This window comes from Akebia trifoliata, chromosome 14 (assembly GCF_017979445.1).
Source record: "Akebia trifoliata isolate Shusen 1 chromosome 14, ASM1797944v1, whole genome shotgun sequence".
Classification (NCBI taxonomy): domain Eukaryota; kingdom Viridiplantae; phylum Streptophyta; class Magnoliopsida; order Ranunculales; family Lardizabalaceae; genus Akebia; species Akebia trifoliata.
In genome coordinates, this window is record NC_141388.1 from 2235734 (window position 1) to 2379912 (window position 144179).

A 144179-nucleotide genomic window follows, 5' to 3' on the forward strand; every position below is an offset into this window, starting at 1 on the left:
ACACCATTAAAGCCATATTTTCATTAGCCAGACAATCAAAGGGTATGCAATGTAACACCAACATGCTAGCACAGAACATAAAGAAGTTGAGTACAACTTCCTACACAGGAATATTTATAGATTTCAATAAAATCAACAACAGCGTATGGTTGTTTTGCAAGAAAATTAAATTCACTTCCTCTTCAGCGCCCATTCCCTTCTCATGCCAGGTGGGATGAGAAAATCTTGATCACTGCTAATGTCTCGCTTCTCATAACAATCCCACCTCTATATGTATAGGTTGCATAGCTATTTTTTGAGTTTTTGACCGAAATGAGGTAATTTTAATCAGTGTTCAATAACAGAGACTACACATCTCGTCTCAATTGTGTAGTGCATGCAATAAAGGCAAATAGAGAGTCCAAGTTAAGTTGGTTCCTGGGGATAAAGCAGTGGTAATCCCTTGTGCAAGCATAAGGTTTCAACTGTCTTTTAGAAGTGTTTATGTGCTTCCAAGCTTTGATTTATAATTAATTCAGATTTTCTAATTTGTTTTTTCAATCTTCACTTTGAAGCTTGATAAACACGTCTTTTGCTACATGCATGGTTAGTTTAGTCCAAGTTAACAAACCCACATATTGGTAACAAAAAGACCATGGTTATGTGCATAACTATCTTTCTCGACTAAGCATAGTAATTCTAAAATATATTCAGTAATAGAGGCTACGCATCTCGTCCCAATTGTTTAGTGGAATGACATGGGTAGTGCAGAGAGAGTCCAAGCTAAGTTGAATCCTGGTGATAAAGCACTGGTAGTCCCTTGCAAAAACGTGAGGTTTCAACAATCTTTCTCGACTAAGCGTAGTAATTCTAAAATATATTCAGTAATAGAGGCTACGCATCTCGTCCCAATTGTTTAGTGGAATGACATGGGTAGTGCAGAGAGAGTCCAAGCTAAGTTGAATCCTGGTGATAAAGCACTGGTAGTCCCTTGCAAAAACATGAGGTTTCAACAATCTTCTAAAACTGTATGAGTACTTTAATCCCTTGCACAAATGTGAGGTTTCAACTATCTTCTAAAAGTGTAGGTGTACCTTCAAGCTTCGCTCTATAATTAAGACTATGACAGCATTTTCATAGAGGTCATTTACACCGCTGAATACACACCACGAGCAGTTGATCAAAGTCACAGATTCCAAAGGAACGTGTGTGTGTGTGTGTGTGTGTGTGAGAGAGAGAGAGAGAGAGATTTATTTTATTATTTTTATTCTTCATTTAAAACAGAGTTTTCATGAGACTTATGCCTTACGCACTAGGCCTTTGAAGCACCTTGCCCCACGCCTCCGAATTTAAAACATTGGTATTGGATGCAGCAATGGAAAACTCATTCTAATAATTTCCTTTTGTGCAGCATATCTATCATCAATAACACCAAATAGCTCCACCAAATTGATCTTAGAAGACTTTATGTGTACCAAAACTGTATCTAGAAGGCCCCTACCTACCAAGTAATAAACTAATAATATAAATAATAGTTCTTATATCTAACATGGTCATAAAAATACTCATGCAGAAAACATTAATACTGTAGAGAAATTTTCTGCCCAAAGTTCATTATAGTGATTTAAGAAATGATCAGCAGGGAAGAAAAAGAAACTGAATAATACAGATTCTACTCTCCACCTTCCATAGAAGGTTTGTTCTACAATACCTCCAAATGCCTCCTTTGCTTGTGGATGCTTGCATTTGTCAGGGTGAACCAGCAAAGACAACTACAAAATTTGAGCACTGAATGAATGAATGACATATGCAGAGAAAAGAGGTCTAAATAGATAATCCACTTCTGCTACGTAGATTTACCTTACGATATTGCCTCTTCACTTCATCTGGGGATGAAGTAAAAGGTAGATTAAGATACTCAAACGCATTTAATTTGAAGCATCCAAGAATCCTGCAGTTGTTCATTTCTTTCAGATGGGATGAAACATCAATAGCAGAAAAAAGGAAATTATTCTTTTTTTATAGGTTTTAGGCTGAAGGAGGGGTTTTGATCCCATGTATGTGATATTTTCGAATTTCAACTTTCAAATCCACACAATTGAATTCCAAGATCTATTCCCCTACATTCATTACGATGTACAATATAAAATATTGTATTTTACATTTGAACAAGAAAGAAATATTTGATGTTGAAAGTTTTGTTATAAACAATTACTTCATATTTATTGCAACAATATAACTAAATATTACTTTTTCAATAATTTTGGAAAACACTGAATACTACAAAAGTTTATTTACGAATTAAATAAGTTCAACTTTTGTTGCATATACTACTTTATATTGAATTCATTTCTAAATATTCAATCATGTTGCATGCTAGAAACAACAAAGAAATAGAAGAGAAGAGAAAAGAAGAATAAGATGAAGAAACAGAAAATTTGTGGTTAAAAGAACTGGAAAAAAAAAACATAAAAATTAACGTGAGACATATGCCTCGGCCAAAAGGCCCAAGCCTCAGTCATGCCTCACACTAAAGCATACACCTCAGCCCTCTTGATTTGAGTTGTATGCCTCAATTGTCTATATGTTTCTTCCTAGTGCAGGTCTTACACGCATTTAAAAATGCCATTTCGAACTGATTGATTTTTCAAGGGACTATGTCACTGTTGGCAGAAAGCTCGGACTTTCAAATCTGATGATTGACAACACTACGAGCTATCGAAAGCATTTACCAGAGATTCCTTTTCCATTTTTATTCAAATAATTTCAATGCACACACACTTTCCTTTTTTAGTTTACTATTATTAGTTGTCTATGAGGGGTGGTCATCCATGCATTAGAAAATAATTCTTTCCCTCTATAAATCTTGCAATTAAAAGACTCATTCAATGCCTGAATTATAAAACCATCTAAGAGTTGGTGAGATGGCCAAGATCACGCCTCAGGAAGCGGAGGTCTTGAGTTCAAATACCTCCTTAGGGGCCACCCTCAGGGATTTATCCCATAAATTACCTGGTGAGTGTGGAAGGAGGGGACTGCACGTGTCCCGAGGATTAGTTGGGTTCTCTAAGAGGCCTTGACGTCTCAATTCCTTCTCACCCCCCCCCCCCCCCCCCAACCAAAAAAAAAAAAACTTAACAAGTTATAATGTCCGACCTTATAGGAAGGTTGTTGACAATATCCATTTACACCAGAGCGAATCAGAAACTCAGCACTTCTAAGCTTCTATATAGAAAAAGTTATAATCTCATCATACCAAATATAGAATGTGATTGATTAGATAAGTCTTTGTGGTGACTCTCAGCTTTCTATGGGTAAAAAACAATAGCTTTAAGCACTCCCACCACCACCACCACCCATCCCCAAAAACTATCTGTGTTAGAAAATAATGACATCCAATCGGAGTCTTTGACGCTTTACCCATGTGCAATTCTTCATTTTTAAAGTGCAAATGCCCATGTTCATGGCATATTCTTTTCGTCCCACAGACCTTCCCTAGTAACCTAGATAGCTACAAAATTTCTCACTTGGGCCTTCTACACCCAACATCAATTCATATCACACAGCAAACAACAACAACAACAGAAAAAAAAAAACTATAATTTACCAATCATAGCAAATCAGTTCCTCCAAGGAGATGAAGCCATCGTTCACTGTTCAACTCTTAGACTCAATTTGGGTTTCGTAGAAATTGGAATAATGAAATGGATCTGGCAAGTCTTAAATTAATCAAATTTAAATTTTATAGTTTTTTTCGACTATGTAATTAGAAATTTATGTAGCAACTAATCCGAAACCCTAATTTATCCAACAAAAAACCAATAATAATAAAGAATTTCTAGGGCAGAAATCAAAGAAGTAAAAGGAGATGAGAGAAAGATACCTAACGACTTCGTTGTCCCTCTCGACTTCGCTGACTTCGGCGAAGAAGTTTTTGAGAAGCAAATCATCCTCTGTCTCACCCATCGCCTTCTCTCTCCTTTCCAAGGCCCCCAAAGCCCCTGCCCTGGTAGGATGGTGTACTTCCTCTCTCATTCTTTAGGGTGTAGCTGGATCGGATCGGGTTGAAGGTTAACCCAAACCTAATCCAAGGTTCAAAGGGCCCATTTTCCTGACTTGAGCCCAACCTTAGAAGCTCAGCTCTAAGCCCAAATTGAATTGGGTCAGACTGAGCACCTTGGGCTTTGTTAGAACACATTTGGTTCCACTTTTGGCTATTTGATATGGACATTTCCAGCTTCCATCAACATAACCGTTAGGATTTGAGGAAAAAATGCAGACTTCCTAGAGATCCGTCTCGATCTTCTAGAGATTTATAAACCTTTTTCTTAGGGATACATTTTCTTAGGAATCCCTAACATCTTAACAGGCAAATTAATGAGTAGAAAATAATGTGGAATCTGTCCTACTTTGAATGTGTTTCTCTTAAAACTTATACAATCCAATTTGTCTCAAAGAAAATCCCCTTAAACTCATTGAAAATTTTAGACCGAAAAAACAAAAAGACTCAATATATCCATGACCGTTTCCTTACAATCCCTCCCAACACCATTGAAAATGCAACAAATTGGATTTTATCATCAAATGACAATGTTGGATCCATGATAAACATTAAACTTATAAGATTCATCAAAGCTTTGAAATTGACATCGTTTGGGGTATTGCTGACGTGGATGTTTGTAAAGATCATAAATACTTTTCATCGAGATACAGGTGAGAAGCATTTATGGTTCTGTGCACACCGATGTCACAAATGATGTCAATTTCAATGTTACTCCAATGCACTCAAAGTCAACTTAACCTTACGTTGATAACTCACAAGTTGACTCAAACAAATCACATAAATATATATATATATATATATATATATATATATATTTGAAAAATAAAGTTCTTGGAATTTAAAGGAAAGAATATGTTTTTTCTTCTCCATGAAACTATTAAAAATAGAAGCTTAACTTGGTCAAATTTTTCACTTACACGATTTGATAATGAGTTAACTTGGAGAGAGAGTTTCATCGAGTTCCAGGGTTGAGTCCTTGAAATCTAACAATGTTGAGTTTACTTGGCTGAGTTTTGAGTTGACTTTAAAACTACGATTATTAAGATCAGGAACGATAAACAACGAGCGGACAAAGTGCTGCGCCCCCTAAAGTAAGCTCAATTGGAGCTGATACAACGTGATTGGAAATTACATTTTCTTGGAATGAGTGGGAGAGATAATTAAAGACAAAGAAAAAAAAAATCTAGCAAATCCGTGGAGCTTCAAAGAAAATAATGATTTTGACAATGTTCTAAGATACAGATTGAACATCCTAGTCGGATCATGATGTCGATTAATGTCATTATTATTTTTTATACTAAAAGTTCATAATAAAATGTAATGTTTGATGGTTGATTGCTAAATTGAATCGTTGCAAATTGGAATCTTCTTCATTTTAAGCTAAGAATGATAGACTTTTAATATTAAAAAAATCACGTTTTAAGTCTTTTACTAATTAATTTCATTTGAATTTTAATCAAGGATATTTGTATTTAATTTCAATTTCTTAAACAAAAACCCCTTTTTTTTCTAATAATCAGGTATCCCATATATAGCGGACCGACCGACCTATATCTAGGCTTTGCCCACTCCATAGACCATGGTCTTGTCCAAGGACTAGTCCTTGGGCACGTGCATCGCCCGCACTTCACATGCACCAGGTAAGTTATGGTGCGCCCTCGCCGGTGGTTGGAATCATGCCAACCCCCATGAAATTCAAGATGGTGTCCTTCCCTTGTCAATATCTTTGACTGATAAGGCATAATATGGGTTGATTATCAATCAAAATCTTAGTGATTGAAAATTCGAATTTAATTATTTGAATTCTTGGAGTAAATCTGAATTAAAAAAAAACGGTGGGTATGATGTCCTTTGACTCAGGTCAGGTACAAATTCACCTCTAGTTATGTCAAGATCTTAATAATATATTGCTTTGAAAATTATATTTTTAGATTTCTCAAAAAATTGTGCTGGAGTGACATTGAAATTGACATCGTTTCACACATTGATGTGCATAGAACCATAAATGCTCACTTGTATCTTGATGAAAAACATCTATGATCCATACACACATCCACGTTAGCAATGTCTCAAACAAGTCAATTTCAATGTTACTTCAGCATTTTCCTTTCTCAAAATATCCATTTACACTATTTTTCTATAACATGGATTCTTATAAAATGAAAGGGCTCTAGCAGAAAACTAGAGGGAGAAAATGCCAAAATAATAATAATAATAATAATAAGGTTAGACAATTTGTTAAAACTAGGGGTGCAACTTGGTCTAGTTCTAACCGAAAATTGAACCAAATTGAGAGCTTTGGATTTGTTTGGTTTGATTTATAATGAACTTCGGTTCAGTTCTGGGTTAACAAAATAGAGAACCGACCAATTTGGTTTAACTCTTGGTTCATGCCTTATAAGAACCAAACCAAACCAAGAACCAAATCCTTATTTTAATAAAATTATAAATAAATATTATTATTCATTTAATAAACTATACCCATTTTTTATAGATAATTTTTATTTTTATTTTTTATGAATAGATTAATGACATTTTTTTAGATTGATGGGATTAATGACTTTCTTTAATTGATGAAAAAATTATTGACTTTTTTTTCTTTTAATGGATACATTAATGGTTTTTTTATTTATTGATGGATGGATTAATGACTCATTACATGCGATTTCATATTCATATCTATTTATTTTTATTAAAAATATGTTGATTCAATTAGGTTTTAAAGATATTGGCAATCCATAGAAATGAACTGAACCAAACCGATCTTAGCTCGGTTCGAGTTAGTTTGGTTCTATGGAAATTTAGTTCAATTCCGATTCTCATTTACTGGAACCTGACCTAGGTCGATTCGATTCCTATTTGGCCTCAAACCGAACCAAGTTGCACCTGTAGTTAAAACTAGACACAATCAAGATCAAACCATTTGGATCAAGAAGGATTCGGTTTCAGTAAGCACAACATGATTCGTATATGATTTTAGTATGTAGGATTCGAGTAAGATTTTGATACAGCTAAAAAAAAATCTGTATTTGAATATGGAAAGGTCTAAATTCGACCCAAATTCAATCCATTACCCTATTGACTATTGGTATGTGCTGCCTCTTATAAAATTGTAGCTTGCAGGAATGTCACGGGTGAACGATAAGTTCGATTTCATGTAGTTTCATATAACATGTGTTACTTGAGGTGCCAAGCTTGTTAAATTAGTTAAAGTTTTTTGTGAGTATTGGCACCACGATATGAGCTCAAAACCATCTCCACGTACCAAGGACTGACCACTAATCTGTCTTACTTAGTGGCATAATTGTGTTCGAAGAATCTAAGTTACTGTTTTTGACTTAAAATTAAAAAAAACAGAATGCCACCCATTCACGTTAAAGTTAATAAACAACAGCAAATGATGGCTAATGTTGCTCCCCAAATTATGGTCAATTAGAACAGACAAGACGTGACTCCAAATCTCATTGGCTAGATATTAAAGCAGATCAATTGGTCTCGACAACAATCCAACAAAGAGGAAAAAAAAAAAAAGAAGGATCTTATAAATCTATAAAGCCGGCGGAGGAGACCAGCGATTTTTCATCTTAGTAGTCAAAAGAAGGAAAGAAAGAGATTTGTAACTAATAATAATAGAGAAACATGGATACAGATCAATAACAACACATTAATAGTGTATCCTCCTTTTTTTTATTGTTTATAACAATGTAGAAAAGTTATTACCCAGATAGACATCATTAGAGATAAAAGATAAACTAGTAATTAGTAAGAGTAGATCCTCGAGATCTGCGGGACCTGAGATGGGGTAATCTGACACACACACACACACACACACACACCATCAACAACAACGACATCCACAGACAACAACAAGATCAAATGTTGTTATTAAGAGGTTGCAATGCAATAAGGTTCCCAAATCAGTAAGGTTCTTCTTGGTTCATTGCAACCCCTAAATGATGGGACTAAGTAATCAGCCTTGTTGCCTCTCCTGAGCCTCAACTGTTCTTGCTCTTGAAACTGCTTTTGATTCTTTGACACAAAAAACTTGTTATTGTTGTAGTTTTTGGTGATTGGTGGTAGTGGTGGTTGTGGTGGTAGTGATTGAACCGTCGTGGTGGTGGTGTGCTTGTTTCCCCTCCAATAATAGTCGTAACTGTTGAAAGAAGCCGCCACTGCCTTCGCCGATGATGTTGGTTTGGGTATAGGTATGGACAATCTTGGTGGTGTTGGGAGTGATTGTGGGATTGGGTTTGGTTCATCTTCCATGTTGGATTCATACTTGGGAGACCAACTTGGATTCATGTTAGTTAAACCCATGAACTTGTTCACCATAAGTGCTGATCTGTGTACATTTATCATCCCACTCGGTTGTTTTTTTGGTGGAATTCCTATGTTTCTCACTTCTTCCTCAATTTTCACCATCTCTTCAAATTCTTCTATTTCTTCTTCATCGTCGTCGTCGTCGTCGTCATCGCCATCATCGATGTCGATTGGTTCTTCACATGGGGAATTAATGAAGGTGAGGACGAGGCGACCGCCTTGTCGATGAGCTTGGAAATAGTTTCGGGAAGGAGCGGGGACTGGAACAGCTTCGAGGACTAATCGACCGTTGTCGCGATGAGGTCGCATGTGGAGACCAGGACTAGAGAGGGAAGGAATCGGGGGAGGGAAATAATGAGTGGGAGATTTCCTAGTTTCATAGCTATAATTATAATTTACAACACTTTGTGATTCTTTCTCTTCTTCTTCTTCTTCTTCTTCTACTACTTCTACTTCTTCTTCCTCTGTTTCTTGCTCTTGTTCTTCTTGTTCTGCATCACTAGATTCTGAAGGAGAGTAAGAAGAGAACCCATCAGAACCAGTTTCAGAACCAAGGCTCTCAGTACAGATCTCTAGACTCTTCTGGCTCAACGACCTCTGTCGCTTAACGAGTGGATGAACATAAGGAGGAGGAACTGATGAAGATTTTTCTGACAAAATTGAGCTAAAAATATCCAACTTTCCAGGTTGGTCAAGCTCTTGTTTCTTCTCTTTTGATTGGGTTGAGCTCCAAGTATTGAATCGTTCATTGTTTTGAAGCTCTGGGGATGAAACAATGGGGAATTCTTCAGAAGAAGCGATCTTCTTTAATGGAGAGAACCCATGTTGAGCCAACCATTTCTTGGAAGACATATCAGCTGACAGTGTTCTCCTTAATGGAGCAACCGTCTTGGATCGGTCTGACTCAGTTCCTAGAATGGATCCGATACCCTGAGGCTGAGTTGGAACGCTCTTGCTGACACAAGTAGGCATGTTTTGGCCAAGATTATCACTCTGCATAGACATAATTAGCAAATTAATTAAAATTTCAAAAATAAAAAATATATGGGTGCAAGAAGATGTAAGGGTAGAAAATGTTTAATTATTAATTTATTATTATTATTATTATTTGGTTACCTCAAAAAGAACAAAACATCCAAGGAAGAACAGAGGAGGCTGAGAGGGGCAGAAAGAGCCCCAAAGCCAAGACTGCGTTCTTCAGTTATGAGAGTTGGGGGTGGAGTGAAGAGTGGAAAGGGCTTTGATAGAAAAAAACGGGAAGGGGAGTGTGGGTATTTGTAGTGGTGAAAAAAGCTTCCATGGACCCCACAATCCCTAAAAGAGAGTTACTATTTACACACCAATTTTTACGAATCTCACACCAACTGTCTGCAATTTAATTTTATAGTGATTTATATTGAAATAGTAGCTCTCTTTTAAAAAAGAAACCTTTTTATTTCCTCTCAAATTTTTGAGAGAAAGAGAGAGAATCTGTTTCTGGGAAACATGATTGGGCCGCCCAGCCCATCAGAAGATGAATATTAAATATTATAAAAAAAAAAAAAAAAAGGAATAATGAATGTGGAAGGCGTCACACACGTCCGTTTAGCTTGGGACCCAGCTGAGGCGGTCTTCTGTGTGCGAGAGAGAAATACCTCTCTACGTCCTCCACTCACCCCCAAAAGGCAGTGATGTTGATCAAATTCAAGAAGCAAAACCAATATACAACAAGAGAAAGAGTATTTTTTTAGAAAAAAAAAAAACAAAACAAAACAAAACCCACTTCCTGGATTCTTTTGTCTGGTTTGAAAGCGATACCACTAATCTCCAATCAAATTATGTTATATAATACTTAATCATAGAGTAATGATAAAATGACTCTCTCACATGACATACTCAATTGACTCTCCTGATGTGACATGTGTGATAATCATAGATTTATATTCATCGAGATACACAACTGCACATCCTCATAAAAATGCAATTGTATATCTTGAGGAGTATGGACCTATAGTTCTAGCACATGTCATGTTAGGGGGAATGGATTGAGTATGTCACATGGGATAATCATTTTATCACAATTCTTAATAATATAGATTAGATTGTAAACATGTTAAACATCTTGTTTAAATATATTAATAAAATTTGAAAACCACACGGAAGAAGGGATCCACCAATAAAAATTGATATTTAATGAATTGATTGGAAAAATTGATTGATTTTTATGGCTGATTTATCAAAATATGCATCACAAATTGAAAATTTCCCAAAACAGTGCATATTCAAATTAATTTCAAACACAGTAATTTACTGTTTTTGGACATAAGTTTGTTTACCAAAACGGTAAAAAATAAAATAAGTAGCAGTTTTTTCAATTTTCATATCCAAAATATCTTTTATTTTATTTTATATTGAAATTACTTAGTTACCCAATGTTCAAATTACATTTATATACTATCACCCAATAGAATATAAAAGAGTTGGGTTTTGATATATATGAAAGGTAAACAAGGTAGAAGAAAGAGAAAAGGGCATTTTTTGTATGAAAAATGTAGAAATTAACGTTCATCTTTATTTCATTTTGGTTAAAAAATTATTTCAGAACCTAGAAATTACCAATTCCAATAATTTGAGTAATGTATTATTTTGGAAATTTTCAATTTTATGTTCCTCTTTTGTTATGTGCTCAATTTTATTCTATTCATCCATTAAAATTTGCCCATTTTAATTTTTTTTAATCAACTACAATGATTCTCCACAAATAATTGCTGAATGCCAACCTTATTTCTATGTTTATAACCATATGTTCTAAAACTAGAAAAATGGTCGAGTCAAATAAAAATCATTAATTTTTTTTGTTCCCCATAAAAGTATTATATATCACCCGATAACTAGGTTTGTTGAATCCGAACTTTATTACCATGGTTATACTATATATTTTAAAATTAGAAATTTTGAATAAGTCAAAATAAAAATATATTAATTGATAAATATTAAATATATTTAAAATTTTAATATAAATAAAAAATATTACTTTTACTCTTCAAAGAAAATATTAATTTTTTTTCTCCACAAAAGTATTATATATCACCGAATAACTAGGCCAAGTTGACGACTTGATTTGCCAACTTGACTCACTGAGTCTATTCCATCAAATTTGAAAGGCAAATCACCATGAAATCCAACCAAGTCAATTGGAAGTAGTCGAACTACCATGACTCAATTTGCAATTTAACTCTTAGTAGTATTTTTATGCCATGAGGCACGTTATTCTAACTCACCCAGCCATGAATGTTTGGCTACCTCTGATTAGAGAGATATTTTGATCACATGAAAGTCAATCCAAAATTTCACAAAACCCTAGATGATCAATCATGCAAAACCTAACAAGGTAGTTTTGTTAAATTACCTTTTAAAAAATACGTATATGCTTCTACACGATTTAAAAAAAAAAAAGTTAAACGAATCCAACAGTCATAAACCACCAGTTTAATTGGTTCTACGTCTAGTCACAAAAGTTATTGAACCTTTAGTTAATAATTCTCAAATATTTATTTAACAAAAGGTGGACCAGATTAAGATGGTGAAAGTAGTTATTAACACACTTTCAATGATAATATTATCATAATATTCATTGCTATGGATAAAATTAAATGGAGAAACAACATTCGTTTAGTTGACCACTAATCTAAAGCATAGGGATCTCGAGTATGCTGACGCATTGGTATCAATTCTAAGTATTTTCTTATTTTAATTTAAACAAAGTTTCTCTATGCACATTAAGCATCATTTTTTTAGCCTCCTTGGAGATGAGTTGTAAAACAACTTTGTATGAAAGCATTAAAGAATAATCTAATATAATTTGATCATTATAGTGAAAGCTCTCAACTAAGTCTCAGTCGTTGTTAACGTTCTTAAATAATTATTTTTTATTTTGAAGTTTCTTTATTGATTTTGGATTAGACTTTGTGGATGTAGGACCCTATCCAGTTGTATAAGTACCAACTTGCTTAGTTGGTAAAGTCTTTAGGTGATGATATTGAAGACTTGAGTTCATATCCCACCAGCATTGAGTTATTGAACTCATTAAAAATTGGCTTATTATCAATCCAAAAAGATAAAAATAAATAAATAAATAAAAGATCTTGTTCAACTGCTATTTTTCTATCTATCTCTTGATTGATCATTGTTTATTGATTTCAATTTCATTATTCAATGATTATTCGATAATCAAGTAACTCGGAATTTTGACAGAGTACCAAATTTTTTTTATAAATCAAATTGCATACCTTATCTTTGTCTACCCTAAATATATTTTTGTTAAATCATTGATTGTATAGTATTTTTTTGTATGTATCATAATCAAGAATTGTGATACATGGTTCTTTCTGGATCTTTTGTGTAAAGCTGTCTAGACCCACATGTCGATGCCTATTTGTAACGTCGTTACTAATTTATCAGCCAATCCGACCATATGTCATCATGCCATTGATTTGATGTTTGGATCATAATGCATGATATAACAAAGTTACGCGTGAGCTGACAACGACAACCATGCACCACTCAAATTCGCATCCCCGAAGGCACCCCCTCTCTTTCAAGAGGATTCATCATGACGTTTGCAGCCCTAATTGTATCAAATTAAATCACACGTTCCATCGTTTGTGCAAATCCTTGTTAACACGTTAGCTGTAACACTACATGAGTTGATATTTACACCACCTGGTATCCATCACTTACGACTAGTCACTTCTAATCTCTTGCATTATGCGTTTGGACATCCTTGGATTTTACCCTACTCCCTCTTCGGATTTGACGGAATTTTACGTTCTCATACAATATAAATTTACTTATATAAATTATAATTTATCCATTGTTTAAAAAAAAAAATGGGATTATAAAAATGACTCTATTAGATCAAATTAGACTCTCTAAATAGGTCTCGTTAGTCAAAACATAAAGGATAAACTCAACCATTGAATTTATTCCATTCTCTTATACGGACAATAAGAAAATTTCAAAATAAAATAAGTAGTACACACTGATAAGATGATTAAATAGAATTGATTCTTCCCCTCTGTAATCTCTAAAGCCAAACCTTATTGGATGGCTAAGCTTTTGCCATCTATCCTTTTTATATATTTGGCTTCTAAAACTTTTTTTTTTTTTTTTTTTGGCTAATTATTATATAGATTATAAAGAATTACTGAATCAAAAGGTGAACATAGGGAGGGACAATAAATAAAATATATTAAAAAAAAAAAAAAAAAGCGAAGAGAAGAGACCAGGCGTTATGGAAAGAAAGCATATGGTTCTGTCCACCAGCTTTTTCGCACATCTCTCCAACTCTTCTCTCACAGATTCCCACTTGCACTGAGAGGCACATAGAAAGAGAGAGAAACGACAAAAGATATCTACTAAGACCTCTATTTTTATTCTATTTTTTTTACTATAAAAGGAAATTTCGACTTGAACCACACAAAACCCGTATGTATGTATGCACGTACGTGGACAGAGACAGACACCTATATATCACAGTTGTAAGCCACCCTTGTACTTTTTCCTTATTTTTAGTATACGATTTAATAACCGTTTTCCAAGTCCCGAAGCACTGACATGTTTGTAAATATTTAATGGAGAAAAATTAACTACACCCAATTAGGCTAAAAGTTGACACGTCACCCAACCAAATTGACACGTGGATCATTATTTTAAGACCGCCTTTTCCCAACTAATTAGTTCTCTGATATTGGTAGGGTTCTCTATGGATCAGATTTCCAGATCAGTAATTCACGTATTATCAATGACACATGAATTTTAAAGAAAAAAATTATTTTTCATCATTAAATTTTAATTTTAAATTTAAGAGTTGACAGATCATTACAAAAGCATTGGATCAAATTTTTTTTTTTTTTAAATAAAAAAATAAAAAATGATCTGCGCTATACATTCGAGACAGGGAGTTGTTATTTGGCCAACATAACAATCAACATGGGCCCTTGACCTTATTTATCCATATTAAACATTGGTAATAATGAAGATAAAATAAGAAAAATAAATGAAAATACGAAATCAATGTAGGGTTGAGACTCTCTATCAACCTAATGGTTGAGATCCTATGAATTTCGAAAAAAATGCATACCTAATAAAATGTATACTGAACCCTAGAAGAAATGTATTGGTTTTTAGAAATAATTGAAGATATAGAAAAAATGAGGTATTCTTATAAAGGTTAAGAGAACACCTAATTTAGAAGAAACATAATTACATTGACTCGAGGAACTAGAAACACCTTAATAAGGAGTAAAGGAATCAACAAGACATAAAAGAAGATCATAAATATAGGATACTTCTCGCCAAGAGATAGAGAGAGGTAGAGAAGGAAATGGGTAAAAAGAAAGAAAAAAAAAAAAACACGAGAAATGGATTCATGGTAAATTATTTATTTTGTTTATACCATGAAAATGATTCAATTATTTTCCTTCTTTGGGGAAGTTTAGAGAGAGAAAATTGGAGAATGGTACCTTTGAATGAGATTCGAAATAGACTTGATTAGAGGTCATGGCATGTGAACTAATATATCTCTAGTGCTCGTTGATGTAGTTGTCAATTTAGAACAATGACTTTCGTCAATAAATTTGGTATTACCTAGTTCTTCTCTTTGCTTTATCTCGAGGAATTGACAATACACATAAAATTTCTTTTCCCCCACACTTATTATCTAATTGAATTTTCATCTGATCAAGATATTGTTGATCAAAAATTGATCCAACAAGATATTTTAATTTCAATCCTCATCATGTTGGGTTCCTAACTCATCTTGAATTCTTGATCCATACTCAAAATTATCAAATTGTATCGAATTAAAATTAAGTCATAAGTGAACCAACCCATTGACAGTCTTATTTAAGACTAATGTATGTATGTAAAATCTGTTTGGCTGATCTTTAGCTTAATTATGAATGCTCACCTCATACTTTACATGCACGGATTAATAATCTATTATTTTTTAAATGGTAAAATAAGTTTCATGTCGTCAACCCCAATAATTTATGACAAGACGTAATCAATTTAGAGCAAATAAATTATTAAAACTATACTTAATAATCTAATCCAATCATAATGATTCATGATTAATCTTTTAGCTAGCATAAGGGCCCATCAAGAACTGACCAAATTATCATAAATTGGTTAGTCTGAGATAATACAACACATGGCGTATTTTATATCTCCCCAATGAGAGGAACAAACATACATGATAAAAAGTTTCCACTAACACCTTAGCCACTATTATCAACTTTAATTTAATTTAATTTTTTTTCACTAATAGAGTCTTCAGAGTCCACGTCAATAAATTCTTAGTTTATTTATCTATTTAAGGTCTTTATTATACTCTATCAAGCTTTTAGAATAAAAATCGTCATCAGAGGCACGACCCTTCCTTTCTAAAATTTCTTTAATTATTTTATGAAAAAATCAAGGAAAAGAAGAGGAAAAAAAAGGTGACAGAAGAGAAGAGAGATTCGCCTCCAACAACGATAGCTTTTGTAAGCTTTAAACCTTTTAGTATTCTTAGAAGATCTCATTATTATTGAAACATTAGTTATTAAGACGGCAGCACGGAAAGAAATGCGAATATTACAGACAAAAATTCCTCTTGTAATGGATGAGATAGGATCTTTTCTACACTTGGTAGTGAGACCAACGAGTGAGGTTGTGCCACGTGTTATAAGCAAAATAAGACACGTCTCCAGTCTCCTTCACCACTCAATGGCGCGACAAATGGCTAGTGTTGGTGGACTCGTGGTCCGACCGATGGTGAGAGCTGCGGAGCTGTGGCTTAGCCTTTTCAATGATTGGTTTGATTGGACCATTCGTGTTGCTAGACAGCTTAGACGAATATGATATTATTCACACGTGTGTTCACTCGTGCGAATATGAGATTAGTATTTAGTACGTGTGTGTGTGTGTGAGGCTGAATCTATTCGTTTTCCTTTCTAGCTTATCTAGTTTTGGTAAATAAGACAAAAGCCGAGGGACAAGGGATTTTGGGTCCTGCGATTTGGATGTGGGCTATCAACCAACATAGAGTCGATGCGGTTGGATCCTGTTCGTCTGTCGTGATGATCTTTTGTACACGTGGCTATTAGTCATTGGCTGCATGTAGTGGTGGAAGAGCATACCTTCTCTTTGGTGGGAAAAAAAATAAAAAGTTGTTTCCACCCAAAGAAAAGTTGCATGACTTAATGACTGGCCCATATATAACGAGACAAACGGAAAGATACATCATAATAGGATTTTGATCTCACAAGGCCTAAGAAATTGTAGTATTGAGAATATTAAGATTAAGATATTAAATTATTTATTGACATAATGATTTATTGAGATTATCTCATCAAAAATTTTACAAGTTGACAAAATAATAATTTATCAACAGAACATACGTATTAGAATACAATCTCTGATTAAATTATAATTGAATGTTAAAAAATACAAATAAATATCAATAATTCTCATTTGTGATTGGGTATTGGATTCGATTTTATATGGAGGGATTACAATGGGGAATTTTGATTTGGGGTATAGGGAAGTTCAGATTTTGATGATATAATTTCAATTGAATTCCAAGCGATGCATGAAACTCTCAAATTTGCAAGGTTTAATGGACATCATTAGATTCTTTTGGGTGTGAATTCTAGCTATGTGGTTAATTCAATCTGAGGTTAGGTTGAATGTGGTTGGAAATATAAGTTCATGGTTAAGGAAGATTAGAGAGTTAATGCAAATTTTTGAACATTGCAATATCAAAATTTTCTTGTGAGAAACAAATAGAACAAATATAATAGACTATCAAGCAAAACATGGAGTGATCAAAACAAATTTTTTTGTTTTGTTTGGTTGTAATAATATGGTAAGAATTTTGCCGACACTCCCTCACCCTCGAAAGAAAAAAGCTTTAAAAAAACTATAATTACATGTTAAAAAGGCCATTATGGATTTATCAGCTAAAAATTTAACCAATAAACTTAATACAAAAAGCCTGAAATGCTATCTCAAGGAAATTAAAATTTTATCTGACTATAAAAAAAAGGGATTGAAATTTTAGAAGTATCAATTTTTTTTTTCATAATTGAGCCTTATATCCAATCTCAATTAATTTAAAATTAATAATAATAATATAAATAATGTAAATAAATTTGAAATTTTTTATTTCTACATTGCAAACTTAATTTAGTTATGGGTATTAAGTATTGACAAAGTCTCTTAGAGTACTTGTGGTTCGTGGGGGCACGTGTTGTCACCCCGACCCCCACACACTTTCGATAATTTTGGGGATAAATCCCTAAAGGTGACCCTTAAGAGGATTCACACTCAAGATCTTCGTTTTTTGTTTTGTCAGGTGTGATTTTAACCATCTCAACAATCTTATATGGTTAAGTTTTAAGATTTTTCATCATTCACACGATGAATTGAAGGATTGTAGAAATCCTAGGTAGGGATGTTAGTATTATATATTCTGAATTAAATCAAATATTTGATGCGGGGCCAAAAGGACATGTTTCATAGAGTGCTCGAATGTCCTTTAAGATTAGAAATATCTAACTCTGTCGTTCTTAAGTGGGACACGTGGAGTGGATACCTATCTAAAAGGACATAAACATGACGCGTGGAGACCACAAGCGTATCAAATAATATCATTAATATGTAGGAGCACAAACATTGGAATATTGAATCGTACGTGCATACTACTCAGGTGCAGATTGTAACTGTGCTTCGCATACAAAAAAGCATGCAACACTTGACCTGTGTTTGGACCCTACGTATCCACGTGGCATCTTAGACACTGTACACGAATGATAATGGAATTTTCTTTTTCCAAAATTTTCGGTGAAAAATGACGTTCATCACAAGAGGCATTGTTATCGCCAGAGCATTTCTTTTTCTTGGTTCCTTTTAGAAGTATTTCTTGGTCTGAACGTGCCTGATTATATCATTTTCCTACTTTTTTTTCTTTTTTCAAAAAGTAGTCAAAAGTTATAATTGGAAGAATATTCTAGAACACTACCAAGAGTAAGGAGAACATAATACATAAATAAAATATTATTGCTTTGGACGAGTGGCAAATATATTCATGTCATCAAGACCGTTCAACCGGTTTAGTCCCACAAGAATTTTCTAAGGAGTCGTGATAAGTTGACTACCCCATGTGGCACACTCAATCGATTATCTGACATGACTAGTTTAGAAATCGTATATCTACATTCCTTGAGATACACGAATCAATGATTCTCAAACTTATCACGTCAAGGTAGTCAATTGAGTTTGCCATATGGGGTAGTCAGATTATCACAAGTCTTTTCGAAGTCCATGAAAATATATGAGTTATTACACTAAATAACAACAATGGATAAAAAAAAATAATCCATCACTATTACCTTCACAAAAAAAAAAAAAATCCATTATTTATTGTCTCCACAATTTTTATTTTTCTTTTTTCTTTTTATTGCCCCCACAAACACAAAATCTTGGCTCTACCACTACTTATTGGTCGATAAAAAAGTCTAGGATAATAATTTGGGACCATGCAATACGTCTAGATTCATGAGTGTGTTTAATGCTTAACATTTGAAAGGGTCCGACAACAGCCTTACATTTAATATGAATCCCCAAAGATAAGGTAATTTAGGATAATAGTTTGGGACCATGCAATGGTTTAGTATGTGGCCTATGGGTCTAGATTCATGAGCATGTAAATGCTTCCCAGTTAAGAGGGTCCAATAATATTGCCTTGGTGTGGTCATTTAATATGAATCAAAGTAGACTGGAGTAATGGACTCCCATCGTTGGTTCAACAAATGATTTTTGAATATTATTAAAGAGTCACAATTTAGAATGGTGTCTTTTTCTTGCACATAGATACGATGTCTATGTGGCACGTTTGGACTGGAGAATATACACATTGGGTTGCATGCACGATTTGGCAAGGAGTTCAAAGTAATCAAAACTTCCCACTGAAGTGTGTCACATAGACAATATCGTTTCTATTTTATAAGAACGAGAAACCATATTGAATTTTGAGTCCTTACGAAAAATATAATAATAACATGATACTAATACTAGGGGTGTTAATTGTATTGTTTGACTTGCTTCTTGCTCTCGTATGGCTTAGAGAAATGGGTTAAGACCTTAATCCTGAGCCTGAAAAGATAGGTTAGGACAAACTCTAATAAGTGGAGATCGAAATGAACTTATAAAATTTGATGTGACTGAGGCGTAGAGGAGCTGTTTACTTTAAAATCAAATTCGTGACCCTTTATGATGATATTCATAATACAAAAGGCTCCTACGATTGATTTCTGAGATTCAACAGTCACAATCTTACTAATCATGCACTCGAAAATAGTAGGCTTACAATGACCTTGATTAGACTAAGTAATTCGAGCATCAAAAGGTAGAATAAAAGGTTTATAGAGTTAAAAAGATGAGAAGAAGACAATGCCATGTGCTCTGTTGTTCTATAGTTTTTCTATTGTATGTTTAGTCCTAGGGCTAACCACTTTTATAGATCACAAGAGTAGGCCAACGAACCTATACTTTAAGAAGTCCAGTGATTTAAAACATAACGACAACAATCCGCTCAACTATTGTAACGTTGGGACTTTAAGAAAAGATTTGTTAAAGGAACGTTAGTACAAGAACACGTTGATTCAACAATTTGGAGATCTAACGATTCAAGAAAAGGAAAGATCAATGATTATGATTAGACAAATTTGACAAAAGAAAATTGAGTACAAATAACCTTAATTAAGATCCAAATTCAAGCCCGAGTCCAGTTCGGCCCGATGTGTGTTATTGTGTGTGCGACGTGCATGCAATAAGGTTTTCTGACAAGTTGCACTGAAACACAATGGACTGTAGTCCCATGATGTCTTGGGCCTCCGTGTGCGCACGATACTTATTATCTTTCTCACTCACATTCAACACATTCAAGTAAAATGAAGAGTTAAGCACTTCATTAATTGAATGCTACTCTTGTCTATATCTGATATGGAACTACATTTTTAGAAGAGTTGTCTATGCAATTCTCATAAGTAAAAATAAATAAAAAATCTTCGATAATTTTTTATGTCATATGTCACTTGTTATCATAAATTATAATAGTATGATTATCACTTTTTTTTAGGAATAATGATTTATTACGTAGAAAGTCTTCACTCGATTAATACTCGACTAACGTGATATGAACATAAAATCATAGATTTTATTTCACGAGATATACAACCGTACATCTTTCATGGGATTTGCAATTATGCATTGTGTGCCACATCAGCCGAGTATTGGCGGAGTGAAGAATTTCTGTTTAGAAAATCAGCACTCATTTTTTTTTTTAATAACAAAAGCAAATTTGAAATTAAAATTTTAATATTTATAAAAATAATTTGAATAGTATAACGCAATTAACGTCATTATAACCCCACCGCGAGAGTCATACCGAACTTTTGAAATATAATTGAACCCAGGAACACTGTAGTAGTAGATAGACTTTAGATTCTGTGATCATTAGGTGGGAATCTTATTTTTTCTCAAAGAAGATATTGTGGTCATCAATGAACGAATGAAAGATAAACAGATAGAGTAGCAGTGGTCATGCATGCCAGCACTACATCCACATATAATTTCGCGAGAGAGACAATCAAAGAGAGGATCGAGGGAGATATTACCGTACATCTTTCAGTCAACATTTGCAGACAATCAAAGATTGTTGGTTGGTTTCTTCTTTATTCCAAGAGTTATGCTGGAGTAACAAGAAAATTGACATCGTTTGGGACATTGGTGTGCACATAACCACAAAATGGTTCTAAATCGTATCTCGATGAAAAGTATCTATGGTTTCACAAATATATCCACGTCAGCAATATCTGAAACGATATCAATTTCAATGTTACTTCAGCATTTTTCTTATTCCAATGTCTTTTCTACATTGGGTAAGATCTTCCGCTTTCATTTTCAGCCCCCACAAAAGAGTGAATATTGACACGTGTCTCTTCTTTGAATATTTAACATACCTATGAATTCAAAGTGTCGGCATACCGCTTAGACCTTAGACTTTCTATTAATAAGAAAATGACTTAAAAATCCTTCATTTGAAAAAAAAAAAAATTGAAATATCGAAGAACTCTAGCCGTTGTTGTTGTTATTATTGTTATTATTGTTGTGGTGGTGGTGGTTGGGAGGATGATGTTCAGGTTGAGCGTACTAGCTTAAATGTCATTCATGTCAATATTGGTGCATCTTTGCTCGGTATTGTACATTGACCTCTTTGCTACTATTTTCTTTACTCTTATCAGGTGATCGAATCCCTTGGCATAGAATATTGGTTAAATAGCCATCTCCCTCCCTTATGACTTTGTATTTGGTGTAATTAAATACTTCCAATTGGTTAGACATTCTCTCCATGTTTTGATGAAATATTTGAGAAACCCTATGTTTGTGAATTGATAAAATAACCATCGACATTGGTATTATAAAAACGATTGATAGAAAATGACCTAAATCCTCATGTTTTCAACTGTAGCCAAACCCCTACTTTTTCACCCTTTTCATAATAAGTCATCTTTAACCTCCGTGGTAAACTATTTTTAACCTACCGATAACATGTTAAGTCTATTAGTTTTCAACCTTGTAGACACCCGAATTTGAGCGGGCCCTCGACGTAAGATGCCCCCAAAAATTGAAAATTGGAATGGGCCCTGAAGCCCAAACACAAAACCCATCACATTTTCCATTAATAAATGTCCGAGGTCACCCACGTGGCCCATGGACCCGGCACACCTCACCCCCCCTACATCCTTAAATTCAACCCATTACTATTCTACCCAAGCCCAATCACTCTCATTAAAACCCAAGCCCATCCAATTACCCACACCGAAACCCAACCGAGCCAAGCCCATCCTATTCTACAATCCAATCCATCATAAACCCAATTCAACCTAAGCTAAGCCCATCACATAAAACCCAAACTATTCTCCTAAACCCAATCCAACATAAACCCAATGCAATCAATCTAAACCCAATCCATCATAAACCCAATTCAATCTAAACCCAAGCCCATCACATAAAATCCAAACTACTTTCCTAAACCCAACCCAACCAAAGCCCAACTCACTACCCAAACCCAATCCAAACCATCATCATCACATCAAACCAATCACCAACTCAATACAAAAAATGACACATGGCATCACACCCGTCCCCCGCCCTCATCTAATCAACCAACTCCATCACTTCCCTCCAAAAATCAACTCAACCCATAATCACCCGAACCTAACCTATTACCCATCCTCCCTCATCATTAACCAACTCCATCACGGCGCTCCAAAAATCAACTCAACCCATAACCCGACCCGAACCTAACCTATTACCTAGCCTCATCATCATTAACCAACTCCATCACTTCCCTCCAAAAATCAACTCAACCCATAACCCTACCCTAACCGAACCTATTCCCCATCCTCTCATCATCAACCACCAACATCATAACCCAAACCCTACCCGAATCGAACCTATTCCCCATCCTCTCATCATCAACCACCAACATCATAACACATAACCCTACCCTAACCTAACCTATTCCCCATCCTCTCATCATCAACCACCAACATCATAACCCATAACCCTACCCTAACCTAACCTATTCCCCATTCTCTAATCATCTAACCACCATCACCAATCAACCAATCTCATCATCTCCCCATTTGCCACATGTCTTCATCCCTTCACCTCTCCCAAAATCCAACCAATCAACCTCTTACACTACACATCATCTCAAATCTAACACCTTACCTCTTCAACCATCTCAACACTCCTTCTCCAAACAACTCCCTTACACCACCACTCCTCCCATCAACCATCACTCATCTCACCCCACCAAACACTCTACCCAAATGGATTTGGATAAGATCCAAACCATTTGGGTTAAAACACAACCCATTTCCATCATTACAAAAATACCCTCATTTTCATCTCAAATTTCATACCCTTTTCCTCTCAAACCCATGCCATTATCCATTATTCTCTTCATTCACCCCATTATACCCTCAAAATATCTCTCTAACCTCTATAAAAACCCCTCCATTCTCCCCTCACCACAACTAATGAGAATTTGAGAAAAGAATCCTTAAAACACTACAACTCTCTACTTTACTCTCTTCACTACACTCAACCCTCTCTCATCTCATCTCAACACTCTACTCTCAACACCTCACTCTCAACTCCACTCAATCTTCCACAACTTCAAGCAAGTCCAAGTCAACTCAAGGGAAGCACATTCGAAGATCAACTCGAGGACAAGGTGGGTTCAACAAAAGGAACACCCCCTCCACATCCCCTCTTCTATTTTCCCCTTTCCCACACATTTGCACACACCACCATGGGTTAAATCACAATAGGGCCCCTTCTATATAAGGGTGCCCTTAATGATTGAATCCAACATTAAAAGTCCCTCATGTTTGAGGGCACACATCGATTTCCTTTCTTTTTTATTTTCATTTTCTTTTTATTTCCAAAAAACCGAATCCGAGGTTACCACATTACGTGGGTGGAGTAGGGTGCCTAACACCTTCCCTACTCCATAAATGGATCCCCTTACCTTTGAGTCAAAGGTTGGACCATGCACCTTATTCTACGAGAGTCATCAAAAGGATGTCAAAATGACATGATTTTTCAAAAACACCAATCCGGGTGACCATTCACACCCCTTTACTAATTTGAATGGTGGCGACTCCAAAACACCCCAAAGTGGAGGGATATTTGAAAAACACTCGAAATCCCGTGTCCACAAACCTCATCTTGACTTATTGTACAAGATTCTTAATTTTTTCTTGCCCAAAATTCCATTATCATTTGTTTCTCCCAAAACCCTACATTGTTTTAAGACTCTCGATTGGGTCTAGTGGACTATTAAACTAGTTCACTTGGAAAAAAAAATAAAATTTGGACTTCGACATTGAGGTCACAAAGGATGGTTGTGTTTAAAAAAAAATCAGCATAAAGTTTGAGTTGATTTAGGGTATGTTTGATTGCACATGGAAAATAAGGTGGAAAATCATTTTTCATGGAAAATGACATTTTCAAGTGTTTGATTGTACATGGAAATGAAAATTCATTTTTCACCTCAACAAAAAAGTCTACCAAAACATGGATTTCACTTTCCCACTCATATGGGTGGGAAAGTGAAATCTACTCAAAATTTTCATCTCCAATTCTTCCACACTCATATCTTCTTCTTCCATACCACCACCACCACCATCATAATAACCTCGTCATCGTCACCATCGTTATTGTCGTTTTCATCATTACCATCTCCGACCACTCTCTCTCTCTTTCTCCATCCCTCATCTCTTCTGCCACCACCACCATCATGTTCTCCCCTCATCTTCTTCCTCACTTAGTTCCTTCCCCATCGTCGCCACCACCACCACAACATACTCTCCCATCCCTTTTCCTCCTCATCTTCTTATTTTTCTTCCTCTTCCCCTCTTCTCATTTTTTTTATCCTCCTCCTTATCTCCTTCTTCTTCTTTTTTTCCATATAATTTTTTCATGATTTTATCCAAGTGTAATCAAACAATAGAATTTGATTTTCCAACCCTACCTCTTTTCTACCACTATTTTTTTATGGATTTCAAATTCCATGGAAAGTCACTTTCCATGCAATCAAACATACCCTTAGTGTCTAACAATGCCCATTGTGACATGTTACTATATTTTTGTATGTATGTATATTATATATGGTCAAATAAATGATTTTGGACTTTTATTTGGATAAATATATTTAAAATTTGACTCTTTATGATAGTTTGAAATGCATAAAATTTTGCCCAACAAAAAGAAACATGATTTAATTTTCCAAAAAAATGGATTAATCAATTTTATAAAGCTCAAAAATCTGAATCCAAATCTAATCTGAATCCATTGGGATTGGGTCTAGGTTAAACTTATTCTAAATCGATAAAGGATGGAGATTAAGGGTCTATTGACAACCCTACTTGTACTTTAAGTTTGAAGGTCTAATGAGCTAGGAACATAAAATGTTTGAAGGCGTAGATAAATTTTTTACCAAAAAGTCGAAAGTTACCAGTTTTAAAAAGAAAAAAACAAGGATTTTTTATGTTTAAAGAATTACAAATAAGGGCATTTAGGTCGTTTTTATTAATCTTTCACAAAAAGACTCAGGTCAAGCGACATGTCATTGGTTTTAATATGATGTTCCCAACATTCAACAAAACATTAATGGTCATGTGTAAAATCTACCACCTTTCTTTTCTTTTTTATTTATGATACAGACATGATAATTATTATATTCATGTCTAATGTGGTTTGGGCAAAGGTGGAACAAACAATCTCCAGATCTTTGATCTATCAAATTTAAGACAATTTACCACAATAGTTGGCCAATAAAAAATAATTTGTTCCACCATTGGAGGAGCAAAATGTGACCGACCACCTCCACTCATGCGGGCTTACAAGCCCTTGGCCACATTTTAGTAGACCCTCGTACTATAAATTAGTCAAAATCTTATGGAAGTCATGATTGTTATGTATAATGGTCCCATGTGTCGGTCACACCAACCATATTACTTTAGGTCTCGCCATCCCATCAATTTTTATCCCAATTTGGTGGAATTTAACTTTATTGAGCAATCTTTCTAGGGTTTGAAGCCCAAATATCTTTTTTTAATCATGCTCTTCTGATTGATGATCATTTTTGTAATTTTGTAAATTTGTGGTGGACACATGCCTTTCATGTTCACGGCGTGCCATGACTAGGGATGCCAATTGGGCCCATTGGGATGCTAACTGGACTGGTCCACCAAAAAAAGGCTTATGGGCCTTTATCTTGAGTCTGAAAAGGTTGGGTTGGACTCAATTTTTTTCAACCCATTAAATTCGATCGAGGCTAAGGCCTAACAATGCCTAACGGTCTAGTATATTACATATACGTAAATTATGTCTCATTAGTTGTTTGAGTTTAACAAAAAGTATAGTAACCCCAACATATTATATAAGATACTGAGTTTACTCTATGACCGAAGACGACAATTTATGAGGGAAAATTAAGTGTGATTTAGACAATTTCTCCATGTTTTGGTGTATATTCGAGATATTAGCTGTCAAACTGATGACATGCCCATCTCAATCTTCTCTTATATAAGTGTTTCATCTTTAACCTCTAGACAAAAAATATTGCCTTTTCTCCCAAAATATTTGTCATCTTCAACTTCTATGATAAATTATTTTTAATATATTAAATTTTATATCGAATCCATAATTTTAAAACCTCACCTTAATTATAGAAAATCCTTGATTTTTCTATCTAAAATTCTATCATTTTCTACTTGTGAAAAAAAAAAAAACTGTCTTATTTTGGGGTTTGAAGGTTGAAGTAAATAAAATGTGAAAATTGAAGACGAGGGTAAAAAATCATGTCCAACAGTTCGCAGATTACTGATTTTAAGAAGAAAAATCAACGACTTTTTTTTTTTTTGTTGGCAACAAGTGGGTTGAAGATTATCGCATTTAAGTCATTTTTCATTAGTCCATGAGAGAAGATTGAAGTCAAGGGCATGTCATCACAATTTGAAATTATAGTGGCATCTCAAATATGCACCATAATGTATAGGGTCCTTTCTTGATCACCCAAAAAATTGAAAGTTTTTTTTTTTTGACAATTGGTTGAAAATGAGGGCATTTTCAGCATTTTATGTTACTGTCTCTTGTACTCTTCCAATGTCATGAAATAATTGAAGGCTTTTTTTTTTTGACAATAAGTTTAATTATAAAAAAAACATTGAATTATGTACGTCATCAATTTTTTTTATTATATATAATTATATAAGAAGTTCTATATGATAAATTGTGTTATAAATTAAGGTTTTTTTTACTTCTTAGATTGTTACACGTTTTGATAGGAGTTCAAGACACATTGTGCTCCTAATCAAGCCATTTTTTATATTACACGCAGCCCAATGTGTTTATTATCTAATAAAAATGTGCGACTTAAACACTGTCTTGGATCGCAATTCATGAGTGATTGCCCATATATCTATATAAGACTGGTTTCGCCTACCAAATATTTTTAGATCGATGTAGCTGATATATTTATTTCCACAATGTGATGGAGAATGGATGTGAGAAATATATTTTTATTTCCAATCTCCTATTATTTAATGTTGTTTGTATTTAATTTTTTCATTTAGGGAGTCCATTACGAAGGAGTGGATTATAAACAAAATCTTTACGTATTTGCCCTTTAAATCTTTCATTCGTGGAGGCCTCATCATGACTTGTAGGAAGCTCACCTTGGGCTTTGTTATAAATGGGTTTGGGCCGGGTTTGATAGAGCCCATTTAGTGTTTAAAGAGATCCTCAAACTCAACGATGAAGCGAAGCAGGCGCCTTTTTTCACATTGAAGCAGCACAGCTAAGCTGAGAAATTTGATGCACCCGCGCTTCTTAAGCTGTAGTTTCTACTCATTTTATAAGACTCCGTCGGTTGGGAATCTAGGGTTTGCGATTCGGTTGCAGAGCACAACCTCTATGTCTTACCGTCCCAACTATCAAGGTGGTCGCAGAGGCGGACGAGGAGGTGGAGGAGGCCGAAGAGGCGGCGGCGGAGGTGGCCGTAGTGGCGGTGGAATTGGACGTGGTGGTGGCGGAGGTCGTGGAGAGCAGCGTTGGTGGGATCCTGTATGGCGAGCTGAGCGACTTAGACAGATTTCTGCAGAGGTATTATCTAGGGTTTGTAAGACTTGCAGAATCATGTTTTGCTTTAGTTCATAAAACCCTGAGTTGGTTTAATTTAATGTTTAATAGAATCCGAAAGAAGTTCTTGATGAGGATGAATGGTGGAGTAAGATGGAGAAGATGAAAACAGGAGGTGATCAGGAGATGATAATTAAGAAAAACTATGGACGTGAAGGGGTACAGATACTGGATGATATGGCTCATCAGCTAGGACTTTACTTGTAAGTTGTTTGTTGTTATTAAATTCGGAGCATTTGTCACGGATTCCAATTCAAATTTAACAACATTTCAAAATTTCAATTTTAACCATATTTGAAGACAAATTTATAATTTAATGTCGATGTTTCACATTTGCTTCAAATCCCTTTGTGAAATATTATGTCTTGCTCCAATTGGATGACTATGTATATGCAATGAATTGGGGATTTTTTTATTTTATTGATAAGTTGTGATTTGGTCAATTGTTTCGGTTATTTTTGCTTCAATTGAATTTATTGTAAGAGTTGGGGTTCACGACGGTTGAATTACTTTAATATCCTGAAGCGAACTCTTCTTTATCTTGGTTCTACTATATACAAGGATGGAGATATTGAGGATGATGTTATCTGTAGGATCAGAGCTAGGTGGTTAAAATGGAGGTGTGCTCCTGGAATGCCATGTGAGTGTAGCAGAGATGTGGATGTTTTAGATGGATGAGTGGAAAGACTAGGAAAGATAAATGTAAGAGTAGCTCCAATAAGCTTTAAATTGAGAGAAGGTTTACTAAAATGATTTGAGCATGTTAACGAAGGCTGATTATAGGCCCAATTAGATGAAATATTCAAGTTGAAAACATGGGTTGAGATAGTGAAAGTGGATTTGAATACACTTTCGATAATAGAAGATGTGGCGTTTGACAGAGTGGAATGGATGAACATGATTTGTTTAGCTGACTCCAAATCCCTAGGATAGTGCTTTTTACGATGATGACAACGATAACTTGTTGAATTACTATACAAAGAGAGTAGATTTTCGAGCTTCTCTCTCTAGTTAAATTTACATAAACTGTTTTCTTGAACATATAACCCAAATTTGTTGCTTTTGAATTATTTTGTATAAAGGCCTCATCTCAAATAATGAAGACCTGTTTGGATCCTCATTTTTGTGCCAGAAAAAAAATATGATATTTTGAAAGTGTTTTCACTAAGAACTATAATTTTTTCCTTGGTGTGAAAATAGTGATCCAAAACTGGCTTACTTTTAATGTGGTTTTTTTTTTTCTTTAAATTTGTAATGTAAAATGCTCCATTGTCTTGAAGAGCTCGAGCCACTTGAATGTTATTGAGATGCATGTTGCTTAAATTGCCACTGAATTGATTCCAATCTGATAGCCCTATATTTCTGATTTTGTATTTGGGGAAAGAAAGCCATGCATACAACAAAGGAAAGACCCTTGTTGTCAGCAAAGTTCCATTGCCGAATTACCGGGCAGATCTTGATGAACTTCATGGATCGACACAGAAAGAGGTGCCAAATGTGTACATGACAAATTTGATCTATATTTTTTTCACATCAAAGTATAAGCTTCATTTTCTAACCTTCCTGCAGATTCGAATGTCCACGGAGACCGAGAGAAGAGTAGAAAATCTCTTAGCTGGCTCAAGTGGAGCAGTACCTATTAATGGTTCTTCTGGTGACTCAAGTCAGGGAGCCAATAAATCATTACCTGCTGTAACTGTACCAAATTCGGGTCCCCTGGTGGAGGTGGATACTACCAAGGAGAAATTTAGTGCCGAACTTAAGCATAAACAGGATAAAATGAAGGTATGTGTATGCGTTTATATGATTTAGTGCAATACCATCAACAATTACTATTCATGGCAGAAAGCTAAACTCTGAGGTGAGTCAGAGAGTAATGATGGACTTCTATTTGATAATTCAAAGATCAGTTTATTACCCGTGTGTCCTTCATTTATTATTTTCAGGCAAGTGAAAGTTCAAAGACAATGCAGTCGTTCAGAGAAAATCTACCAGCATATAAAATGAAGGCTCAGTTTTTGAAGGCTGTCACAGACAATCAGGTGGGATTGTTAATTTAATAAATTAGCACACCACTTTTTTAGTTATTTTCATATGCTTTTGATGAGATTGTATATCAAGCAATCTCACTGTCATATACTTACATGTAATGTGTACTCTTAAAAGGGTTTTCAACATTTTTTATATTTTAAAGTTGAGATCTTTGTCGACCCCTCTTTTATCTTGTGGGAATGTAGATGCAGAGAATATTACTTTTTGGAACAAAATTTATAAGTTATCTCATAATTTAAAGTAAGAGTCCAATAATAGCGTGGAGCACAAAATATATTCTAAATTACTGTGAGTTCACAAATCTCTTGAGTTAACTGAAAATTTCTGCAGTCTTTGATGTTTACTTGTGCAAATTTTACAGTGGACATGTAAAAAGCCACAATCGATTCACTAAACTGGAAGTTACAAAAAGACCCATACTTAGCAAGTGACCCCACATGTATGAATTTCTTGGTTTTGGAACATATATCTCTTTTGATTAACACCCATGTTCCCTCACTTTCCAAGACCTTAGATCATTGTCTAAATGCATATCCTACTCATTATCACCTTTTTGGTGAAAGGAAACCTCAAGTGTCCCTACACATGTTGGAAAATCAGGAAACTGAAAAAAGTTGGACAAGAAAAAGTAGGAAGGTTGGAGAGGGAAACTTAATATGCTAGCTTAAGCTGATAGTCAATATGTATCTTATAGGTTTAGATCCCTGATCTTCCAAGGGCCACTTGTAATTGGCCCTCCCAAGATAGAACCTCAGGAAATGTGGGCATTGGAAGAACTTTTCCACACCAAACAGCTACTTGAAACCAAACTCTATTTCGACTCAATTTTAAACCTTGCCCCCTTTGTATTATTTTACTCTAGCTATAGCAGTTGCCACCCACATTGAACTATGGGCTGCAGCAGTGGCATCCCAAGTCCTAACCACCTTCTATATACCTTTATTTACCATCTGTTGGCCTTGTACACACTCTTCATGTTCATCCAAATTTCTAATGCCATTTATCTTATAGAGCCAAGATATCCTTTAGCTTCCTGATTCTTGCTGCTGTCCCTCTTCTCATTAGGACAACAAACCTCTCCCATCTAATTGGGTTGATTTTGCACTCTTTATCCATCTTTGCAAAAAAATTCCTCCATATGCCTTTTATCTTGTCACCCCTTTTCTATGAAAAAAGTACCATATTTAACTACACTAGTCATGCAAGTCCATTCTCTTTGCGGATTTGTAATTGTTAATAACCTTGTTTAATTTTCAGTTTGAAGTTTTTCTGCCTTAAAACATTCATCTATATTTTATCTATGAGGCATTTGAATAACTTCCTAGGATTCAAGTCATATTTTATAAAAATTAAATTAAATTAAATTTATCCTTTTGTCGATTTTGCATTATTTTAGAATTACATGTTTGGATTTTTTTCACAGTTACATAATGAAATTCCTAAGTTATTGTGTTTTGTATTTGGTGGTATAAATTTGACAATTTTGTGGTCTTGTCCCCATTTGTGCTCAAAGCCTCGTATACAAAAACAGGCATGGCGTGTTTACATTGGCACAAGTCGTACTCTAGAATATCTGGTTTTCATGCACCGTCAGTTTTGCATACATCTGATTTGCTTAATTAGTCTACTCATCCTAAATAATTTTTCTTGGCAATGTTTTGGATGTGCACTGTGATCATCACCTTATTTAATGGGGCTTGAGACACCCATTGCACAAAATGGAAAATGTATTCAATGGGAAAATAGTCCACTCTTATATTTGGTTATTTTAATCTATGAGATTTAGTTTGGTTTCTTGCATGACTAACTAATGGCTGCACATGTGATACATTCCTCATTTTTGACTAGAATTTTCCAATGGGTATGTTACTAACATGTGGATAGCTGGCTTAGATGGAATTTATGTGGTTGTACCAATGCTCAATAGATTTTTTCGATAATACAGGTGTTGGTAGTTTCAGGAGAGACAGGTTGTGGAAAAACTACGCAACTCCCCCAATTTATTCTGGAAGAGGAAATATCATGTCTTCGCGGGGCAGATTGCAACATAATATGCACACAACCTCGTCGTATATCTGCCATATCAGTCTCAGCCCGGATTTCTTCGGAAAGGGGAGAGAATCTTGGTGAAACAGTTGGTTACCAGATACGCTTGGAAGCAAAATGCTCTGCAGAAACACGACTTACATTTTGTACCACTGGGGTACTACTCCGGCGGTTGGTAAGGAAATTTCCACGCTCATTGATCCGTATTCCTTTTGATAGAGGTTCTGTTATTGTTATTCTCTGGTTTCCCAAATTTTTTCAATTATATCTCCCTTTTTGCTTCCCATTTTTTCGATAGCTGATGTCCTATTTTAGTGGAGCTAGATGTAACATAATTCGATTTATTCTAGGTTTAAATACGTCAAAGTTGTGAAAGGGCATACTCTACCTTCTATGAAGAAATATTCTTGTTCTCCCGCTTAATTGACGTCGATTATTTTAGTGTCTCATTTTTCTATGACAAAGGGGTCACCTCCCCAACAAAGTTGTCTAATGTGTAGGGGTGGTATGGCTAGGTGCACACAGGCATACTTGTCTAGTATGAAGTTGGGTGGCGTGGCTCCTCTTTTCACCTAATCTAAATCACTGGCCATTCTGTCATCGTTGCATCATTGGGGTACATGGAGAGAGAGGTGTAGGTGTGAGGGGAGGAAGAATGGAGAGGAGCTGATGCTTGCTCAAGGGAGCTTTCAATGAGAAAGCTGTAATACTAGAAGCTCGAATTTCTTAAACTGCCCAAGGAATGTGGGGTATACATAATGATATATTTGGTTAATGTAGCTAGTCTTATTGATGCTGGTGTGTGTCAGGACTTGGCGACACGTTGACAAACGTGCTGGGCTTGTTGCACAAACTTCACACTTTGTCATCTCTTCCATGTGGGATCTTGCTTAAACACCCTTGTTAGTAATGACATGTCATCCTTGGACAATGTTGAGGCATGTGGAACTGGTCTACTGCCTATAACTCCGAACCTTGCCCTTTTCCATATGCCCCATTCATCGGTTGATTCGACCTTGCAAAACATTGAGAGGACGTGATCTTCAACATGAGAGGTTGACGTTGTGCCACATGACCTTTTTGGTGTAATGTAAATTGATGATGTGACTTACGATCTCATGTTGGAACTCATTCATGATGATGTGGAATTGTGACTAGGCATGTGTGATGTTAGATCGTTGTGTGGGAACTTCCATAATGTGCCACATGGCTTTCTCAGATTGGTCCAGTCCACAGCTATAGATAGCATGTGGGATTGAGGCAAATAATATAAATTTCTTTATGTTCTTGAGCATTTTCTAATTCACACTTTCATCAGCTGTATTATGATAGTGGTGTGATCTGGTACTCCTTGGGCGTGCCATAATACAGTACTTCCAGTATCACAACTTGGTAGCTCCTTGTTTCGCCCTATTATGTCACCCCATACCTGGCCCAGGTAGGTAAAAGTTGAGGGAAGTCGGAAACTAGCAAAGTGGATTGTGTGTGGAATCACATTGCTCAATATGCTACCGTGCTCCAAAATTTTTATTTAGTTAATATTTATGGATGACATATTCCCCTTGAATGATCTCTACAACTTGTACCAAATGTGCAATACGTATAAATTATTGTCATTAGATATAAATAAATTGCTTGTGACAGTTATCATTCTTCTTCCTGAATTGGGTGCAAAACAACAGGTTCAACATCCAGATTTAAGTGGTGTGAGCCATTTACTAGTGGATGAAATCCATGAAAGAGGCATGAATGAGGATTTTCTCTTAATAATTTTACGGGACCTTCTTACTCGTCGTCCAAATCTGCGTCTTATTCTAATGAGTGCCACCATCAATGCTGACATGTTCTCCAAATACTTTGGAAATGCACCAACCATCCATATACCAGTAAGTTATGAGTCTTTATTTTCAAAAATACAATTTAAAATTTCCTTGCTGAATGTATTGAATACGTAGTTTTTTCTTTCTTTTATGTATTTATATTTTGAGATGGTTCTCCAGGGATTCACATTTCCCGTATCAGAAGTGTTTCTAGAAGATATGCTGGAGAAAACACGCTACAGTATCAAATCAGAGTTTGACAGCTATCAAGGAAATGCAAGGAAGAGGAGACAAACAGATTCAAAGAAAGATCCTTTAATGGAGTTGTTTGAGGTAGGTCTGCTCGACCTCCTTTTTTGTACAATTGACAGAAAAAAGAATTGATTCGTTATTATCTTTTTTCCTTTTTGGTCTTGCTTAACAGACTTATGAGGTGTTCATGTTTGTTATAAGCACCAAATAAATGTCTTTTCAGTTGGAAAGACTCATGTATAATTTTAAAATACTTATGGATGATAATAGCTTTATTTTTTTTTTTGTAGGAAATCGATGTTGATTCTCACTATAAAAATTACAGCACATCTACAAGACATTCTCTTGAAGCCTGGTCTGGTGCACAGCTTGATTTGGGTCTTGTAAGTAGCTTCAGAAAGTGGTCTAAGCCAATATTAGTTTCCTTATTTCTGCAAGAATTGGGGATTCTTCTTTAAATTGTGCCACACGTACAGCAGAAGCAAGGGGTCTAGCTTCTTCACATCCCCTTGCCCTGACTTGTGTTCCTCTTTAACTGAATTATCTGTTTGTGGTCAGAGCATTTTGTTTCAAGAGAGTTGTTATAATTTACTCGGAATGGAAATGAAGTGGAATTGTGTTATGTACTTGTGTCATAACTCAATTCAATTTAAATGCGAAAATTGCAATAAAGTTCGACACTTCCAATGCTACCTTTATCTGCTGCTTCAGTTTTATGCTTCTTATCTTTCATAATCTCCCCAATTTTATCGATCCGTCATCTTTGACTTCTAGGTTGAAGCAACAATTGAGTATATTTGTCGCCATGAAGGTGATGGTGCAATTCTTGTATTCCTAACTGGCTGGGATGAGATATCTAAGCTGTTGGATAAAATTAAAGGGAACAGCCTTCTTCAAAATTCTAGCAAGTTTCTAGTTCTCCCATTGCATGGTTCAATGCCTACCATTAATCAACGTGAAATATTTGACAGACCACCAAGTAAGATGAGGCAAGTACCTTCTCTTTATGGCTGTACTCAGGGTTCAAGCTTTTGATAATTCATATATGGTAATTGCTATGCCTATTATTGTTATCTTCATTATCGCCATTTCGCCTGATCCCAACTGTATCTATTGGTATGTGGGATATTTGAATTTTTCAACCTTTTGGTTTTTTGCCCCTCCTATCTATGAGACTTGTTTTTGATTTCTAGACCTATAGTATATATTCTTTTACCCTAAATATGGTATAAAGAATAGAAGGAGGCTAAACTAGTTGACTAAGCCAACATACAATTGTACAATGTAAAAGACATATGGACATGCATCTTGGCATCCTAACACTGATACGAAGTATTAGACGTCAATCCTCCACAAACTTTCAATATGTGGACACATCAGTAGTCTATCTTATATGTTGAGATAGATATTTTTAAGATACTTCTATCTCAACATGTAGCGTAAATTATTATCTCAACATATTTCACCAGGCATTCAACTCCATGAAATGAGTTCTTGTATGAGATCTGTGGTGTGTCCTTTGAGTCTATTGGATGGGTACCTAAGAGTTGGCATACACATATTGCTAGTCTTTTTAGCCTTTTCCATTACTAGTCTCTGTTATGGCGTCATTTATATGCTCCCCACTTTTCAAACCCCGAAGTTGGAACTCTACTGAAAACATGATTTTGTCATCCGCTGTTTGCAATTTTTGCAGGAAAATTGTGCTAGCAACAAACATAGCCGAGAGCAGTATCACCATAGATGATGTTGTGTACGTCATAGACTGTGGAAAGGCAAAGGAAACTAGTTATGATGCTCTAAACAAGCTGGCCTGCCTGCTACCATCATGGATATCAAAAGCTTCAGCACATCAGGTAATGAACCAGAAAAACTAAATTGGTCACTAAAATACCAGTTAATGCAGATTGTGTGTTCATGATTGAGATCATTATCTGATTTCTGCTAGCCACTACCACCACCCCCACCCAAAATGAATTATAGTACATTAGTCACTTATTGTAAGTTTCCCTTGATGTTGTGATGGTGAGACAATGTGCAGAGACGAGGTCGTGCAGGCCGTGTACAACCTGGAGTTTGTTATAGGCTGTACCCAAAGATGATCCATGACGCAATGCCACAGTATCAATTACCCGAAATTCTCCGAACGCCTTTGCAGGAGTTATGCCTTCACATCAAAAGCTTACAGTTGGGAACTGTTGCTTCTTTTTTAGCAAAGGCACTTCAACCACCAGATCCTCTCTCTGTTCAAAATGCTATTGAGCTTCTCAAAACAATTGGGGCTCTGGATGATATGGAGGAGCTCACCCCACTCGGTATCCAACATTGTGATTTTATACATAATTAGTCTATGCCTAGGTTTTTATACATAATTAGTATTCTTTGCTAATCTAAATTATTTTAATCAATCAGGTCGTCATCTTTGCACTCTGCCGTTGGACCCCAATATTGGAAAGATGCTTCTTTTTGGGTCCATCTTTCAGTGTCTTGATCCTGCGTTAACAATTGCTTCTGCTCTTGCACATCGTGACCCGTTTGTTCTTCCAATAAATAGGAAAGAGGATGCTGATTCTGCAAAACGATCATTTGCTGGTGATTCATGCAGGTAAAGGCTATTGAACATAGTTCCATGATCTCTTTTTGGCAGCATGAAATATTTTCACGTGCTGTTGGTGAGGGTTGACGATTAATATCGGTGCTAAATAGAGAACTTGCTCTTCTTTTACATGCAGCGACCACATTGCACTTCTCAAAGCATTTGAAGGTTGGAAGGATGCTAAGCGAAATGGCAGAGAGAGGGCATTCTGTTGGGAGAATTTCTTATCCCCTGTAACCCTGCAAATGATGGATGACATGAGAAAACAGTTTCTGGATCTACTATCAAATATTGGCTTTGTCAACAAAACTAAGGGAGCTAAGGTAAAAAGTGAGGTTTCATTATATCTTTTTAATATGGTTCAAACTTCAAAATGCTATCCACTCTCTATTCAGTATATAGCTCAGACGATTCATTGGGATGTATATCGTGTCATGCCATAAACTTAATTTTAGTAATTGAACTTGTTTTTATAGCATGTGATTTTATAACAGATAAAAAATGGACATTTTTAGCCTAGATGAACAATATAAACAAGTTTTGAACTAGGTCTTGGGATCAGCACTCCGCATGCCTTCACCAACTTAGCTGAGTTGGCTCCTTCAAATGTTCTTTTTGTAGATTGTTTATCAGGACATTGTTTTTTGTTTTTTACGATGTCATGTTCTCTCTCGGTTGAGACATCTCATTCCATTAACTTACGAAGACAAATTGAGAATGAGATGTAATACTTTGTTGTTTATGGGAAGCATCTTGTCTGACTTGTTGGTGGCTCATAGTCCAATGGTGTTAGGAATCTGAAAAGTCTAATTGTAGAACATAAGAATGAACATAATTTTTTAATGAAAATGAAAAGGTGACATAAATTAACCCCACTATAGAATACTTAAAGATAAAGTTTGAGTCCTTTTGAGGGAATTTTACAAGATGGTTATATGATTCCAGATAGCCATCAGGTTCTTAGGAACACCGTGGGTTGCAGCCTTATCTCCAATAGAATTTCCCTTCCAAATAAATATGGGTGGTGGCAATGGCTGATGGAGATGTTATAAAATCCATACCTCTCCTATGATATGGACTTGTATTACCTTAATATTAACCTAATTACATTTTTTGATAGATTTAGTGAATTAAGTGAATGAAGAAGAGAGATATTAGAGCACGATACATTCTAGGATGAAGGGGTGACCTAAGGTTTGAAAGCTCATGTATGTGTAGTAAAATATATTTTATGATGTGGCATTCTCTACCTCCCCTTCATTCTGCTGGTCCAACTAGTCGGCCTTCTTATTGATCAGACAATCTCATTTTTTACCAACCTCTGGGATTGTCCTTGACCAGAAGAGACTCATTAAACTAATCGCCTTGAGTGGTGGGTCATTCTAAGCTCCAAAATTTCGATAGACACGTTCTTCTGGACAAGTGAAAGCGTGCTTTATTGCACTTTTCCTCTTGTTATATAAGCTCAGACTGAACCCAAAATCTAATGGTCATAATGCGGGCGAAAAAATGTAAACATCAATTTAGTAGATGGTAGGGATCAACCAGTCGGTGCGGCTTTTAGATTATAGCATGTCTTGGAAGTGGTCCATGGGTTTAATGGCAGATATATGGAGCTTTTACATTCTGCATTATGAAATATTCCCTTTACTACGAATATGATACATCAATTCAAAGCCATGAACTTCTAGGACGATCAAGCGATTACATGTTTCTTGCAGGCTTACAACCACTACAGCGATGATTTGGAGATGGTCTGTGCAGTCCTATGCGCTGGGCTTTACCCAAATGTCGTGCAGTGCAAAAGAAGAGGAAAACGGATGTCTTTTTACACTAAAGAAGTTGGGAAAGTTGATATTCATCCAGCATCAGTCAATGCTGGTGTTCACCTCTTTCCTCTGCCTTACATTGTTTACGGTGAAAAGGTGAAGACAACTAGCATTTACATCAGAGATTCAACAAACATATCTGATTATGCTCTACTTCTCTTTGGAGGCGGTTTAATTCCAAGCAAAACTGGCGAGGGTATTGAAATGCTTGGAGGGTACCTTCATTTCTCGGCATCAAAGAGTGTGTTAGATCTCATAAAGGTAATCCCTCTCGTAGAGTTTTCTATTGCCTTATTGTTACTTCCACTGAATTATTTTGCTGCTTGTTCTGTGAATATGAAAATAGAATGAAATGGAATTTCGGGCTGATATGGGAAAAATCTCTGATGGGGTTTTGCAGAAGTTGAGAGGTGAACTTGATAAGCTTCTTCAGAGGAAGATCGAGGAGCCAGGGCTGGACATCTCTGCAGAGAGCGAGGGAGTAGTTGCTGCTGCTGTTGAGTTGTTGCACACTCGAAATATACGGTACTAAAATGAGTTTTGTTATTATCACCCCCACCCTAAGATTGATACTATTCTTTCTGATTTATCAACGAAAAATTTCTGGAAACTTAATGATTTATATCTATCTCAAGCACGACCAGTTTAGTTAACCTGTGTGGTGGTAATTTTGTATGTGGTTAAATTGGATATGTCATGGGAATTTGGGGAAAACTTCAGTCTACTTTTGTTACTCTAATAACAGGTTAAATTAATCATATTTTTAATGCTTATATGGATAATTAATTTTTGATAAGTGATGGTAGGTTAGTGGTTAGTAATTAGTAGTTGAAGACGGCATTGAATCCAAACCTACTCAGTAAACTTGCACCTTCCAATTTATGTATATAATGGTTTCATCTACTACTATACTACGTGTGGTCTTATACTAAGTTTCTAAATCCATTGCATTATTTGCTAACAGGGTTAGCTGATTTGCCCCGTATGCCTTTCCCTCTCTGGGACCCTCCTACTTGCCTTGCGGAATTTTCGGTTGGCCCGCTAAAAATACTTCTCTGAAAAAAAAAAAAAAAAGGGCCCTAGTTCACTTGCTAAGAGAAGCAAACATTGGTTGGCAAATTGGGTCGATTCATTCCTGCCAGGATGCACTTGGAATGCTCAATAATCTTTCATCTTGATCGTAAACTCACTTGCGGCTTAGTCGTTTGTATGGTTTGAGTAGAGGTGGGTATGATCTGAAAGAATTCTACTTTTCGGAAAGAATCTGATCCAGTTATATGTAGTCTTTAGTCTATAGTATCCATATCCAGTTTATATATAGTCTCTTGAGTTTCTAGATTCTGTGGAATCTTGGACAATGGGCGAAAGCCTGATCCAGTTTTGTTCAAGCTGCTAATGTATTAGGTTAGGTTCATGCAAAATTGTTAAAATCGGGGATGTTCAAGATGAGGTTTAAAATTTTGTATAAAGGCAATCTCTTGGTCAGGAGAACGATGGTGCTTCGAGAATAATGGAGCCTGCCTTGATTTGAGAAACAGTCAAACCTTGAACATTTCGACACATTAAGGGTATGTTTGGTAGCACTTCTGAAGTCTGAAGTCTAAAGTCTGAAATCTGAAGTCTGAAGTCTGAAATCTGAAATCTTGTTCTGGAAAAGTTGTTTGTTTATAATTTATAAGAGCTTCTGGTTACAAACAGAATTTTAAAACATAATGATCATTTTGACAATATTACCCTTTTGTAATTATAATAAATTGTTAACAAAAAAACATGTATAATGAAACCATCTACATATTTAATTTCAATTCCTAACAAATCAAACAATCCAAAAGTATTGTTTTCAAATTGAATTCTCATTCAAAGTACAAAAACAAATCATTAATATATAAAATAATATAATTTTTTTTCCAATTTTCTGTTTTTCGTCTCTCATTTATATTATTCTCTCTCTCTCTTTCCAATTTATCAAAACCAAGAAAATACAAGAACCAAGTAAAACACAATAACCAATTAAACAAATCATACACTCTAAAGAGTCCATCCAAGGACCAAGGAAACAACTCATACACCCTAAAGAGTCCACCTAAGGACTAAGGAAATAACTCATACACCTAACAAAACCTAATCATCTCTCTTTCTTTCTCTCTTTCTCTCTCTCTATTCGTCTAATGACCCAACTTTATGCAAGAAGAAAAACAAAAAAGATAGAAAGAAAGATAAAGAGAAGATGGAGAGAGAAATAAGGAAAGACGTTGAAAATGGTTCGATTTCTCCATAATGAGTTCGGTTGGTTATTGAGATTTTAGGATTTTTGTTGAAGTTTTGATTTTTTTATTTGATTGTTTGTTAAAGTTTTGATTTTAGATTTTTGTTGAAGTTTTGATTTTTGATTTGGTTGTTTGTTGAAGTTTTGATTTTGAGATTTTCTCAATATGAGATTCACATGCTATTAATCGATCAAGGAAGAACAATAGAGTAGTAGATGCACATACCTTTGTAGATCTTGACAGCCGAGTTGGACATGAAGGAGATGTAGAAGAGAAAGAAGAGGTAAGGTTTTAAAGATTTTTACAAAAGAGGGATAAGTGATGAAAATAATTATTTTGAGGAGGGTATTTTAGGTATAAAATATTTTTTCAGATTTCAGAACTTCGTCCAGCAACTTTTTATGGCTGATTTTTTTCGGCTGAAAATGTCTTCTTGTTCTTAAATCTGAAAATAAACAAACAAGATTAAAACATCTGAAGTCTGAATTTTAATGGTAGACCATCTCCTTTCAGACTTCAGAAGTGTTACCAAACACACACTAAATGTTTTTGATTGATGTTTCGATCATATCTTTTAGCTGAAATTGAAATGTTTTGACTAAAGCATTCCAAAATGTGCATGGATGTGGAGTACAAAATTGTCAAGAATTCAAAAGAAAAATAATCATAATTTGGGAGTTTAGTGACCGTTCATTTTCAGTCTTTGATTAGTGCATATCTACCACAAGTTGGGTGAATGAAAAAAAAAAAATATCAAAATACAATTTCAAAAGGATATTAATGAACTAATCCCAATAATTTCAAATTAAGGAGATAACTTCCAATCCGAAAAAATGGTTTATTAAAAAAGGCCAGAGCCCCTTTTGTAAGTCTCAAAGTTGTTCAGGGCAATATTTTCAATATGGACACTTTCTTACTGTAGTAAACTTAAGTGGTCATAGAAGAAAGAAAAATTGATGATGTTAGAACATTTTCTAAAACATTTGAAGTGTTGGATTTATTTATTTTTAAAATAATAAAAAAAGATTGCCGTATTTCTAGTGTCGATTTTGATTTTTTTTATTTTATTTTATAATTTTATAAAAATTAATAATTTTTTAATAAATAATTATTTAATTAGATTTTTTATGATAATTTCCCCTAGGATATAATTGAAGGCAAACATAACTGTGATACACAAGTATGGTGGCAAATCTGATGTAATATTATATTTAATATGTTATTTCAGCTAGGGTTGCTTATTGATCTGTATTTTTCGTAATAGGGCTAGCCTGACCGACAAAGTAAGGCTCTCAGTCTTACTAACACTTCTAGTCTAATTAACACGTTCAGGTTACAGTTTTTCTACTTTATTTACTTGAAAATTATGAACCTGATCTTACTTAAAGGACTCAAGATCAAGGCCCTTACCCTTATCATTCGAATTGGATTAAACCAATTGGATGGCCCTAGCTACTATCTTTGTCAAAAAAAAAAAAAAAAAAATCAACATGAGTTTATTCTCAATATCCGAATTATTATTATTGAAATATTGTGAAATCGGAAATTGGTTACTCTGCATCATTTCTCACTGTAGTTACTGTGAGACTGTAAGCAATGTGAAGTCATTCTGGTCAAAACTAGATACAATTAAAAGATTTTCTTGATTTTTTTAAATTAAAATTACTTATCGGGCAACTCATAAAAGAGATACGTGGGGTTCATGCGCCCAACCTAACCTATTACTTGGGATTGTGAGGGTTGACAAAAAACTATACACGTTACCTGATCCAAGGAACCCATGATCCGAGAAGCCCTAGTAATCACCACTAAGAGAACTAACACAACTATAACCAATAAAATATAAATATATTCTACACACGCACTCTCCACATTCAGCTTCATTCTTACAAGTCTAATGGTTAATTATAATATTCAGATTGTTTATGATCTTGTTTTATAATTTACAATATTTTTAATCGCCATTACAAAGTATTAACTATTTTATTTTTTCAAATCCCAAGATGTGATTTGATGATGTAACCTATTCGATTGTTGGAATCTGAAGATCTCCAAATTAAACCCTCACCCATGGATACCAAATTACTTGATCCCAAACCTCATTAATCAACCCACTTACCTTGTAAACACTTTTTTAATGGATGTATAAACAAACATTCAGAATCAATGATGTCCTAAAATTACTAAACTTTATAATTTTTCATAATTGATTCACGGTCAATCAATTTATATAATTAATTAAATTAATTTTTTTTTTTTTTGTAATTCCAACAAAAAAATAGAGTCGTGAATAGATGCCACTGTACACCGTTATCATAAAATCATAGATCCTTTGCTTCAAGATACGCACAATATTTATGATTCTATAATTGCCATTTCAGAGAGTGTCTGACAAAAATAAGGCATCTAATTATCATTAGTCAAAAAAATAAACCTAACACTATAAGATTATGAACCCAATTCATTTTTAGAAGAGTTGTCTTGATTTCTTTTTATCAAGGAAAAAAATCAAATTATCTTTTACATAAATAAAATTTCAATCCGAGTGTAGTTACACCAACAGTGATGTCTCCATATATTTTGAATTTTGGATAATTTATTTCTAAGTGACAAGGTCACATCAAAGTCATTTCTAGGATAGAACCAACTATTGAATCGAATCTTTGGATTGGATCGGGTCGATCATGATGTCAGACCCGTCTTGACTTTGGATAAGATAGACCAATTTAAGATCCAATAAGCTTAATAAATCGGGTCATCAAATCTAAATTGATTATCAAAATGTACTATAAATTATAGCTGAAGTTATACGAAGGAATTTTCCAAATATATATATTGGACGAATATTCAAGGGAGGAGGTTTGTGTGCTCGGGGACTTGAAGCTGGCTTAAAAGTGTTGACCGTTCGATACTTCAACGACTACGTGGCACAAAGACATCCTCAGGTGTAGCTCGCACGTGTGATCAATTATCACACCTCAATCTATCTACACGTGACACCATGCACGTTCACCGGGAACTGCACGCCCTCTTCCTTCAACAAATCTTTTTTAATTTATTTTTTTCAAATCAGTGCTAATGCTTGATCACAACCGTTAAAACTATTGAAATATATTAACTTGTCTGATCGATCACATGGTAGCTAAAGATATTGAGATACATTATATCAGTTCTCTTTCTTCATCGAAATATGCATCAATTAATTAGAAATATTTTAATACAAGTTGTCTGCCCCTGAAAGGAACCTCATTGGTACTTCAAGGGTTTGTCCACACAACGCCTTCATTCCCCACCAATATGATCACGCCACGTATCTTTGAAGCAGACACTTTGTATCCGCCTACGGACGTGTGACAAATCAAGCCGTCGCTTTCGTCCTTATCGGTCCCGAAACCTTCCTCTCACGTTATCCCACTCGACACACACATGCATATTCACCCTCACATACATACACACACATAATACTTCTCTATCTCTATCTCTATCTCTCTGCACAAGAACTTAACTTAAACAGTTTTTAAGGTATCTGAGAGAGATGTTCACACAAGGTGATCAAGACTTGCTTTCATGCCTACCAAGGCCTTTAGTGATGGATAGAAGATGGAAACCAAATGTCGAAATATCCCCAAATTGCCCTCGATGCAATTCTCCCAACACCAAATTTTGTTACTACAACAACTACAGCTTAACACAGCCTCGTTACTTCTGTAAGGGGTGTAGAAGGTATTGGACCAAAGGTGGTTCACTTCGTAACGTTCCAATTGGTGGTGGTTGTCGAAAGAATCGTAGAGGAAAATCTATTAGAATATCATCGGATCGCTCTTCCATTGGGAATTCGTCGATTCACAGGATTGCACCACCAGGTATTGGAAGTTCCGAGTCTGATTACTCTGACTGCAACGTTATGGGTTTGGCTCCTAACCCGTCGAATTCGACTATTGATCTTGCAGTTGTCTATGCTAAATTCTTGAATCAACATCAAACAGATTCAAACCCCAGGGTTGGGTTCGAAATGCATGAATTGCCTAGGGAATTCCATACACCTTTCGACTTGTCAAATATTTCGGACCCCAATGTTCAATTCTCACTAGATCAAGGTATTGTTGGGTGCAATGGAACTTCTAATCCATCCCCAGAGGTCCAATTGAGTGAGGGACATCAAGTACTAAGTGAATTCGACTCCGACTCGAATTACAAGCAACAAGAGAGAATCTCTGATTCTACTAGCTTGGAAATGAGCACTTATGGGTTGCAACCAGTGATGACCGACGAGTTAGTGGTTCATGAAGACATGTTGTGGTCGAATTCACCAATGGTGGGCTCAAATTTTAGGTGGGAAGCGACACAGTTGCAAGGGTTCGAAACCTTTCCTGATGATCACTTGACCCTTCATTCGAATCCATTAGATGATAATTGGAGCTCATTCGATCTGCCATCTTTTGAAGCTTTCTCCAGGCCCTAAAGTGAGATTTACATGTAATCTTCTTCTTCTTATTATCACTCTTCTCTTTTATTGTTTTGTGTTTCTTGTTAAAGCTATATATGTATAAAAAGGCTTATATTGTACACCATCTTCATGAAATAACTTACTAGTGTAACCAGATCGTGAAGATTTACATAAAATTATAATAATTACTCTTTCTCTATAGCTCCATGACCAAGATTTTAATCCATTAAAACACCAAATTTCCTATAAAATAAAGGGAAAAAGAAGAAGAAGAAGAATCAGGTTTGAGTTGGTCACATTAGATGTAGTTTGCAAAATGAACCAGTTCATTTTGATTGATTTATTTATTTTTGTTTTTACCGGTAAGCCTGTTTTTAATGAGTTCAATTACTCGGTGCTTGCGGGATTTAAACCCAAATCATCACCCAAAGACTTCATCAAGGAAGCTAGCTGGCACCTGCTAACTAGTTCTAGTTGTCATTTGTCAACTACTTCATAACTTGAATCCTTTGAAAGATTGGGTTTTGCCAAAATAGAGACCCACAGACTGTAATACCAAACGTTTTTGAAGATGATGTGGGGTTGCTAATCTGGTAAAGTTTGTTAGTATTGATAGGACACAGAGATTGACCCAGGGATATATATTCTCTTGAGAATACTAGATTTTTTATTCTTTAGTTTTTACCTTTGAGTTATTAAAAATAGATTGTCTTCTTTCAATCACTCATTTCTTTTTCTTTTTTCCCCCTTATCGTGACGGTCACACACACAGTCTCCTCGGAAAGTCTGACGTGCAATTAGTTGAGACGAGGTTCAATTAGACCTTGAAGGGTGGCCCCAAGGAATTCATTGCTTTGTCAAGTTTTGATCACTTGACCAACCCTTCCTGAAGAGCTCATCAAGGCTGACTTGCCACTAAGCCAACCCCTTGGGCTTATTCCTTCATTCATTTGTTTTTCTTTTTGGCTAGGCAAAAGAAGGTAATGATCGGTAACTAGTAGGTAAAGACTAATTTTGAACAAGTCGTGGTGTTAACACTCCCAAACTTTAACCAACTTGGAAAATTCTACTATGATTTAAAATGGTATGGATTTTATCCGAAATCCGATTGATCCAAATTCGAATTTAGCGGGTTTGGTTTCATCAAGTATATCCAAATTAAAATATGGTGCGGATATGGGTTGATGTCCTTTGATCCGAGTTGGATTCAGTTCAGATATGGTCCATCTCTATATTTGTCATGATCCGAATGATATATTACTTTGCAAGATATATTATTATATTTTTAAATTATTTTTCATTAACCAACAACGGTTAGGTGTAGTGGTGAATGCATCTCTTCAAAATGGAGAGGTCTTGAGTTTAAGTCACCATTTAACTATTTTATTTAAAATAATTTTAAACGGTTTGACATTATCTAACCCGACCGACCCGAATCAATAAATTCAGTGGGACTAAATCCGGATATGATTTTATTAAAAGTAAGATGATTCGGATATGGTCTTAGTTAGTATGATCCAAGTCAGATTCGGATCCGAATATGAATTTAGATAAAAATTTGGATATGGATATGTACACACTCATATCGGACTTGTTTTAAGCCTTAAATTCTACCTTTCGAAAGTGCTAACTTGCTAAGTTAGTAAAGCTTATAAGTGGAAAAATGCACTTATCAAACTTAAATGGAAAATTTTCAAAGAAGTGAACAATGTTATAGATGCCTTAGCTATTCAAGCTTCTTTCACATCTTCTTTGAATTTTCCCTTTTTTTCATGGCTCGTAAGGCTTTTATGGGTGATTTTATGAATCTCCCTAGTCCTGGATGAGTTCATTCTTTGTAATAAAACAATTTTCTTGCTTGCATAGAAAAAAAGAAAAAAGAAAAAGAAAAAAAAAACCCTTGATGATGTTTGAGACTACATCAAACAAATGACTGAGATGAGAGGAAAATTCTAAAATGCAACCCTATAAAAATTGTATGATCCCTCGAAAATTGGTACTAATCTCTAGAAAATCTCTATTTTTCCTCTCATCTAAATTTTATATCTGAAGGAGAGCCTCAAACCTTCTTCCTATACTCTATATAAAAAATCTCTTGCAAATGATGAATAATAACTTTTGTTTTGCAATTCCTTCGCCATCATTTGTCAATCAACATTATATATTTATTTATTTATTTATTTATCATCCCTTAACTAATCGTTGGATAGTTAGTTTCCAAAAGTTGCAGTGATCCTAAGGGCGGGTTCTTTCTCCATTCAATCCATCGTTCGTTCTCATCCTGTGGGAGAGCTCACCCACCCATTGGTTGGGAAGCAGAGATCTCTCCCTCAGGAAAGGAATATCATCTTTCTCATAAGTCAAACCACATCTTACGCAACAAGCAACCGTACTTGGCGGTCTAATCCATCCAAGTCCCTCTTGTGCCATTTCACCTTTCTCTATCGTTTTTCCAAGGACCTTGAGCTTGAGGGTCCCAAGTGTTTCTAAGCAAAATACTAGCCTCAGCAATAGATTGAGGCTCTCCATCAACATGACCGTTGGGATGATAGGGATTCCCAAGAAAAATGAATCATTAAAAAAAATTGTTTTAATCCCTAGAAGAACGGTACTAATCTTGAGATAACCCGTGCTTTTCCTCAAATCTTAACGGTCATGTTGATGGAAGACTAGCAAAGTACAATATTAAATTACAAAATGCCCTTAAAATATGGAGTTTTGATAGTATGACTCGACAGGTGGTATACTCAGTCGACTCCCTGATGTGGACAAGTTTGGGAACTGTAGATTTATACACCTAGGGATTCACGACCACCTTGAGATACACTTTTTAAAATGGGGAAGTGCAATCATGTATCCTGAGACATACAGATTTACGATTCCTAGACTTGTCATGTCAAGGAGTCGATTGAGCATGCCACCTGGCAAGTCATATTATCACAGACTCTAAAATATTTGTGCGTTTGCATATGCCCCCGCTAGTTAGGTTAGAAAAGTCCCTTCTTTTAAACTTTTTATTTTTACGATTACAAAGCTCTCTTATTGTGGTCCCAAGATCATGAAATTACATTAGATGTAGGACTGTACTTTCTATGGTGGTCCTGATTGCATTGGATCATACAACAGCTTGATATGCTTTGTTGTTCTGTCATTTTTATGGTGGTCCTCAGCGCATTGGATCACACATTCCACGTTGGATTGTCGGGTATACGGTGGTCCTAAATGCATTATCTCCCACCCATGAGATATGGGCCTCACATGAGATTGGTGTATTTACACCGTTGGATGAATCTTCCATGTTAATCAAAGCCGTCTAATAAAAACTGTTGGGATGTTAGATGGTGAATTGTTAGTAAGAGGAAATTCCAGCAATTTAATTCAGGTTGTGCATATTATTGATGGAACCAATCAGATGGTCTTTATCACATGTGTACCGAAGTGAAAACGACTGATGGTTATATATTAGAATTTCTATTGTAGTTCTTGGAAGAATAATGATTTCCTGACGTCCCCTCTAACATACGCTTCTGACGTGGCTTGTGCTAGAATCATATATTCTTTCCCTCGCGACACACAACTGCACATATTTATGGGGGCATGGATCCCACTAAGAATTTAGAGGCTGTTTGGAATGAGAAGTTGTGGGAGCTGAACTGATGGATCGTGGAGAGTTGGTAGTATAATGTTGGCAGACAGATAAGAAATTTGAGACATCATCCCTACCTTAAAAATATGGTCGTACTGACTACTGAGCCATGACTTTTTAACCTTAAAGGATTAGTTGAGACCTCGGCTCATGACACCGAGGTCTTGAGTTCCAATCACCCTTGCACGGTCGAACTCAGCGATTTATCTCAGAAATTACTTGGTGCGTGTGTTAATTAATTAAGAGGCCAGATACCTTGATTCCTAAAAGATAAAAATAAAAATTGAACGCTCGACTTTTGACTCAAAGTTTTGGTTGTAAAGAAAACTCGAAGCTTAATTCTCTCTTCTTTTTGGTCTTGAAAGATTAATTTCACATTGCATTAGAAGAGAAATGTTTAAGATTTATGGTCAGTCAATTTGCTATTTAAGTTGTTTTAAAGAAATACTAAACAATGGCTTGTGTTCCTGAACATGTGTGCATGTCTATGTGTATAGATGCTTCATTCTGAGGTAGACTTTTAACTTTGCAGGCACACATTAATTTGAGGTACCTTTCTTATCGAGTCGTGAATTCATGACAATGTTAGCATATATATAACATGCTTCATGTAGTTCCATTGTACATTTGGTATAGGACCATAGTTCTATCGAATGTTCCAATTGCGCTGTTTAGGTTTGTGACCATGGCTAATAAATGCTTCTTGATTTGGCTTGTCGATCATGGAACTAAACTAACTAATTTTTCTTCTCCTACAACTATCTTGTCGTAAAAACCTCGAATTCACTTGGAAAGATGTAGAGTAGAAAAGTTTCTTTAAAATCAAATTAACTCTAATAAAATAGAGTTAATGTTATCCTTTTATGAAAATAAAGATAATTTTTTTTATTATAAAAAAATACTTCTTAATCTCAAAATATAACCTAATTAGATGATCTATTTAAAATCCTATTAAAAGTATAATGTAAATTCCTATATGAATGCTAAATCTTGCTTGATAAAGACGAAAAGTACTAATTACTAAAAATATTTATTCTCCATCTCTAAGAAAATGGGCAAGATATATTGGAAAAAAAAAAGAATTATGCAATTTTATTTCAAAAGAAAGCAAGAACATGAAAAAGTTTGAGGTCTAATTATCAGATATATTATAAATATTTAGATAATTTTGTCTGATCATTTGGACTATTTGATGTATCTGATGGTTGTGATCTCCTGATGTTGGATATATGGATTTCTTTAAGGTTTGTTATGGCTTAGTGTCATGTGAAACTATCTTCAAACCAAAATATCCCCATACAATCCCGAGGGGGTGGCTCAATGGTAATTTCGAATCCAATAAGCAATGAGAGTCTGTAGGTCGTTTGTTCGATACTTAGTATGAATAATATTTCCTTGGGGCCACCTGCGAGGGTGTTCCCTCACTTACCTGGTGCATATGATGTGTGGGCATACTTGCCCGAGGGAGGGTCCCATATGCCTTGGTTCCAGCCCTAACTCATCCAGTCCCCCTAGTCGGATGCAAGTCCAGACACCCTGTTATTAAAAAACAATCCATAAAGATTAGGGCCACATCTATCCAAACTTGAAATAAACTTTAATGATCATTGAAATTATTTTTTGAGCTAGATATGAATTTTTTTTTTGCTTTTAAAACCTGTCAAAAATATTTTTTTCTTTCTGAAAAATAGAAATCCAAATGAGTCCTTAACAAAGAGCTGACATGCATTAAAATTTTCTCATATGGATTAATTTTATTTCTAAGTACTTCAAATTTTATACAGAAAAACAACAGAGAAACATGTGGCCACCACTACCTCCCCTCACCAAAGCCTTATCCTAGAATTCGAGATAGATTCAATAAATCTTTTTTCTCTATGTAATTTTCTTAAGTACGTCTATTAATTGGTTCAAGTGTGTTCGTATACTCTCATTCAAATCAATGCAAGTTTTTTCTTTTTCTTGCCTCCTCCATCGTGCTATTTTAAAACTTTAAATTTACATATTCAAGTATGTGATATGGATCAAAATTTACATTAGGGCTGGTTGTAGGGCCGTAACTCGGGCGGGTTAGGCAGAGGTTGCTTGGGCAGGGTTGGGGATCAACCTGTGCCTAACCCAAACTTGACAGACACCAGCCCACGTGGACGTCCGTGCCCAACCCAACCTTGGACATGAAATGCTCTACCTGAACCCAACCCAAGTTGGGTGTTCTGATTGATTCATTCTCAATTAATACTAGATAATTTAGTATTGGTAAGGATTTATATGAAGATTAGTGGCATGTAAAAGTACTTAAATTTTGCAATTCTTTGTCCTAAAAATATGTTTCAAAATTTTATATACATAAAATTAAAAGCAAATTTAGAGAAGATGGGGATAATTAACTAAAATAATCATCTTTATTTATTGTTAATTGCAATTTCAAAAAAAAAAAAAAAATTGTAATATAATCATTGTATGCCGGTATGACATTATACTTGGGCGGATTTACATTGGGGGCAATGGTCCCCACAAGACTTTATAAAACCTTAAGGAGTAATTAGTAATTTATAATGAAAAATTGATTTCCTAAGAGTTTGCCCCCACAAAAGTTTCTAAAATCTCTTATTGCCCCCACAAGTATTTTAAAAACCTTAATAGGTTGTTTATAATTTAAAATAATTTCTTAAGAGTTTGCCCACACTTTCTCAAATTTAGGACTTTTGAATAATTTAAAATAATTTGAAGAGAGTTTTACTCGGCAGACCTATCTTTTGCAATTTTATTACAAAAACTCCCTTACTTTATCAAGTTTGTTAGTGAACAAACCATCCTTTATGAATTAGGCTAGCATGACTAATTTAGTAAGATTTTAAATCTTACTAAGGATCGTTGGCCAATATGGATTATCAAATTTGCAATCCAACACCACCATCTTCTAGATTTCATGGAAAACATAGATTCAAAATGAAAAAAATTAAAAAAAAAAATAAAAAATAAAATACAACATAATCAAATGTGTTAAAAATAGATGGTTACCGAACTCCCAAACTTAAAACTAAAATTCAATGGTAAAAATTAATGTTTTTTTTTGTTGTTGAAGTTTTTAGAAATTTTCTTTTTTAACCTTGTGGCACCAGATAATGTTTTCTGATGCCACAAATTGATGCGGTTAGGATCCACTCCACGGTATGTTATTAACACATAGCATTTATACAAAATGTTTATATTGTTTTCACGAAAAAAATCAATCACTAATCTATATGCATAAGTTTGCACGATTGTTTCGGATGAGTTCTCATATTTGATCACAAGTCAATGGTAACCAAACCTTGGAGTGGGGATCCATGTCATAAAATTATTGTAGATACATATAGTAGAAGTTGATTTTGATAGATTTTATAAAATAAAATTTAATGTTATTAATAAGTGCTTAGTTTTCCCCACGTAGACAAAATCTTGGTTCCGCCTCTGATTATACTTAAAGTATTTAATAATGAAGCAATTGTTTATTTAATGATGAAAACAATCACACATTAGTTGTGATAGAGGATATATGGATAAACCAATGCATGCATATTGAAATATGAATTGGGAGTGTGAAAAATCCAAGATATAAGGAATATTTTTAAATTATAGACATATCAAGTTCGGATTTGGACAAATCATGTTGCCCGTGTACCTATGCCCAGATCCAATCCGATTTGAGTTGGACTTTATTTTTTGTTGTTGCTAGAACCCGAGGCCGAACCTAAGCTAACTAGGCCCACCCAAGTTGCAGCCCTACTGGATTGTAATCGGTTGTTGTTGCAAACCATTTCAATGAGATAGCCAAGTCCAATAAATGAAAGTTAAATATACAAAAAAAAACTTAGAAATAATTTTTATATTTTAAAATTAAGATTTTATTTACTTTTTATTTCCTGAATTTTGGCATTGGTTTGTGGTCGAATTTCAAAGTTGACTTCGGAATATTTGATTAAAATGAGCTTCAAGTATGAGTTAACTCGAATTATAATCGAGTTGAATTGACTTGGTCGAGTTTCAAAACTACTAAACTAATTTTAGAAACATGATCTTGACTTGAGTATGATAACAGGTTTCACCATGGAGTGGGCCTAAAATTTATGATCAGTGGGCCAGAAAAGCTTGGCAAGTGGCAAGTCCATTAGGTATTTATTTATTAATTTATTTAAATTTGTAAGAATTTTTTCTAAAACCAAATCACATTCCATCCAGATTCACTGCTAGGTTGTTTGGTTGGGTAGTTGAAACGTTAAAGAGAAAAGAAAACCTAACTTACCATTTTTAAAAATTTTCTCAATTGTGGCACGTGGATTTCATGAGAAATTAGGCAGTTTTTAAAGGATTGAATTTAAATAAAGAGACTTTGTTTTCTTTCCTCCTCAAGTGTTTTTTGAGGCCACATGTCACCACTTAATTTGAGTGAAGGATACCAAATTTCTATCAAATGGAATGAAAAAGAAAAATGAAGGGTGTTTCGGACATTTTCTTGATACAACGAAAGGCTGGCTGGTATGGGAAGAGGAACGAACTTTGAGAATCCCTAGGAAATCCTTTTCCATGTCAACAGTAAGTTGTACGTTAGAAAAGTCTATAAAAAAACACGTGAGGAAAGATTCTGAATATATATATATATATATTTGTCAAAGCAGCCATATTAGGCTATTATGTCAAAGTTTGACGTGCCTACTCAGCACAGTGGGATCTATCAACCCAATTTCTACGTGTCAACGTGTCACTTTCTGCCATCAATTTTCCGCACACCACCCTTTATTGATATCTAAAAAATCAACTTTGATTTTTAACGATTGGATTTAAGAATTTTTCATCATCCCCTTTATAGACGAAATGCATGTCTAATTCGAAGCTCGTAATGATAACAAACAACTCTAATCAACGGTTAGAAGTTGTTACTCAATCATATTTTTGGTTGGTACAACTCAAAGCTTCATTGAAAAACTCGACGAATTCGAAATTCATCATCATCTGTAATTACTTGCTCAACTCAAATCAAATAAGGCTCATTTAAAAAAATCATGTTTGACAATGATTTTCAAAATCAAATAAGATTGAGATGACTCCTCTAAGATGTATTAGTATCATTTTATTATTTCATACTTATCAATTGCAGCACCACGATCACCACGATGACAATCTCAAACATTTGGGATAAGACCATTGTTCCATGGAACGAAGTATGATAGCTAATGGCATTAGATTATTGACCATTGGTGGTTTCTTCAAAATGATGCAACCTTTCATGGCAACCATTGGATTTTGATAATCATTGATAAAAAAAATCTCTCACGATTACAAAATCCAAAGGTTACATTTACGTTCTTAAAAGGATACATTGAAGTTTATAAATAATTACATTTTATAAATTAAAATTTTCTAAGCATTCTAAGTGGGAACTATTATGTTGGTAACAAACCAAGATTGATTTCTGTGTATCCAAGTTCAAAAGATTTTATATATATATATATATATATATATATATATATATATATATGGGAAATGTTCAGCAACCTAAGTTTTACCACACACTTTAACAAACGTTTTTTGTCCTACATGGGTTAAAAGTTTTGGAATGAGCTGATTTTTGGTGAGGATGATCTCTATGATTAGAAGATCATCCTCCTCAAAAATCAGCCCATTCCGAAATGTTTAGCCCCATGTTTACATGTTGAAAAATCGTGGACCGTCCATTTTTTGTAAATCATTTTTTATGGGGTTAGAAGTTTTGAAATGAGCTGATTTTTGGTGAGGATGATCTCGTCACCATAGATATCATCCTCACCAAAAATCAGCCCATTCCAAAACTTCTAACCCAGGTAAGACAAAACACATTTGTTAAAGTGTGTGGTAAAACTTAGGGTGCTGAACGGGACCCTATATATATATATATATATATATATATATATATAGGTCGAGTTCCTGCAACACACATTGCGACACACATATAGACAACATGTTTGTCTTATATGGGCAAAAATGTTTGGAATGGGCTGATTTTTTGTGAGGATGATCTCTGTGATGAGGGGATCATCCTGGCAAAAAATCATCCAATTCCAAAACTTCTAACCCCATCAAAATTGATTTACAAAAATTGGACGGTCTATAATTTTTCAACAAAAATTGGACGGTCTAGAAGTTTCATAATGAACTGATTTTTGGCAAGGATGATCTCCTCACCACAGAGATCATCCTCACAAAAAATGAGCCCATTCCAACATTTTTGCCCATATAAGACAAAACACGTTGTCTATATGTGTGTTGAAATGGTTGTCGTTTGAACTTGACCCTATATATATATATATATATATATATATATATATATAGGGTCGCATTATTACGACCCCCTTTGCGACACACCTTTTTATCTTATATGGGCAAAAATGTTTGGAATGGGCTGATTTTTTGTGAGGATGATCTCTATGGTGAGGGGATCATCCTGGCAAAAAATCATCTCATTCCAAAACTTCTAACCCCATCAAAATTGATTTACAAAAATTGGACGGTCTATAATTTTTTAACAAAAATCGGACGGTCTAGAAGTTTTGGAATGGGATGATTTTTTGCCAGGATGATCCCCTCACCATAGAGATCATCCTCACAAAAAATCAGCCCATTCCAAACATTTTTGCCCATATAAGACAAAAAGGTGTGTCGCAAAGGGGGTCGCAAAGGGGGTCGTAATAACGTGACCCATATATATGGGTCGGGTTTCATAGACTCACATTGCGACACATCATTTTGTCTTATATGGGTAAAAATATTTGGAATGGGCTGATTTTTTGTGAGGATGATTTCTATGGTGAGAAGATCATCCTTGTCAAAAATCAGCTCATTATGAAATTTCTAGCCCCATGTTTACAAGTTGAAAAATTTTAGACCATCCAATTTTTGTAAATCAATTTTGATGGGGTTACAAGTTTTGGAATGAGATGATTTTTTGTCCTCATCACAGAGATCATCTTCACAAAAAATCAGTCCGTTCCAACATTTTTGCCCATATAAGACAAACGGTGTGTCGCAATGTGAGTCGTAATAACGCCATCCTATATATATATAAAATTAATTAATTAATTATTTAATTCTTGAATTTTTTTTACTTTGGTTTGGTTGAATTTCAAAATTTACTGGGGGAGTTGATTAAAATAAGCTTAAGAAATTAGTTAACTCGAATTACAAATAAGTTGAATTGCCTTGGTTAAGTTTCAAAACTACTAGACTAATTTTTGAAACATGATCTTGACCTGAGATTGATAATAGGTTACGCCATTGAGTGGGCCGAAAATTTATGATCAGTGGGCCAGGAAATCTAATGCCACATGACAAGTCCAGGAGGTTGCAAGTGGAGTTGCAACCCAACTCGTCGGACTACAGGATCTACATTTGAATTATACACTTATTATTAATTTATTTAAATTTGTAAGACTTTTTTTTTATTCTAAAACTAAATCACGTGCCCTCGTGATTCACTGCTAGGTTGTTTGGTTGAAACTTTAAAAAGTAAAGAAAACCTAATGTAACCTTTTTTTTTAAATTTTCTTAATCATACATGTGGATTTCGTGCCAAATTAGGCAATTTGGAAAGGATTTAATTTAAATAAATAGACCTTGTTTTCTTTCCTCAAGTGTTATAGATATGTCACCAATTAACTTGTTGAAGGTTACCAAATTTCTATAAAATGGAATTAAAGGTGTTTGGGACATTTTCTTGATGATTACAACGAACGGCTGGCATGGAATACTTTGAGAATCCCTAGGAAATCATTTTCCATGTCAACGATTAGTTGCACGTTAGAAAAGTAAAAAAACGTGAGGAAAGATTTTGAATGGTGTGTGTGTGTGTGTGTGTGAAAGCAGCCATATTAGGCTATTATGTCAAGTTTGACATGGCTACTCAGCATAGTGGGATCTATCGACCCGATTTCTACGTGTCAACCTGTCACTCTCTCCAATCAATTTTCTGCACACCACTCTTTGGGTACCTACTGACATAAAAAAAAACCATCTTTGATTTTTGTCCATCGATTTAAGAATTTTTTATCAACGATTTTGTAGACAAGTGCGTGGCTAATTTGAAGTTCTTGATGAAAACAAAAAAAACCTTAGTCAATGGCTAGGCCTAGAAGTTCTTAATCAAACATTTTTTGATTGGTAGATTCCATTAAAAATTTGACTAATTCCAAAGAAAAATCCCGGGGGAGGGGGATTTTGTTTTTCATTGTGATTCTTATTACGTTGATGTGGTAGTCATAGATATATTTCCTTGAGATACAAGTAAAAAAGTATCTATGGTTATATGCACACCTCTAAGTCAAAAATGTGAGAATCATAGGAAATCCCACTGTCACCCCCGCATTACTCAATTCCAAATCCCATCATCATCATTATCTATTGTTACTTGTTTGACCCAAAATCGAATTAGGCTCAATTTTAAAAATCAAACAAATTTGAGATGATTCTTTGTAGTCATATTGATATCATTTTTGAATGAGGCGAAATGTCAAGATTGAAATTTAATCTCTCTCTCTCTCTCTTTTTGGTTCACAAATTTAAAATAAACTTCCAAATTGTCCAGGATTGATACGACTCAATCACCCTAGTCTTCTCCGACGAGCATCTATAAAAGTACAATACATAAATGGTGGATATGATGGTGTTGTTCACTAACTATACAAGACTTTTAATTAGGGTGGCCCTTGAGATGATGCATGAGTAGAACACTTTAATGAGATTTGTCGAGTAAGAAGACCCCAAGTCTTCGAACCCTAGTGGCGTAATGTGTTTAACATGCAAGTTGGGTCTATCTTGATCACGAGATTCAAAGTCATCCCTCGTCAAATACAATATTTTCCTCATTTCATTAAATAGGCAAGTTGATGATCAAATAAGTGGTCCAAATCCAGTATTGAAAATGTGACTTTTTTCTCCACAAAACTCATGGGACACAAATGTAAATTTATCTCATTAGGTCATCACTTATGCAAGATCAAACTACTTGTAGGATTGACATATCTTCCAGCTATTTTCAGGCCCACATCACCATGTTACTTTATTATTCTTTATATTTGTCAACTACAAATATAAAGAGAAATAAAAAAGATTAAAATATTTTATCTATATGTATTTATATGAAGGAATTAAGAAGAATCGTGATAATTTGATTATCCCACCTGGCATATTCAATTGACTCTCCTAATATTATAAATTCGTGAATTGTAGATCTATACATCTCGAGATACATGATTCTCTTGAAATATACTTTTGTATGAAAAAGTACAATTGTATATTTTGAAAATATACAAATCTACTATTCTCGAACTTGTCACGTTAGAGGAATCGAGGTAGTCAGATTATCATGATTCAATTAAGAATAATAATAAAATATTAAAATATATTTAGATCAGATTTTTTATCCAGCCGTATCCAATCCAAATTTCTTATTTATTATTATTTTTGACTGATTCCGAGATTGAATATATTTTGCATCATTGCCGGCCGTAATTAGAATTGTTGGCGTTGGGCTTTTTATATTTAGATATTAAACAAATTCATTTATAAAAAAAAGTGCCCATTTTTCTAGTGACGCCGTCAAATTTCTAAGGCATGCCCAGCTTTAAAGAGACTTTAAAAAAAAATTTAAATTCACTTTTATTTTAGTGGATCCAATCACATGACTCATCGTCATGGTTCCCAAAAAGTTAGACCACGTGGCATTCTTTGGTGGCTACTACAGCTTCCATTTTACTCGAGCAACGCTGCACCACACGTTTCTTCCACTTCTCATAGCCTAAAGAATCGGCAGACTTTAAGCTCTTTCTACGCACGTTGGCGTATAATACGCACCTCCAACTAACACTCAACATACGCGACATTACCGTTGGTGTTCAAATCCAATGCACCTATGATAAAATCTTATTTACTGATTCCAACGACCACTTCATATTACTACACGTGGCACATGCAGTCGACAATCTACCGACCACTCGCACGGTGTATTAACATTGACAGATGGCACTCACTTCGTTGGACAATACTAACCATCGATCTTGTGGACTGGGCCATTTTCAAGATTTGTTTGATCAACATGAGACCAATTACATGCATGTTATAATCATCCGATCAAATTATCAAAAATATGAGTCCAATGATCGAATCATCATTATTTAACCAATTTATAATCCACCCACCTCCCCAAAGGAAAAAAATTACATCAGCGAAATCAAAATTCCAATGAGTGAATCCAACGGCTTAAATCTTAGGGTGCACCAAAATTCCTTGTTCATGCATCTTAATGTAGATTCCCTTGGTCAACTAAAAGTGATACAAAAAATGTACAAGCATTCCATGAGGTAAAGTCGGCGTTAGAGAGGAAATTAAATAATGTTTAGAGAGAGAGAAAGTCAAAGGGGTATCACCGTCATTTGAAAAATTCCTTTGAGCGACTAAGTAAAATTGGAGTGTTTCTCATCAGCCCAAAGCCTTAGAAAAGTAATCCTTTGACTTCTATCCTCTCTGTCTCAAAAACTCCGTGTTTGACTTTCAGCCTAAACTCCACGTATATAACCATCCTCTACTCTTCACAAACTTCCTCAAACCCATCTACAACTTCCCAATACTACTCATTTCCTATATACCTTATACTTGAAAAAGATTCAATTGTTGGATCCAAAATCATTCTGTCAGTCTAGAAATAAATTAGATTCCAATTATGGATCATATTGATATTCCTTCTTACTTTCTTTGCCCAATTTCTCTAGAAATTATTCGAGATCCCGTTACACTCACAACGGGGATTACCTACGACCGGGACAGCATCGAAAGATGGTTATTTTCAGGCAAGAACAATACGTGCCCGGTAACCAAACAAGTCTTGTCAGATACCGATCTAACTCCGAACCATACTCTTCGTCGATTGATCCAGGCATGGTGCACCCTCAATATTTCTCATGGTATCGAACGTATACCAACACCGAAGCCACCCGTTGATAAATCACAAATTATCGAACTCATCAACAATGCTATGGTCCCTCAATCTCAGATGAAATCTCTTGGGAAGCTAAGATCGATCGCTGCGGGAAGCGATAGAAACAAGAGGTGTATGGAGTCAGCAGGTGTAATTGAGTTCTTGGCTTCAATTGTGAACAATACCGCCAATTGTATACCGATAGAAGAGATGATGGAAGATGGAGTTGAGTTCACAAGAGCTAGTGATGAAGCTCTAAGCATTCTTCATAATCTCCATTTATCAAAACATGGACTTAAGACTCTAGTTGGCAAAAATTGTGAATTTATTGAGTCTTTGGTTCAAGTTTTGCGTCATGGAAATTACCAATCTCGGGCTTACGCCGCATTGCTCTTGAAACCAATTTTCGAAGTCACTGATCCAATCCATTTGATCAGTTTGAAATCAGAATTATTTGTTGAGATTGTGAATGTTTTACGTAATCAAATCTCACAACAAACATTGAAGGCAGCATTGCAAATACTTATTGAGATTTGTCCTTGGGGACGAAACAGGATTAAAGCGATTAAGGCCGGTGCAGTTTCTATTCTAATAGAGCTTCTTCTCGAGAGGTCAGAGAAGAGAGCTGCTGAGATGATCATTGTGTTGTTAAATCAATTATGTGGGTGTGCAGAAGGGAGATCTGAGCTTTTAGAGCATAAAGCGGGTATCGCCGTCTTATCAAAGAAGATTCTTAGGGTTTCACCGGTTGCAAGTGAAAGAGCAGTGAAAATAATTTCTTCAATTTCAAAGTTTTCTGCAACTTCAAGTGTTCTTCAGGAGATGTTGGAGGTTGGTGTTGTGTCAAAGTTGTGTTTGGTGCTTCAGGTAGAGGGCACCACCAAGACTAAGGAGAAGGCCATAGAGATCCTTAAGTTGCATTCTAGGGTTTGGAAGAATTCCCCTTGTATTCCTTCTCATTTGCTCTATTCATATCCTTCTTGATTTAGATTTTAGAGAGGAGTTCTGTTCCTTATTTTTGTGTATAAAATTGGATAAATAATAGGGTTTATCATTTATATGGGCATGAAATTGGTTCGCAATAGAAATATAATTTCTTCCCCAATTCGTAATATTGCTGTATTGGGTATTTTGGTACTTGTTCCCATTCATATTTCATGTAGTTCTTTTGGTAGATCACTTTCAATGTTTTAAGAATCGTCATATTCTGACTACTCCATGTGGCAAACTCAATCGACTACCCTGACATGACAAGTTTGGGAATCGTAGATCTGTGCTCCTCAAGATACACAGCTGCACCTCCCCATAAAAAAAGTGTATCTCAAAGGAATCATGTATCCTTAGGAGAGCAGATCTATGATTCCTGAGCTTGTCACGTCAAATAGTCGATTGAGTTGGCCACGTGGGGTAGTCAGAATATCACAACTCATTTTAAAACTCAAAATTTATTTGAACATCCATCAAGTTGAGTCAACTTAATTACTTATGTGTAAACCTCCAAGGACCGGTAAGATGGCCAAGAGTACTACTTCCTAGAGCAACTCCCAACACATGACCTATCCCCAATCCATCCCCTTTCAACTGCTATTTTGGGTTCTAGAGTCTAAAACAAGTGTCTCCAACCCACTACCTATCCTTCATCATTTTTTAGGTAATGGGATTTTGAGTACCCAAAAGAGGTACTTTCCACTTGGTTACCCTCTTCTTGGAGGAAACAAAATTTGGGCAATTATATTGAAAATAAGTCAATTTTATAAAATTTGAAATTTGAGTTGAATTAAAAAAAATTGAATAATTTATGGGTAGCATGGTTGGAGTGCATACCCCATAGATACTTACAATTGCTACCGGCTCATAACCACTAAATGACCCATAAATGGGCATGAGTATATGTAATTGAGTTGGAGATGCTCTTAGAAAGTGGAGGCCTTGAGTTCGAATCCCCCCTTGGACTCAGAAGGATGTCCCGTTCTTATAGAATAGGAATAGAAAGATGTCTACATGGCACTATTTTGTTAAGAGTTTAAGAAACATCGGACTCCAAACCAAGTCATTTTTCTATAGGGTATGCATCCCTATGTATTTATTTTCCAATAAAAATGTGCCACGTAGACTCCGTATTTTGTTATAAGAATGGGATACCATTACGGAGATTTCATCCCAAGATTTACTTGGTGCGTGTAGAGGGAGAGACTGCACATACCCCAAGGATTAATCTTGGTACTTTAGAAGGCTTTGATACTTTGATCCCAAAACAAAATAAAATTAATTATTTGCCAGTAGACTAGGATGAGAGAATATAACATATATATTTAAATAATTAATTTAAATTAATTAAAAGCTTAATAGCTTAGTAATACTAGTTTTGTACGCTTCATTTTTTTTGTTGTCCTAAAATGATAAAATTTAAAAGGTCATACAATTTTTTATATATTTAAAATTAAAAACCCATCACATAAACATTATCAAAATATTATGGAACGTGACATCACTAAAAATGTACCACATAGACATCATAGGTTGGTATAGGAATGGGGCACCATTTAGGATCGTGACTCAATCGAATGTGACCAGCGTCGTAGAGTTGGGATCCATCATGCTAACTTCCATGTGCCCATGTGACAAAACACTTTGGAATCCTTTCATGGCTACCATTGGATTTTGATAATCATTGATAAAAAAATCTCTCACGATCACAAAATCCAAGGGTTGCATTTACATTCTTAAAAGGATAAATTGAAGTTTATAAATAATTACATTGTGTAAATTAAAAATTTCTAAGCATTCTAAGTGTGAACTATCACGTTGGTTACAAACCTAGATTGATTTCTGCGTATCCAAGTTGGAAAGATTATATCCATTTGCTTGCTAGATCTTCAACAATCGTTTTTGAATTGACTTGGTTGAGTTTCAAAACTACTAGACTAATTTTTGAAACATGATCTTGACCCGAGTATGATAATAGGTTACGCCATTAAGTGGGCCGAAAATTTATGATCAGTGGGCCAGGAAAGCTAGTGCCACATGACAAGACAAGTCCATGAGGTCACAAGTGGAGTTGCCACCCAACTCCTCGGACTACAGGATCTACACTTGAATTAGACAGTTATTTATTAATTTATTTAAATTTGTAAGATTTTTTTTTTTTTTATTCTAAAACTAAATCACATGCCCTCGTGATTCACTGCTAGGTTGTTTGGTTGAAACTTTAAAAAGTAAAGAAAACCTAATGTACCATTTTTTTAAAATTTTCTTAATCATACATGTGGATTTCATGCCTAATTAGGCAATTTGGAAAGGATTTAATTTAATTAAATAGACCTTGTTTTCTTTGCTAAGTGTTATAGATATGTCACCACTTAACTTGTTGAAGGTTACCAAATTTCTATAAAATGGAATTAAAGATGTTTGATTACAACAAACGGCTGGCATGGAATATTCTGAGAATCCCTAGGAAATCCTTTTCCATGTCAACTGTTAGTTGCACGTTAGAAAAGTCAATAAACGTGAGGAAAGATTTTGAATTTTTTCTTTTTTTTTGATTGTCGAAGCAGCCATATTAGGCTATTATGTCAAGTTTGACATGGCTACTCAGCATAGTGGGATCTATCAACCCGATTTTTATGTGTCAACGTGTCACTCTCTCCAATCAATTTTCCGCACACCACTCTTTGGGTACGTAGTGACATAAAAAAAACCATCTTTGATTTAAGAATTTTTCATCAACGATTTTGTAGACGTGTGCGTGGCTAATTTGAAGCTCTTGATGAAAAAAAAAAAAAAAACTAGTCAATGGCTAGGCTTAGAAATTGTTAATCAAACATTTTTTTTTATTGGTAGACTCAAAAGTACATTGAAAAACTCGACTAATTCCAAAGGAAAATCATGGGGGATTTTGTTTTTCATTGTGATTCTTACTAAGTTAATGTGATAGTCATAGATATATTTCTTTGAGATACAAGTAAAAACATCTACGATTATATGGGCACCTCCACGTCAGAAATGTGAGAATCGCAAGAAATCCCAATGTCACCCTCGCATTATCAATTTCAAATCCCATCATCATCGTTATCTGTTGTTACTTGCTTGACCCAAACCGAATTAGGCTTAGTTTTAAAAACCAAACAAATTTGAGATGAATCCTTAAAGTCATGTTGGTATCATTTTTGACTGAGGTGAGATGTTAAAATCGAGATTTAGTCTCTCTCTCTCTCTCTCTCTCTCTTTTTGGTTTACAAATTTGAAGTAAACTTCAAAATTGTCTGAGATTGAGACTATTCAATCGCCCCAGTCTTCTCCAACAAGCATCTATAAAAGTACAATACATAAATGGTGGATATGATGGCGTTGTTCACTAACTATACAAGACTTTTAATTAGGGTGGCCCTCGAGATGATGCCAAGAGTAGAACACTTAAATGAGATTTGTCAAGTAAGAAGACCCCTAGTCTTCGAACCCTAGTGGCTTAATGTGTTTAACATGAAAGTTGGGTCTATCTTGATCACGAGATTCAAAGTCATCCCTCAACAGATACAATATTTTTCTCATTTCATTAAATAAGCAAGTTGATGATCAAATAAGTGGTCCAAATCCAATATTGAAAATGTGACTTTTTTCTTCACAAAACTCATGGGACACAAATGTAAATTTATCTCATTAGGTCATCACTTATATAATATAAAACTACTCGTAGGATTGACGTATCTTCCAGCTATTTTCAGGTTCACATCAACATGGTAATTTATTATTCTTCATATTTGTCAACTACTACAGATATAAAGAGAAATAAAAAAGATTAAAATAATTTATCTATATGTATTTATATGGAATTAAGAAGAATCGTGATAATCTGATTGTCTCACCTGGCATACTCAATTGACTCACTTGATGTGATAAGTTCGAGAATTGTAGATATGTATATCTCGAGATACATGATTCTCTCGAAATATACTTTTGTATAGAAAAGTGCAATTGTGTATTTCGAAACATACAAACCTACCATTCTTGAACTTATCACATAAGAGGAATCAACTGAATATGCCACGTGAGGTGTCAGATTATCATGATTCAATTAAGAGTAATAAAAAAATATTAAAATATATTCAGATCAGATTTTTTATCCAGTCGAATCCAATCCTAATTTCTTATTTATTATTATTATTATTATTTTTTTGACTGATTCCGAGATTGAGTATATTTTGGATCATTGCCGACAATAAGTAGAATTGTTGGCATTGGGCTTTTTATATTTAAATATTCAACAAATTCATTTATAAAAAAAAATTGCCCATTTTTCTTGTGACGCCATCAAATTTATAAGGCATGCTCAACATTAAAGAGACTTAAAAAAAAAATTTAAATTCACTTTTAGTATAGTGGATCCAACCACATGACTCAATGTTGGTTTATCTTCATCGTCATGGTTCCTAAAATAGGTAGACCACGTGGCATTCATTGGTGGCTACTACAGCTTCCATTTGAAAAAGCTTCTTATAATATAATAAATTTACTCGAGCAACGCTGCACCCACACGTTTCTTCCACTTCTCATCGCCTAAGGAATCGGCTGACTTTGTACGCACGTTGGCGTATAATACGCACCTCCAACAAATACTCAATGTACGCGACATTACCGTTGGTGTTCAAATCCAATGCACCTATGATAAAATCTTATTTACTGATTCCAACGACCACTTCATATTACTACACGTGGCACATGCAGTCGACAATCTACCGACCACTCGCACGGTGTATTAACATTGACAGATGGCACTCCCTTCGTTGGACAATACTAACCATCGATCTTGTGGACTGGGCCATTTTCAAGATTTGTTTGATCAACATGAGACCAATTACATGCATGTTATAATCATCCGATCAAATTATCAAAAATATGAATCCAATGATCGAATCATCATTATTTAACCAATTTATAATCCACCCACCTCCCCAAAGGAAAAAAATTACATCAGCGATATCAAAATTCCAATGAGTGAATCCAACGGCTTAAATCTTAGGGTGCACCAAAATTCCTTGTTCATGCATCTGAATGTAGATTCTTTGGTCAACTAAAAGTGATACAAAAAAAATGTACAAGCATTTCATGAGGTAAAGTCGGCGTTACAGAGGGAAATAAATAATGTCTAGAGAGAGAGAAAGTCAAAGGGGTATCACCGTCATTTGAAAAATTCCTTTGAGCGACTAAGTAATGTTGGAGTGTTTCTCATCAGCCCAAAGCCTTAGAAAAGTAATCCTTTGACTTCTATCCTCTCTGTCTCAAAAACTCCGTGTTTGACTTTCAGCCTAAACTCCACGTATATAACCATCCTCTACTCTTCACAAACTTCCTCAAACACATCCACAGCTTCCCAATACTTCTCATCTCCTATATACCTTATACTTGAAAAAGATTCAATTGTTGGATCCAAAATCATTCTGTGAGTCTAGAAATAAATTAGATTCCAATTATGGATCATATCGATATTCCTTCTTACTTTCTTTGCCCAATTTCTCTAGAGATTATTCGAGATCCCGTTACACTCACAACGGGGATTACCTACGACCGGGACAGCATCGAAAGATGGTTATTTTCAGGCAAGAACAATACGTGCCCGGTAACCAAACAAGTCTTGTCAGATACCGATCTAACTCCGAACCACACTCTTCGTCGATTGATCCAGGCATGGTGCACCCTCAATGTTTCTCATGGTATCGAACGTATACCAACACCGAAGCCACCCGTTGATAAATCGCAAATTATCGAACTCATCAACAATGCTATGGTCCCTCAATCTCAGATGAAATCTCTTGGGAAGCTAAGATCGATCGCTGCGGAAAGTGATAGGAACAAGAGGTGTATGGAGTCAGCAGGTGTAATTGAGTTCTTGGCTTCAATTGTGAACAATACCGCCAATTGTATACCGATAGAAGAGATGATGGAAGATGGAGTTGAGTTCACAAGAGCTAGTGATGAAGCTCTAAGCATTCTTCATAATCTCCATTTATCAAAACATGGACTTAAGACTCTAGTTGGCAAAAATTGTGAATTTATTGAGTCTTTGGTTCAAGTTTTGCGTCATGGAAATTACCAATCTCGGGCTTACGCTGCATTGCTCTTGAAACCAATTTTCGAAGTCACCGATCCAATCCATTTGATCAGTTTGAAATCAGAATTATTTGTCGAGATCGTGAATGTTTTACGTAATCAAATCTCACAACAAACATTGAAGGCAGCATTGCAAATACTTATTGAGATTTGTCCTTGGGGACGAAACAGGATTAAAGCGATTAAGGCCGGTGCAGTTTCTATTCTAATAGAGCTTCTTCTCGAGAGGTCAGAGAAGAGAGCTGCTGAGATGATCATTGTGTTGTTAAATCAATTATGTGGGTGTGCAGAAGGGAGATCTGAGCTTTTAGAGCATAAAGCGGGTATCGCCGTCTTATCAAAGAAGATTCTTAGGGTTTCACCGGTTGCAAGTGAAAGAGCAGTGAAAATAATTTCTTCAATTTCAAAGTTTTCTGCAACTTCAAGTGTTCTTCAGGAGATGTTGGAGGTTGGTGTTGTGTCAAAGTTGTGTTTGGTGCTTCAGGTAGAGGGCACCACCAAGACTAAGGAGAAGGCCATAGAGATCCTTAAGTTGCATTCTAGGGTTTGGAAGAATTCCCCTTGTATTCCTTCTCATTTGCTCTATTCATATCCTTCTTGATTTATATTTTAGAGAGGAGTTTTGTTCCTTATTTTTGTGTATAAAATTGGATAAATAATAGGGTTTTATCATTTATATGGGCATGAAATTGGTTCGCAATAGAAATATAATTTCTTCCCCAATTCGTAATATTGCTCTATTGGGTATTTTTGGTACTTGTTCCCATTCATATTTCATGTAGTTCTTTTGGTAGATCACTTTCAATGTTTTAAGAATCGTCATATTCTGACTACTCCATGTGGCAAACTCAATCGACTACCCTGACATGACAAGTTTGGGAATCGTAGATCTGCGCTCCTCAAGATACACAGCTGCACCTCCCCATAAAAAAAGTGTATCTCGAAGGAATCATGTATCCTTAGGAGAGCAGATCTACGAATTTCGAACTTATCACGTCAAGTAGTCGGTTGAGATCGTCACGTGGGGTAGTCAGATTATTATGACTCATTTTAAAACTCAAAATTTGTTTGGACATCCATCAATTTGAGTCTAGCTTAGTTACTTATGTGTAAACCTCCAAGGGCCGGTAAGATGGCCAAGAGTACCACTTCTTGGAGCAACTCCCAGTACATGACCTATCCACAATCCATCCCCTTTCAACTGCTATTTTGGGTCCAACCCACTACCTATCCGACACCACTTTTTGGGTAATGGGATTTTGAGTACTCAAAAGAGGTACTCCCACTTGGTTACCCATCTTCTTGGAGGAAACAAAATTCGGGCAATTATATTGATAATAAGTCAATTTTATAAAATTTGAAATTTGAGTTGAATTTAAAAAAATTGAATAATTTATGGGTAAGAGTTATGGGTATCATGGTTGGAGTGCATACCCCATAGATACTTATAATTGCTACCCATAACCACTAAATGACTCATAAATGAGCATGAGTATAGGTAATTGAGTTGGATATGCTCTTAGAAAGTGGAGGTCTTGAGTATGAATCCCCCCTTGGACCAGAAAGATGTGCCGTTCTTATATAATAGGAACAGGAAGATGTCTACATGGCACTATTTTGTTAGGAGTTTAAAAAACATCGGACTCCAAACCAAGCCGTTTTTCTATAGGGCATGCATTCCTATGTATTTATTTTCCAATAAAAATGTGCCACGTAGACTCCTTATTTTGTTATAAGAATGAGATACCATTATAGAGATTTCATCCCAAAATTTACTTGGTGCCTGTAGAGGGAGACTGCACATGCCCCGATTAATCTTGGTACTTTAAAAGGCTTTAATACTTTGATCCCAAAACAAAATAAAAATTAATTATTTGCTAGTACACTAGGATGAGAGAATACAACATATATATTAAAATAATTAACTTATGTTAATTAAAAGCTTAATGGCTTAGTAATACTAGTTTTGTATGCATCATTTTTTTGTTGTCCTAAAATGTTAAAATTTAAAAGGTAATATAATTTTTTATATATTTAAAATTAAAAACCCATCATATAAACATTATCAAAATGTTATGTAATGCGACATCAATAAAAATGTGCCACAGAGACACCGTTGGTTGGTATAGGAATGGGGCACCGTTCAGCATCGTGACTAGCCTCGTAGAGTTGGGATCCATCGTGCTAACTTCCATGTGCCGACCCTCGTAGAGTTGGGATCCATCATGCTAACTTCCATGTGCCGACGTGACAAACACTTTGGAATCCATTCATTGACAATGTGTCTAACTGGGCCCAGTTTTAAACCATGTTTGACCCACTCTTCACACTAAAATCACCATTCAAAATCAAAAGGACTTTCTATAAGGTGGACATCGAGATAATGGAAAAAATGCAACACTTTGATGAGATTTGTCGTGCAAGGGGACCCAAGTCCATTTACAGACTTAAATGTTGTATAACAATTAACAAGTTGGGTTGATCAAAGATCACTAGATTCAAAGTCGTCTCTCATGAGATACAACATTTTTCGTAGTTCATCAGAGAGATTAGAAGGTGGCATATGTGCAAATGCACACATATTAAAACTTATTTATAATTTAAAATATTAATTAAATGATTATTCAAGATTACTTAGTAAAAAAGATAATTTTAGAATTTTGAAAACTTATCACTGTAATTTTAGAATGGCAGGATTACAATTTTCTTAGCTTCTGATTAAAATATCTCTAATTATATCATGTTTAAGTATAGAAGTGGGGACATTTGTGAGATCCAAATTTTAACACATACTATTCTTTATGATGATAAAGAAGATAAGTTCAAAAAAAAGCCCCCCAATGAGATTAAAAGATTGTGCTTCAATCATATTACAACATTTCAATAATTGACAAAAATGCAACAAATTGGCATACGACTCCATTTATCTAATATATAGTTGACATCAAATTTTTTATATACATGAATACAACAAAGTCTTGCTAATGACGTATCTATTTATCTTATAATGCGAGGCGAGTATCTCGCACCAAACTCAGCCATAAACTATAGAGAGAGAGGAGAGAGAGAGAGAGACTTTAAATTTTAAAAGACGTATCTATTTAAACGTCGTTTGAGGTTCTTCATTAAATTATTTATCAATAAAAAAAAAGGTTCTTCATTAAATTAAATCAACGGTTGAGATGGGTTAATATTCCTAGTATTTTCTAATCAGTTTTTTTCCCTCTAACACGTTTGGTGTTAGTAGTTTGACCTAGCCGACACTTAATTCACACGACCACAAAGACTTATTGTGTTACACGTAGTGCGTAATTAGTGGATATATACAGGACCCACCACCAACACGGTGCATGCATCACTCGCAGAAAGTCCTCCTTCATTATAACCATCCGATCAATCTGTCACAAAGATGGGTCTGATCAAGATTCAATTATAGAGATATTCTATTGCCACACCAATTTTTTTAAAATTAAGATACATATGAATTGGTGTGGTATAAGTAAAAGTTTATGTATCAATAGCAGCTCTCTAGTTATACCATCAACCCCTTAAAAAAAAAAAAAAAAAAAAAAAAAAAGCAAAAAAGAAAAGAAAATCAGCATATCAACGCTAAGCAGAGTGAATCTAACAGCTTAAAATATTTGGGTGCACTAGAAGTCCATGTACCTTCGTCCTACTGTATATTTTACCGGTCAAAAAAAAGTGGCACGAGTATTTCATTCTGTAAGTGTCCGCGTTGTTTGACCTCTCTCTGTCTCAACTTCATGTATAAACTATAAAGGCATCCACTTCTCTTCACAACCCAACCACAACTCTTAACTACTTCATCTCCTATTTTCTAGCTTATATTTCTAAAAGCTTAAAGTCTCCAATCCAAATTTGTCCTTGATTCATCTCATCTCTTCAAGTTTCTTAGTTAGATTCCAATTATGGATCACATCGATATTCCTTCTTACTTTCTTTGCCCAATTTCACTAGAAATCATGCGAGATCCCGTTATAATCACGACGGGGATTACTTACGATCGTGATTGCATCGAGAGATGGTTATTTGCAGGCAAGAACAATACATGCCCGATCACAAAACAAGTCTTGTTAGATACCGATCTAACTCCAAACCATAGTCTTCGTCGATTGATCCAAGCATGGTGTACCCTCAATGCTTCTTATGGTATCGAACGCATACCAACACCGAAGCAACCCGTTGATAAATCCAAAATTATCAAACTTATCAACACCGCTATGAACTCGCAGTCTCAGTTGAAATCTCTTCAGAAGCTAAGATATATTGCAGCGGAAAGTGATAGGAACAAGAGGTGCATGGAGTCTGCAGGAGTAGTTGAGTTCTTGGTTTCAATTGTGAAGAATGTCACCAATCCTACACCAACAGAGACACTAGAAGATAGGGTTGAGTTCATCACAAGAGCTAGTGATGAAGCTCTACGTATTCTTCATAATCTCGATTTATCGGAAGCAGGTCTTAAAACTCTAATTGGAAAAAATGGAGAATTTATTGAGTCTTTGGTGCAAGTTTTGCGTCATGGAAATTACCAGTCCCGGGCTTATGCAACATTACTCTTGAAACCAATGTTCGAAATTGTCGGTCAAATCCGCTTGGTAAATTTGAAATCAGATTTATTCTTCGAGATTGTAAACGTTTTACATGATCAAATATCACCACAAACATCCAAGGCAGCTTTGCAAATACTGGTTAAGATTTGTCCTTGGGGACGAAACAGGATTAAAGCTGTTGACGCTGGTGCAGTTTCTCTTCTAATAGAGCTTCTTATCGAGACGTCCGAGAAGAGAGCTTGTGAGATGATCATGGTGGTGCTAGATCAATTATGTGGGTGTGCAGAAGGAAGATCTGAGCTGTTAAAGCACAGAGCGGGTATCGCCACTGTGTCAAAGAGGATTCTAAGGGTTTCACAGATTGCTAGTGAAAGAGCAATGAGAATTATTTCTTCAATTTCAAAGTTCTCTGCAACTTCAAGTGTTCTTCAAGAGATGTTGGAGGTTGGTGTTGTGTCTAAGTTGTGCTTAGTGCTTCAAGTAGAGTGTACCATCAAGACTAAGGAGAAGGCCAATGAGATCCTTAAGTTGCATTCTAGGGTTTGGAAGAATTCCTCTTGTATTTTCCCCCTTTTGCTGTCTTCATATCCTGCCTGATTTAGATTTTAGAGAGAATATAGAGAGATTTTGTACTTTATTTACAATCTGAAAAAGGGTTAAATTCCACGTCAAGGTTTGTCAAATTTAACCCTTTTTCATGTAGTGTTTAAAAGAGTCGTGTCAAATTTACCCCTTTTTTTCACATAGAATTTTTGTTTATAAAATTGGATAACTAATAGGATTATATCATTCATATGGGCACGAAATTAATTGTTTCACTAATTTGTAAAATTTCATTAGAATATACTTTGGTGGGTCTTTCTAAATATTCCAAATTTACTTATGCGTTATATGAAAAATAAGGACATCTAATCTATGTTTTAAAATCCAAAAGTCCACTCTACTCCGATGTTCTTCAAGTTAACTCAACTTAATTAATTACTTGCGAATCAACTTGGGCGAGTCACTATTTTTATTTTTTTTGCCAAGCAAGCGAGGAAATTTTATTAAGAAGAAAAGAAAGGGCGAGTTAAGTTGATAAAGGTATGAGGAGAGTTGATCCCATGATCTAGATTCAAATCCCATTAAACCTACCTTCACGTCTGTTGACCTACCAACCCCTTAGTTTGTTTTGCCAAAAAAAAAAACAAAAGTAATAAACTAACTAAATAAAGATTGACTAAGATGGTTTGGGAATGCCCAATGAATTCTAATTACAACCCTAACGAGAATAAATATTCAAGTTTAACATCCTAGAAGAGTGGTAGTGATAAAGTGAAAGAAAATGAGAACTTGCCGTCAATAATAGAAGACTTCACTCTTAAGTAGACTGGAATGGATGAACATGGATGATTTGTTTAATTGACACAAAATCTGTGATGTAAGGCTTTGTTGTTGTATCTTAGAAGTAGAGATGACAATTTTTTCTTCTATTCTTACCATCCACCCATATAATATTCAAATCCAAAACAAGTAAATTGAAGGAGAGAGAGAGAGAGAGAGAGAAGAGAGAGAGAGAGAGAGAGAGAGAGAGGATTTTCTTTGAAAGAGGAAATGGATTCTATGAAAAAAAAAAAAATAGAGAAGAATTGACGAAGGCTATATTAGCATTTGTGCAGTGTTCTTTGATAAAATTTAGGTGGACTTAATCTGGATGGTTAATCAGGAAGTGATTTTTTCCTCACTTAGAATTTTGAACTTTCACTCATTCTTGAAGAAGAAAATGAAATATTTTTGAAAGAGAATCTAAGAAGCAAAAGATTAAGAGAGAAAGTTTGGCATTTATTTATTCTTATTTGACATATTATATTTAACCTTAGGGTGATCATTTAGACATATCCCCCTACATTTTACTGAATATTAGAGATACCCCTTTATGTTTTAAATTGATGACATCCCTTGATCTCAGACTTCTAAATAGACTATGATAAAAAGACTCAAATGCCCTCATCTTCAACCTCTAGTCAAAAATCCTAATTTTTTCTCAAAATTCTTCTTCTTCAAGCTCTCCAATCTCCATGCTATGTCTACTAAATTTTATGTATAATTTTTTTTTTTTTTCAGCCTAGAACCAACCTTTTACATAAAACCCTAGATTTTTCTTCCTTAAATCAATCGTCCTCCAGCTCTTCAACCTCTAGGGTAACTTTAATCCATTCAACCTTATCGTTAACCATTATTTTCTACCATGCCCCCTTCGTAGAAAATCCAAGATTAAATTTTATTATTTTATACTTCTTCAATAATTGTACCTTGCCTTGAGATTTAAAAATTGCAAACATGATGTAAACAAAATCTTAAGATAGATGATAATGGTTAAAATTTTTATGCAAAAAAGGAGAAGACTGGTTTTGAGGAAAAAAAAAACATAGGTTTTTGACTAGAGGTTGAAGATGAGGGCATTTGAGTCTTTCCCTCTTAATCTAGGTAGAAGACTAAGGTCAAGGGATGCATGTCATCAATTTCAAAACATAGGGAGTATCTCTAATATTGAGCAAAATGTAGGAGGGCATGTCTAAGTCACCTTTTATTTCGCTATATTTCCACTAATTTGCTAAGCAAATGATGTGCTATATCAAATTTTTGGTGTGGTAATATAATGTGTCATTTATATATATTTTGTGATAATTTTCTATAATCCAATAAATTTCATCTTGAACTAACTACTTTGATGCCTATTTCTGATTACAACCGGATGTTGTTGGAGTGTATCATCATTTGCAAACCATGTCCTTACTAACCTTTTGCCTACATTCAATCAGAAGTCTGCTGCTGAGTGTCGTCTCCCAATACATTCGGTTCGGACCACTAATGTCTAATTGCTTGAGATGTGGAAAACTTGAGACGCAGATTGTATGCACCCAGCACTACGTCATATTGCGGTTATTGCGACTGTAGAAATGCGCTAAAAACGACTATTAAAGGTTGTCGTTAATTACGACAGTTTTTGACTGTCGTTTAAACGTCGTTTCATGTAATAAGTAAAAGTTGGGGTGCCGATAGTCATTTTAACAAAAATTTTCAGACAGAAGCTCGACTTCTGCCATTGACGAACTCTCTTCTCTCACTTTTACTCTCTACTCATCGCTGTCTCTCCTTTCACTCTCACTCTCACTCTCACACGACTGCTCTTCTCTTTCGTTCTCTCTCAAATCCGTCGCTCTTCTCGAATCTCTTTTCTCGGATCTTACTTCTCGAATCTCTTTTCTCGGATCTTACTTCTCGAATCTCTCTCTCTCTTGGATCTCTCTTCTCGAATCAACTCTCTAAGTCTTGATCAAGTGTTTCTCTATCTCACTCACTCAGAATCGATCAATTTTTTTTCATTTTGAAAAGTAAATCGATCGGATTTGTTTTTGGAAATAAATTGATCGAAAGATTTTTGCTCGATCTCTCACTCACAGAATCTGTGATTTTGAAGACGCAATCAGATTTTGATTTGCAAGTTTTAGGGCATAATCGATCGGCGTTTGATCGAAAGTTTTAGGGCTTTGTTCGATCTCCCTCCCTTTGCTTGGTTTGTGGTCGAATCTTCGGGTATGTTAAAGTTTTTGATTGAATTTAAGATTTTTCTTAATTAATTTAAATGCTTTAATTTTGCATTCAACATTTTAGATTATTCTTGTGTGATTTTGAAGGTTTTCCTTCATATTGTCTTTCCTTCAAATTAATGTGCACCAACTGTTTGTAAAAATTCGTAAGAGAATCAAATCCATTACACGTACGCTATGCTTTGAAATTTCATAGTAGAACATCTCCATAATTAACTATTTACTTTTCTTCTAGTGATATTTCTTGTTTATGAACCAAGTTATATTTATGTTACTCAGACTAAGACATTATCAAAACTTTAATATATATATATATAATTTTCATTGATGGAGATCCTGACTCGATAACGATTTCTTATTAAGTACCTTAGGTTTTTTTGTTCCAACAATTAATCTTGAGCAACCGAAAAATGCTACGGTCATTATAAGTCAAAGTTATATATTGCAGGATCTGCAGTGTTGGGACCTGCACTCCTGTAGGATCATTTAATATCCTTTTTATTCTGTTTAAAATTTTAAAATATTCATGATTTCTTTCTAATTAAGTTTATTTTAAGGAACCAATAAAATGCACAAGGAAAATTGCAGCCTATGGGTATGTTACACCAACAAGTGCGACTCAAAAAGTAGAACCTTCAAATTCAGGAGAGACTAAGACACATGAATCAAGAGTGGAACCCAACTACAATAAACCAAAATCTGAAAAAAAAAAAAAAAGAAAAAAAAAGAAAACTATCCTTATTGATAAATAATTAGTCAGTTTTTTCTGTTGAACTCAATAAACAGTCTAAGGTGGTCCCAACCTACTTGCATCAAATCAACTCCATCATCTGTAATTAAGCTATTCTTAATTTAACAACTATAATAGTGATTTTCAAGCAACCAAAACAGAATACAGGCCCAATTCCAATTAGAAGAGGTAACTATAACTTTGTATTTGATACATAGTATTCTGTTGTTAACTATTGATATTGCTTGTATTTGGATTCCCTTACATAGTATTCTGTATTTGTGTTGTCTATTGTTGACCTACACAACTAGCAAGAAATCTAGTGTGAGAGGCAGAACCAACACCAACTATTCAGATATCTCATGCTCAGCTGAAGAAAAGACACTTGTAATTGGTCTTGCAGCAGATTCTGGGTGTGGGAAGAGCACTTTCATGAGGAGATTGACAAGTGTGTTTGGTGGTGCAGCAGAGCCACCCAAGGGTGGCAATCCAGATTCCAACACTTTGATCAGTGACACAACTACTGTGATTTCTTTTATTTTTATGATAAATTTAATGTTTTTTCTCTCTTTTTATAATTGGTGGAATTTTTAAAGAGATTGTTGAATAGAGAATTTTGTTGTTGGATTAAAGTCTTAGCCTTGGATTTACATCACATGTTGTTCTTTTTTGTTAATGACAATGTTCTAGATATTTTTGATGATTCATGTTTGACAAATAGAACAAAAATCTTTTATTAATGTTGAAGTGGTTTTCATTCTTTTATTTGTGTTGTCTATCTAGTCTAGAAGAACAAAAGAGAGATTAAATGCAGTTAATAATATTTATAAAAAAAACATTTATTGAAGAAGTGTTGTTGGAACCTTTGGATCAGTTATCTTCCATCACCATTTGTCTTTATGAGCAAAGATCATAGCCACCTTTGATGTCATTCTATTTTGCTCTGTTTGTTTCTAGTGTCTGTTACTGATGTTTTGGATGTTTGTATGTGATGTTGTGGAATTTTCCCAAACGAAAAATGGACATTAATTAATCGTTGACACCACTGTTGTAGGGATATTTTTTCTGAAATATGTGGCAGCAATAATTATACCCAATACTGACTCTATCACTTTATTGTAATTGCAGGAAAATGTGAAGTTACTGAAGCAAATGGGAGTGGATGTGTACAGATTCTCCATCTCTTGGAGCAGGTTACTGCCTAGTATGTTCTTCAACTAGTATCTTGTGTGATAAAATTCTTAAATTGCAAGATACATCATCATGTAATATTCTAACATAATCACTTGGCAAGGCATTACTATCGAGCAAAAGATAAAAAATCTTTTTCAATAGCATCTTAAACATGACATTATTCTCCATTAATGAATTTCTTTGACTTTTTGAATTTTAATTAAACTCTGGGGACTTGTCGTGTCTCTGATTTTTCAAAGCCAGTGTGTTGCACACCCAGTACTGGTATCAGACGCTCACTCCGTGTCCATGTTCTTGTTACATAGAATGATTTTGTTCTTAGCTTTACTGATTAAAATGTTTCGCCTACTCAGAATCGTTTCCTGATATTCATTTTTATTGGCTTGCTACAATGATATTCATTTCTGTCTTCAGTGGAGTACTTAACACATGGAATTTTGGTAATTTCCAAAAGAAAATCCTGGAATATGTAATCCAGAAGAGATATCATATGGGTTTCTCTCTGTCAAACAGGGCTGTAGAAAAACACATGCAAACTTTTCTCCACCGAGAGAAGAAAAAGGTTAGTTAGAAGTCTCTCACGATTTAAAAAAAAAAACCCCATTCCTTCTCTTTTTGAATCCACATTTGGTGAATCCTATAATTTATATGTAATTACAGTTGCCTTCATTTATTGATTGGTTTGGTTGGTGCACTTGGGATGCTTTCTACACTGATGTCACAGCTGAGGGTGTCCAAGAAGGTCTCAAGAGGTAAGAAAATAAGGACTCTCTCTGTCCCTGTATGGTGGGTAGTTAGAAGTTCCTTTCAGGGGTCATGGCTCAAAACACAAGTGGGTGAAAATTTTCCAGGGTTTGAACTTTTTTTCTTTTTTATACTTCAGACCAAAGTAAATTGTTATGATAGAACAATAGATCGCAACCAAAGTTTTTTCACACATTGTGAATATGAGAAAGTAAATTTTACTAAGCTAGAGTTTTTGATTGGATTGTTGGACAGTTTATTGGAGGGAGGGACTCCTCCACATTTCTTGATCATTGATGATGGGTGGCAACAAATTGGTAATGAAGTCAAAGATTCCAAGGACTATGTCGTTCAAGAAGGAGCACAGTATGATCTCTCTCTTACGAATGGCAGAGAAATGCTAGCAATAATTAATGCTTTAGATTGAATTGTGGCGGCATTCAATTTCTTTTTCTTTTCTTTCTGTTTAATTTGATCCTAAATTATGTGGTTTATTCTTTTGTTGGTCTTATACAGATTTGCCAGCAGACTTGTAGGAATAAAAGAAAATGAAAAGTTCCAAAAGAATGACAAGAACAATGACCAGGAACGAGGTCTTAAGCACGTCGTGGATGAAGCCAAGCAACATCACAACGTCAAGTAAGTATCAACGATTCCCTCCAAATCCAACATACTCTTCCGTTCTTCAGATTTGCTATTCTTGCTTGATGAAACTTATTTTTTAGTGAATGGATGAGAGTAATAACCAATTAGCTATGGTTTGAAGCTTTTGTGATTTTAGGTATTGGCCTAGTGAGTGTGGGTTAAATACACTAGTCATCTCGACCACTTTTATTAATATAATCCTTTACTTATTAAAAAAAAACAACATTTGGGCTTGAGTAGCAAATAACCGAGTTGCCTTTCAGATATTCATGTATTCCTCTTATCATGCAAGCTCTAATGATTGGGACTTGATGATAAGGTGTGAGGAAGAAGATACAATATGAGTACCCAAGATGAATTCTTTACAGTTCCAATTTTTTCTGTTTTATTAGGTGATTTTAAATATTTAATAGGAGTCACAATAAACTGACTCGAAAAAAGCTACTCAAAATTCACTTGCTGATGTGTTCCATACACACATCTACGTCAGAGAATCAGCTTATGATTATTCATTTAGTATTAAAGGAAATCCCAGAGCTATTTATAATTGGTTTTAATACATAATCCACCACGTGGGTGTGGCGATAGTAGCTGAAAAGGTTTGCATTGTCTGAAAATGGTCTTTTGGATTCTGTTTGTTCTTAAGATTATGTCACCTTCATGGGAGATGACTGACTTTTGAATTTCTTTCATGAAGAATATAGTCATTAACTTACTTACCTCTTGAATTGCCTGTTGAAGTTTGTTTCGTTCACTGCAGAGATGCATTCCGATTTTCCTTGATGAAGATATAGTACATCAATATTATAATGGCTACTGTAACAACATCTTGTGGCCTCTTTTCCATTACATCGGGCTTCCACAAGAAGATCGTCTTGCAACCACCCGTAGTTTCCAATCGCAGTTTGATGCTTATAATAAAGCAAACCAAATGTTTGCTGATGTGGTAAATCAGAATTATGAAGAGGGGGATGTTGTTTGGTGCCATAATGAGTGCACTCATACTTGGCTCTGTGTTTTGGAATGTGGGCTCAAAAAGGTAATTTTCTTATTTGGTCCTACTTGTCGGTCGTTCTTGTGTGTCCAGATTTTTCGTATCTAATCCTCATTTTGAATTCTATTTTCAGATATTTTTCTAAATTCCATTTCTAGTGGGGATTGAGATCAAAATGGAAAGACTCGTAACATTTAAACAGCAATGGCTTAACATGTTCTAAATGTTTTGTAGGGACACACCACAAGACTTGATCATGGTTATGGGAGCTCTTTATTCTCCGTGGTTGTTAATTGTTTGACAACGTTAAATTTGCATAATTGTTTGATTTTGCTTTCTAAAAATAAATAATTTATAGTAGATGGTTGAAAATAGTTAGATTTATGAAAGTTGAAGATGAGGGGCATTCGGGTCTTTTCATGTTATTAGTTGGGGTGTAGGTCATCAATGTCAAAACATAGGGGTATATCTAACATTTAGCAACATGTGAGGGGGTCAGGTATAAAATAAATTTTTTTTAAAAACAAAATACCCTATAGCGACCGTCGCTATATCTCTATTTTACTGTCGTTTTTTCCGACTGTCTTGGACAATCGTTTTTAAAAAACTACTCCTTTTAAAACGACTCATTTTTCGACTGTCTTGGACAGTCGTTTTTGGCGTATTATGACGTAGTGCAGGGTGGAGGATTGCAATGCTCCTCCCACACCTCAACACATACCGCATATAAGTCTCAATTCAAGAAAATTTTAAAAAGAAAAATGCTGCAGTGCATAGAGAACAATTGATTTTTTTACAAACATCTCAAGAAAAGAAATCTGTGGTTTTCTGTGCACTACCATGTGGAGGTATGCTCAAACCCATAAATGCTCTTCCCTCTTATCCGAGTGTAACGAAGTGTCCTGCACAGTCACATGAGCATTTTCCTTTGTAATATTGTAATAAAGAGTCGTGCTGGGGTTACACAAAGGTAGACACAGGGGTGACACAATGATTTAGTGTTGTGCACATTAGCGTAGATGCTTTTTCACGAGATGCAAGTAAAAAGCATCTACAGTTATGTGTGCGCCACCACATCATTTGTGTTACCTTTGTGTTTCCTTATAATAAAAGGTCACAAGGTCCATGCCACTGCATCATCCTTGAGATTCCATTGTTGAATCTAGAGGATTTTCTTTTATCTATGACTGCAACACACTTTGATGAGCTTTATCTAGTGAGAAAATTAAGTCTGTGGGCCTACTAGCTTGAATTTGTAAAACAAGTTCGGTTGATCGAGATTCAAAGTCGTCTCTGATCTTATACAACTTCTTTCAAACTTCATTAATTAGACAAGTTGATAATCAATTAAGAAGTCCCCATCTAGCTTTAAAGATGGTGTTTTCTCATCCTCTTTTTATTGGGCAGAAATGTGCTTCTGCCCAGTAAAAATATGACAAATCACCATACTACAGACAAGAAACTTTCCCCGTAGGACTGGCATCAGCTAGCAGTTGACCAATCTGTTTACTTCAAAACCATATGAAATATAGCTATAAGTCTCAGCTTTAAAGTGAGTACTGCTCAAATTTATATTATTTTCAGGCACGGGCCAACCTATAAGAATATGCTATTGTTAGAATACTTCATGTAAGTATTTTAATAAGATGTATTGTATTACAATACATTGGATTGTAGATAGGACTAGATTTAATATTTAAGATAAAATATATTAGATTTTCTTTACTAGTCTCTGTATAAACCCAATTGGGTCTCTTTGATCAACAATCAATCTAAAGGAGTTACAGAAACCCAACAGGTTTTATTTAGAAAATTATAAAGTAAATCGTTAGAAGAATTAATGCCTATATTCAACAAAAAATCAAATGATCCTGTCCGGTAAACACAATGTTTGATGATCATGATGGATTTTGGAAACGAGTATACATTTGGGATGTGTGATATAATTATGATTATACATGTAGGCATGGGTGCTTCTTTTCCGTGATGCATGCTGATATAATGTCATATCGCGTGCGTCTTTGTTTTATGTGCAAAATTTGTATTTGAAATTCTTTAAAGTCAATCCACAAAGTATCAAGTTGGGAAGCTACGTACAGACCAAACTGATCCGTTTGGTAGCTCACCCGCTTCTCACCACCAGATCACCTTACATATCGGCTGGTTTGATGGTCTAAAATCCAAGCACATTGATGCAGTATTCTTCCTTCGTTGGACAATAATATCCGTCAATCTTGTCTAATGGATCATTTCCAAGGAAGGTTTGATCATCAAGAGAGAAATACAATACGATATTATATTTGCTAAGATGACCAATTTTAATTTTTAAGTTTATAAAAATCTTTTTGTTCCAGATGTAAAAAGAAGAGAAGAGAAGAGCAGTAATATCAAAGCTCTAAAAGATTGAATCAAGGACACTAAATCTTGGGGGTGCACCAGATGTACATGCACTTGAAATTGAATCTCATTGTAGATTTTCTTATTGGGCATTAAAAAATTCACGAGCAACAAGGGAGTAATTGTCGGCCTTGGAGAGAGAGACTTAAGGGCCCAAGGCGAATTCCCTTGAGCGACATAGTAGCGTTGGAGCATTTCTCCTCCACCCAAAACTCTAGGAAAAGTTGTCCTTTGACTTCTCTCTATCTCTCTCATTAATCCTTCCGCGTTGAATTTCCTAGCTTCTCTATACTCGACGTTTAAAGCCATCCTCTTCTCTTCACAATACTTGTCATCTCTTATCTTCTATTTCAAAAAGATTAAAAGTGTCTGATCCAAAAATTTCCTGTGAATCTTGGAATCTTTCTTCCTGTACCTATACTTATTTTGAAGTCGAATTGAGACTCAAAATGCATGAAGAGTCTAGTCCAAAATCGTTCTGTGAGTCTTGAGTTCTGACATTCATATTTGGATTTCAACTTTCTTTGTTAGTATCCAATTATGGATCATATCGATGTTCCTTCTTACTTTCTTTGCCCAATTTCACTACAAATCTTGCGAGATCCCGTTACACTCGCAACGGGAATTACCTATGAACGGGAGACAATCCAGAGATGGTTATTTTCAGGAAAGAACAATACATGCCCGGTCACAAAACAAGTCTTGTTAGATACCAATCTAACTCCGAATCACACTCTTCGCCAATTGATCCAAGCATGGTGCACCGTCAATACTTCCCATGGTATCGAATGTATACCTACTCCAAAGCCACCCGTTGATAAATCCCAAATTATCAAACTCATCAACGACGCTATGTTACCACAGACTCAGATGAAATCTCTCCGGAAGCTAAGATCGATCACAGCGGAAAGTGATAGTAACAAGAGGTGTATGGAGTCTGCTGGCGTAGTTGATTTCTTGGCTTCAATTGTGAAGAATACTTATTCTATACCCACAGAAGAGACTATGGAAGATTGGGTTGAATTCACAAGAGCTAGTGATGAAGCTCTACACATTCTTCATAATCTCCAAATATCAGAAGCTGGTCTTAAGACTCTAATTGGTCAAAATGGCGAATTTATTGAGTCTTTGGTGCAAGTTTTGTGTCATGGAAATTACCAATCCCGGGCTTATGCAGCGTTACTCTTGAAACCGATGTTAGAAGTCGCTGATCCAATACGCTTGATCACTTTGAAATCAGATTTATTTATCGAGATTGTAAATGTTTTACGTGATCAGATCTCGCAGCAAACACTGAAGGCGGCATTACAAGTACTGATTGAGATTTGTCCTTGTGCACGAAACAGAATTAAAGCCATTGATGCTGGTGCAGTTCCTATTCTAATTGAGCTTCTTCTCGATACGCCGGAGAAGAGAGCTAGTGAGATGATCATAGTGGTGTTAGATCAATTATGTAGCTGTGCAGAAGGGAGATCTGAGGTGTTAAAGCATGGAGCGGGTATTGCCATCATATCGAAGAAGATTCTTATGGTTTCAAAGATTGCAAGTGAAAGAGCAGTGAGAATAGTTTCTTCAGTTTCAAAGCTCTGTGCAACTTCAAGTGTTGTTCAGGAGATGTTGGAGGTTGGTGCTGTGTCTAAGTTGTGTTTGGTGCTTCAGGTGGAGTGCACCCTCAAGACTAAAGAGAAGGCAATAGAGATCCTCAAGTTGCATTCTAGGGTTTGGAAGAATTCCCCTTGCATTCCTTCCTATTTGCTCTTTTCATATCCTTCTTGATTTAAAAATTAAGAGAGAAAGAGAGAGAGAGAGAGAGAGAGAGAGATTTATATGTGTTCTACTTTTATGTTTAAAATTGGATAAATAGCAAGATTATATGGGCATGAAATTGTGTACCTAGCTACCAAATTATAATTTCTTCTTCTTGCAGAATTTTAAATTGTTTTAAGTTTCAATTTGCAATATTTTTTTTTGCTAATCAAGCAAGGATTTCTATTATGAAAAGAGAATTACAATCGCCTAGGGTTTGGGAGACCCAATTGATCTCGAACAAACGCCTTTCGAGCTAACTAAGGAAAATGAAAAACATTGTGAAAAATAAAGAGTGGAAAATGTTGAGGAGGGATTTAACCGGAATCTTGTCACATACACCGATTGTGTCGTCTGATATTAGAGAATCTAAATCAACTTTGATGTGTACGCTACTTGAGCAATCACGAGCTTCTACACATCAAACCCTAGAGATCTGGTAGAAACCTGAAAACCTAAAATAGGTTTGGTTAAATGGATTTTTATAAAATAATATTTATCTCGTCATGTCCACAAACAAATCACATTGGTCTGAACTAGGAATTGATACGAAACGAACCAATTCACAGTACTGCTTGTACTATGTTCAAAATAAAGTGAACTATGAACCCACCGATTTTTGGCCGGGTTCGACGAACCAAAGCATTAAGTTCGGCAAACCCAAAAATTTAGTTCGAAGAACTAAATAACTTTTTAACCAATTTTTTTTTTCTTTTCATTATTCATATTTAAATTTTGCATTATTTTACTAATTTATTTAATATAGATTTTTTTTAACATTATAATGTACTTATAACTTGTATACCTGAATTATACATATGCACAAGTGAACTAATCCAAGAAACTAGAGCGAACTAAGATAGCAAACCAAAGCGAATCAAGAAATAAATTCTCTCTACCTAACCCTACAAACCAGGCTAACTTAGTAAGATTTTAAGTCTTACCAAGGGTCATTGACCTCACCTTTTGGCATTTGAAAACATGATCCAATTCCATAGGGTCGTAGATGACAAAATTCTATGAACTTTAAAAAGAAAAAAATTCAATATATATATAGGGAAATGTTCAACACCCTAAACTCTACCCTACACTTTAACAAACGTGTTTTGTCCTACATGGGTTAGAAGTTTTGGAATGGGCTGATTTTTGGTGAGGATGATCTCTATGATTAGAAGATCTTCCTCAGCAAAAATCAGCCCATTCCGAAATTTCTAGCCCCATGTTTACAAGTTGAAAAATCGTGGACCGTCCATTTTTTGTAAATCATTTTTTATGGGGTTAGAAGTTTTGGAATGGGCTGATTTTTGGTGAGGATGATCTCCTCACCAAAAATCAGCTTATTCCAAAACTTCTAACCCATGTAGGACAAAACACGTTTGTTAAAGTGTAGTGTAAAACTTAGGGTGGTGAATATATATATATAATATATATATATATATATATATATATATATATATATATATATATATATATGTGTGTGTGGGTCAGGTTCAAGGGCCATATGAGAAAACATATGTAAAAACTTTCGTTTTTAATAAAATTTTAAAATATGGGTTAGAAATTTTGGATTGAGCTGATTTTTTGTGAGGATGATCTCTATGATGGGAAGATCATCCAAAAAAAAAAAATCAGCCCAATTTGAAACTTCTAACCCCATTAAAAGTGATTTAGAATGTGGACCGTCGATTTTTTATCAATTTTTATCACTAATTTGTAAATCACTTTTGATGGATTTAGAAGTTTCTGATTGAGTTGATTTTTTGTGAGGATGATCTTTTCATCATAGTGACCATCCTTGCAAAAAATCAACTCAATCCAAAACCTCTAACTCTTATTTTGAAAAACGAAAGTTTTTTCATATGTTTTCTCATATGGCCCTTGAACCGCCCCCTATATATATATATTTTCATTGTTGAATTTTAATGTTAAATTTTGAAGCCCTAATTTTTTATTTGAGTTTTTCCATGAAATCTCAAACATTGTGGTATTGGTAATCCATTTGAGCAAAATGACCCTTACTAAGACGTAAAATCTTACTAATATGGTAATGAAAGTGTTTTTCTTTTCAAATGGATATTTTAATAATAGCTCTCAATATACTTAGACTACAACTCCCATATATACTAGTTGAGGCTTTATATCAAAACAACGGTTGAGATTAATTTAATGTGCAAGTCCCAAAATGATGGATCCGGAATTCAGGTCCAAGATTAAAAAATTGTATTACGTGGCATTTTGGAAGATCATATAATTTTATCCTCTACATCCCTCTAGCATCAGATCATGTTTTTGGATGTCACATTGTGATCTTAACGACCTTTAATAAGATTTCTAATCTTACTACGTTCGTAAGGCTTGTATTACTGTAGCACCCACGTGGTGCACCTAAAGAATTGGATGCTTTATTGCTTTTGCGCTCTTCCAACGCGCGATGACGTATACGCACTCCTTCGCGATAATTAACTCACCCAATGGATGAAGTATAGCTGGAGTTCTAATACAATGTAGCTTAGACATAGTCGTACTTTCCAACGAGGATGCATATTATTACACGTGGTGCAAAGTAGTTCACTCACACGGGATGCATCGCTCACAGCTGGCACTCCTTTGATTGGACAATAGTAACCATCGAACTTGTATACTGAACCATTTTCAACATTTCTTTGATCATCATCTGAGATTTCGGAGGCTATATTCTTTAATAGAACTATGGGATACAAAATCTGCTATTCTTCCACCCTGTTTCACTCCTGCCCCCATGATCTTTTAAAGTATAGTATGGTCTCATATGAAATTGAATATCCTTACTTTAAGTTCGTAATCATTTAATGTAGGATAATGCTGAAGTAACAGTAAAATATTTATCGTGGGAGACATTTCTGGTGTGGATGTGTGTCACTACCGTAGATGTCTTTCATCGAGATATAAGTGATATTTTGATGAAAACATCTATGATTTTGACACACATTCACATCAGAAATATCTCCCACAATATATTTCAATGTTAATCCATCATGACTCTTTAATGTATCACTAAAAAGAGTCCATCTAACCAATCTTCATTATTTAAAGATGGGTCTTGTTAACTTAGGTCCTAAGGACACATTAGTGTGCAATAAATACACTTTGAAAATTAAAATTTGAATAAAAATTACTTTTTAAAAATTATTTTTTATTGAAATAACCTCATATTTCAATTTTCAAAGTGTATTTATCACACTTTAATGTGACCCTTAGAGCACCCGTTAACAAATTCCTTACATACCATCATTCAATTTATTACAACCCACGTCATGTTGTGATTTGTGGAGTATGATAGTACTAGTCAATAAAAAGGTATTGAAAATCAAGTTACACTTTCATAATGAAATTGGTGTGATCCGTGAATTACCTCAATCATGAGGAAATCATATAAAATTTTGTGTTTATGTGCCTAATTTGTATTTTATTTTAGTTTATTTTTTAGTTCGATTATCCCTCTTTTGCTCAACATATCGCTCCGCCCTCCCCCAACCCAAATAATAATAAATAAATAAAAAAAGAAAATAGCATATAAAATATTAAAACACTTAGAGTGAATCAAGCAGCTTAAAATCTAAAGGAGCACATAAATTTCATATACTTGCCTTGCACCATAAAATTTCTTGGTCAAAAGAGACTAGGGCAAGGCATTTCATCACGTGGTAATTGGTAAATGTCGGCACGGAGAGAAAAAGAAAGAAGGTACCTTTAAAAAGAAAGTCAAAGGGGGTATCACCGTCATTTTATTTAAAAATATTTCCTTTAGCGACTAAATATATTTACAGATTTCCTACCCAAGACCGAACGCCATAAGAAAAGTAATCCTTTGACCTCTCTCTCATTCCTCGATCCGTGTGTTGACTTTTTCTCACCTCCACTCCACGTATAAAACCATCCTCTCCCTCTTCACAAAACAAAACAAACTCTACCCAGACCAAAACCAATCTACAAGACTACAACTCCCATATACCTTCCCTCAACTACTAGTCTCATTTTTAAAACGAAATCTGGTGCTCTTCCACTTATTTATAGTTGCAACAACTAATCAAGAAGAAGTATATATCTAGTCTAATAGACTCAAAGTTGTTGAAGAATTGATCGAAAGTACGATCGGTCCTTGAATCCTCAAATCTTTCCTACTTGGGAATTCAGCTTTCTTTGTTAGACTCCAATTATGGATCATTCAATCGATGTGCCTCCTTACTTTCTTTGTCCAATTTCTCTAGAAATCATGCGAGATCCGGTTACACTCGTGACCGGGATTACCTACGATCGTGGCAACATCGAGAGATGGTTATATTCGGGTAAGAACAATACGTGCCCCGTCACAAAACAAGTCTTGTTAGATACTGATCTTACTCCGAACCACACTCTTCGTCGATTGCTCCAGGCATGGTGCACCCTCAATTCTTCTCATGGTATCGAACGCATACCCACGCCAAAGCCGCCTGTTGATAAGTTCCAAATTATCAAACTCATCAACAACGCTATGATCCCAGAGTCTCAGATGAAATCTCTTCGGAAGCTAAGGTCAATTGCGGCGGAAAACGATAGGAACAAGAGGTGTATGGAGTCTGCAGGTGTAGTAGAGTTCTTGGTTTCAATTGTGAAGAATACCTATTCTACACTGACTGAAGAGACGATGGAAGCTAGGGTTGAGTTCACAAGAGCTAGTGATGAAGCCCTACACATTCTTCATAATCTCCAAATATCAGAAGCTGGTCTTAAGACACTAATGGGTCAAAATGGTGAATTTGTTGAGTCCTTGGTGCAAATTTTACGTCACAGAAATTACCAATCCCGGGCTTATGCAGTATTGCTCATGAGACAGATCTTCGAAGTCACTGATCCAATCTGTTTGATCAGTGTGAAATCAGATTTATTTGTCCAGATAATAAACATTTTACATGATCAGATCTCACAAAAGACATTGAAGGCAGCTTTGCAAATACTAATTTCGATTTGTCCTTGGGGACGAAACAGGATTAAAGCCATCGACGCCGGTGCAGTTTCTATTCTACTAGAGCTTCTTCTTGAGACTTCCGAGAAAAGAGCTAGTGAGATGATCATGGTGGTGTTAGATCAATTATGTGGATGTGCAGAAGGGAGGTCTGAGTTGTTAAAGCACAGAGGGGGTATTGCTGTCGTGTCAAAGAGGATTTTAAGGGTTTCACAGGTTGCAAGTGAAAGAGGATTGAGAATACTTTCTTCAATATCGAAGTTCTCTGCAACTTCAAGTGTTCTTCAAGAGATGTTGGAGGTTGGTGTTGTGTCAAAGTTGTGTTTGGTGCTTCAGGTGGAGTGCACCATGAAGACTAAGGAGAAGGCCAAAGAGATCCTTAAGTTGCATTCTAGGGTTTGGAAGAATTCCCCTTGTATTCCTTCCCTTTTGCTATCTTCATATCCTTCTTGATTTAGACTTTAGAGGGAGAGAGAGTGTTTATTTCCCCTACTTTTGTGTATAATACTGGGAAAAAATAAAGTAGCTTGGATTATATAGGCATGAAATTGTGTCTACAAAATTATATTCTCTTCTTCTTCTTCAATGTATATTGTTTCCAATTTATAATTTGTCGAATTCCTCTCCATATTTCATCAGAAAATACTTCTTTTAGTGGGTAATTTTCAAAATTCCAAATTTCCTTATCTCTTTTAATTAATGAAGAATAGGGATATCCAACCCATGTTTTAAAACTCAGAAATGATGTTCGTTAAGACGTGTCAACCTTTTTTTTTTTTTGTTTTGTTTTGTTGGGAGGGGGGGTTATTTTGATAATTAAGCAAATCACACTCCTCCTGGGGTGTATACAATATGGACTCTAATTATATGATCTGATCCAATAGCTACAAATCAGCAATCGATTGTTTTTTGGTTTAGACATCCACAAAGTTGCCGGCAAGCCGAAGAGCATGGCGTAATGTGTTCAACAAGAGGTAACCTCAAGAACTTTTGGCCCATCCCTTGATGGACCATTACACAGGAAAATGCTGAACTGCCTTCACAAAATTTTAATTTTTTCTCATCAACGATTTCTAGTCATTTAATGTGACATATTTTTCATATATCCAGAATGGGAACTATTAACTATTAGAAAACATTAACGATGGATCCAAAGGTCACTGGCACATGCATCAAGATAATTAAGGGCCAGATTTTTTGAATTTAGGTGATGATAATCGTACCATCAAGAAATTTTTACTTAAAATTAGCCCACTCTGATACTTCTAAAACTTTGAAAATTTGAGGCTAAGTCAACTTAAAAAATAGAGATCCATATATAACAGTTTGAATTGTGACTTTTAATAGAGTTAGAAGTTTAATAATTGAATTGATACATCTTTTTGTGAGGATGGTAGTTTCATCACACAGATTATTAAAACTACAAAGTTAACTAAGGAGAATCATGTTCCTTAGCTTGTGTACTGATTGACGAATAAAAAGGTTAAAATAACGTTTAGAATATTGCTTTAGTGACCTCATTTCACACTCTGCTGATGTGGAGGTCCATACGGAATCATAGATGCTTTCACGGAGATTCAAGTGAAAAGCATGTATGGTTGGGTGCACACCTCCACATCAAAGAAGTTTGTATTGAGGTCACTCCAGCATGACTCCAACGTTTATTTCTAACATTATCTTTAGAGTTGTGCTGTGACCTAAAGATTGATCTAAATTCACACTTTGCTGATGTGGAGGTGCGCATAAAACCACTGATGCTTTTCAATCGTATCTCTATGAAAAGCATCTATAGTTATGTACACACTTTCACATCAGTAAAATGTGAATTGAGGTCACTCCAATGAGTTGCGATCCAAAATGGTATCCCTTACCTATACATAGGAACAATGTCTACATGGCATGTTTGGTTTGGTTTGGAGAATATGCCCATTGGGTAGCGAGCACTACTTGGTTAGGAGGCCAAGGTGTTTTAAACCCCAAATGAAGCCTGACACAAAGACACCATTCCTATTTTATAGGAATGGGGCACCGTAATTGATCCTGAGTTATTTTAAATTACCCAAGTCACCTTTCTACCGATTCTACTAGTAAGTATTAAATTATACACCTGGTGCGTGTGATGTGCGGGCATTGCACGTGCCCCGAAACTAGTCCTTCGATAAGATCATGGACTATGGATTAGGCAAAGTCCAGATATGGGCCTGATCCATTGTTTACCGGGATAATTGGTTATCAAAACAAAAGTATTAAGTTATAAAGAGTGATTTAAACATACGCATCCAAGGCTGATTATTTGAGATGCTGGTACATTATTAAACTCATGACACATCCCTTCTTCTCACTACGCTCTAAAATACTAATAAAATGATATAAACAACTCATCTTCAACCATTTGTCTAAAATTATTGACTTTTTTTCTCCAAATATCCGTCATCTTCTAACTCTTTAACCTCTAGAGTAAGGGTAAATTAATTTTATCCTCTTCAATCTTTAAATATAATTCAAAATTTTTTGTTGTTTTTTATTCTAAGTGTGTCTCTCGTGCATCCTATTAGTTGATTTATCCAAGCGCTGGGTCAAAAAGTTAGAGATTGTAATTGAATTTATGTGTTCCAAATGGTCAGAGGAAGTCCAACTGCCAAAGCTGCACATAGTTGTATGGTTGTGATTGCTGGATTAATTTCGTTATCTACCGCCAAGAGAGAGAATATATGGTCCCAAATGTTACATGTTTATCACGTTGTACGTAGCTCTAGTTAGGTCGGTGTCATTGAACCTTAGACGTGGAGCTAAAGGAGGCCTCATAACATAACAAACTTTTTTTTTTTTTTGTTTTCTTTCGGAAGGGATGAGATGGGACAAGAAAATGACTATAAACATTGCATATATATACTCATTAGTCCATGGTTTCCGGGGATTGTCTTGCTAAAGATTTTAAGTCAAAAGAGAGAAAGTTCAAGGTGGATTTATAGCTACAAACAGACAAACAAATTTCAAAGGTTAGCCACTTACCATACGGAAGGATAATAATATCAGAGTACTGTCCTTTAAGATCATTCTGGTGCGTGTCTCTCTCATTTTCACCGCCACCACTTCCATCATCATCATTACAACACCATCATCACGATAAGAACAATTCGAAATAATTGTAGGGTGTTGGTTATATATATGTTATTTGATTAACTAATATATAAAATAAATAAATAAATTCAGAAATTTTTTAGTGACCGAGTATGTTTTGCTGCGTTGATTTATCATTAGTCTTTCCATTATCTTAGAGTCAGTCCTGATAAAATGATTCATCAGGTAGCATATTCAATCGATTTGCAGATGTGGATAAATTTGAAACTCATAGATCTTTCCGTATCAGGATACATGTTTCCCTTAGAATACACTTTTTTATGGGGAAGTGCAATAGTGTATTTTGAAACGTACAAATCTACGATTTTCAAACTTGTCACATCAATGAGTCGATTGAGTATGTGATGTAACGAAAACGTGTGAATCAATAGATTCGATAGGTTGTATTCAATAGAATATTTAAAATCAATTTAAATTAATACATTCAATTGATAAACGAGCAATAACTTAAAAGAAAAAGAAGTATAAAATTAAAAATTAATTAAAAGAGAAAAAATTGTTAATTTTTGATTTAGAATTCCTTATATAGATAACTCCATCATAACAACTTGTAATCCTAGTAAAATACTAAAAATTAATATTTTTAACCTATCTATAACATAATACTAACTTTCTAATCCTAGTAGAGTTCAAATTGGAGACTTCTAAGTACTTCTAATTATAGTCTAAATAATATAAATGAATTTAAAATAAATTAGAAATTAACAAGAAATTGTCCTCCTAACATAACTATGAAATATAAATCCTACTAGAAGTAGAAATAAAAATAGACATAGAAATAGAAATCCTAGTAAAATTCTAAATAGGATTGTAGATGTCCTACATCAGTATGCCACTTAACGGGTCATCTTATCACGACTCTTTATCTTTTATTTTACCTAGGGGTGCTCATTTTCTAACTAAAAAGTCTTTACTCGGTCAATACTTGACTTACTTGAAAGATGTGTAATTTTTTATCCTGAAGAAAAAGATCTATGGTTCCTTGTCAATGCCACGTCAATCAAGTATCGACCAAGTGAAGACTTTTTACGTAGAAAATCATTATTCTTTACTAAAGGGTTTTGTTAACATTTATCCTTGGGGCACATGTTAAAGTGCATTAACTATGCACTTTGGAAATTAATTTGTATACCAAAATTACTCTTAAAAAGTATTTTTTTTTACTAAAATACTCTCCAATGATTATTTTCAAGGTGTAGTAAATGCACTTTTATGTGTACTCCTAGGGCACATGTTTACAAAATCCTTTATTGAAAAAGGAACATTTAATAACATGTAAGTAGGGGGTGGTAATCATAACATGACACGAAATTAATGGGTTTGAGTCATAATAGTGTTAACCTGTTTAACACGATTATTAAGTAGGTCAGGTTCAAGTCAGGGGCATCAATCCATTTAATCCATTTTAACACATTTAGTTATTCTATCATTAACGTGTAGTTTTAAATATATTATGAATTATTTAAGAACTTTTATAATTACTGTTTTTCTTTTTAGAATTTTCAAATTTTTTTTATAATGTTATTTTTTCAAACTCTATAAAATATAAGAGGGTGTTTTAAGATATTTTTCAAATAATTAATGGTCAAATTTTAAGTTTGAAAATATAAATTCTTATTAAGTTATTTATTTATATATATTTTTTGAATTTATTTTTTTCATTGAAATCAAGGCATGTTGTGTTTGATTCTTAAAAATATACATATTATTGCTTAAATTTTTGGATCTTTTTCAATTTGGTTCAAGGTCAGTTTGATTTTCAGGGGTGGAAGTCGAACCTAGATTGAAATTTTTCGATTCGGTTTCAGTTGGTCTATTTCAGTTTCGGTCTGGGTTTGATTTCGTTTTTTCGATTTAGTTTTGGATCGGATTTTGGGTAATGGGTAATTTGTACATCTTTAGGATTGAGTCAAATGAAAGTTGAATCATGTGAAGTCGACCCTCGTTCGAAGTTTTTATCGATTCAGTGAGTCTTGTGATAGAATTACTAAGTACTAATTAATAGTTGTCCATGGAATTTTCCTTCAAATTTGTCGGCTGCTTCAAGGTATATCCTGTATTCAAATTTCCATTTTAGGTCAAGAAGGGCTTCTTGTAAAGCCACTCCAGATAAAAGTTATTGACTGTGGCCGTTTATTAGTGTCGAATTGCTGTCTCACCGTTAAGAAATATTGCTATCAAGTGTGATAAGTATATTGATGTGTAAGTGCAGCGATAAAGCCTGGACCATTACCAAGACTCTAGATTCACTCAAAGATACCACCTAAGTCAATAAAGTCGATCGAGGTTCGATGAAGTGTATTACACCCTTGTGGGCCCTAAAAAAATCTAATGAACAAACATGAATTGGTAGGATAAGTCAACAATCGAGTCAATTACTTAGCCTGGATGGTTTTCTACTTCTTGTGCATGTATGCAGTATGTATGTGCGACCCCCCACTGTAAGAGATAATTTAACGTATGGACCACCTTGTCCCCTCTCTCTCATTTCCACGATAGCACATGCAAGTTGCAACCCACGTGATAATAGTCAAAGTCAAACTGTCAACAAATTATTTCCCGCTAACACGGTATTAATTTTCAGCCTAGAACTCAGCGTGAAGGATTGAAACCCTCCTTCCACATCTCAACACATGCCTCGTAAGTCACAATTTAAGGAGTAAAGAGTAATTCCAAACCTAAGGTTTTGAATTGAGCTGTGATTCAGAATGGTGTCTTGTTCCTAATTAATAATTCTTATAATAACGTTAGGTGTCTATGTGACACTTTTTTATTTAATTTCAAACACATTGGACTGCTTGTACGACTTCGTTAAGAGTCCTAGGTGATTTAAACTCCAACAAAAACATGTCATGTAGACATCTTACCTTTATTATGGGAACGTCACACCATTCTGGATCCTTACTCTTTCAATTTTTGGTTTCAAATTGATATTTTCTTCATTTTGAAGCCCCCAAACCAATTTTGAACTCCAATCGGCCCAAGCTTCAAATTATTGTTCGCATCTCTCAAAAAATTTAGAAATATAAAGGAGGAAAGGTAAAAATGGCATTTTTGGAAAAAAGAAAAGAAAAGTTGTACTAGAAAAACTGAAAAAAGGTGACCATTGATTGAGCCAATGGCTTCAAAAAAATTTCAAGTTGTATGCAAGAAGCCATGAAAAGTGATATAAAATTCAAAACTTCAAAATGAAGCTTGGTCGGAGTTTGATTCGGAGGGCTCCCTGTTGGAATTGCTCTAATGCCTAAAATATCATCTTTTTAAAATGTGAAAAGCCTAGTTAATGACGCATACTAGCAAAGCCTTCATATCTTTACTATTATAATGGGAGAAGGTAGAGTAGAAGTGGTTTGACATCAAAATTTGGATTTTAAAAATACCCCCACCTTAACATTTGAAATTAATATAATCAAGGTTATTTCAGTTAAAACCAATAAAACTGCACTCCCACATCCCTAAAATCACCTTTTTTTTTTTTAAATTAGAAAAATATCTTTTTTTTATACTAATGTAATCTTCAAAATCAATCTTTGATTAATATTTTAAAATTACAAATAAGCCCTTCATAGACATGTGTTGTTGCACATGTCACCTTCTAGTACTTAAATTTTAGAATTACCTCCTTCAATGTTTGACATTTGCAAATGTTTACAAATTGTTACATTTTTGTTAACATTTTCTCTCAAAATTTTGTCAAAAGAAAAAGTAATTTTGCCCCTAAGATAACAAATTTACGAAGCTAAATGGTCAATATAAGCAACCATATTTTTTGAGGCCTCTAATACATGATTCGGTTGGTTTACATGCTAAAATGCAAATTTATAGAATTAAAAAAAAAAAAATTAGATTTATATTTTTGAAAATAATGGAAAAAGTTTGTCAAAAGTAAACAATGAAAATAGATATCACTCCCAAAAATTGCAAACTTGTATATTATATAGTATGATTTTAAAACTAATAAGTAAAATCAAATTCTTTGAAGAATTCTCTGTCTTCTTTTATCATATCCATTATTTTGGGAGTTACTAGTTGCACCCCAATCATAAAAGATATTACTTTTGTAACTTCCTATTAGTTGCACCTCTCTCTCTCTCTCTCATTGTTTTTTTTTTTTTTTTTTTTGTTGAAGGATGAAGAGCTATATATGTACATATTTTGTTGGAGGAAAAGAAGCAGACGAGATGTTGCTCTTTTATTCTTTGAACACACAATCATATTGATGGAGTGCAAGGGAGATTTTTTAAATGACAAGGTGTAATCGATTCTAAGCAGTGTGCAATTAAATGTTTTCATCAATATTTCATTATACCTAAACCCTGCATGTAAATATCGGAAGCGAATCTTCTTTAGTACCCTATAGCAATGTTTGAATGATTGAAAGAGTGTCACATCAACGATACAATAAAATCCCACTTCTGAAAAATTGAGAGTTCACCCATCGTTTATTTTTAAAGACCCAAGTCTGGCAAAAAAGAAGTCTTATTTTTTTAATTTTTTATTAGATCTAAACCAAGATCACAAGAGGTCTTAGATGTTATTCTTGTACTGACTCTTTCTTTCTTTCTCTCTCTCTCTCTCTCTCTCTCTCTCTCTCTTATCTAGGAGAGATTGTTATAGGGTGTGCTACAGAGGATCCACTTTCATAAATATCTGAACATAAGATCATCAAAGGAGAGATAAAATGAAAAAGAAAGCAACAGGTGTGGCCAAGGAAAGATCTGATACTAATCAAACTTCAATTTCTTTACCTATCACTTTATCATTATTTAAGTGCTTGAATAGTTTTTCTCACATGGTCAAAAACCCAAATCAAATTAAAATTTTCGGTCAAGGAAGAAATGGAATGGGGTGTCGTCATGCGTTCATTTAAATAGGAAATTCGTTATTAATACTTAAATATCATATTCAAATTTATTGTTTAGTGTATTATAAGATAGTCATCGGAAAATACAAAGCTTTCATTATTTTGTCTTTTTTCTTTTAAAGAACTGGATGGAGGCAGATAAATACAAATTTGGCCAATGGAGGCAGATAAATAAAAATTGAAAAAATTACATGACAGCCATGTCACACACCAAATTTTTTCATACTATAATTAAATTTTTATATCTAAATTAAAGTTTAAAACTTATATTATACATTTAAGAGCTTGATTTTTTTTATTATTACCACTATAATGAAGAGAGAGAGAGAGTATAAACTCCATAACTGCTACTAAAATTGGATACTTAAAAAAAGAAAAAGAAAAAAGAGAGAGAGGTATAGACACGACATATCAAAAGTGAGTGATATTCTCAAATCCCATTATGTCCCATCCAGACTCCATTTTTCTTTTTCAGTTGAATGGATGAATCAAAATGGGAATTGGATGAAACAAAATGGGTTATTATAAAAGCTCTAATAATTATCCAAGCTTTATCTAGGATACATTGTTAACAGATAAAAATTAATGCAAGGAGAGTTAGTCCAAATATTAGAGTGGAGCCTAAGAACCTCTCTTGCCTTCTCTCTCAAATTGGCTGAAGTCTGTGCTTGAAGAACCATACAAAGCTTTGACACAGCTCCAATCCTCAACATCTCTCTAAGAACTTCATTTGTTGCTGAGAACTTACTGATCGATGCAAGGATCCTAACAGCTCGTTCATCCACCATAGGAGAAACCCTAAGAATCCTCTTTGAGACCATAGCAATGCCACCAGCATGAGCTACAAATTCTGCTCTTCCATCTGCACAAGAACATAAATGATCCAGTACTCCCAAGATGAGCTCTGAAGTCCTCTTATCCGGCATACTAAGTTCAAGTTCGATGAGATCAAAAACTGCACCGGCTTCGACAATCTTCATTTTATTTCTGCCAAAGGGACAGGTTCCTAGCAAGACATGCAAGGCAACCTTTGTAACTTGTTGTGATATACATTCTCTCAGGACCCGAATTACTGCTTCAAAGAATTCAAGCTTTAAACGCTCAAGTAGACATGAATATGGCACTTCAATGATGGATTTCAAGACTAAAAGCGCATGAGTTTTCACCACTGCATGATTATCCATCTTACGTCGTAAAACCCATGTTATCGAATCGAAAAAATTACAATTTTCAATAGAAAGACGGTTAATTTCATCGATAGGCATAGGAATGAGATGAAGAACATTTAGAGCTTCTTCAAGACCATTGGTTACATTTTTCTTGAAGCAATTTACAATGATCGATAACATTGCTTTGCCTACACCGGCTTCTATTAAACATCTTCTATTCCGTTCACCCTCCGATGAAAGACTCTCAAGCTTCTTCAAAGATTTCAATTGCAATTGTGGAACACAAAGGTCTTGAAGTAGTTTAAGGAGATGGATCTTGTTGAGAGGTGACTTTGGGGTGGGGATTCGATCGACACCATTCGATGCATTTGTGACGCACCATGCCTGAATTAGTCGTCGAAGTGTGTGATTTGGGGTTAAGTCGAAGTTGGTCGGCAAGGGTTGATTAGTGACCGGACACGACACATTCTTACCTGACGACAACCATTGCTCCATGCTATCTCGATCGTATGTGATGCCCGTTACAATCGTTATGGGATCTTTCATGATCTGAAGAGATATGGGGCAGATGAAGTACTGAGGAACTTCAACATCATCCATGAAAAATAGTGGAAATTAAGAGAAAGATAGTAGAAAAAGATGATGAGCTAAAAATGGAGAAATGGAATTTTAGTGTTAAGTATGGAAAGAGAGGTATTTGTAAGTTTCAACTTTCAATGGTAAGGAAAAGCGGCTAAATTTATTGATATATTTGGATTTTGGAAGAGAAGAAGAAAGAGATACAAAGAAAATTCTACGTTTTTGAAGTCTCTTTCGGCGGTCTTCCATGACAAAAACATTACGAAATTGTTAATGAATCGTGATTCTTGTGAGGTTCCAATTTCGGCCACGTGGCACATCTGTATTTGTTGGAGTCTTGGAGAGTTGGACTATCTCACCATTGGGCCCACGAGAAAGATTGTTTGGGCCGAAAAGAGAAGGTCGCCGTACAGCATTCTTTGATAGGTTTTACGAGAGAATTGAGTAGACCGCTGAATCTAAGCTAAAAGTGTGATGATTTCCTAACTCAACTCTTACAGAATAACTCAAAAACTCGCTGACGTGGTATATGTAAGAACAGTAGATTATCACCTCGAGATGCATAAATATAATCTTAAGGGAAAAAATCTACAATTCTCGCACATGCCACATCAGTGTGTTAGAAAATCAGCACTCAAGCTAAAAATGTGTCATATCAAATATGCCTCCCTCAATTTTGCAATGAATCGTGATGAAGGCATCCAGTTAGTACCAACTTTACCCAAAATCACATACATTCATCATTATTCTTTTACAATAGAACAATGATGAATGCACGGGTAAATCATACCAGATCTACACACGATTGATGTGGCAACGGCACAAAACCTAGATCTTTTTTTCTTGTTTATCCCAAAGAAAAGATCCATGGCTTTGTGCACTTGTTAAATCGACCATGTACATATGGGATATGATTTAGTGCCTGCATTTGCCATGACTCTTTGCAATAATAATTATAATAATTTTTTTCTGTCATTTTATATTAGATTTGTCAAAGTAGAAAGTCAAAGGGCCAACTAATATTATAGTATTTATACATATCATATATTTATTTATTTATTTATGGGTTGGCATCCATTAACTCCTAAGAATGACTCATGAAAAAAACACGTTATCTCAATTCTTTAAAAACAAAATCCAATGATTGAGATTTATGAGTATATCGACAACTCAAATCTTGAAAATACTTATCCCGACAATAAATCTCAATCATTGATTTTACTTTTAAAAGGTTTAGATCATATGTTATTTTCATGAGTCATTCCTAGGAGTCAAGGGATCACGACCCTTTATTTATTTGACGATAAACAATATATTAGTGGTTACTGATTAATTAATTGGTGAGGAGCCCTTTTAGATATAAGGAGGTCATGGTATCAACGCTCATAAACTTTTACTAACTCTCCAATGCTGGTATACTAATTACTTCAATCCATGAGAATTATGTTCATCTCGAGCTTTGAACAAGTAATAGAAATAAGAAAAAAGGGTTATTACGTCACCCAAGTTAGGCTTGATCAAAATTCAAAAGCAAAGCTCGACTTAGCAAGTGAATGAGGGAGGTTAATTGAAATCCAGTGAAAGGAAGAGTAGTTAATCAGTTTAACTTATTACACAGATATATATAGTTTTTCCTTAATTGAAATCATGATTTTAAAACTCTCTACTTGCATCATTCATGTTATTAGAAATCAACACAGAGATTGAATAGATCAGAGGGACAGATGATCTAATTAGTGATCTTTCTTTCACATTAAAACCATAGAAATTGAAGGATTTTTAAAGACTTTTGTGACAAAACTTAATCTACAAGAGATATGTGTCCCACAACAACTATCCAATTAAGAAGATGCCAACTTAGCAAGTTTGTTTAGACGTGTGAAAAGTGTTCCCATGTCTTAGGTTTGACTTCCTTAGAATCCAACTTCATGCTTATCTTCCGAAAAAAAATTACTGAAATTAATAAAAATGAAAATAAAATGAAGTGAGCTTATTCAATCCATTTTCCATGGATTATAACTTCGTGCTTGTCACAAAATTTGAGAAATCAGGGGCATAATGAGAATTTTTCGAATTAAAAAAAAAAAAAATAGTTAATGGAGCTCTTGACTTAAAGTAATCAAGACATTTTTTTTAGACAAGACATAAATGTGGACTCATTACGTCTTGGCAGAAATATATGGGCATGAAATAAATTCAAAATGCTACGTGTCTTGTAACGAAGAAGGTTTCTTCAAAATTTAGAAGCAGCCTACCTACTTCAAAGTTGGACTCTTAAGTCTTGCAATCTTTGGGAAACTTGTGGATGTCCAAGTCCCATTGCAAAATTCTTCAAAATTTAGAAGCAGCTTACCCACTTCAAAGTTGGACTCTTAAGTCTTGCAATCTTTGGGAAACTTGTGGATGTCCAAGTCCCATCGCAAAAGGGACGAGAGATGTCCCAATAAATAAGGGGAAACCAATTTAAAAAAAAAAAAAAAAAAAGTCTTGTGATTGAAACCCTAATTTGGTCTTTGTGAGATGACAAACTAAGGAAAACGACCACTTAAAAAAATGAACAAAACCAAATTTTAAGAAAGTAATTTTGGGATATTATTTTAATTGAAAACGAAGTCTCTGTCCTTATGAATGACAAGATTATAATAGGGACCGTAAAACTCAATAGTTTTTTGGGAGTCCCTCACCCAAATGAGACCTTACAAACATTGAAAGCTCAAAACATTTGCATATAACTTATCTGCATATTTCAACTTTTAAAATTTCTCAAATAATGAATTGGAGTAAATGAAAATTAAGGGGCAGAGGTTGGATTTTATCTACATAAGGCAACTAAGGGCCTATTCGTTTGGGTTTTTAGAGCTGGATTTTTATGTTTTTTTGTTTTTTGTTGCGTTTAAGCCCAAAAAATAAAAAGAATGATGTTTGTTTGGGCTTTTTTGCTTTTCCAGATTTCAAATGAAGTAAAAAAAATAGCTCTTAATCGAAGTTGTCCAAGGCCTGCTTCTTTAAATGACTTTTGTGCAAAGTCAATTACCGTAAAACGATTCATATGAAATTATCAAAATACCCTCCGTCTTTTATTGAATTTCCAACCAAAACTTAACCTAAGAAATCCCTCTTTTAGAAAATATTCTCATCTCTTGCAAATGCCCAAACAATCAAGACTTCTTCTAGAATTTTTTTGTGGGTTTCAAGTTGTTGTAAAAATAAACGAAATGATCAAACCAATTGGATGAAACGATCGAACCCTGAACCATTGTAACATCGCTTCTTTTTTATGAGTTTCTTCTGAAGTTTGAACCAATTGGATGAAACGATCGAACCCTTTCATCTTTAAAGATTTTCTTTGTGCGAAGGAAGTTCTAATCCTTATTGCAACATCGCCTCTGTGACTCTCCTCATGAAACCCTAAAACAAGTCGATCAATGAGGTATGCTCTCGATTGTTCATTCTTCAAATAGAAATCACATACAAAATTTTTTTTCTTTCTTGCATGTCTGATTCATTAACCTTTTTGAGAAATTGAAGAGACTATTGGTGAATTTTCATTTGTTTTAGTTCAGATTTCAAACTTCATTTATTGATGAAAATTGAGGTTTTGGGTTTTGAAAAAAAAAATTCATATGTTTGTGAAAATTGAAATTATTTTTATTTGTTATTTGTATTTCACTATGTTCTCCATTCATTATCCTTATCCATTACTTTTTTCCTTTAAAAAAATGAATAATCAAGTTGTCACATGCCGAGATAAAAAGTAATATAACCAAAAGAAATAGAATCGAAAATTGATTCTGCAAGATGGATACCCTATTTTCATAAGATTTGAGTTAATATCTGCGAGGAATTAGTTAAGAAGGGAAAAAGACCTAATACTTCATTAAATGTATTATGATATTCATTTCTAATCAATCAATTTTAGACAACGACAGGGGTTAGTTACACTAAGAATCACTAGGATAAAACTAAAATATTTGGACTACATGGATTAAGCTAAAAGCATATAGTGTATGGGTTACAATGTTGTTAACAATAAGGAATTAGCGTATGATGAATGGTAGAACTCTTGGTTAGAGGTAATTTTCGATTAGAATACCAAATATGAATGTCAAGTTTACCTATTTAAATTTATAGAAGAAGTTTATTTATTTTGTAGAAAAATAAAATTGACGCACAATGATGTTATGAAAGAATGGAACATGTTGAAGAGTTGGACATAATATTTGAATAAACATATGCCATTGTGCTATTGGAGAGTATGTTGCAAGCTCTTTTAATCCTGGTGAGTGTCCATCCACTAGGTCATTTAGGTCAGTTGAGCATGAGCTTTAGGATGATGAAGATGATGATGATAATCTTGCATTTGTTCAAGAAACACAACCACCAAAGTTCCAACCATTAGGTTCTCAACCACTTGTCGATATTTTTCCTAATGTTAATGTTGATGGTAATGATATCCTTACATTTATTGCACCAAAAAGTAGGAGATCTGGAGGTAACCAAGATTTTCAGTCCCATTCCAGACGATAAAAAATGACAAATGCAATTTTGTTGGGACAATTAGATTAAGCATTTGGTTGAAGCAATTTCGTCGAGGACGAGTGCAAGTAATGCACCACCTCCACCACGACTTGGTAGCATTAGGGAGTGTATTGATTTGTTGGATGTAACAATAAAAATCATCCCTAATAGTGATAGTTATCGGTTTGCTTTGAAATTATTCACTATAAAGAATGAGTACAGGGAAAATTTGGTACATGTTGCGAACAGATTAACTCCGTGTTAGATGATTGGATGGTGAAATGAAAGATGCTTGAATTCATTATTCTAAGTAGTATTTGTGTGTAGTTTCGATATGTTTGTTTATATCTTTCATTAATGATTATGACAATATGCCACCTCTATGGTGATATATATTGATAATGCCCATTTATTTTTTTATCCTTTCCGTGGATTAGGTAATATGCCCGTTATGTGGTCAATATTATTAACAATGCCCGTTGTGTGGTGAACGTTAAATATGTCTATTTTGTTCTCTATGTTATTTGAATGTTATGATTTTAATTTATATAATTTGTAATTATGTACTGATATAGATTTATGGATTTTGATGATGATATTTCTATCCATGACGGTACGTTTACCTACGATGATATGTTCAGTAATGATGAATTGTTCACTTACAAATATCATTGAATGATGTTTTAGAATTTTGAAAACAATGGATAATTTTGAAGTAAATGCCACATTATAAATTTCAAACACAACGAGATATTACATTGACTTGCATGATACACCATAATTTTATAACGAAGCATGCAATTGTAAATGAAGAATTCTTATGTTTGAGAAAAAATAAATTGTAAAAGATGAAGGGGGTACATCTAAACATGATAATAATGATGAACTTGTATATCGTCGATCTTGTGTTACCATAGAATGGAATAACTAATGCACTATATGCTATTTATAATAGATCTTAAGAGTTTTGATCTATTTTGAATTTGCTTTTAATGGCAATTATTATTTTTTGTATGACATTATAACACTTTTTATTTGATAAAATGTGGTGTGTTTGTAGTATTTATAACATAATATTTTCTTTTCCATTGTTCTTATAACTTAATAATACAACAATTTACCACTTATATAAAGAAAAATAATAGGAGAGTATTTTATAGATATCCATCATGGCAGGCAAATTAGTTGGATCTAGTTTAATACAATTTAAGTTTTCTTACAAAAAAAATTCATTGATAGATCGACTTTTTATTTTAAAAAACACAATGATGCATTTTTATGGGTAAATGAAGTAGATGGACGTGTCTTGGATGATGCAATAGTTAAAAAAACTTATGCATAACCTAAAGAAGAATATTAGATATGCATTGATATGATGCAATATCTTATTTATAATATTTATTTTGATTTTGATTACGGTGTTAGTAGTAGTATTTCTCCTTTAACGATGATGAAGTATAATGATTTGTGTATGAGATGTTATGTGGATGTTAGATTGTATATTATGTCGGTATTTTCTTTATTAGGAAATTTTCATATGTCCATTTTCAAAAGGAGATGCTGCCGAAATTTCGATAGAATTATAAAATTTATAAATTTATTTAAATTGAAAATAATTATTTTATAATTTTTCAATATAAATTATATATATATATATATATATATATGGAGCGGTTCGACAGCCCTAAAGTTTGCCAAGTTTGGTGCCAAACATTTTTTCTAAATCACTTTTGATGGGGTTAGAAGTTTTGGAATAGACTGATTTTTTGTGAGGATGATCTCTACGGTGAAGAGATCATCCTTACAAAAAATCAGCTCATTTTGAAACTTCTAACCCTAGTTTACAAGTTGAAGAATCGTGGACCGTCCAATTTTTGTAAATCACTCTTGATGGGGTTAGAAGTTTTGGAATAGGCTGATTTTTGGTGAGGATGATCTCCTCATCATAGAGATCATCCTCATAAAAAATCAGCTAATTCCAAAGCTTCTAACCCATATTTTGAAAATTGTTTGGCACCAAACTTGGCAAACTTTAGGGCTGCTGAACCGTCCACATATATATATTAAAATATTCTAATCATTTTTAGTGCATTTAAGGTATTCTAGTCATTTTACTAGAATCCATCAATAAAAAACTGTCAAACGAACATCAATTTTTAGCTTATGTGTTTTTATAATAAACAAGTTTCTGCTGAATGTAACTTTTCAAGCTCTAAGTTTCTACTTCTTCTAGAAGACAACTTTTAGAGCTAGAGTTGACTCTTGTAAAGAACAAACCCTAAGAGTCTTACAACTTTTGAAAAAATTTGTTGAGGAAATAGTGATGGATTTTTTCCACCTTTCTATTTATTAATTATTTCACCCCCATTTCTCATATTATTTATCACACCATAATTAAAGAATAAAACACACCATGGCTCAACTTATCATTTCAACATTACAAATCATATAACACATTCAAACAACTTCAACAGTTGTCTACAATTAGGATTGGTCCCTTATAAAATCCTCAAATAGAAATTTGAAAGAAGAGAGAGATTCTAGTGCCATCTGAACTTTTACTTATTCTCATTCATTGACTTTGTTATGGGAGAATCTCCATTTTGTGTGTTGAATATGATGAAATTTTGAGTTTGGTATACTGTTCATTTTAATTCCCAAAACATGTATTCGTCATTTTTATAACCTACAACCTCATGAGTTCGTCACTTTTAATATCTACAAATTCATAGATATACCAACGAATTCATCAATTATAAAAGTGACGAATTCACTCAAAATGCATGTTTTGGGAATTAAAATGAACAATGTACTGAAATCGAAATTTAAACATAAGTTGCGCAGGTTTTAAAAAAAAAAAAAACTTTTTTATTTTAATTTGATTGAAATAAATAAAAGTTGGGGTGCCAATATCAATTCTCAAAATTATTGTGTTTCAATTTAAAAAAGTTTAAGTATAATATTCTTAGTCTCATTTAAGAAGTTAATTTTAATTGTTATTTTTTCATCCATGTCCCCCACATACGAAACCCAACTTAGGTTTCTAATTGTTGTTAAATCTACGATATCGTATGGTTTTTAACATAGGCTGTCAAAGTTGTCATGAATTTTTTTTACTCATATTGGAGTCACTTTGGGTGGAAGCATGGCTGCAAAATTATCATCTGTGATTTTTTATTTTTTTTTAAAATCCTTTTTTGTAGATATATTACATAAATGAAAAAGGACATTATCCTCCAAAACTATAATAAATTTTAATTTCCATTAAAAAGATTTTATGAAACAGTTCAAAGTTTCATAAGAGTAATTAAAATTTGATCAATTAATAACTTAGGAACATTGTTTTGAATATTCAAACAAAAATAATTGCTTAGACACAATTACTAGAACTAATCAACACATATACAAAAAAAAAAATGCTTTGATCTAATGGATAAAAATGGTCAATATGCTGATTTGTGGTGTGTAAAATATTCATAAATTAGTGTGATACCACCAAATGGCATCATATCTCATCATCAATTATGGTTTAGAGACTTCTTAATCATAATTTATTGCTATGGACTATGGTTAAGCTGTTGAGGGTCCTATAATTAAATAGGCATTTTTAAATTTCCAACCTATGCTTCTTTGCTTCTTCTCTATCATATTTTTCTTACCTTCTTTCTCTCCCAATCAGCTCGAGATGGCGGCTACTGCTGGCAGAAGCCTTTTTCAAAGTCTTCTCTTAGGATTTTTAATATGGTTGATGGGCTCTACTAACAGTGGTGCTTCTTTGACTTCTTGGACCCTCTCTCTCTCTCTCTCATTCCAATCAATAAATATATGTATATATCCTGAGAAGACTCACCCCAATCTCAAAGGTTACCGGGCCCTAGTCAAAGTGTATTGTTTATCAAATCGACTCTATGAAATTTGAACTGGCCGACTCAACATGATTTTGTACTTTCAGTAAAAATAATTAATATTCTAATAATTTAAATATTAATTATCTAAGAAATAAGATAATATTTTGTGCCAGTTCACAAGTAATCGTATTATTCTAAGAAAAATATAATTATTCAAAAATAAATTTATATTAACAAATACTTTTAAATGCATAAATGATTTGATTCTTTTGAGAGGAGAAAAGAAACCAAGTTTCAAAACATGCTCTTGTGAAACAACAAAGTACTAAAAAGAATAAAAATCACATGAATCACACATGGATTTACATAATTCAGTAGTGTGTTTACATCCGCAAATCATAATCAACCTTCTTGACTAAGAAATCAAAAGAGAACATATATATACATAGGAAGGAGCGGTTCAGTAGCCCTAAAGTTTGCCAAACATTTTTCAAAACAGGGGTTAGAAGTTTTGGAATGAGCTGATTTTTGGTGAGGATGATCTCTACAACTCATTCCAAAACTTCTAACCCCATCAAAAGTGATTTACAAAAATTGGAAGGTGCATGATTCTTCAATTTGTAAACTAGGGTCATAAATTTCAAAATGAGCTGATTTTTGGAAAGGATGATCTCTTCACCGTAGAGATCATCCTCACAAAAAATCAGCTCATTCCAAAGCTTCTAACCCATGTTTTGAAAAATGTTTGGCACAATGTTTGACAAACTTTAGGGCTGCCGAACCGCTCCCTATATATATATATAATATATATATATATATATATATATATATATATATGGGGACGGTTCGGCAGCCCTAAAGTTTGCCAAGTTTGGTGTCAAACATTTTTCAAAATATGGGTTAGAAGCTTTGGAATGAGTTGATTTTTTGTGAGGATGATCTCTATGATGAGGAGATCATCCTCACAAAAAATCAGCCTATTCCAAAACTTTTAACTCCATTAAAAGTTATTTACAAAAATTGGATGGTCCACGATTCTTCAACTTGTAAACTAGGCTTAGAAGTTTCAAAATGAGTTAATTTTTTGTGAGGATGATCTCTTCACCGTAGAGATCATCCTCACAAAAAAACAGCCTATTCCAAAACTTCTAATCCCATCAAAAGTGATTTACAAAAAATGTTTGGCACCAAACTTTAGGGCTGCCGAACCGCTCCCTATATATATATATGAAAGAGACAAGTATTAATTACTTAAATAAGTATTTATTATATAAAAATACTAATATACCTTTTTTTTTTTTTTACTAAATTACAAAATGGATAAAATTATTATTGAAAAAAAAAAAGTGTTGGAGAATGCTAATATTCCCATGAGGTCTAGGACGTTAGCATTCTCCTATATATATATATAAGAAAAACATACAAGATTTTAATCTCAATGTAAACCTAGAAACTCTTGTACACCCTCTCATTTTCTCTCTCAAATCCTAGGGAAAAAAGAAAAAGAAAAAAACTCTATAAGTTTTAGTTTTTACAACCTTAGATATCTCTATTTAGAAAATAGGGAGTGCTTAATTATTTCTCAAAAAATAGAAACCCCAAAAATAGCAAAGGGTTGGAATCTGTTAACTCTTAAGAATGACTCATGAAAAAAACATGTGATCATAACCTTTTAAACACAAAATCCAATGGTTGAGATTTATGAATATCTTGATAACACAAATCTCGAAGATACTTATCCCTAGGATAAATCTCAACCATTAGATTTTGCATTCAAATGATTGGGATCATGTGTTTTTTTCGTGAGTCATTCTTAGGAGTCAAGGGACCCTAACCCAATGGAAAAAATTACACAATTCCCTTTTTAATAATATTAAAAGAAAACAAAATACAAGACAATTGCATAACAATCACCACCTAGACATGAATTTTGTCAATTCAAAGACCTAAAACAATAATTAATCATATGTGTCCATCGCTCCACCTTGGCCTAAATACTAGAATCACTTTTGAGAGAAATTGCATGTCTTTCACAAACGAACTTTGCATCACCTATGCTTGAGATGAAAACTCCACTTGAAACTTGAATTAATTCGACTCAATTACTTATATACTACACACTCTATTGAATCATCCTGGTCTACATCAACTCGATCATACAACCAATGTGCATATGTAGTTGTCCCAAGTCGACTATCTAGTTAACTTTTGCGGAGAGCATGGACTTGTCCTTTCAAATTGTAGTAACCACCTCACAATCATCTGTCATATTCTCTGGTTTATCGGGCTTTCCTTTCAACGTTCTAGTCAAGCCTTGTTAAACCAAGATATATCATTCATGATTCTTTGTTGTCACAGGCTGCAACTATCACTCATGCCAAATCTCTCAACCTCGAACTTCGTGTTCGAACTTTTCATTGCCATCCATACAAACTTGCTAACTCTGATAACTTCGTGAAAATAACGAATCGATAAAGAGAATAAAAATCGCACACAAAACACATAAGGATTTAAATGGTTTGACAGGGTACCTACATCCACAAATAATGAATCAATCTTTTTTACTAAGAAATCAAAGGAGAATCATACAAGAAAAACACACAAGATTTTAATTCCAAATCCAAACTCCTAAGTCTTATGCATCTTCTCCCTTTCTCTCTCAAACATTAGAAGAAGAAAATCCTTAAATTTTTACAATCTTATTTGTAAAATTGGGAGTATCTATCTTTCTAAAAGTACCCAAAAAAAAAAAAAAAAAGTACATAATTGATGTTTTAGTAATCCTAAAAAAAACCAAAGTACAAGACAATTGCACAGCTGCTTTTTCCATATAACGTATACGGACAAAAAAACAAGAAAATCCTTGCTATGTTTTTGGCGGAGTTAATCCGTGATTCCTATATTTCTACTTTTTATTTGACCTTAAACATGTGGGATCTATATTTTTATATGTTAAACTATATATTGCCATATATCTAGTCTCTCCTTATATAATATATTCTTAATTCATGAAAAAATGATGTGAACATAGAAGTTTGGAATTGTTGACATCAATCATAATTATTTGTTAATTATATAGTTGACCACATTAAATTGGAATAATTTTTGGCAACAGTGATCACCATGTTAAACATGCTTTGGATTTACCAAAATGTTATCTTTATGGCTCATAAGTGGGTGTAAGATCATGTAGTAAGTACTAGCCAACATTTATAAAACATCTTCCATATATATAATGGTAAATGGCAATTTTAGACCGATAAGTGATTAATGCTCATAAGTCGTGAGTTTGATTTTTAGTATGAGCATTAATTCCTCAGGGACTACCCATGAGGGCACGCCCTCACTTACTTGGTGAGTGTGATGTGCGAGCGTTACACATACATCAAGATTAATCCTTGGACAAGACCACGGTCTATGAACTTGGCAAAGCCTAGATACGGGTCTGATCCGCTGTCTATAGGGATACCCGATTATAAAAACAAAAAAACACTCCTTTATTTTTATTGAAAATTAATGAGTTCATGAATCAATCATTTTGTTATTCTCCTAAATAGTAACATAATGATATTAAGATCACCAATTTTCCACATCCAATCTTTTATTATAGTCATTGCCGTACATTGTGTGATACTTGCCGAAGAGTCTCCAACGCTTAAATTAGAATATTGCTTAAATTTAAAGAGTGATCCAATAATCCTTAGATTCGACTCCTTAATTACTAATTTATAGACATCTTGAATTTGAATACTCACGAGGCACTTTCCTTCTAAGAAACTTTTTCCACGATGTTAGGCATCCTGGTCATTGGTTTATGTATGTTATCCCATCTAAACCATATCAAAACTACATTGGAAATAAGTATTTGAGGGTATTTTTGTTTGGAAAAATAAAAATTTTAAACACATTTTAGTTAGTAAAATAAATTTTAAAGGTGCATTTAATGCATCTTATTAACGTATGCTCTTAGGGTACAAGTTAACGTAATCATCTCATTTTCCGGAGTTCATGGATCTAAACCTTCTAAGCAAATATAAATGAGCCTTTCTAAAGTGACTTTCTATGACACTATGCACAACACTGCACCGACGTGGAGATGTGAAGAGAACTGTTGATGTTTTTAACTTGTATTTAGAGGAAAAGCATCTATGGTTCCGTATACCTCCATGTCAGCTTAGTGCTGAAAGCAGTGTGTTCCGTAGTCACGATAACATTTTCCAAGGAACCGTGCTAAAAAAAACACTCAAAAATACACAACGACCATAGATTTTTTCTCTCCAGAATACACAAAGAAAAAAATTTATGGTTCTGTGCACATTCCACGTCGATTGAGTGTCTATTTTTTAAGTCAATTTAGTATTCTTTTCCAAGTGCGAATTCACAGAGTTTTTACAACGGTAAATTTTTGCCCGAAACCCCCGCGGATCAACGCAAATTTGTAAATTTCTGCGCCACAAAACCATGCGATCAGTAGCTTTAAGGCGGATGTGGAAAATTGTGATCCAAACCCGATCCATTGACAACCCGAGAAGAGTGTGTGTGTGGAAGCTCTGAGTGATGAAAGGGTGATCGAGTTGGGGGTCTAATTGCAATCATCCACAGGAGGAGAAAGGCAAGGTATGCTTGATTTTTTTTAACTTTTTTTTTATCTTTAATTTCTTTATCTTTCTGTTTTTGTTTTAATTTTACTTGAAAGTTTTTATTTTTTTATTTTTAAAGTTAGGGTTTTGATCTGAGCTGCTCAAGAGGATTAACCCTTTCGAAATTTGATCTATTTATTACTCTGAAGGCACCAATTTGGAGGACATAATAATAATCAGTTGTGAAATTATATTTAAAGAGTACCAAGAAGAGTATATGAGACACTGTTACATTTTTTTTAAACCCAAATAGGTATGCAGAGAAGAACAATTAATCGAGCATTAACACACAAAAACCTCACTCCAAACAAGTTGGTTTAGCTTTTCTGTTAAATTTATTGCAATGGAACCTGTAAACCACCTATTACAAGACATGGGTCATCACTAATTTCTCAAATTGTTTGATTTATTCATCCAAAAAATGTAATGTTTCATGGAATTTACATTATCTTAGATCATATTGTTACAACCACGATCCGTTCAAGATGATCACAATCTCCACCTTCAACTACTTTGAGGGAGTTGTTTCTCGTCCGAGACAAACTTAGACAATTTAACAAAAATACACATCGTCTGATCTTACTATAGTAACTACAAAATACACATCGTCTCCATTGCCATGTCATCCATTGTTCCCATCATGATTCTTCGAAACTGCTGTATTACCCATGCCAAATATCTATGCTCCACAAATTGCAATGTGACGCATTTATACATCTATCTTTTTCCAATTAAAATTTTCTTTGTGGAAAATATAACATTGCATTTATGATTATCTTATTTGTAGGTATATGGTGGTACCTAACTTAAGCTATCCCATCACATAATAACAATTGCTGTGTTCTACATTAATTAAAAATATGATGTTGGGTTCATGAATCTGTTTCTTAGAGGTTCACTGAGTTGATATTTTGTAATTTCTTTGGACTCTAATTTGCGCACTGTATTCTCTATCTGACACTATTGGTGGGCTCTAGCCAATGTTTGGATTTTGGAAGACAAGGATTGGGTTGTTCTTGGGATTTGAGAATCAGGAGGAATTTGAATGATTGGGAGATTGACATTATGGATGCTTCTCTTAATAAATGTGTAGCTTTCATTCCTTCAAAAAATCTAGAGAAGAGAGTATGGAAATGGTCTTCTAATGGGTCTCTTTTCAGTTAGATCTCTTTATTGAGATATATTTCACAAAGGGCTTCAACCATTTCCATCTAGTAGGATTTGGAAATCCTTTTATCCATCCAAGGTGATTTTTTCTTCGTATGGGCAGTGATATGAGCTACGATTCTCACGATTAACCATCTTTTGGATAAGGTTTTTGCTATGTGGAATTGATGTGTTATGTATAAGGCTTTGGAACAAACCATATAACCTTTTCTTACTCAATGTCCCTTTACTTGAAGCATTTGGGTGAAGTTTTTATCCATGTTCAGAATGTATGTATTTGACCTCTTTGAGGGTTGGTCTGCTATGACATTCTTTATGAAACTAAAAAACTTTTGGGAAGCCCATTCCTTTTGGAGTGTTTTGGTCCATTTTGAAAGGAAATGAACAAAAAGGTGTTTGAAAATAAGGAATGTTTCAAGGCTTGGTAATGAAATTGAAGTTCTTTTTATATTTAGAGTCGTGCTGGAGTGACCTCAAGCTGGAACCTCATATCTTACTTCTTGGTGTGTAAATTGATAGGAACCATAGATGCTTTTCTACTCGTATCTCGATGAAACACATCTATGGTTCCTATCCACTTTCACGTCAAGAAGTGCGATATGAGGTTCCAGCCTGAGGTCACTTCAGCATTATTCTTATATTTATGGTCATTGATCTTGTAAGGTTTAGGATATCTCGGTTCAACGACTTTGTTTTTAAATGGGAGTCTTTGATCTGGATCTAGACTGGTATTTTTCTTGTGGAGATCTCCCAATATTCTCTTTTACTAGAGTTCCCTTTATATATTTCTTGAACTTGTCAGCCCTTTTTTAAATAATTCTTTTTTCTTTTTACTGATAAAAATCATTAATAAGAATAAACACTAACCTTATTTTCTTATTTTCTTTTTTTCTAATTCTCAGCTCTTTTACAGTTTCTATGATGCATACAAGACCGTGTCATTAGTGCTCAGGGCTTTAATGGAGACCAATCCTGTGAGTTATCCCATTTGCTTGTTCTTTTCCTTTTTTTGGCCTGGTATTCGCAATTAGTTTTTATCAAAGATTTTGTGCTCCGATAATTTCTCATTTCATTTACCCTATTTTTTCTTTCAGGATAAGGAAAGCAGGGCTTCTAGCAAGATTGGTGACAAGTCAACGAGTGACGTTGTTGTTAGGCTACGGACACAGGAGGGTAGAGACGATCGGTTCTATTGCCACTCTCACATTCTCATTGAAAAGAGCAAGTACTTTGCTGACCGCCTCTCAGAGAACTGGCCCACATGCCAGATCCTCGATTGCCGCAACTGTGTCGAGGTATACTGCCAAGAATCTGAATTCAATCACCACGTCACTACCCTACGTCTCCTCTATGTCATCACAGATGGTTCAGTGCCTGACACCTGGCATGGGGTTAGGAATGCGCTCGGCATCCTCCGAGTGGCCATCGAGCTTGGTTGCCAACAAATGATTGGCGCTTGTGTTGACTATTTGGAAGCAATCCCTTGGGAGGAGGCAGAGGAGGAAGAGATCCTAAGAATTATACCGGGACTAGGCTCTCAAGCTAAACCGATCCTCGCTCGTCTCCAACCTGTTGATCCTACATCCATTGTAGAAATTTTTCTATCAGCCATTCGTTTCGCCACATCATCACCCCCTCCATACATGAGTGAGCTAAAATCCTCAGCTCAAGAGCAACTCGAGTACATGCTCACCGAAGATGATGATTCCCCATTGTTAACAGTCGATGATGAGATAAAATTGACAGTAAAGGATTGCATTAGGGGTCTATTAATGAGATTCTACAATCTATTGGAACTATTTCTATGTCAACAACCCAAGGAACAACCAGTTTCAGAGGCACTACAGTCTCTTCTTTCAGACTTGGCATGGGCTTGCCAGATTTTGGCTAAGATGGAAACAATGAGGGAATTTGTTTATAGTTGGGTAGAAACATCGGAGAAAATTGTGCAAGCTGTCAAGGGTGTAAGTTCAAATCCTGACATACTCAAGACAACAGTGAGGATTATTGAGGTGGCAGCCAAGGTTATGGAGGCCATTGCATATGGTACCGTGATACTTCCAACAGTGAAGCGGCATCACATGGTGAAGGTGTGGCTTCCGTTTGTGAGGATAACAAAAAATTTAGTTGATTCTACCTCAACAAGCAACGAGGATAACCCACCATTTAAGATGGATAGCGAACTATGGCAGAGCTTCGAATCAGCTATTGTGTCAATGGTGCTAGCATTACCATCAGGAGATCAAGCAGAGATCCTGACCGAGTGGTTGGGAAGTGAGCACATTCGATACCCAGATTTGACTGAGGCATTTGAGGTGTGGTGCCATAGATCTAAGGTTGCCAGGAGAAGACTCGCATTGTTCGGGGACATATAAAGTGTGACCAACTAGTCCACTAATGCATCATGATCAGTATCCCTCTTTGAGCTCTTTTGTTGTATAGCACTTCAAGTGGGAGGCTTACAGGCCCTTGTACATCTTGCCTTGTTGATTGTAACCTAAGTGTAATTTTGTGATTATGGAGGTCGTTATTGCAGAGTAATTGAAACCAAAAATGTTTTTTGTTGATTTTTTTTTTTTTTTTTGTTGAAACCAAATATGCAGAGAAACCCAAGCTGTGTTAGCATGTGTGGATGATAAATATTTATTAAGTGATACCAGCATAGAAATGATTATAAAAGTCCTTTTTTTAAAGAGAGAGACCCCTTTCCTGAAGAAAAACAAAGTCAGTGCCATATATAGTTGCTAGAGGGAGCATTTGTTTCGGATTCCTCACAAGGCCGGACCTCTTATAATGTTATAAAAGCGTCTCTCTTATAATTTAAATAAGAAAATCGGCTAAAATCCTACACAAGGCCAGACCTGTTTCTTACAATTTTGGAATTCATTTCTTTCGTTTTCCAAGTGGCAAACGTGGAAACTTATTCTATTTGTGAAGCATTCTTCAATCATACAACTTGAAGAAGAATAAGAGTATGTAGTGTGGGGGAGAGAAAAACACATTGGTTCCATTGATTATAACTGTTGTTACTCTTAAATTTTAAAATAGTGAATGTTACAATGAGTAGAATGGCCCTGCAAACAGTCCAGAGAAATTTGTAATAGTAAGGAACGAGCACTACCCATTATAATAGTTATTATTTCTGGTCTGAAACAACTAAAAATCAAGTAGTGAGAATCGTTTATGCTTCAACCGATTGGAAAAATACAAATCAACGAGAATGATAAAGAAGAGAAATAGAATTTTAAGTTTCATCTGCGCCCCAGGCCTCATCCCTCAAGATTTGTCTTGTAACTATGCGGTTCCTTCTTGCTTCCTCCTGCTTTCTCAACTCTCCAGACCCAAAAGTCGTCGTAGAAAGTTTGCGCCCCATCCCTTGAGCAATCAGCCTCTGTGCAGTTCTTGCAGATGTCTTTGGTCTTGGATAGGGAGGCTCAAGATCTGAAAAAATATATATAATCAAATGAAATATCCAACATTAAGACCCAAGTCTGATTTTTCTCTTTTTCGCTTCTCTTGGCATAGCTTCAAAAATTATCAGGAGACATATTTGATGTATCTTAAATACTATGGGGACCTTGTGCAGAGAGAACTGTTGGCCGATCGTACCCGTGTTAAGGATGAGGTACAAAGGCCTGAATCCAAGCCAAGTCCTCTACAGGTGAACAGGTAAAGATTGCAAGGGTTTTGAAATCAGAGGAAACAGAGATATGATGATATAAATTAGAATGATTTGCCCGGTTTTTTAGTGGTCAGTGCCTCCCAAGGAGTAGGTCTGAAGGTTTTAATGTTTTAGTGTGGAGAAAAGCTAAAACAGTCACGACTGAAATATTCCAACACATTTTGAGACAATCTCAAACATTTCCATTGAGGTTTGTTGGTGCACATTAGTGACCAGATATATTTCAAGACAAGGAAGTGGAAGAGTTAAATTTAACTTTGATGGAAAGATCCTTAGAAGATTGCCACTGTTAGTTGTATTTGCTTGTCCTTTCCGACACGTTATCTTCCTTTTTGGGAGTTATTGGTTCTCAATTTCCATACAATTTGATTTGCATTTCTGACAAATTTCAGCAGGAAAAAAAATAATTGGAAAATGGAAAATAGGATACCTCTTCTGGAAATTGAGCTCAAAAGGCTATCATTTTCACTGAGGACACGTACTGTAAAAGTGAAGTGGATGCTGTCACGGGCCTCTAGTGCTGCATTGGAAAATTTGAAGTTGTGAACATGAGATGGGATTCCAATTTTTCTTCAAAAATATTGAATGGCCTTACATATAATTTAATTAATTGCTATGAATTGTGATATAAATAAAAGTCAACTGCCATGAAAATAAACAAGTTCTCATGATTAACAATATTTATGAGAAGTTCATGAAAAAACAGTACTAGTTTAGCTTAGGAGATTCTTCATTGAAAAAAAAAATTATCAACCAAGGATTAAATTCCCATACAAAATGAACGGAAAGGATTTTCTGTTTTATAACAAAGTTCCTCTGGGGATTAAATTATCAAAATAAATGATGTAAAATTTAGACAAGTAATTCAACAGTACACGATATTTGGCCTGAAATGCTTCTTTTCATAATGACTTCTTAAACTTCTACAAGCACATGTTGATATTACACAGTAGCCAGTAACATAAAAAATTGTGTCACATACAGGAAAATAATTACAACAGTTTTATAATATATTAATTGCACTCAAACAAATTAATGTAACATTTGTACAATTGATAACTATTTAAAAAGGAGGAACCTATCTGCTTGCAAAAGACATGCAAAATCACATTTTACGTTTACAAAATTTTGTATCTAATGAAGCAAATTGGTCAGACAAGAACTTACCTATGGAAGGTGTTCGAAATACTGCAAGTGCAACAGTATCATTGACCCAACGAATGACAACTCCATGTTCTCTGAAGTTCTCAAAAAGTTTCTCTAATTCTGTTGTTGTAGTTCTTGGTGGAAAATCAGCCAGAACAAGAACATGACTGGCACCAAATCTAGCTAAATCATGACAGAAACAAACCTTAGATCCTACATGTTATTTGATCCTAAAAGAATGAAGTTCAAAAAGGGCATCATAGCACCATCGGCACACAATTAACTTACAATTTCCAATTTCGGTTTTTTCTTCGTCATCAGAATTATCACTTGCCGTGAGATTAGGTTGTTGATCGCTATACAAGCCATTCTTCATGTATAAGAAAGCTCCCCTGCCTCGCCGTTTAGGGGTTTGAAACCCAGTATCTCCCAACGAAAGTTTTGATATTTCAGCATCAAGTTGGGGAGACAATAGTTCGTTTGATGGGCGATCAGCAATAGTTTCCCAATCTGCATTGTTTTCACGAGAGAAAAGACATTAGAATCCCCTTAATGTTACTTTGGGAACATTAGTGTTTAGCACTAAAAAGGAAGCTAGGAGTCATGCAAATTTAATTGAGGTAAAAAGAAACTCTAATTTTTCTTTTTCTGTTTTTCACAAGTAAAACGTCACTCTAATCATCAGAATGCATCATCATCGTCTCAAATATAAAAAAGTATTGTTAGGAAACATGATGCGAGGACCCACAAAGTCCTTGAAGTTCAGTAAATTCATGCAAACTAGATCAAGTTTCATCGGTGAATAGGTTTTCAGGAGAAACACAAATAATAGTCATTAACATGAGTTTACGACTCAAAACGGAACCAAACGAGTAACAAACTTGCAATGATAGTACCTTGATGAAATCAGCCACACTATGGTTAAGATAATTGAAATCCAACAATTAATGAAAGAATAATGATTTTCTGATGCCTCCCTCTCTGACACATGCACCCTGAGGTGGCATGTGCTAGAACCATAGAATCTTTCCTCAGGATACACAACTGCACATATTTATGGGGATGAACAGTTATGTATCCCGAGGAAAATCTATGGTTCTAGCCAATGCCACATCAGACCGTGTCAGAAGGGTGTCAGAAAATCACGACTCTTAGCGAAATCTACCACACAATAAAGGATCTCTTCTCGCAACAAGTCACCTCACCTTGAACTACAACTCAATCAACTCTCAATATCAAAATAACAAAGGTATAATTTATTTATTTTATATATAGAACTCTCTAACCTCACTTTTTAACACTAATCAAATTAACAATTTAAACTTCGAAGTATAATCACCAACATCTGATAACAATAAAAATATCTTTTAATTAAAAGGATACTTTAAAAAAAAATCCTATTTTTTAATCTTTTTGATCTCATGTGCCTGAACTACTTATTACAATCTCCATTATCACTTCAACTATCTTCAAGAAGTGCAAACTCGCCTACAAGTACTGATTCAAAATCTGATGAACTTTAGTTAATTAACAAAAAATTAATTAATAAAGTTCCAACAGGGTTTTTTTTTTTTTTTTTTTGTGAAGAAAGTTCACTAATTTATAACAAGCATTATCGAATGAGTCTAGCAATCACAAAGTAAAATTTCCACCAAAAAAATCAAAATCACAAAACAACAATAAGAATTTTCCTACACAAGTATATTATGGAAGTTCATCAATCGAAAGAACTAGAGATCAATAAAAAGAAGAAATAAAAAACAAAAGACATGAAATTAAACCAAGAGACATCACCATCATCAGACGAAACAGAGGCATCGCAAACTGAAGCATCAGAAGTCGAAACCTCATTTTTCACCGAATCTACCTTCTTTACGATCTCCGAATCCCTGAAATTCAAACTATCATTATTAAAATTCAAAAAAATTAAAAATAAAAACAAATTAAGAAGAAGAAGAAGAAATGAAGAAAGCCTAACCTTAAAGGAGGGTGAATTGGTTGATTTGATTGAGAACTTTGTTTGATGAGAAAAGCGCGAGTTCGAAGTTCGTCAGATTTTAGAGAGAAACCTCGAGAGGAGTAAAGATTGGCCAAGTCGGTGAGAGCTGAGGCCAATTGGAGATCTGAAGGAGATGAATTTAGGGTTTCGTGCTTCGAAATTACAGATTCGAGAAGAGAAATAGCTCCTTCGACGTCCCCTCCATCGATCAAATCTTCCACTGCTTGACTCCAATTATCTGCTGCTTCCATTATGGAATCTTGAGGAAAGTCTTTCCTATTGTGTGGTAATTTTATAGATCTGTTAATTTACATTTTTTGGTTATTTGGAATGTTGGATCGAAAAAGGGAACTTTTCCAACGGGTTGTAAAAGCACCTCACGAATTAATAAGAGCAACCCCACACCATAGTCGAATTGTTTCATCTTATGTGGGTTAAAGTTTTGGAATGAATTGATTTTTTTGTAAAAATCTGTCCATTCTGAAACGTATAAACCCTTCAAAACTGATTTAAAAAACAAAAAAATGAACAATTTACAATTTTTAAATTTATTTTAATGGAATTAAAAATTTCGGAATGAATTGATTTTTTGTGAGGATGATCTCATCATAAAAATCATCTTCACCAAAATTAGCCCATTTCAAAATTTTCAACCCATATAATACAAAACAATTCGGCTATGGTGTGGATTGCCCTGATTAATTCGTAGAGTGCTTTTATAATTACCCTTTTTCTAACCTCAGTCATGATTGAGGCTCTTCATAAAACTAACGATTGAGATAAGAGGAAATGCACCAGTTTCCTAGAGATTAATATTGACTTTTTAAGGATTAGTAAAAAAAATTTAAGAATGCATTTTCCTTAGAAAATAATATAGAATCCCAACTATTAATTTGATGGATAGTCTCAACTGTGGATTTGAGGGCATAGTCGAGGCTAGTGTTCTTCAAGATGCAACCTTCCAAATATATGCATACACTTTGCACTTAGAGCAACTCGAACGCTCTCAAGCCTTGGCTCTGTATTACTTCCCAACTGTCATTTTATAGTGCCAGAGTCATCCAAAATCATTCCAACGCACTTGGGCTGGGGCACACTATAGTTGGAATGAAGACCCCTTGAATAGGCCAAATTACATTCCACGCTTAGATACCTAGCAGATACGCCTATTTGCGTTGGAGATGCTCTTAGGGTTGTCAAGGGATTGGATTTCTATCGGAATCCAATATTAAGCTCTAGATCCGATCCATTAACAATTGGATTGGGCGAAACCTGATTTTATATTCAAAATCTAAATAAACATCACACATCTTAACAAGTAAGCAATATATTTATATACTTTCTAACATATTATCGGATCGGGTCTTTATCAGATTGGAACATGATTGATCTAGCTCCGATCCAATAAGATATCGGATCAAATCCTTATAGGAATCCAAAACATTGATCCAGATCCAAAGCTATCAAATTGGAACGAATTAGATTTCAGGTCTGATCCGATCCATTGATGGCCCTACTTTGCAAGCATAAATGTCAAAACACATTTAAAAGCGCGTGGGACAAGCCCTACCCAAAAAGGTCTTTTGAATTATTCATTTGATAGGCCTGGCTCAAAGACCGCTTTGTAATCGAAGCCCATTGCTTATACTTTCGATTATTTTTATTATTTGATACAAAAATGGGCATTTTTTGTAGTTGGCCAATATAATTCAAAGTATCGTTTAGAATTCGAAAATCAATACCTGCTTTCTGGGTTTTACATTTTTGGAGTTCCAACTTTTCTCCCTTAAATTGGTTCAATTCTTTCTCAGTCTGAAATATGTGTTAGAAAAAGATTAATTTAGCAAAATTTTATTCATCAAAACCAACTTTTTTTTTTTCAATTAACAAATCTAATGTTGAAGCAAATCAAGAATAAACCTTGGACGGTTGGACTAGATTATATCTAAGTTTGATCTTAATAATTGATTTATATATCGATCATTCCATTGTATTTATTTATTTATGTTGATGGACTTACTTGGAGATCTTCCATGCCGAACTGTGGTCTCTTTTACATGTGGATTGGATGACTTGAATTCTGACTCTATAAATTTTACTCAACTATTGAAGAAGATTGTTTTTTTAACAAAAAAAAATTGTAGTTTTCAAAGAGAAAATCAAGGATACTCTCAAATATTAAAACTTAAGCTAAAATAGTGAGGAAAAAAAGACCTTACTAACAAATCTTGAGATCTTACTTACACATCTCGAGGTATTTTTGGCAGTAGATGAGGTTTTGTAAGCCCTTTTAAGGAAAGGATTTCTCTTCAATCATATATTATTAGTCTCCAACAGAATACCAAAGTCAATGAAAATTAGGGGGTATATCAAATATACAGCAAAACAAATTATTTAAACCAAACCATGCACGTGTTCGTACGCCATGCAAGTGTCCCATATGTCCATGCGTAGAACACACACTATGGACGTAGAAAATTGATTGACAATTGACAGACATCAACGTAAGTTTTATATATACTACAAAGAGAATCCAAACGGAACTCCGTTAACAATGCTATCTAGTGTGAGAACTGAGGACGACAGTCTTCCATGGGTCCACTTTCTTAAATAGCCCTTAGGATTCGTGGAAAATGCAAACATTGATGAGTATTGAGCGGTATCCATATAGGGATCGATGGCGTTCTCGTTAGGAGGATAGTAATGCTGCTCTCTCCTTGTTCCTGGTTTAAGATGGAGAGTTGCTTGGAGTCAGTCTAACTCAGATCAGTTTAGAGTTTGGAGACTGAGTCAGACTCGGTCTTGAATAGATACTTTTAGGATCACTTGGTAGTTGGTATTTCCCAATTCAGATACCAACCCAAGAATAATGAACTCATGGATTTGGGTATAAAAAAATCTGAACCCTTTATTTATGATCTTCGAGATTTGTGTGGAGTCAATCCTAACATCAACAAAAAGATGATTTAATAGCACTAACAATCAAATCGTCATCATCATCAACATCTTGTTGAAGATAATATCATAAAAATGATTTTATTTAAGACCAGAAATTTCTCTCTTTAGGAAAGTCTTGCGCACGAGATATCGATGATTTTTTATATTAATCTTGCCTTTTCGATTAGGTCCCATTGAACTTGACCATGAAAGTGATAATGTTGATTCTTGTAAAAGGTCTAAACCTATGGAATGCATTAAAATTAAATATAGAAGTTAGTGGAAAATGGACACCATCCTCATATATTATTTATAGTAGTTAAAGATATGATGTCCTTGCAAGACAAGCAAACTTACAAAAATGATGTAAGCTTTGATTATAATAATTTGAAACTGTATAATCAATAATTATTATGCTCCTTCAGAACAGTAGAGATGCCGACGTTGATATTGACGAGAGAAAATTTAAGATAAAGTTAAAAATAAACACATCATGAACTTGTAGAAGTAATCGTAATGGTTGATAAATTAAAAAAAAAAAAAAGGTAAGATAGTTTGATCTTATGCATCGAAGATCAATTATAGTCTCACTAATACGGAATGTACAACCCGAAGACTCTTGAGACAGTGAAAGTAATACCAAAAAAAAAAAAAAGAGGATTGAAATAGTGAGAGTGGATATGAACATGTTTTAAAGTGTCATAAATCGTTTGAAAATTTCCAAATTTGTGAGATAAGCTTTTGATGATGATAATGATGTTGAAGACGACGGGATCAATAATCATTCAAAGAAGAAGATTGACTCCGATGCCCCCTCTCCCTTTGTTAATTCCTAAAGATTTGGGTGACGATGTGTCATTTTCCTTGCATGAACCCTTGAATATACATTCTTGTTAGGGTAAATTACCATTTCATGAGTCGAATTTGATGAAATTATGATTCCGGCTAACTGTTCATTTTAATTCCCAAAAAATGAACGTGCAAAATCTCAAGCTTTTTAAGTGACAATCTCGCTGGTTTGAATAGTGATTATCTCGCTAAAAGTAGCAAAACCTGCGAGATTGTCACTTTAAAACCTCCGATATCATTACCGTTCATGATTTGATAATTAAAATGAAAGTATGCCAGAATCATACTTTCGTCAATAGTTGGTCACGTTTTTGTAAATCTCTCTTCTTGTTAAGTTTCTTCGGGTACCAAAAGCATACAAGCTTCCATTCCGATGATAACACATATGCACATATACAGACAGCCAGACACATGACGACATACAATGGTAAAAACATATTGCAATACATATGATAAATACTTCATGGATCTCAAGATTTGACTACGTATTTGATTGCATTCAAATACATGTACACACATAAACACATGAATGTATCTACATACCTCGACTAAGTTCCGCAGTATTGCAGGTTTTCATTTGGATATGATTAACACCAAACTTGATTTACCTAATCCAGCATTACCTGCAAACCTCGACTCATGTATAAAGATATACCAAACCTGTACAATAAATCTAAATAGAAATACGATTCTAATATATATGAAACCAAGATTGGATGTATGGTTTCTACGAAACCAAGATGTGCTCCTAATGAAGACAAGTCCATACAAAAAGATCAATGAATACATACACTATCATAAAAGAGTAAACTTTCGAGCTTGTTTCCCTCACTCAGAGAAACAAAATTCACACCTTTCGTTCTCTGTGATGAATCATACACATACAAACGGATACACATACACACTTCTCAGAAAACAAATACTACAAATATATGTTTGTATACCAAATTTGCATATTCATGATTGATAACTATTCTATGTCCCAAAGGTATGAAAATAATATACAATCCTCAATCTTATGATCTCACCTCCTAAACTATCTAAAAAGCACAATTAGTTCTCTGCAAGTATAAACCTGTACTAAGCAACTTTTCTTCTTTTTTACACACTAAAGCTTGCAACTTCTCTCTTCCCCACTAAAGAAGTATAGTGTACAGAGATAGAGAGAGAGAGATAAAGATACTGAGAGATTACTAATCTTCTCCTTTTCTTTCTCTAATGCAATGGCTTGAATCATAAACCCTATATACTTACTTGCACTCTTTGCAGGATTCATCAAGTGCATTGTAGTGAAGGAGGGATGGAAGATATATGTGTGAAGTCATCAAGCAACAAAGTCGGGCAACAATTGAGCAGCAAACCTCTTTCTGTTCTGCATGTTTATATTCTCATATGCTGTCGTGGAGTGAGGAGGCGGTGGAGTGTTAATCCCACAGTACTCATTGGGTTCTCCGCCACTCATTTCAAGTCTCCTCCCCAATTGAATGTTTGGGTTGGAAAGGTAGGCTTGTTGGGTTCCTGAAAGAGGGAGGTTTTCGCAATGGGGGAGACCTAAAGTGAGGGAAACACCATTGCCAGGAAACCTTGGCGTGAACTGCTCAGGGTCAAACCTCCCAATTTCTCCCATTGGATTATAACCCCCAAATCCTCCTCCATTGTTTGATTGGCCCGTTATTATCGAGTAACTATCCCTTATCAGCCTTTCATTTCCGAATTTCATGCAAAGTTCTCGGTTTATCTCATTGGGTTTCATGTCCATATCCATTTCCATGGAATGGATACTACGAGGGGAGTTTTGCAAATCGTTGTTCCGGGATTTCTTTGTATTTCCTTGAAGAATCCCTTCTGTTTCAGATGAACCCATGAGAAAGAAGCCAGATTGGGGTCGAATATTTCCCTCCATGGTTGATGTTGGAACTGTTGAACTAGAAATTGCACTGGGAGGAGGATTTGGATCAGTGGGGCTGTCTTGTTTGGAATTGAGACTTTTGGTTTGGTCTGTTCTAGTGGGACTGTTCTCTTGATTAGCAGTGGACTTCGACCCCGAATCTTCATTGAGTTCATTCTTGCTTCCTTTATCATCCATTCCATTCTGTTCTTGATCCTTTGTTTCCTCTGTGTACATTTCTTCAACCATCGGCTTCCAAAGCCGAACACGGGCATTTATGAACCAATTCGATACCTGCATTATTAGAATTATTTTTTTTTCTAGTCAATTTCCTCATACTCGAGACTCTAGAGAAGTAAAGGTTGAGAAAGCTATGATTTAACAAGAATACATATACATACCTGACTTCTTGTAAGCCCTGTCTGTTTAGCAAGCATGAGTTTATCCGAATCCTTCGGATAGCTGTAACCCAAGTTGAAAAATCAGTAGAAAAGATTATTAATTGTAAGAAAGATTAATGATGGATTGTGAAGTTTGGAAGAGTACTACTTACGGATGCAAGAAGTGTTCGAAGAGCCAAGCACGAAGAATAGAAACTGATCTCTCAGGCAATCCTCTTTGAGGTCTCCAGGCGTTGTGTTGGATCATTCCTAGCTGTTGAAGTGCCCGCTGTTGTCGAAGTTGATGATCAACGTATCTAAGTCTCGAACCCTCAACCTTTCCTCCTAAGCTATCTTCTTCGCCCAAGCTCTTACTAGTGGCTCGGATTTGCCCCGAAATTGCATCTTTCAAACATCGGAATTGCTTAGAGATTGTCTGCAATGCAAGAGCTGTATATGTTTTTGCAGAACTGAATCCGGCTGCTTGTTCGAACGAAGAAACTACAACTTGCATCTGGTGGTGGTACTGTCTGTACCTTTGTTCCACCTTAAATTTCCAAACAAGAAAACAAAGTTAGATCTCCATAAAAACTGCAAATTTTCTCAAGTATTAATCATAGAAAATGTTGAAATTCAAGCCTAAAATACCAGGGATTTGGAGGGCCTTATTGATCTATCTATAAACCAAAGTGGTTTTCTCTCTGTTTAAATTAAAACAGAGTGACTGAATTACAGAATGGGGTTTGTAAAATTTCTGCTTAAATTACTCAATTTTCTGCAAGAATCTGATAATAATAATAATAAAAATAAAACACATTTTTCTAAAATTATGACCAATTTTAGATGATGGGTATCTGTTTAAAGATCTAAAAAACACTACTGAAGAAACATCTCCTAAACTAACATAATTCGCCCAAAATTCGCTTAAAAAGACTCTCAATTCATAAAATCAACCCCATCTGTTATGGGTTTTCACTTTTGAAGATCGAATTGAACTCAATTTCGTATATACCTCATCAAGCATGCTAACAAGCTTTGCTTTCTTCATATGAAGCTCTTGTCTTTCAGCCGTTGTGAGCTCTGCTCCACGTTTCGCACTCGTTTCACCTCCAGTTGATCCTTCACCATTATTACCCACCATAGATTCTTCACTAATCTTCGTCTTCTCTTTGTTGCCCTTCGATAATTCGGTCTTGATTCCCTTCCCAACATTGACGACTTCGTCGAGAAGCTGTTGTGCAGCTTTTAAGTACTTAGAACCCAACAGAACACTCTGAATACTTGAATTATTTCCATTTGAAACTCCAGAAGCAGATGAAGGAGATCCACCTGAGACCCTGATTTCATCTCCACTTGTCGGAGATATGACCGGTGCTGGACCTGAAGGAGCCGGTGCCGGAATGTCAGATTCCGTCCTGTACGGTCCATAATTGGGTTGCTGTGAGGAGAGGCTCAGAGATAAACCTTGTTGATTAGGTGTCATAATTGACCTTCTGAGACCCATTTGTGAGGTTACATCTGCAACACCAATGGAATTATTTGCAGGAATCTGGTTCTGATCGATGGAAGACCATAGATTGTAGTGGACACGAGGGACGAAGCCATGGGCTGAGATCTCGTGTTGGGGATGTAGAGATTGACGGTTGAGATCTTGTGAACTGGAAGCTGGAGTAGTGGAAGTTGTTGCCTGTAATGGGATACCAACGAAGTGTTGCTGGTTCTGCTGAGGTGGCACGTGTGAGAGGTTCGCGGGATTTAATGGGTTTCCGGCGGAATTGAGGAAGACCATGTTGGTCGGCTGTTGTGTGTCAGAGTATCCGACATAGCTTGGGTTCATTAGGTAAAGCGTTTGTAATCCGTCAGCTTGGATTTCTGAACCTCCATGAAAGTACGTCGCCATCGATTTTGAAAATTATGTAATCTTAGATCACTGAAAATAGACCACGTTAGTCTCTCTCTCTCTCTCTCTCTCAATTATACTTATTGAAGTATGATTCAGCCCATTTGTTGCTCAAACTAAACTCGAAATTCTCCTGATTTCTCTAGAAATTCTGATCTTCTTGTACTTTAGGAACTCCTGGAAGAAAGCAAGAGAGAAGAAACCAATGATGAATCCATGAAATACCCTAAAGATTGCAAACATTTTCATACTAAATTCGTAAACCCAAATCTCAAAATTATGGTTGGAACATATATAAGTCCATTTAATTCAAGTATTTATAAGAACCCATTTCAAGAAGAAGGAGAAGAAGTGAAGGCTGTATAATATGTAATTATGCTGTTTAAATATATATAATAGAGAGAGAGAGAGAGAGAGAGAGAGAGAGAGAGAGAGATTAGTTTATGATATTGTAGATAATAATTATAAGGTGCAATTGGTGTGATGGAAATACGAGTGCACGTGCTTCATCATCTCTGCAAAAAAAGGAGGGATTTTTACTTACAGAGACCAAAAACTCATGAAAGATCTTGTTGAGGCAGAACTGAGGACCATACAATTATAGCTAAAATACGCTAGGTGTATACATCAGAGCACCCACAACACAACATCTCTATCGATCTATCTATATCTCTCTCTCTCTCTACTAACTCTCACACACTCTTGTCAGACTCAATTTCTGCAACTCTTCCCACTGAAAAGAAAAAACAATAAAAGAGAGAGAGAGAGAGAAAGAAGAATATGGGATTAAAAAGCCTGAAAAAAAGATACCCATCTTTCTTTACTTATTATCCACACATATCTAAACTATTTTCTTTTAGAAAATAAAAAATAAAAATATTAGTATAGAAGAGTTAAGGGGGTATGCGTAGGTTAGTTATCCTTCACACCCACCTCACCCTCTCTCTTTAAGGCTAGATGAAAACAAGGGCACTTCATTGATTTGACCCTCTTTTGTTGTAAATCATTAGATGCAGACACGTTTGATGAGGAACAAAGAAAGAAAGAAAGCTTTCACACACACACACATAGGGAGAAAGAGAGAGAGTTGAAATGTGAAAGTGGGTCAGAACAGAAGAAACAAACAGATGAAAAACGAGGAAACGTCTACTTCCAGACAAAATTTAATAAAGAAAGAAGAGGAAGGGCTGCAAAATTAAATATCTTATTTTGTCGTTTTATCCTTCTTTTTTTTTCGTATTATTTGTTATTTTTTGTGGTTGGATGCCGGAGTTGGAAGATAAAGCAATTTAATCGCTAAGGAACATATAACCAACCACCACCATAACACCAACTAGAAACTTTAATTCTCTCAAATTTAAATTTAAATTTAACCAATATTTTTTACATTATAACCTTAAATTAATTATATAGATATTATCTAAAAATCTCTTCATTACTATTTTCATGTTATACTCTCCGTTCGATATCTAATGATATAATCAATAATCTCCACATTATTATTTTTCATTTTGACACTATTGTGATACCTATCAAAGAAATTCTGATGATCAAAGAGAGAGAGAGAGAGAATTTTAGAAAGATTGTCAAATCAATAATTTGATCACATTTTTTAGTACAGGATCTTCCTATATTAAGGGTGTGCATTTAAGCATGAGGACCATTACTCCTTAATTCATAATAACTACTTCATTATGATCCTCACCTTGTGATTTATTTATTTTTTACTTATCATGGGTATCCCTACCTTTTAGATGAGACTAATCTCACGATCACTCGTATCGCCCCTTTGGAAAGTCCTACGTGCAATTGATTGAGTAGAGGATCAACCAGACCCTAAAGGATGGTCCCAAGGAATTCATTTCTTCATGGGGTTTCAAACACTAGTAATTGCCACATCTAATAAAAACCCACCACTTTCCAAGCTTCATGTCATATGATGAATGGGATACCTTGAGATATGTGTGCATAAATGAATTGCCTATGTTCGTAGGCACGAAATAATGTCAAGCTACTTCATTCATGGGAATGCAATCATGGACAAATTATATTTATCAAAATCGCGCGATGGGTGGGGTAAGGGGTGCTAAAGTTTGAGTTATGTGGAGCGTAAGTGTTCTAGCCAAGACCTCAAACCTATGACTATTACAAGGTGTTAGTTGGGACAAGTGCATCTGAGTTACTCGTGATATCTAGTAAAATCACAATGATCACTCAAAAGCTTAGCTCGAGTTATCACTTATGAAGAGGAAGATAATGAGAAAGGATTATATTGAAAGTGTATTTGCATGGGTGAGCTGGTTGTCAATGTCTTCAGACATGCACAACCCAGGTTTACATCTTTACCAATGTAACTAAGTAAACATTTGATGACAGACAAATGTAGGTTGTAAGAATTTGACCCCCACAATCATCAAAGACTTATTCTCAAAATTTGGGGTCAACAAAATGAATCTTGTTCCTCAATTCAATTTTGTTCAAAACAACTTCTTCAATTAGTAATTCAACATTGGTTCATCACATACATTGGCTTTTAGCCTAGAAGAATTTTCTAGCTTGGATCAATGTTCCATTATTATTAACCCACATAAACAAACGGTTTAGTATGGCATTGGACACAAAATTGTTTAAAGATCAATTATTTTGTTGTGATTTTTTCAAAAAAACCTTATAACCTAGTTAACTGGTTCTTTTTTTCATTTTTTTTTTTCAAAAAGAGACGTAATTTCTTGATTCGAGTATTTTCACTCGTTTTGACTTGGCAAGGGTATAGAACCGTTGATCGTTTTTTTCAGGATGCACAAGAAATCGATCAACGGTTTTATGCCCTTGCCACCTCAGACCAAGTGAAAATATTCAAGTTAAAAAATCATTAGCCTTTCAAAAAGAATAACCTATTGCCTAGGTAATCTATATGATTCATGATTTTTTGACTCCCCCCTTTGACATACTCTCTTAACGTGGGGATGTGCAATTGTGTATCCCGAGGAAATCTATGATTCTAGCACATGCCACGTCAAGAGAGTATGAGGGAGTATGTTAGAGGGGGGAATCAGAAAATCATTATTCAATTTAGATTTGTCTTCCCATATGTCCACTATCTATTAGTCGTTTGACACAAGAGCATCCAACAATGTTGGACCCTAGGAGAATTCCAAGATTTATAGATTTTTTTTCATAATTATTATTTGTAGTAGATTAAGACTTAGAGGTATTTTATATTGTGGGCATTGCCCTTTCTTGCTAGCTATCTCAATCTTGTCAGACTACTACTTGTTGTTGCCTGACTTTAGAAGATATTCCACTTTCTTTTCACATGAAAAAGACTATACAGTGAGAACAGTGAAAAGTTCTTGAGAACTCATACTTACATATTATTTATGTCTTACAAGAAGAAAATAAATAAAGATAAAGTGATGTATTGGAACAAAACACTTATTACATGTGTTCCCATCACCCTTTGAAGGTATTTTCATCATCAGTCATTCACAACTATTAAAAAATAATGAAAAACACATTACAAGTTATGGATGTTTGATGTAGGGAAAAAGGTCATTACAAAGAAAGATTAAGGAAGTTGATTGAAAGAGAACACAAATATCTAATTCCATTATATATAAAAGCTATCTAGACTTTTTAAAATTTTTAATTCCATGATGGAGGCAAAGATATTTGTCACTTACCAATGTGGCATCCATGGGTATCTATCAAAACTTGATCATTTTATTTGTTGACCCCACTGCCCCATTGATTTGATCTTACCCTACATCATACTGGACCAATGATTCAAATGTTTTGATCTAGAGGAAAAGAGGTCAGGATGATTTATTGAGGGGAGATCATTGTATGGATGTACATGAGATACAGTGACTTGGTATGATTTGTATATCTAAATCATGGTTTTAAAACTCATTTTGAAGTCTCATCTCGGACGAGTTTTCCGATACGTTTGAGTCTTCTCGTTCAATAACAAGATAAATGAATCATGATTTTAAATCTCATCCAATGCGTCTGATTTGTCTATCCGTCTCATTGGTGGATAATATCAAGACATATCAGGCGAGTCATCTCAATCTCAAACGAGATTTAAAATCATGATCTCATGTAGCTACCCATATTATCACAATGGGAAAATTATATATGATTTATGATATTTTTGAAGAAAAATGCTAAAGTGGCTTGAAATAACAATCAAAATAGCATAGAGAGTGTACTTGTCCATATAGCAAAAAAATATAGATGCTTTTTCTCGCAATACGAGTGTTATACACTTCAGGAAAATCGGTGGTTCTTGCACAGATAGCACTGCTTCGAGTGTTATTTTGAGTCATTGTAGAAAGTTTCATTTTTTAATATAGGGAGTCCATACCATGCCCCGAAGTAAGATTTATTCTTTCAATTCTCCAAATGATACCCAATGGTTTGAACAAAAAACTCAAAATCGATGACTTGCCCCAACTCATCTAGTATCATATGTGAATGAGATGAGATGCAGTACTGGAGATATCTTGTTTCCTCATCTTCACCTTTATGACATAGATATTTGGAAAAATTATATTATCTCATCCAAGATAACTCATGTGAATCATTTTGGTATTATTTGCGAACAAGAGAATTACATACCTATATTCAAAACCATCATTATACCTGAAAAATACATTCTATGATTTTCGAGGGTTGGTATAAAGAAAATTTATGCACAATGTGGTTGTGTAGATTTAAAATAAATGTGAGAAGAAATCAAGATTTGTTTAACTAACCTGTAGAGTTTAGTCCCACATCGGATACTCATAGCCTTGTCTCTCTTCCTATAAGCTCCTTCACTTCTCCACTCATTGCCAATTGATTTTGAGTTGAACCGTCAAATTTATCATCAAATCAAATCTCTAGGATAAGACTTTACAGTGATAGAAGTCTCTCTCCTAGCTTCAACATAAGACATGATGTAAGTTTAATCAATATTCTCATAAGGTGAGCCATTTATTTTTCACTTTAACCATAATTACTAAAACTTGTCAACTTGGGGGGTGATTCACAAATGAAGCATTACCAGAGGATTTGGGATCATTGTAACATTTGGATTATCGATGATTATTTAGTGAGGAGCCAATTTGATTCATTGGGAAATTTTGTAACTAGTGGGACAGGTTGGAAAAAAATCAAGCGAAATGAAATGGTGTCAAAAATTTCATCGAAATTTTTCAAGAAAATCAATGATTTGTTATACTAAGGGTTGAGTTTTTATCAAATCATCGATTTTTCAAAAAAAAAAAATTGATGATGAAAATGATGACGATGAGGACTAATAATATTAAAGAATAGCTCAAACATAAGGTCTTGGTATTACTTAAAAGTTTCCTATGAACAATCACTTCTCATATAATCGATGGGCCATACATGATAAAGCTAAAACCGACTACATGGTCTTAACCAAGAGATCAATCACACATACTTTTGCAAGTTGGTCAACATAATTATGTATAAATGGTCCACCAAAGCCACTTTAAAATGGATAACTTAGCTAAGTGGCCTTTGGTGGGCCATTTTAATTTTGATTGAATTGTGTCAAAATAACTATTGAGACCTATCAATCGCATCACACACTTTTTAAACGTCCATCACACCGATAAGTGACCGATCAATCGGATAATCCGAAACATATGGTCAGATACATTTGTACAAACTGTTGAGCTTGTATAAGACCTACACAAAGTTTATTATCATCAAAAAGCTTATATGAAGTACAGTTTTGAAAGGTCTGTATATCAGAAATTAAAAAGATGAAGCAACATATATATATATATATATATATATATATATATATCTCCTTAGAAATGAGAAAGAAACAATGGGAGGAGGGGACCCCCTCCACTTCATTAACAACGTTTATTGTGCTTTTGTGTGTCACCCATTTTTTTCTTCTTTTTTCATTTTTTTCTTTTATAGAAGCCCCTCCAAAGACGCAAACTTGTTTTGGTTTTTCTCGAGACTCTCTATGACCACAAAAACAAAGCCCTAGTACTAGGCTACTAATTGCCCATTTAGTCTTCTTTATTTTTATTTTCTAATTTTTTCGTGAAAATTATTTTCTAATTCCAACTCCTTTACTTTCTCTTGGACCTACCATTTGCACCGACACCCCCCTTAGTTCCTTGTAAATATTGCTTACCATCTGATTACGGTCAAATGTCGTCACAACTTAATACATAATCCCCAATCAATATAAGTAGTTCATCTGGTCCGGTCTTCTCGATCAAGGATACAATATTATCGCACCAATTTCTTTTTAATTACATCAATTAAAAATTTGTATTTCACACATAAAATAAATATATAGACACACTAAAGAAATTTTTCTCAAAAAGATAAGAAGTAGGAAGTAATTATAATGAGAATCTAGATGAATAACTTTGATTTCTTTGTGGATAACTCCCTCTACTATCATAATTATTTGATTTAGACTTCTTAGAATATTTTCTCCCAAGTAAAATAAAAAAAACCCCAAATCGGGAAATTTCTTGATAGAACTAAAAATCAAAAGGGATCAATCATTAAGAAGTCATGATGGTCATCCATACTCATACATAGTATATATTTAATTTCAATATTAGGTGCGTTCTGAAGAAGAAAAAATGTTGGCATAATAATATTAAGGCCTTAATATATAATTTTATCCCTTAAAAAATGCTAAAAAGGTTTCTAAGATTTATTTCTAAGTGTTATATTTTAATATTTATAGATTAGAAATTAAACTAAAAGACCTTTTTTATTATTATCATTAATGGTCTATTTTAATTTTTATAGACTCTAACTCTATAAGTTTAACTAAAACTATGTAATATCAGAATAAATAAAATGCGTGATACTGTCAGGTACATTTGCTACATTTTCAGAATTCAATTTGAAATTTTATGACATTCAGCCAATCAAAATTCTGCGTTTTATAGGTAATACTTTAATACAACCTGGCAATATGTATAATTGTATCTGGCAATATGATTGCCTTTTAACTTGCTCCCACGTATGCGCACGTAACGGATCTTGTTCGGGGCTCGAACCCGGAAACAGCTGGAGAAAATCTCCAACCAAACAGGGGTCGACGGGTTCAAAATTCGCCACGTAGCCCAACGCACTAATTGGAGTTAGGCAAACAAGTGGACCCCACCAGCACCTTAGCGTCGATCCCACGTGCCAGCTAACGTAAAGCTCTTGGCGACTGGTGAGAGTTGGTTGGACTTTTGTTCGCATCAGCTGGTCCCCACAACAGCACCTTCCAACACGCGTCGATTAATTAGCCCATTAGGTCAGTGCGGCCGAAGATTCGGTCTCCTCTGCGCGCGTGTGTGGGTCCCACTGTCCAATCAATCATAATTTTTTCTGGCGTGTAAATACACGAATGAAAGGGTCCCACGTGTTGAAAGGTCAATGCAGTAGCCAATTAGAAGATAGGCTAATGTTTTCGTTATTGTCGGGCAGCAATAAGACAATTGTTAAGCAGCCCAAGCGCTTGACCGACTTGCCCGGATTACCTCCCGTTAATGCATCGCCACCAAGTCAGCTATCTCTTTTTGAAAAGACGTTTTTACCCTTTATTTTTTAGCTTTTTGAAATAATTAACCCCGATGCGTCCCCTGCCCCTCATAAAGTATTGAGCAACGATAAAAGGCACTACACACGACAAACTCCTTTTAATATTTGAAATTACCAAATTACCTATTTTCTTAAGTATGATATTTTCGAATCAAATTAGTACACTTCGAAATGCACATTGAAAACCCGGTGTGCTATTTATTAGAATTTTTTTTTTTTTTGATATTTAAATTAGATTTATAATTAATTCTTAGTTAAAATTATACTAAAGAAGTTTTTTTTTTTTTTTTAATACATTCGCTTACTTAAGTTTACCCTCCCTTAATTTTGTAATTTTCTTTGCTCTTCACTTATTAGTTCATCTAAAGTCCTTTGTGTTTTTTTTTTTTTTCATGATATTGATGGTCATTTTTTTGAGTATTTCATAGTCATTTTTGCATAGATGTGATATTTTTTTAGTTTATCGAATTTGATTTTTGATCCCAAATTCACTAGTTCCCACGGCGTGATTCTTCTAAGGTAGTAGATATGCTCATCTTCCAGGTACTTAGAGAAGATAATTCATTCCTCTAACGAGGTTAGATGCATAACCTAAAATTGAAATCTTTTTATTCCTTTGATCAGATTAACTGGTAATTGTCACTGTTATCTGTCCCACAAAAGATCCTTACGCACTCGATTTGACGGTGGTGATGTATTCTTACTTTATCACTCAATAAGGGTCCCCATTTTGTAGAAATTTTTAAAAAGGTAATAATTATGAGGCTTGTTTTTTTCAATAAAGAAGAGAAGATCAGGAATGCTTTTTTGTGGGTTAAGTCTAATCACAAAGAGAGAATTGTGACATAAGCCACTACGATATAGAAAAAAAATCTCGAACAGTGCTTTCGTGAACCCATAATGAGTTAATCTTTAAATGATACCACCTCACAAAGTGCCACATGGATGTTATTGTTTAGTTCATGAGTTTTTTTTCAAACTCATGCAAATCCTTTTGCAAGCTAAAATGCAATCAAATTGATGTTTTTCTCTATATGTGAGTTAAAGAAATAGATATAAAATAATGTAATAAGGTGCATTGTGATACAACAAATCATATTTTTCTAAAAATTTAGATAAAATTAGATTTATTCTCATAATTATTTATTACACAATTCCTTATGGGACCTAAATAAATAATAATAATAATAATAGTAAACTCTATCTTATAATATGTTATAGTGTTATAAGCCAAATCATGATTTTTATGGAGAATAGTTCTTGTTGGGTATCAAGGGACGACACGTGACACCTAGGTATTCAAGTTTAGCATGGCGATACAAGGGTAAACTTGATGATTCGGTCACAACCAATCATGGGTTCGAGACTCGATTGGATAAAATCAGAGATTAGATTAAAAGAAGTTAAAATTCTAGTGAGGGCAAATAAAAAAAAATGAGAAATGTGTGTCGATCGGATATTTACTAGATACATTCTCAAATCACCAATTAAGATCTATTTTCTAAATTGGATAAGGGTCAATTCAATAATAAGATCTAAAATGATCTTATGATTTCATCTCTATAATATAGATGGATAGATATACTAAAAGGTATGAGTCATTTCCCGTCTAAATTTTACATTAGTTTTATATTAAGATTCTGACTTGGATGTCAAAGAGATGTTGTTGCAGGCACACCTAAGAGTATGAGGAATGAAGATCATAAGACATCGTTACAAATTCCAAGATAATGCAAGTTTTTGCATTTATAATTTTCTTAGAAAAATATTGAAATGACAAAAAACATTTACTGCGATTCTCACAAGTTTGACATGGGATGTGCACATAATCATAGATGTGTTTTCTCGTGATACAAGTAAAAATATCTACAATTATGTATGCATGTCCACGTCAAAATTGTGAGAATCACAGTAAATATTATGTCACTCGAAACACGACTCATTTTCATATTTACCAATCTAGTAGGGGCAAGTTGATGATAAAGGAAACATTGGAATATAACCCTCTTCTTAAAAATGCTCAAATTCAATGCCAACAAACCATCATCGGGCTGACTTTGTCCTTCCAAAGGGTAGGCCAAAAGCATTCATTTGGGAAGCAAGTCCAAGAGATTATGCCACGTGGATTTTTTTTAGTGTTTGTTCATGATAGCTTGGTGTGGAAATCCACAATATCAGCTGTGGAGAAAGAAAAATGATTGGATAGTTCTGGGACTATCACAGCATTGTGTAATTGTAGAAGGGTTGTACTATTACAACTGTTGGTCCCTTTTATGGTCCTATCTATAGATGGAGAGAGGTTTCTAATTTGTACGCTTTCCCTCAAATGAAAGGTGTCCCAACTAAAGTTGTGGGGAACACTTTGGTTTAAAATCACCATAAGTACATTTCTAAAGGAGTGGCAAAGTGTCTTTGAAGTGCATCAAGTTTGCTGCAAATCTCTTTAATAGGCTACAATTAATAAAAGTATCACCAACTCGAGAGCACAGCTTGATTACCTTTAAAGGTTTAAATCATGGTTTCTAAACTCATCCGAGATCGAGACGTATCGTTCGAGTTAATTCGGTATCAGAGCTGAATGAGACCAACTTACAAAGTCATTTTTTTGACCGAGCTTTATGTCTTACGTATAATTTTTCGAGTTATCTCACGAGACGTCTCAAACGTATCGAAAAACTCGTCCGAGACAACTTGGTATCAGAGCTGAACGAGACGAGATGCAATACCAAGTTTAAAAACCATGGTTTAAATGGGTTGGACCTGGGCTTCCCTAAAAATTTTAAGATAACTTTAAGCACCCCCAAAGAAAAAAAAAATTCTTTTAAGGTCAAAGTGTGATTGCTAGTTTATCTTATAGTTTGTCTTGAAATTATAAAATGGATTTAAATTTTGCTATGAATTTAGAGACACTTGTTCAACATCATTACAAGAAAATCAAAAAACAAATCAAAGAATACAAATATTTACATGATTCGACAATAATGCTAATGTTCACAGATAGATCCAATTTTCTTCACTATAAATCAAAGGAGAATAATACAAAAAAAAAAAAAAAAAATCCAAGATTTTAATTCCTTCCTTTCTCAAAACGTAGAGAAGAAAACCCTAATCAAACAACTAGGTTAAAAAATAAAAAACACAATAAATAACAGATTCTACTGAGCTAATACTTTTTACCTCACTTGCACAATCTTTGATCTTAAAGTTGGTTCAAACACTTGTTTTCTATTAACATGATTTAAATAATAAATTATACAAATGTTTAAAAAAGTTCATTAAATAACAAATAAAAATTATTCATTAAACCATTCAAGAATTAATAATATTCAATGCAAGTGCCAATTAGTTTAATCGGTAAAGTCTCTAGGTGATGATAACAGAGACTTAAGTTCACTTTTCACCAACACTGAGTTACTGAACTCATTAAAAATAGATTTACGGATAAATTTTTTTTATAATAATATTCAATTAGATTAGTTATTTATTAAGTTTAAAATTTTGACATTTTCAAATAAGTGTTTGGCATCTTTGAGATATGACTTCAATAATGATGACGATGATGATGATGATGATTTGCTTTATTCATGAAAAGTTCAATAATCACATTAATTAGGACCCACCTTAATCTAACTCAATTTTTATGTGTTGACACTAATACCCTAACAGTTTGTACGATTACGATGAAAAAAAGTGATTGTCAAGTGTATCATTGTGTGTTTTCCTTTAAATTCATTTTTTTCACTCAAAAGCATTTCACCCGTAACGCAAAATATTTTCTCTCGCCACCCTGAGTAATTATTTTTTCACCTCCAAATAATATTATCTCACAATTATCCTTACCCTAAAAATAAAAATCGACGTTTATCATTTTCGTAGAGACAATCAAATCCTAAAATTCATTTTTCTCTCACAATTGATTTTTACAAGAAATTCAAGTTATCTTAGAAAATAAAATCCCTACAATGTCACACGAACACAAAATTGTTGAAGTAGGTGGAGCAAAAGAAGATCGAGTCTTAGGTTGCAAAATAATATAATCAAAGTGTTGTACGGGTGCATGCACGAGTATTATATCGCGTGGGTAAAGAGAAAAGGTGCAACGCTCTTCCTTTGTCTCATGTACCAACCAGTGTGGATCTTATCTCCTACACAGTACAGACACGTGCGTACATTTCACTATTTACATCACACGTGCAGTTGGGCACTCACACATGAGAATTGACGAGGAGGACCCACACGTATCTTATCTAATTAAGCTTTAATTGATTATGTTTAGAGAGATGATATAGCTTTACTAGACCAGATTAGCTTTATGATAGAGACGTTTATCCAACCCACAACCATCTATTAAAGCTTTGCTTTAGATGTTAAACACGGCTTATACGTGTATACTTTTATCAGCTTAGATACCTAAAAGAAAATGGCATGGGTGATCTTCATTAAATTTTGAGAACTTTTATTCCCACACCAATTTTTGTTGAGTCATGATTTTCTTACGTCCCTCTGACGTATGCTCGTTGACATGGTATCGGCTAAATTATAGATTTTTTTACTCAGGATACACAACTATACATCCCCATAAATATATGCAATTGTGTATCCCTAGAAAAAACTATGATTTTAGCACATGTCATGTCATGGACCGTATGTCAGATGGGATGTCAAAAAATCATTATTCATTTTTGTTATCACTCACCATTAATATATTTAAGAATAATGATTTTCTGACTATCCCTTATAATATACTCTACCAATGTGGCATGTGATAGAATTGTAGATTTTTCTTTAAGATATACAATTGCACATATTTATGAGGATGTGTATCCCGAGTAAAGAAAATCTTCGATTCTATCACATGCCACATTGGGAGAGTAGAGGAGGAGTCAGAAAAATCACGACTCTATAATTAAATGGATACCTTTGGTGTGGGGATAACATTCTCCACTTGTTTCTTCTTCTTTAAATCTAAAACCAGCGAGGGAAGAGAGCAAGAAAAGGAGTTTTCTTTGAAATACAAAGAACTTAGTAGGAGATGAAAGAGATTACGAAGATTCAATGAGAGAAAATAAGAAAGAGGAGCAAATTAAGAAAGTTTTATTAGAAGAAAAACAAACCCTAGAAGAACAAGAAGAAGACAATGGATTCTAAATGTTCTAAGAAGTAGAAAGAAATAAATAAATGGGTGATTCTAGCATCACCACCTCCGAATGGATTGACATGGATCGATTTTGAATGATCAATTAAAATATGACCTTTGCACTTAAGATTTTGAACCAATTTACCAACTAAGCTAGTTAGCACATACAAATTTGTTGCAGAGGTAGGAATATGTGTTAAAAGAATATGAGAATTATATTTGATTGCTTTTGAATGAAAAAAAAAAAAAAACAGTTAACAATTATAGAAAGAGATCAAGTCGAATCCCAAAGATCTAAGAAACCAAAGTGAAATTAGGTCTAATTAATAAAAGTTCAAAAAAGAAAAAGCATACTAAGAGCTAAGACTAAGAAATCTAAATAAAAAAATTCAAATCTTTTTGTTAAATATATTGTTAGACAACTGCCTAACTTGAAGGTCACATTATTTTCTATAGGGCCTAAATGTGTCCCATCGTCCTACACTTGAAGTGTATTGACCTGCATTGATCAAATCATCCCAAAAAAAAAAAATCAAAATCAAAATCAAATGCCAAATGCCAAATATGGGTTCGAGCCATTGACACATACTCCTACTTTTTGGCTTAGACATCATCGATCACAAGTTTGGGATGAAGAAGACCAAGTACATTAGTAGCACAAATAGTAGTCTCAGGAGTGAAATTTAAAATTGAAATTCTCACTACATGCATATAGTTAATCTGCTTCTAAGTTTGGGTAAATAATCCTCATATAATATCATTGGAACCAACACGTCAAGTCAGCTAAGAAAATCATTCACTCAACTCATCAAATCGGCCCAAAATTGCACCAAGCCGGATTCGAAACTCAACCGAGTCATTGAGCTATATAAATTATTTTTGTGCCGAGAAATATATTTATTTAAAGTATTCAACACTATTTTTAAAATATTCTTAAGTTTAACATATTTTTGTTTGACTTGTCAGAGTCAACTCACAAGTTTTTAACCTGACTCGACTCAGTGGACATTCGAATCTGAGTTAATTTTTTTATTTATTTTTTAACTAATTGTCATGGTCGATCCCTCAAAGGAGACATGATCCCATCCCATGGATCCAACGTGAGATGAGTTAGGCTAACACACGATTAACTAAATATCTTATTTAAAAAACTTAAAGTATCCATCACAGTCTACCACTTTCTGATGCAGAAGCTTCATCGTCACAGATCACGACATTGTCTCTAGAACCCAAGACCCACTAATTTGAATGAACCCATAATCCCAATAATATTAAATAAGATCATCTACCTACCCCATATACTACTTTCTACATCCCCATTATTTATTTATCTAATGTTTCATATTGTTTAAATAAGTGGAAGTGGCCACCATTGTTTTAAAGTATATCAAGATGACTCGATCATTTGTGAACGAGATGAAACGGAAAAATTGAGATTTACTTTCAGCTTCTACTTCTTCAATTTCTATTTTTTCATCTTTCTAGTTTATAGATTTGAAAAAAAAAAAATTTAATCATCCAAGATCGATTTCCTTACTAAGGAAAGTAAGTTACATGATCGAAAAGCATGATCAAATGCTATAAGATGAAGATCACAAAATTTTAAGAATTATAGAAAAAATTCCAATAAAATTATTATTTTTACCATTGAATTATAATTTTAAGTTTGGTGACCTTCCAATAAAATTATTATTTTTACCTTAGATTTGACCATCCATGTGGACCCAATATCCTATAGTAAGATTCGAAATCTAGTTCAATTAGTCAGGTTAGCCTTACTAATATTTTAGCCTAACGAGGAGGCAAAGCCCACTAAAACTACATTTTCAATTCTAATGGTTACATTATTCTCTCTCTATTTTTGTTTCTTTCTAAGTTGTATTTTATTTTATGTGTTAGTGTTAGAATCAGGGAGAGCTTCCATCTAGTGGAATTGATGCTTAGGTTTGGAGGCTGAGTGCCTCAGAAAGTATAGACAAAGCCATACAAATCAAGAAAATGAGAGATCTAGAAAAAGATGTATTCCACATTTCTCTTTCAAGATCTATAATGTATGTCTCCAATATATTTATTTACTATTATTTTAAAATAGAAACCAAGCCAACGAGAGAGCTTGTGTAGTTTTTAATTTCCATCACTTTTTTATGTAAATGCGACACTTTATGACTTTAAATATATAATTATTCAACTAAAGAATAATTTGGTGGGTTTTTGTTATATTAATTTATGATGGATGGATAGATGGATGAGCTACTTTTGTTGTAAGTAGCAGTATCATGAGATGCCACCTTCCCATCCTGGTGGCATCCGACATGTGTTTTAAACCACTTTTTGAACCCATTTATAATAGCTCCAATATATCTTCATGTTTTGATATTACATATAAATTTTATGGAAAATGCAGGATTGACTATGTTGGACACTGTGTTTAACACTGAGCTGATGTGGTAATGCTTAGAGAAGCGTTGATATTTTAACTTGTATCTCAAAGAAAAAAATATATGATTATTTATGCACTGACACATTAGTGTAGTGTTGAATGCAATGTCCAATGAAGTCAATGTAACATGACTTGTATTTTATATGCATATTTACTACAAGCGGGATAAAATATTCAAGCCTTTAATAGAACATTGGCATCCTCCACAAACATCTATTTTCTATATTTACTTTCAATGATCTTAGATTATATATTTTATTACCAAAAAACCAAGGTTTTTGTAATAATTGTGTAATGATATTTTTATAACTATCCCAAAGCATATATATACACACATACCAACTTCCAAGCCGAGTATTTGATATTATTAACATGGTACGAAATCATTATTTTTTCAAAAAATATTCTATAAAAATAAGGGTTTTAATGTCATTAGTGATAGCAATTTTGTAAATAAATACAAGTTTTCAAAAAACTATTTACAAAAAAAATACAATGGTATGATAACACTAAATTAAACTTTTACTGAACAAAAAAAAAATAAAAATAAATAAATTCTTACTTTTGTCACTAGAAGATGAAAAGTATTGTTTCCTAAAGAAATTAACTATTGTAGAGATTTTTACCAGCATGTATCTCGAACACCTCAACAGTAACTTCCATGGTGAATCTGTTTGCTTCTGTCGAGTAGAGGCACCAATGTGGTACCTACCAAATAACCCCTGGAACTCTATTTAGTATCTAAGTTGCATAAAGTAATTGTTATAAAATTGAACCACCACCCAAATGTCCCTTCCAATATGGCTTCCTCTATTTATAGGTTAATTCCTTTCTTAACCATCTTCCTTGACAAGTCACCCATTTCCTTACGGAATGGAATTTTTTATGATCATCTTCTCGATCTTCAGGTTCGTTAAGAGAAAGCCTTAGCAAGATAGAAGGTTATCCATTTGATAATAATATAATCAACATGATCAACCCTTCTGAGATTCTTCAGATACTTTCCTAATTCCATCGGGAGCATGGCTGAGTTTATCCTAACAATTTGCTCTCTTATTCCAAAAAGTGATTAGTTCAATTCAGCTATCTTAGGGTTAAACTGAGCTAAGCATAGGGCCAAGATTCAGTCCAAATTCTATCCTCTACAATTATGATTTTGTAGGTTGCTAACATCCAACATTTGGTTTTGACTTGTATTTCTATTAGACGACTAGAACCTAGAAATTATACTAGTCAATTGAATGGTTGATATTAAAAAAAATGTTACTTGCTATATTAAATTAGTCGAAAGAGCTAAATTTGAAAATTGTAAATTAGGCTTGTTTGAACCAACTTATACGATCAACTGGTCAAAAGAGCTATATCAGAAGTCAATGGTGGATTTAGAGTGGGGGCATTTTCCCCCACAAGAGTTTTCAAATTCTAAGGATTAATGTGCGATTGTG

At 34.5% G+C, this 144179-nt stretch overlaps 9 protein-coding genes and 5 pseudogenes across 16 annotated transcripts in view; 9 read left to right on the top strand and 5 right to left on the bottom strand.

The window, feature by feature from the left end:
• The window catches only part of LOC147385432 (Chaperone DnaJ-domain superfamily protein), a 7616-nt gene extending 3595 nt beyond the window's left edge, over positions 1-4021 (bottom strand). The window contains exons 1-3 of the mRNA XM_086423384.1: positions 3863-4021; positions 1840-1930; positions 1691-1751 (exon numbers count right to left, since the gene is read on the bottom strand). Of these exons, the coding sequence (XP_086279510.1) occupies positions 1691-1751; positions 1840-1930; positions 3863-4014 (304 nt within the window). The 5' untranslated portion in view covers positions 4015-4021. The remainder of the gene's footprint in view (positions 1-1690; positions 1752-1839; positions 1931-3862) is intronic.
• A 3622-nt stretch (positions 4022-7643) lies between these two features.
• Positions 7644-9637, bottom strand: LOC147385433 (FAF-like protein (DUF3049)). The gene is made up of 2 exons (XM_086423470.1): positions 9479-9637; positions 7644-9355 (listed from the first exon to the last, which is right to left on the bottom strand). Exon 2 carries the CDS (start codon positions 9332-9334, stop codon positions 7928-7930), a length of 1407 nt encoding a protein of 468 aa, XP_086279596.1. The 5' UTR covers positions 9335-9355; positions 9479-9637; the 3' UTR covers positions 7644-7927.
• An 18155-nt stretch (positions 9638-27792) lies between these two features.
• LOC147385434 (RNA helicase family protein) lies at positions 27793-39868 on the top strand. Of its 3 annotated transcripts, XM_086422111.1 has the most exons (17): positions 27793-28129; positions 28217-28368; positions 29554-29653; positions 29735-29950; positions 30112-30207; positions 32163-32438; positions 33946-34149; positions 34264-34416; positions 34626-34718; positions 35110-35324; positions 36032-36191; positions 36377-36650; positions 36748-36940; positions 37068-37254; positions 38653-39021; positions 39161-39285; positions 39725-39868. In XM_086422111.1, exons 1-17 carry the CDS (start codon positions 27842-27844, stop codon positions 39732-39734), a joined length of 3111 nt encoding a protein of 1036 aa, XP_086278237.1. In that variant the 5' UTR covers positions 27793-27841; the 3' UTR covers positions 39735-39868. The 3 variants fall into 3 exon arrangements, with proteins under 3 accessions (XP_086278237.1, XP_086278238.1, XP_086278239.1); XM_086422112.1 differs by lacking the exon at positions 39725-39868 and having other exon boundaries at positions 39161-39560; XM_086422113.1 differs by lacking the exon at positions 27793-28129 and having other exon boundaries at positions 28332-28368; positions 29550-29653.
• Positions 39869-44616: 4748 nt separating this feature from the next.
• Positions 44617-45489, top strand: LOC147385435 (dof zinc finger protein DOF3.2-like). Its single transcript, XM_086423150.1, has one exon. The coding sequence runs from the start codon at positions 44617-44619 to the stop codon at positions 45487-45489; it is 873 nt and encodes a 290-aa protein (XP_086279276.1).
• A 14259-nt stretch (positions 45490-59748) lies between these two features.
• LOC147385436 (E3 ubiquitin-protein ligase PUB22 pseudogene) lies at positions 59749-61171 on the top strand (annotated as a pseudogene).
• A 5262-nt stretch (positions 61172-66433) lies between these two features.
• On the top strand, positions 66434-68006 carry LOC147385437 (E3 ubiquitin-protein ligase PUB22 pseudogene; annotated as a pseudogene).
• Positions 68007-71018: 3012 nt separating this feature from the next.
• On the top strand, positions 71019-72572 carry LOC147385438 (E3 ubiquitin-protein ligase PUB22 pseudogene; annotated as a pseudogene).
• A 2182-nt stretch (positions 72573-74754) lies between these two features.
• LOC147385439 (putative galactinol--sucrose galactosyltransferase 2) lies at positions 74755-80134 on the top strand. 4 transcript variants are annotated; one of them, XM_086424194.1, is made up of 6 exons: positions 74755-75355; positions 77228-77303; positions 77807-77855; positions 77954-78045; positions 78293-78403; positions 78554-80134. In XM_086424194.1, exons 3-6 carry the CDS (start codon positions 77823-77825, stop codon positions 78678-78680), a joined length of 363 nt encoding a protein of 120 aa, XP_086280320.1. In that variant the 5' UTR covers positions 74755-75355; positions 77228-77303; positions 77807-77822; the 3' UTR covers positions 78681-80134. The 4 variants fall into 4 exon arrangements, 2 of the variants coding, with proteins under 2 accessions (XP_086280320.1, XP_086280319.1); XR_015172245.1 differs by lacking the exons at positions 74755-75355; positions 77228-77303 and having other exon boundaries at positions 77543-77855; positions 78554-79721; positions 79810-80133; XR_015172244.1 differs by lacking the exons at positions 74755-75355; positions 77228-77303 and having other exon boundaries at positions 77543-77855; positions 78554-79721; positions 79911-80132.
• Positions 80135-82060: 1926 nt separating this feature from the next.
• LOC147385440 (E3 ubiquitin-protein ligase PUB22 pseudogene) lies at positions 82061-83877 on the top strand (annotated as a pseudogene).
• Positions 83878-87807: 3930 nt separating this feature from the next.
• LOC147385441 (E3 ubiquitin-protein ligase PUB22-like) lies at positions 87808-89469 on the top strand. Its single transcript, XM_086424262.1, has one exon. The coding sequence runs from the start codon at positions 88075-88077 to the stop codon at positions 89311-89313; it is 1239 nt and encodes a 412-aa protein (XP_086280388.1). The 5' UTR covers positions 87808-88074; the 3' UTR covers positions 89314-89469.
• Positions 89470-97174: 7705 nt separating this feature from the next.
• Positions 97175-98758, bottom strand: LOC147385442 (E3 ubiquitin-protein ligase PUB23 pseudogene; annotated as a pseudogene).
• A 12502-nt stretch (positions 98759-111260) lies between these two features.
• LOC147385443 (BTB/POZ domain-containing protein) lies at positions 111261-115353 on the top strand. Of its 2 annotated transcripts, none has more exons than XM_086423000.1 (3): positions 111261-111596; positions 113689-113760; positions 113881-115353. In XM_086423000.1, the coding sequence occupies exons 2-3, from the start codon at positions 113746-113748 to the stop codon at positions 115159-115161; spliced, it is 1296 nt and encodes a 431-aa protein (XP_086279126.1). In that variant the 5' UTR covers positions 111261-111596; positions 113689-113745; the 3' UTR covers positions 115162-115353. The 2 variants fall into 2 exon arrangements, with proteins under 2 accessions (XP_086279126.1, XP_086279127.1); XM_086423001.1 differs by having other exon boundaries at positions 113700-113760.
• Positions 115354-115887: 534 nt separating this feature from the next.
• On the bottom strand, positions 115888-119946 carry LOC147385444 (coiled-coil protein). 2 transcript variants are annotated; one of them, XM_086423003.1, is made up of 6 exons: positions 119593-119946; positions 119409-119503; positions 117899-118124; positions 117636-117793; positions 116899-116988; positions 115888-116227 (listed from the first exon to the last, which is right to left on the bottom strand). In XM_086423003.1, the coding sequence occupies exons 1-6, from the start codon at positions 119862-119864 to the stop codon at positions 116031-116033; spliced, it is 1038 nt and encodes a 345-aa protein (XP_086279129.1). In that variant the 5' UTR covers positions 119865-119946; the 3' UTR covers positions 115888-116030. The 2 variants fall into 2 exon arrangements, with proteins under 2 accessions (XP_086279129.1, XP_086279128.1); XM_086423002.1 differs by having other exon boundaries at positions 117636-117797; positions 117903-118124; positions 119593-119941.
• A 4358-nt stretch (positions 119947-124304) lies between these two features.
• On the bottom strand, positions 124305-128407 carry LOC147385445 (BEL1-like homeodomain protein 1). The gene is made up of 5 exons (XM_086422999.1): positions 128112-128407; positions 126680-127744; positions 125841-126214; positions 125689-125749; positions 124305-125581 (listed from the first exon to the last, which is right to left on the bottom strand). Exons 2-5 carry the CDS (start codon positions 127565-127567, stop codon positions 124724-124726), a joined length of 2181 nt encoding a protein of 726 aa, XP_086279125.1. The 5' UTR covers positions 127568-127744; positions 128112-128407; the 3' UTR covers positions 124305-124723.
• Between the last annotated feature and the right edge of the window lie 15772 nt (positions 128408-144179).

Excerpts from the sequence above, each read along its gene's own strand:
- LOC147385439 (XM_086424193.1), top strand. The coding sequence starts at position 77,685 with ATGATATTCATTTCTGTCTTCAGTGGAGTACTTAACACATGGAATTTT. Across the intron at positions 78,046-78,292 it reads GTCCAAGAAGGTCTCAAGAG|TTTATTGGAGGGAGGGACTC; the intron begins GTAAGAAAATAA and ends ATTGTTGGACAG. Across the intron at positions 78,404-78,553 it reads GTCGTTCAAGAAGGAGCACA|ATTTGCCAGCAGACTTGTAG; the intron begins GTATGATCTCTC and ends GGTCTTATACAG.
- LOC147385441 (XM_086424262.1), top strand. The coding sequence starts at position 88,075 with ATGGATCATTCAATCGATGTGCCTCCTTACTTTCTTTGTCCAATTTCT.
- LOC147385444 (XM_086423003.1), bottom strand. The coding sequence starts at position 119,864 with ATGGAAGCAGCAGATAATTGGAGTCAAGCAGTGGAAGATTTGATCGAT. Across the intron at positions 117,794-117,898 it reads ACCGAAATTGGAAATTGTAA|ATTTGGTGCCAGTCATGTTC; the intron begins GTTAATTGTGTG and ends TGATTTAGCTAG. Across the intron at positions 116,989-117,635 it reads ATTTCGAACACCTTCCATAG|CACTAGAGGCCCGTGACAGC; the intron begins GTAAGTTCTTGT and ends TTTCCAATGCAG.
- LOC147385435 (XM_086423150.1), top strand. The coding sequence starts at position 44,617 with ATGGATAGAAGATGGAAACCAAATGTCGAAATATCCCCAAATTGCCCT.
- LOC147385434 (XM_086422111.1), top strand. The coding sequence starts at position 27,842 with ATGCACCCGCGCTTCTTAAGCTGTAGTTTCTACTCATTTTATAAGACT. Across the intron at positions 29,654-29,734 it reads ATGGATCGACACAGAAAGAG|ATTCGAATGTCCACGGAGAC; the intron begins GTGCCAAATGTG and ends ACCTTCCTGCAG. Across the intron at positions 29,951-30,111 it reads ATAAACAGGATAAAATGAAG|GCAAGTGAAAGTTCAAAGAC; the intron begins GTATGTGTATGC and ends TATTATTTTCAG.
- LOC147385433 (XM_086423470.1), bottom strand. The coding sequence starts at position 9,334 with ATGCCTACTTGTGTCAGCAAGAGCGTTCCAACTCAGCCTCAGGGTATC.
- LOC147385445 (XM_086422999.1), bottom strand. The coding sequence starts at position 127,567 with ATGGCGACGTACTTTCATGGAGGTTCAGAAATCCAAGCTGACGGATTA. Across the intron at positions 126,215-126,679 it reads TTGTTAGCATGCTTGATGAG|GTGGAACAAAGGTACAGACA; the intron begins GTATATACGAAA and ends TGGAAATTTAAG. Across the intron at positions 125,750-125,840 it reads TTCGAACACTTCTTGCATCC|CTATCCGAAGGATTCGGATA; the intron begins GTAAGTAGTACT and ends CTTGGGTTACAG.